Raw genomic sequence first — 121896 nt, 5'->3', positions numbered from 1 at the left:
ATATCATAGTAATGGTTTAAATGTTTCTAAACAAACAAATAAACAAAAATTTTATATGTCCTGTACCCTGAGCTGAAGCTACAGAAATAAGTAAGATGGCCCCTGCTTCCAAGGAAGGTCAGTTTACAGAGGATGCCACATCAATGACAATGATAATCCTAATTAATAATCTAATACTTTCTATATGCTGAGAACTACACTAAGCACTTTACTTTTAATGCTTACTGCAAGTTTATAAGGTGGACGCTGTACTTAGTCCCATAATTATTCTTATAGGGAATCACGGAGTCTTCAGAGAGAAGTGTTGGAGCAGGGGTTTGAACTCACATCTCACTTGAGCCCTCTGTGACCTGGCTCATTGTCGCCAGCCTCCTAGTTATCTTTAACTGTGTCGCTGGAGGTCTTTACTTAGAACCATCTCCTGGGCAAATCCATCTCTGAAAAGCCTCTTTATACATGATTACTTGGACTGGGAAAAAGGTCATTCCACAGAGCATCTGTGATTAAATTCTCAGCCTTTAAGAGGTTGCTACAGCCAACATGGCTATCAGAACAGTAGGCATTGGAAGGAAGAATATGGAAGTAAACCAGAAGGCATTACCTGAGATCCTTTTTTTTTTTAATTTTTAAAAAATTTTTATTTATTTTTATTTCATTTATTTATTATTTATAATTTATTTATTATTATTACCTGGGATCCTAATAGAATGTCCCACCTGCCCCTGTTTCAAGCCCGACGCATCTAAAACCACACTTATTCTCTCCTCCCACAAACCATTCCTCAGCTTTCCTGTTTTGTCAGTGGTCTCATCACTGTCCTAATTTCCCAGTCATCCTCCACTCGTTTCTCCTTAAATTATCTATTTCTGTTGGTTCCCCAATCTGGTTTTTGTTTTTTATTTTTAAGTAAGCTCCATGCCCAGTGTGGAGCCCAAAGTGAGGCTTGAACTCAGACCCTGAGATTAAGACCTGAGCTGAGATCAAGAATAGTCAGTTAGACTACACCAACCACCCAGGTGCTGCTGCCCACCTCCCCCCCCACACCTGGTCTTAAAGGGTTTCCATTTCTATGGCCATCCTGATGGTTTGGGGCTCTCATTGTCTTTCACCTGGACCACGCTGATAGTTGACCACGGACTGCCCAGTTTTCAGATACTACCCACTCTCTACCCAGACTATTCTTCCTGAAATGAAAATATAGCATATGACTCGTCTGCTCAGAAACCTTTAATGACTCCCTAATAACTCCAGGATCAAGTCCAAATCCTGGGTTTTTAATCCACTTGTTCTAAAACCCGTATCATTATCTTACAAGAACCACCCACCCCTTGACCAAATAGGCCCTTTAAATTCATACCCTGAGCTTTTATTCATAATCACACTCCTAACCTTTCCCTCCTTCTCTAACCTTGTATTCTCTAATTTTTATTATGAAGCTGTGGGTGAAGTTGAGTAAGTCTGTTCACCCTGACCCCAAGAAGCTCGCAGTGTCTGGGGAAAACAGACAAGCACATCAACAATGACACTATGTAAGGGTAGGAGGGATCGAGGGCTAAGTGAGACACAAGAAGAAGAACTCAGGTTTGCCTGGAGAAGCAGAGAAGGCTTCACAGGGGAGGCGATGCTTTGGTTGATTCTTGGAGGAGTAAACATTTATTAGGGAAGGACTGAGGGGAAGGCTTCTCGGCAGAGGGAGCAGTATTTGTCTTTACCAGTCATATGGCTGTTGATCACATATCTTCTCCTAGCATCTCTTACAGTTTGTCTTGTGTTTCTAGCAGCTTTTCATTTACTGTATCTTATCTTCTTCTAATTGGCTTCTGGACGCCTTTAGGATAGGGGCCACATCCTCTATTTCCCCTCTATAAAATGTGGGTTGCAATGCCTACTTGACAGAATTAATGTGAGTTTGTTAGCAGAAATTCATGTGAAGTACATGGTAGGCACTCCGTGTTTTTGTTTTTGTTTTCCTGTAATGAATAAAGTGTCTAACTCAGTTCCTGGCCTACACTGATGTACCTAGCATTTAATGAATGAATGATCCTACCCTGGTTCAAAATCATGTTCACCTCTGAACTCTGTGCTCTGGGAGGCCTCACTGGATGGGAAAGGATCCAGATCTTTCAGCAATGTTACAGCAGGGCAAGGATACTAGCCTGTGAGAGCTAACCAAACAGATGAGGGCTGTTCAATCTGACGAGGAGGCAGATATTTAGATTCAACTCAAGTTCATGGACTGGTTATTCACATTTTGCATAATTCTCACAATGTTCCATTACCATGTCTACTTTGCAAATAAGAAGACATATTTAGAGACATTAAATACCTTGCCAAAGGCCACACAGTTAGATGGTGGGATCCACTGGATTCCAAGTTCAATGAATGCTCTTTTTACTTCAATGTAAAACTTTGATGATTTAGAAAAACAAAGACTTTGGATAAGTTAAATACAGACTTCTTTGCTAAATTGTCGAAATACTCAAACCACATGTAATTTCTAGAGCTAGAGAGAGGTTGTTTTAAGGCAAATAAAAAAAGGAAGGGTAGCCTTATGTTGGGGGTAGGGTGGGAATAAACACAAGAAATGTATAATTATGATAAACAGCACAGACTGAAAAAGAAAAGAAGTTAAAAAAGAATTAATAAGATCATAGGTAAAAGGTCCCTGGCAAGTCATGAAAACACTAGATCTCCTCTTTTTCTCCTTCTTGAGCTGTGAGACTATCCCCAGCCTGAGTCTGGGATTTTTCCAAAGGCAACCTGGGGCTTTTTGAGGTCTGGGTCCCTACCATTTTGGGCAGGCCAGCTATGCCCTCTTTATAACCTATCTCTGGCAAAGCTGTTGAAGGAAGTATCCCAGGCTCTAATATAACATTGATTGTAGCAAATATTTCTTTTTTCCTCCCTAAAATTTTGGCCTGAGAGCCTAGAATTTAATATTAAACAAACAGAGTAAATTTAGGGAGATAGCAATTACATCCTTATACATCACAATAAAATACAGTTGACCCTTGAACAGCATGGGTTTGAAGTACACTGGTCCACTTATACGTGGATTTTGTTTGATAAATACAGTAGAGCACTGTAAATGTATTTTCTCTTCCTTGTGATTTTCTTAGTAACATTTTCTGTTCCCTAGCTTACTTTGTCATAAGAATACTATATATATATATAATATATATATATATTATATATATATATATAAAACATATGAAATGTCTTTTGTTAAATACCTAATCGACTGTTTGTGTCATTGGTAAGTCTTCTGGTCAACAGTGGGTTGTTAGCAGTTAGGTTTTGGGGAAGTCAAAAGTTATACACAAATGTACTGTGTTTATCAGGAAAAAACTCACATATAAGTGGATCTGCACAGTTTAAAACTGTGTTGTTCGGGGGATCCCTGGTGCCTCAGTGTTTTAGCACCTGCCTTTGGCCCAGGGCGTGATCCTGGGGTCCTGGGATCGGGTCCTGCGTCGGGCTCCCTGCATAGAGCCTGCTTCTCCCTCTGCCTGAATCTCTGCCTCTCTCTCCCTCTCTCTGTGTCTCTCATGAATAAATAAATAAAATCTTAAAAAAAAAAAAAAACTGTGTTGTTCAAGGGTTAACTACCCTTTAGGAAGGACTGAATAACTGTCTCAGATTGAGGAGACTAAGGAGAGATGACAAGTGAATGTAATGTGAAATCCTGGATTGGATTTTGTACAAGAAAAAGGACATTAGGGGAACAGTAGGCAATATTTGAAGGAGGTCCGTAAATCACTTAACAGTATTATACCAATGTTAATATCCTGGTTTCAACGATTAACCTATGGTAAGATGTTAATATTAGGGGAAGCTGGGCTAAAGTCATGTGGAAGTCCATGTACTAGTTTTGCAAGTATAATTGGTTTCAAAATTAAAAAAAAATGAACCAGTGGAAAAAAAAGAAAAAAAGAAAAAAAAAAAAAGGAAAAAAAAGGAAAAAAAAAGAAAAAAAAAGCAAAATTAAAAAAATGTATTAATGGATTATAGACTTAATGTAAAAATTTAAAACCATAAAACTTCTAGAAAAAAAACCACAAGAGAACATCTTTGTGACCTCGGGTTAGGCAAAATTTCTTAAATAGGACACCAAAACCATGATTCATAAAGTTAAAACTTGATAAATTGTACATCTTCATGATTAAGAACTTCTGCTCCTTGAAGGACACTGTTAAATGATGAGAAGACAAGAAGAAATGTAAATCGCAAATCTGATAAGGGATTTGAATTCAGAATATACAAAAAACTTTCAAAATGCAATATTAAGTAAGGCAACTCGATTTTTAAAACTGGGCAAATGACTTGCACAGACATGTTCGTTATCTTGATTGTGGACCTATTGGGATTAGTTACGGAGGCCAGCCTCAGGATCTTCATCTGCAAAAAGGAAGTATAATAATATTCGCCAAGGAAGATATATGGATGACAAATATGCACGTGAAGATATTCAATATCATTAGTCATTATGAAAATGCAAATTAAGGGCAGCCTGGTGGCTCAGTGGTTTGGCGTGGCCTTCCGCCCAGGGCGTGATCCTGTAGACCCGGGATGAGTCCTACCTTCGGCTCCCGGCATGGAGCCTGCTTCTCCCTCTGCCTGTGTCTCTGCCTCTCTCTCTCTGTGTCTTTCATGAATGAATAAATAAATACAATCTTAAAGAGAAAATGAAATGTGTCTCCACACAAAGATATGGCATAAATGTTCCTAGCAGCTTTATTTGCAACAGCCAAAGATTGGAAACAACCAAACGTCCATCCATCAACAGGTGAATCATACTATTCAGCAAAAAAAAAAAAAACAAACAAAAAAATTCCAGAATAAACTACTGAGACATGACACAACATGGACGAATCTCAAGATAGTTATGCTGACAAATAAGAGGAGCCAGACACTCCTCCCCCACAAGAGCATATATTCTGTGATTTCGTTTATGTAAAATTTTGGAAAATGCAAGCTAAACTAGTGACAGAAAGCAGATTAGTTGTTTCCTGGGGATGAGACGATGAGAGGGAGAGATTTCAAAAACAGCAGGAAGACACTTCTGGAGGTAATGATATGTGCACTATTTCGACTGCGGCGTTTTCGCGGGTGTATACCTAACTCACCAAACTGTACACCTTAAATATGCGGGGCTTATTGCATGTCAATTATATCCCAATAACGTTTAGTCAAATGGATTTAGATACCAAGCACAAATTGCCAATTAAATCCCGAGAACGCCAACAGATTGAGGATTCACCCAAAGGGCTGAGGCCCTGCATCTGGAACCTGAAGATGAGGAAAGGTTGAGTGGAATCACCAACCATCAGTAACATGTTGGGAACACCTTCTTCTGCCATCTGCCCATTCCGTGCCCTAACTAGCTAGCTGGGTTCTGGAGGGAGCCAGGAGAGCCTACGTGGGATGGCTGGGACTCTGGGAGTTGCTTTTTGGCTGCCTTTGGGAAGAGCTGAGCTGAGGCTTGGGGTGTTCTCGTAATTCGGGAAGAGGAGGTCAAAGAGTAGCAATGAAGGACGCAGGAGATGAGTCGGGGGATTCATGTCATCCAGGGGGTGGATGGGAGCCTAGAGACCACACGGTTCAAGATTCTTGTTTATTGGGATCCCTGGGTGGCGCAGTGGTTTGGCGCCTGCCTTTGGCCCAGGGTGCGATCCTGGAGACCCGGGATCGAATCCCACGTCAGGCTCCCGGTGCATGGAGCCTGCTTCTCCCTCTGCCTGTGTCTCTGCCTCTCTCTCTCTCTCTCTCTCTGTGACTATCATAAATAAATAAAAATTAAAAAAAATTAAAAAAAAGATTCTTGTTTATTTTATTTATTTATTTTTAAACGTTTTATTTGTTTATTTATTCATGAGAGACACAGGGAGAGAGAGAGAGAGGCAGAGAGGGAGGAGCAGGCTCCATGCAGGGAGCCCGACGTGGGACTCGATCCCGGGACCCGGGGTCACGCCCTGGGCTGAAGGCGGCGCTAAGCCGCTGAGCCCCCAGGGCTGCCCTCAAGATTCTGGTTGAGGGGTCGAGCTCAGGCGCACGGAAGTGAGGCCCTAATGCGGCTTCCGCAGTTTCCCGCGTGCGTTCAGTCCCCGCGCTTGTTTGCACGACGCTGAGGGGCTGCCGTCGGGGCCCAGGGCGTGCAGGCGGCCGCGGGCGAGCAGGGGCAGACCGCGCCGCCGAGGCGGCCTCCAAACAACGAAGGGCGGTGAGAAAGTAAGAGAAGTGCGGAGGGGGAGACCGCGGGACGAGAGGCTGCGGGGGCGAGGCCCTCCCTAGGGGCCCCGGGGTCGCGGCCAGGGCGTCGGCGCCGCGCGGCGTCCTTGGCCCCGTCCCCCGGGCCGTCGTCCCCGCCTCGGCACGGGGCGTGTGCAGCGCGGGCAGCACGTGCTCCGCGGGGCCCGGGCGGCGGCCGGCCTCGGGGTCCTCGCGGGCGGGGCAGGCCGCCCGGCGCTGCTGGGCCGTCGGGGCGCTCCCCGGGGCTGCCCTCCGGCGCCGCGCGGCAGCCGCCCCGTGACCGCCCAGCGCGCCGTCCGCGCCGCCACGTCGCCGCCTCCCAGCCTCCGAACCCGGCCTCGCCGGCCCCTGCCCCGCGCTGGCGCCCGGCTCCGCGGGCCGCGCCCGACCCCGCCCGCGGCCTCCGATTGGCTGCTGCGGGTGCCGGTCGCGCTGCGCCGCTGCGGATTGGCCGGCCCGGGGGGGCGGGCCTCGGGGAGCGTAGGAAGGGCGGGGACCCGGATGTGTGTGGTGGCGGCGGCCGAGCAGCTAGTGCGCGGCGCTCAGAGGCCTATGGATGAGGAGGACGCGGCGGCCCCGGTAGGCGGGGATCGGGGGCGGGGTCCCGGAGGCCTCGGGTGTCCCCGGAGCCGGAGGCGGGGGCGCCGGGGGGTCCGGGGCGGGGCCTGCGCCGCGGTCTCGGGGCTTCCCGCCTCAGGACCCTCGCCGGCCGGGCGCCGGGCCCGGGACGCCGCGCGGACGCCCTGACGAGCCGGACGCCGGCCCCGGGTCTCGGTGTCCCCGGGGCCTGAGGCGGGAGGCGGGGCGCGGGGCGGCTCCGGGCGGCCGGACGCGGGTGTGGGGCGCCGCTGGCGGCCCCCGGAGCCCACCCCTCCGGGCCGCGTGGTGGCGGCGGCGGCCGCGGGGCGGCTGACGGGCGCTGTGGGGCGCGGCCCCGGCTGCCCGGGGCTTGGGCGACAGGAAGAGGACCGCCCGTTTTCCTCACTTTTGGCTTCCGGGAAAAATTCATTCATTCATTCATTCATTCACTCACTCGTTCGTTCCTCCCGTTTTCCTCACTTTCGGCTTCCAGGAAAAATTCATTCATTCATTCATTCATTCACTCACTCACTCACTCACTCGTTTGTTCCTCCCGTTTTCCTCACTTTCGGCTTCCAGGAAAAATTCATTCATTCATTCATTGACTCACTCATTCGTTCGTATCTCCCGTTTTCCTCACTTTCGGCTTCCAGGAAAAATTCATTCATTCATTCATTCATTCACTCACTCACTCACTCACTCACTCGTTTGTTCCTCCCGTTTTCCTCACTTTCGGCTTCCAGGAAAAATTCATTCATTCATTCATTGACTCACTCATTCGTTCGTATCTCCCGTTTTCCTCACTTTCGGCTTCCAGGAAAAATTCATTCATTCATTCATTCATTCACTCACTCACTCACTCACTCGTTTGTTCCTCCCGTTTTCCTCACTTTCGGCTTCCAGGAAAAATTCATTCATTCATTCATTGACTCACTCATTCGTTCGTACCTCCCGTTTTCCTCACTTTCGGCTTCCAGGAAAATTTCATTCATTCATTCACTCACTCTCTCATTGACTCATTCATTCGTACCTCCCGTTTTTGCTCACTTTTGGCTTCCAGGAAAAAAAAAAAAAAATCATTCATTCAGGGATCCCTGGGTGGCGCAGCGGTTTGGCGCCTGCCTTTGGCCCAGGGCGCAATCCTGGAGACCCGGGATCGAATCCCACGTCGGGCTCCCGGTGCATGGAGCCTGCTTCTCCCTCTGCCTGTGTCTCTGCCTCTCTCTCTCTCTCTCTGTGTGTGACTATCATAAATAAATAAAAATTAAAAAAAATCATTTATTCATTCATTCATAAAATCCATCCATCCATCCATCCATGCATCCATCAGCTTCACAGGTGGCTTCAACTCCCCCGGTCCTCTTCCACCGCCCTCCTCTCCGCCTTCACTGCTTCCATCCCCGTGGATGCCGTGGCTTCATGGAGCTGCTGCAGCAACCGCCTGCCGAATTGGTTGCCCCTTGGGGTCTTGCTTCTCTTATGATCAGTTCGGAGCCAGCCACCTGAATGACCTGAACAACCCGATGAACCTTGAAATTCTTTTATTTATTTTTATTTATTTTTATTTTTTATTTTTTGAACCTTGAAATCCTATCATTTCCTTGCTTAAAGCCCTCCGGAGGTTGCCCAGCCCACTTGGGATAAGATCCAGATTCCTTAGCGTGGCCCATGGGGCCTCCTAGAGCCTCCTGCTGGCCCCTGCCTTCTTCCCGTCCTCTTCTTGGATATTCCCTACGGACTAGCCACCTTGGCCTGTCTGTTCCTCTGCCATGCCTGCCCCCTTCTGCCCCAGGACTCAACTGCCGGCCGTCCCCTCTGTCTGAAATACTGTTTCTTGGGCCTCTTCTCATCTCAACTCAGATGTCAGCTTAGAGAGGTTTCCTCTGTCCACTGTATCCAAAGTCGTTTTTAGAGTTTGACTCATTATTCTGTGTGACACCACGCGGCTGTGTCCTCCAGTGTCTGGTGCTGTTGGGTCCACGTCTTACCTGTCGTGTCTCCCTGACCAGACTGGAAGTGCTGAGCACGGGTTCCACTCATCTTTTTTTTTTTTTTTAAAGATTTTATTTATTTATTCATGAGAGACACAGAGAGAGAGGCAGAGACACAGGCAGAGGGAGAAGCAGGCTCCATGCAGGGAGCCTGATGTGGGACTCGATCCCGGGTCTCCAGGATCAGGCCCAGGGCCGAAGGCGGCGCTAAACTACTGGGCCACCCGGGCTGCCTGGATTCCACCCATCTTGTTCACAGCCATACCCCTTGCACCAGGAACAGAGCACGTAGTAGGAGCTCAGTAAACGTTTGCTGAGTGGAAGAATGAGGATGGGGATCATGGGCTGGCTTCGCATCCGTCCAGTGCCCTCTCCACATTCTGGGTCAAACAGGCTGAGGTGCTTTGCTCGGGGCCCCACTTCCTTCTCAGTCCCCTTCTTTCCGTGACAGGTTTGTTCTCATGAACAAGATGGATGACCTCAACCTGCACTACCGGTTTCTGAACTGGCGCCGGAGGATCCGGGAGATTCGAGAGGTCCGAGCTTTCCGATACCAGGAGAGGTTCAAGCACATTCTTGTAGATGGAGACACTTTGAGGTGAGTTTAGGGGAGTGCTTCCACATTTTCCTTGCTTTGCCAGATCTTATTATTTTGAGGTTTTATTTATTTATTCACGAGAGACACAGAGAGAGGCAGAGACACAGGAGGGACAAGCAGGCTCCATGCAGGGAGCCTGACGTGGGACTCAGGTCCCGGGACCCCAGGATCACGCCCTGGGCCGAAGGCAGATGCTAAACCGCTGAGCCACCGGGGATCCCCATTTTTGCCAGGTCTTAGAGATGAAAAGGGCTTTTTCTGAAGCAGAAGACTGCACTGTACCGGGAGGGCCTTTGACCCTGGAGGCCTTTCTGAGTGGAGCAGTGTGTGCGGCTACACCCCATGCCCCCTTCTGCCTGTTTCTCTGGGTCACTGTGTTCTGGTCTGTGTTGCAAGCACTCACGTCAGAGGTAGGAAGCCGCTGGCGTCTCGAGTTGCCCAAGTGCCTTGTGGGGAAGAGAGGACTCCAGGGGCGTGTGGGGTGTCTGTGTCTCCTCAGCCTGCGTGTCGGGTTGGGTCCAATGGAGAGTGGCCGTGGATTCAGAGGCAGTGGATTTCCTGTTTTGGGAAGGATGGTTCTGTAGTACATCCTGCCCACCACTCTCCAGCCCTGTGCTGTGTGTGTGTGTGTGTGTGTGTGTGTGTTTTCCCTTTTTTTTTTTTTTTTTTAAGATTTTATTTATTTATTCATGAGAGACACAGAGAGAGAGAGAGGCAGAGACACAGGCAGAGGGAGAAGCAGGCTCCATGCAGGGAGCCCGATGTGGGACTTGATCCTGGGTCTCCAGGATCACACCCTGGGCCTAAGGCAGCACTAAACTGCTGAGCCACCCGGGGATCTCCTGTTTTCTCTTTGTTTTCTGACTTGACCCCTTTCCTGACTCCTCCTGAGCCTGCTTCTCTCTCAAAGTTGTCCCTGAACCGGGGAAGAAGTAGTGCTTTTTAGCCCGGAGACAAGAAAGCTGAGGCGTGGGGACCAAATAACCATCTTCCAGTCTATGAAGGGCTTTGGTACAGAGGATAAAGACTCGCGGCTCTTCAGCTCCACTGAGGCCAGAGCCAGAGGGAAAGGGCCGAAGCTGCAGCATGAGGGATTGAGGTTAGACAGGGTTGTGAGACCCCCTATTAGGCAACTAAGCGAGGCTCTGCTTAGTTCTCTTCCCCCTGGAAATGAAGGAGCTGGGCTTGTGTTGGTCTGGTGTGGGTTGGACCCTGGCTGGAGGCAGCAGGAGGGGTAGGTGACCTCAAGTATCTTGTTCTGGTGTCTGTGCAGATGTCCTGAAGTGTGACCTGATGGATTCTCCTCTGTGTTGGCCCTTGTGGGGTTGGGAGGGTGGGGATCTGAGGCCATCCCCCCAACTCCTGGGCTAGGCTGCTAATGGAACTCCGCCCTCATTCCTCCATCAGTTACCATGGAAACTCCGGGGAAGTTGGCTGCTACGTGGCTTCTCGACCTCTGACCAAGGACAGCAATTATTTTGAGGTGATCAAGGCAGTGGGTGGGCAGAGCAGGGGGTGAGCATGTTAAGCTCCAGGGAGCTCTTTTATTAGATTCTTGATCTGATCCTTTTAATTTTCCCTCTGGGCTGTCTTTTTAGCTGAGAAAAGGGCAGAGGATAGCAAGGCGTCTCAGATGAGAGATAGGTGCCCTAGTCCTGTCACCCTGGTCCTTCTGCTCTCCTGCCCCTCAGCTAGGTAGTAGCTTTGACCCGTATCTCAGGCTCTGACCCATGTCCTTTCCCACCTGCTAACCCAAGCCCAGCCTCTGCTCCATGTCCTATCTTTTCCCATGATTTGGAAATGATTTTCTGAGTAATCATGATAAAGTAGGGCCCTAGTCTTCCCAGTTCAGAGTGCCCTGTCTTTTCTCCAATCCGCATGTCTTTCGTCTCTTTGAGCCTCTTTGAGTCTTTGATGTCTGCTCCCCTTCCCCAGCACCCCCAGCAATTCATTGCATTTCTGGTACCTGCTAACTGTGCCCTGCTCTCCTTCCTCCAGGTGTCGATTGTGGACAGCGGGGTCCGGGGCACCATTGCTGTGGGGCTGGTCCCTCAGTACTACAGCCTGGATCACCAGCCTGGCTGGTTGCCTGACTCTGTAGCCTACCATGCTGATGATGGCAAGTGAGTTGCCTCTTGTGGAACCTGACCCCTTTCCTATGGATTCGGGAACTTTAGATACCAAGGACTGCCCTGGATTGCTTCTGCCATTCCGTCACCTATCTTGGCATGTTTTCGTGGACTTTTCTGATCAGGATGGGAAGGTGGCCTAATAGCTAGACTTGGAGGTTCTTGGACTTAGAGGGGCGGGTGGAGCTCATGTGTGGACACAAGTAGATGCCATCGCAGAGTGACTGGGAGCAGCAAGGTAGGCCCCAGGGGTTTGTGCCGTGGAGAAGTTGGGAGGCCAGGCTTAGGTCCTGTGTCTGTGCTGCTCTGTCCACAGGCTGTACAACGGCCGAGCCAAAGGCCGCCAGTTTGGGTCAAAGTGCAACTCTGGGGACCGGATTGGTTGTGGCATTGAGCCTGTGTCCTTTGATGTGCAGACTGCTCAGATCTTCTTCACCAAAAATGGGAAGCGGGTGAGTGGGAAATTCTGGGTGGGATTTGAGGGGCTTGAAGCCATCCGAAGAATTGTGGGTATGCAAATGATCTACTGGTTGGGGCTTGCCCAGGGACCCCGAGGCTGAATTCCCATCTCCTTCAGGCCATCTTGAGCTTCTCCTGAAGTCTGCATTTGGAGAAGACACCGCCCCTGCCCAGGGATGCTGGGACATTAGCCTAGAGGATAGATGCAGAGGGGTAGGTTTGTGCAGTGGAGGGTGAGCAGAGATTGTTGGGGAAAGGATCAGGTGATTTAGGGGAAGGTTTTGAGCAGAAAGAGAGGGAGAAGTTACAGCCTGGATGCATAAGCTAGAGGTCCTCTTTGGAGCTTTGACTGGAAGATGTGAGGATATGCCCCTCTGTGTGTTCTTTTGTTTCACTTGTTCTTTCCTTCCTGCTTCAGAGAGAGGCTAGTAGTGATGAAGAGATGGGTAAGAGCAAGTAGGAGAGAGAGAGAGCCCCCTAGCTCTTTACTTCTCCTACCCAGCTCCCTCTCCCACCCTGGGAGGATCGCTGTCCCAGGCCTTGGCCACGAGGTTGTCCCTCCATAGGATCCATGCCTCCTCACTAACCTGCTCCAGAACACACTCACATGTACCGAAACTATTTGGCAGTAAGTCAAGAGACTTGCATTTGCCATCTAGCTCTGTGGATACCTTGCTTGGCCAGGAGTCCTTAGCAACTTTTCCAACTTTTCTGTACTTTTGTTTTTCTGTCTGTCTTATTTGTTGCATCATCTCGAAAGTACCCTGGAGAGAATCAGGTGAGCTATGGAAAAGGGAGCCTGGCGGCAGCTCTCTCTTTCCCTTCCTCCCTCCACTCCAGGTGGGCTCCACCATCATGCCCATGTCCCCAGATGGACTGTTCCCAGCAGTGGGCATGCACTCTCTGGGTGAGGAGGTGCGGCTGCACCTCAATGCTGAGCTGGGCCGCGAGGATGACAGCGTCATGATGGTGGACAGTTACGAGGACGAGTGGGGCCGGCTGCATGATGTCAGAGTCTGCGGAACTGTAAGTGAGAAGCATGGGATGCGGTGGTCATTGCCAGGGAGGGCTGGGCCGCACCCCCCGGGCCATATACGCGTGTCTGAATTGCTTAGAATGGGGAGCAAGGTGGTGTTTCTTGCAGGGTCTTGGGAAATGGGTATCAGGGGCCTTGACATGATTCTTAGAATCCAGATCTGTGTTCTCCTTAGTGCTGGTTGTCTCCTTCCCTTCCCTGTCCCTGAGAGCTCAGGTGAGTTGCTTTGCTCTCAGAACAGCAGTAAGTTCTCTTTTGCCTTCTTTGCTTCCTTCTGCATCGGGTACCCTCTGCTGCCCTCTGCACACGTGCCTTTGGAGCTGTCCATTCACTGTGCTGTGGGGCATGTGTGGTCACAAGTCCTACTCCTACCCCAAACCCACTGTGTTTCTGTTCCAGCCACCAAGTGAGATCCGTTTGGAGTCAGTGTAAATGTCAGTGTCTTCTGTCTATCCCTACATTTTAATAGACGAGAATAAAGGCAGAGGAAGATTCCATGAGAATCCTTGACTCTCCAAAGCTTGCTTTTTTATACATCTTCCCATCCTACCTGCTTTGGTCTCTCCCTGGATTTGAAACTTTCTTGGGGGAGCAAATGGACCTCGGGAGAGGGAAATTCTTCACATCTACCCTCTATGCCTTGTCCTGGGTTGGGTGTGAGTGGATGCTGAGTCAGGGTGCTGGCCCTGACCTCTGGTGGGCTGCTCGGACCTCCCACTTGGAATTGTCCCTGTGCTGCCCTCCTGCTCCGGCTCAACCTTTTTCTCCACCCTCTGGCCTTCTCACCCCAACCCAGGCTGTTTTCAACTCAGTCTTTGATAGCAAAACAGAAACAGTGGGGGGTGGGAGTAGATTATGAGCCAGGCTCCCCCCATTCTGGAGTTTGAGGTGAGTCAGACTTAGGGAAGATGGACCATGTGCCCTCCTGCTGCTTCTGACACTCTGCACCCCCTCTGGCACTGGAGTCTGAGGACGGGATGGCTGTAAGCCGGGGGCTTCATATGCCCACTCCCTGACCCTCATCTCTCTCCTTTCTTTTCCCCCTTCTACCATCATTTGACAACATCTACAGAGTTGAATTTGGGACTGAGCCAGGGCAGGTGTTCCAGCTCTCATCCCTGACCTCTCCTCAAGAGTGTTTTCCTGGCATCCTTTCCCTGCCTGGACCTGTCCCCACTCTGCCCCCAGCTCCTCCCAGGCAATCTTTTCTAATTGATGTAGGATCCTGTAGACGTTTAAAAATAGCTTTCCTTCCTCTCTGCCCTCCCCCAATGCCCTTAGGTCACACATTGGATAATTTTTTTCTTTCTTAGACGTAAGCTGTGACGTTTGGCTCTTCTCTCAGACCCTCACCCCAGCTTGGGACAGGTGGCAGGGTGGGCACACTGTTCCCTGAGCGCCTGGTCCTCTGGGGAAGAGACTGGGCGTGAGCCTCTTGAGGCTTGTATGCCTGTTGTCTCCTCTTGCCAACTACCCCATCTTCCAAATGAGAGTGACTTACCCAGTTTCCTCCATCCCCACTTGTCTCTTGCCCTGCGCCCTCTTGTCGCTTCTGACCATCCACTGTGTTTCTGATCCAGCCACCAGAGTTGTGTTTCCTGGAGGAGCCTGGGAGAGGTCATTTGGGCCATGCGTGTGCCTCCCATTTCTAAAGATGTCTAGCTCAGCTGTTTCTTCTCTTTGCTCTTCCTGTTTTCCTGTCCGCTCTGTGGGGAGCCTTTCCCTGGGGCCTCAGACCTCTGTTGTTGGTTGGAGCCTGTTTCTACCGTCTTGGGTGACGTTTCCAGTAGAATGTCCTTTAGAACATTAATGGTTTGGGAGAAACTCTGATGCCATCTAGTCCAGGGCTTCCCAGCATGGAGCTGGAGACCGTTACTTGACGTGCAAGATGTTTAGCATCCCTGGCGCCCAGACCCAGGATGACTTAGAGCAACCTCTCATAGTCATTGTGACAGCCCTTTTGTTCCCAGATCTCTTCTGGTGCAGCCGATGAAAAAACAGCCCCAAACAGAAGTGAAAAGACTTGTTCAAACGTCAAACAGTGAATTAGCAGCAAAACCAAGCCTGGATATTCATTCTTTGATCCTTTGCCCTTGCCCTGTCCACTCACTACCAGATACGTGCTGTGTCCTTCTCCCCAGCCCCCCTTCTGTAGCCTGTCATCTCTCCTCCTGGCCCTTCTTATAAGATGGATCTGGAGTTCCCAGGATTAAGTTCCTACTTTCCCTGTGAGTCTCCTGACCGGTTCCCTTAGCCACAGCCCTTCTAGGTGAGTTTATTGGGCTGCCATGGGACCCTTTGCCTCCTGGGCCTCTCTCTCAGTTTGGAATCTCAGTTATCTCTTCTCCCTTCCTTTCTCACTGGTTCTTCCCACAAAGAGCAAGTTCCTGACCCCCGTTTTTTTGGTTCTGACATTAAATTATGAACAATTTCTTATGTACCGAAAAGTTGAAGAAATGATACAGTGAGCATCCATCATCTACCCACTACCTAGCTTCAATTGTTGTTTTTATACAGACAGACCTGGCTCTTCTTGAATGGAAGTCTTGCCCCTATGTCCTATGGCCTCAGTTTCCCCTCCTAGAGTCCCCCCACCTTTGCAGAGCTATGAGGGTGTTGAAGAATTGCTGCTGTGTTTGCTTAGGGATGGGGGTGTTGCTCCTCACCTCATCCCTGCCCCCAGGCCTTGCAAAGTGAGGTCATGTGTGGAGGGTGGGGGGCAGGAGGTAAAGCTGGGGGATTAGGCTCATTCTGTCTTTGTTTCATGCACATAGCTCCTCTGACAACTCCTTAGTGACGGGGCAACAGCTTTGGTACACAAAGAGGGGTGATTGAGGCCCCACCCTCCAGGGGTCCTCCCGGATCCAAGCCAGGAGGAGACCGTGTTGGGGCCTGAGCTGGCTGGTGGGGAGCACGTTCTGGGTTCCTGCTTCAGCTGCTTCTAGGCCTCAGGGCACTGAGCCTTGCTCCTGTCAAGAGGGATTAGGGTCTTTGCTGGCAAGAGGAGGAGGGCGGGTACCAGCGGGAGAGAGGAGGCTGGGGTGGTGCTGTTGGTACCAGGTGGGGGTTGGAGTGCAGGAGGCTCTTTGCACTTGCCTCTGCAGCCTCAGCTCTGTGCCCTCCAGTCCACCTGTCTGGCCTCCCAAGGCTTTGTGGGTGTGGGGAGGGAGGCGCAGGAGTCAGGGGGGCTTGAGAGCCCCAAGGAAAGGGCGCCCCTCCCCCCACCAAACATGTAGGGGACCCATCCGCTGGGCATTGTTGGCTGGGCATTGTTTGCAGAGAAGCACTAAGAGGGGACTGCTGCTTGGAGGGGATAGAGTAATCTGGGGCGTGCTCCTCTCCTAGGGGGAAAGGTGACAGTTCTGGGAGCCTCAGAAGCCATTGTAGTTGGAGGTAAGGGCTGAGATGGAGGGCTGTTTCCTTCTGCAATTGGCACGTCTGGTCTTTTGTAGCTTTGGGGTGACTGTTAAGCATTTAAGCATTGGCGAGCTGGTGTGTTCCGGTCTAGACCCCACTTCCTGATTAGGGAAAGGCAGCCGTGTAATGACCCCCGGCACTTGCCGCACTTCATTTAGTCTGTTTGGAAATGCGGGTGGTAGTAACCCTCTTTTACTGGTGAAGAAACTGAGGCCTAAAGCAGCCAGTCACTTCCTCAAAGGGGCTCGTAAGTCACAGGAGTTACTGTGTGATTGTCTTTCCAACTGAGGCTTCTGAGGCGCAGATTGAGGGACCAGCGTGGAGATTGCGGCGGCCCCGATCGGGCTGATCGGGGCTGACCTCCGTCCACTCTCGGTTGCCAACAGCCCTGTCTGAGGAGGGAGGAGTGAACTGGAGCCAGGCTGTCGGGGAGCCCACAGTGCCCACCTGCCCCCGGAAGTGCTGAGAAAGCTCTGGATGACTCCTCTGAGGACTCGGGGGACATCACTGGGCAGGAGGGGAGAGCAGCTGAGGGAGGAGCAGAATTCCGGCAGCTTCTGCCCTGAGGGGTGGGTGTCCCTCTCGTGTGGAGGGCAGCATTTGCAGGGACCTGGCCTCCCAGCTGGCAGCTGTCTGTCCATCTGTCCATCCATCTGCCTGTCTGAGCACTGTGCCGGCTGGGGAGTGGGTTTCAGAGTCGCACCGTCGTCTGCTTCATCCTCCTGACCTTTTAGCTGGAGGAAGCGTCCCCACCCTGTCCACAGACAAGACTGCAGCAGCGGCCCTCCTCAGGGCTGAGGCCGAGGGGATGGTTGGGCGGGTTTTTCCCAAGGATCAGGAGCTGGAGCGGCTGGCTCTTGGCTCTGGGAGTGGAGAACACTGTGTTTCCTACACTGAGGCCAGTTGGATGGAGTGGGTCAAGGGCAGCTGTGGGGTCCCCCACCCAGTTCTGCAATGCTGGCCGGAGAGGGTGGGCTGGGGGCTGCTCTTGCTGGGTGGAGTGTAAGCCAGTGAATGTGCACCAGGCGCCACCCCTCCCGCTTGTGGGGAGACTCAGAGGAGGAACCCAGGCTGAGCTGAGAACACAGGGGGCCGTGAGGGGAATTCCAGCCACACGGGCCTTCATGAGCACCCTGAAAGTCAGAAGATGGCCTGCCAGGGACCCCGTTCTGCAGAAAGAAAGCAGTGTGAGCCAATGGAGGACACCTGGGCTGGGGCGTAAACATGCAAGGGCCAGCATAACCCGAAACACAGAGGGTCATGGCTGGAGGAAATTGAAAAAGAGCCTGAGTGTGGATGTAGGAGGTTGCCCACGCAGCTCTGGCTTTTCCCCTGGTTGTCGTCCGCCTCCCCCCCCCCCCCCCCCCCGCCCCGCCCCGCCCCATTCCCACCTCCAGGTCTCTTTTGGAGAGGAGGGGAGGATGGACCTGGGGTGGTGGTGCTCTGGGGAGCCAAGGCTGAGCACGGACCCAGTCCTTCTGGTTCCTCTCTGAAGAAAGTGGTGAGGATGGAGGCCCTGCGTCTGCCGGAGACACACACAGGCTTCCACGCTGGTGCAGGCAAACGTAATTCCTTTCCTGTTCAGGCAGGAGTTCTTTGGTGGTGAGAGGCCAGGGTCCAGAGGCTTGCCAGGGATAAGTGGAGGAGGTCCCCAGGCAGTGTTTTCTTCTGGGCTGGAGGGGCTGGAGGAGCTGGAGGGTAGAGTAAAGTCTTGAGGGGCAGTTTGGCTAATTAAAAAGGGATTAAGGACTCCCAGGTGATGCTAGGGTGGGGCAAGAGGGGATGGGGTTGAGTCAGAACCCCACCGTTACCATGACAACTGATAAATAAATCCTCCCAGCCCAGCTTGGGGGTTGCCGCCCCATCATGCCCAGGCAGGACCATTGTGGAACCAAAGAGCCCCAAGAGTCCATCAGTCGCCTCCCCTCTGCCCCCGCCCCCCCACCCCTGTGGTATGAGAGAGCTGTGGGGGGCTGTGAACAGGAAGGCTTGCCTTCGTGTCTTGTCCCGCTGCCGTCCGTTAGGTAAAGGAGTAGAGCCATTAGGTAAAGGAGTAGAGCCGGTGGTTCTGGGTTCCCCGGCTCCCCTTGGCAGCCCCCCGGCCCAGCTCTGTCCAAAGCCAAGTAGAACAGCCCTGAGGCATTCTGGTAGTCCCATCCAGGCACGTTGGTTTCTGAGCTCTCCTCTGCTCCTCAGACATCTGGAGCTGCCACCTACCCTCTGTGCCCTCCTTGTCCCCATTAGGCCCCTCCAGGGGTCCTCTCTGCACCCAGGGCCCCCGGGGAGGCCTTGTCCAGCAGGTGCTCAGGGAGGGGGTGCCGGAGCCTAGAGGCCCCCAGCATGGCCACTGGTGCCTGGCCGCCTGGTTGCTGCGCTGCTGCCCACTTCTCTCCCGAGGCAAGGAGAGCGTCTTCGGCTCAGGTGGCAGGTGGCTGTGGGGCCCGGCCCTCCCGCCCCTGCTGCCACCTTTGCTACCCACACTGCGCCCCGTTCTCCCATGCCTGCCTAGGACATTGGGGCCCACGATGCACCTCTAGGATCCTTTCCCTTTTGGCGAGAGGTTTTGTTGGACCCAGGAAGCTGCTCTTGAGTGCCTTGGGACCAGGTTTCTGGGGCAGGTGTCATTCTGCCCTTGGCTCTCCCCCCGCAGCTGCTGGAGTACTTAGGCAAAGGCAAGAGCATCGTCGACGTGGGGCTGGCCCAGGCGCGGCACCCACTGAGCACCCGTAGCCACTACTTTGAGGTGGAGATCGTGGACCCTGGAGAGAAGTGCTACATCGCATTGGGGCTGGCCCGGAAGGTGGGCACTTGTAGAGCTGCTCTGCTCCGGGGCTGGCGGGATGGGGTCCCGAAGCTCTTGGGAAAGTTGGGGGGAGGTGGGCAGGCTGTGGAGGGAGGGTCTTAACCTGGGACAGAGCCCCCTCCCCCCATGACCTAGGACCCAATGGAAGGTCGGCCTGAAGGTGGGATGGGGTGGCCTGCAGCCCTGGCTGGGAAAGCCAAGTGCCCTCGTCCCCCTCCCTGCTTCCCTGGCTTCTCTAGTGCCCGAGAGGCGTGGGAGGCCACAGGGTTGTGAGCAGCCATCTGTCTGAAAAGATTGAAGGTTCACACGCCCTCTGTCCTGTCCTCTTTCCGCACATGGTACCTACCGTAGGTTTTCTTTTTCCTTCTTGGTGCAGGACTATCCCAAGAACAGACACCCTGGCTGGAGCAGAGGCTCTGTGGCTTATCATGCAGGTGAGTGGGGGCTGCCCTAGAGCTGCGGGGTATGTGGAGGCATAGAGACACGCCTGTTCCTGACACCCCCCCAACCCCCCGCGGATGGTCTCCCCTCCAGCCTCTGGCAGGGGAGACTTTCCCCGGCTGCTGTCTCCTCTCCCTTTCCCAGGCTGGTAGTGCTTTCTCCTGATTTTCCTCGTAGCCTGAAAAGCCAGGGGAGCCGAACAGGGGCGGGGGATCTGGGCCCAAACTGGACATTCCAGGCCTCTGAGTTGGCTCCCTCTGCGCCTTCTTGTAGATCCTGCCTTTTTTTTTTTTTTTTGGATCAGCTTGATTTCCTTTAGGGCTCTCTTTAGAAAGCAGTTGCCCTGAGCTCCTGGTGCCACCCCGTCCCTTCCTCAGCCCTCTCCCTCTCCCTCCAGCTCCCTGAGGGAGTCTGTCCCTCAGCCCCTTGAACAGAGTGTCTCTTTTTTAAATCTGGGGCCTCTTCCTATTTCTGTCTCCATTTTTGTTTCACCTTGACACACCCCCACCCCCGGGGGTGGGGCAGAGAGGGAGGCAGGCCAGCATTCTGCTTGAAGCAGGGACCTCTCTGTGTGCAGGGGCAGAGCATCAGCCCCTCCTTTGGGTGCAAGTCTCCTCTTCTCCCCTCCCTTCAACAGATGATGGGAAGATCTTCCATGGCAGTGGCGTGGGGGACCCCTTCGGGCCACGCTGTTACAAAGGGGACATCATGGGTTGTGGCATCATGTTCCCCCGGGACTACATTCTGGACAGTGAGGGTGAGTGGGTTGAGGGTGGCCGGCCAGGCGTGTCGGGCCGACGGTGGGGGCAGCACCACAGGGGCTCACGTTTTCCCGGCCTCCTAGGTGACAGTGATGACAGCTGTGACACAGTGATCCTATCCCCCACTGCCCGTGCCGTCCGGAACGTCCGCAATGTCATGTACCTGCACCAGGAGGGAGAAGAGGAAGAGGAGGAAGAGGAAGAGGAAGAAGATGGGGAAGAGATTGAGCAAGAGCATGAGGGCAAGAAGGTGGTGGTGAGTGGGGCGGGTGTGGGATGGGGGTTGGACTAGGGTTCCTGGGTCTGGGGGGCCTGCCCCTTGGGGGATAGGACGGGAGCCAGAGCGCGCCGATGAGGGGAGCCCTGGCAGGGGCTGCTGCTCTGAGGAGCTACGTGCCCCTGGGCCGCCGTGGGACCTGGTTTCCAGACGCCCCCTAGTGGCCACTTCCCGCTGAGGCTCCCCTCGGAGGGCCTGGGAGGGGGGGGTGCCCTGGGGTCCCGCCTGTGTGTCTGTGGCATCAGCAGAGGGGGCCAGAGCCAGCCTGCTCCACTCCTCGCCCTGCCTCCACCCCCAGGTTTTCTTCACTCGGAACGGCAAGATCATCGGGAAGAAGGATGCTGTTGTACCTTCTGGGGGCTTCTTCCCCACCATCGGGATGCTGAGCTGTGGGGAGAAAGTCAAAGTGGATCTCCATCCCCTAAGTGGCTAGGGGCTTCTCCCCTAGACCTGCCCTGCCTCCTTTCCCTCACCCTTTGCAGAACCAGGTGCCCAGTTCCTGCCTCCCCCCGGGTTTGCTTACCCAGCAGGCCCCAGGGAGTGCGTAGCCCCTCTGCCTCTCTCGGACAGGTCCCCGCCACGCCCCTCTGTGCCCACGTTCCTGACCTGTGCCATCCTGACCATCAGTCAGTCTTGGGCCTAAGTCCCTGGTTGGAAAGGAACAGGTCCAAAGGATGGTGTTGCTATACTGGTGGGTCCCCCTTGCTTTGGCTGGTGGACTCCCGCACCCGCTTTTCCCCACGGGCCGTGCAAGTGGAGAGGAGTGGGCCCCGTCTCAGCTGCTATTTGGGCATGAGGCTTTGCAGAGGGTGGAGTAGAGACTGCCCACTCCCCTATTTATCACAGTATTTCTCTTTGCATCTTCTCTTTTTTGTTCCTTGTCCTCATCGTGTGGACCAGTTGCTGCTGTCGTCCCCCCTGGCTGGGCTAGGGGGGCTCTCTCGGGCCTTCCCTCTCTTTCCACTGACTGCTGTCCCAGGAATGCTCCTCCGGGGTCTCCGCTCCTTCCCCTGACAGCCCGCTTGCTCCCTCGCCGCCTGCTCAGGTGCCGTAGAGTCCCACAGAGAATCTGGGTCTCCGGCTCCCCGCAGCCATACACACCTAGGTGGGTGTCCGTGGTGTGTTTAACGGAGTGAGAGGGGCTGCTTGGTGAGGGGGCTGGGCCTTGGCTCCCGTTCCCTCCTGGCCAGCCTTGGGCTACCCATGGCGCCCCATCTCTGGTTCCCTGGGCTGTAGGCAGAGTCCAGAGCAGTCTCTCCTGCCGTGGTGAGGCCGAGCCCCCAGAGCCGTGGTCGTGAGCCCAGAGGGCAGTGTGGCCCCTCGCCCCCGTTCCCCACCCCACCCAGGCCCCAGCTTGCTGCCTGTGCCAGTTGCCTGTTTTGCCTCAGTGTTTGACTCTAGCACTTACATGTGTCCTCCCCAGCCAAGCCCTCCTGTCTCCTGCCGCCTGACCCCGACCCCCTTCCCATACAGTGACTTCTCCTGGGAGGAAAAGGGGGCGGGAGCTGTTAGCCTTGGTTTGCACAGAGTGGGTGGGCCTTGGGGAAAGGGGGTGAGCTGCTGTGTGGCTGGGGTCCCCCCTTCGGCCCTCCGCTACGATGTATGAAATGTATGTACAGCCCAGAGATGTTTATACAGCCAATAAAGACGGAGTTTCTGTATTTATCAGTACAGTCTGGACAGGGGCGTCCTTTCCAGTCTATAGGGCAGGGGCAGGGCTAGAGGTGGGCGCAGCTGAGGCAGCTTGCTCGCCGGAGACCTGGACCAGTGTGAGGCCAAGGACGGGGATCGTGTGTGTTCTGTGGACCTGGCTGTGGCCTGGGATGCCCCAGGAGACGTGAGGCTTTGACCTTCCCATGAGCAAGGCTTGACTCCGACTCCGAGGTAATGTTCTAGAAATTCTTTATTAGACAAAAATAGACTCTTTTTTTTTTTTCTCCCCTATTCATGTGATCCCACTCTGATCCCTCTGCTCGGAGGGGAGGCAGAGGAGGGAGTGCCTTGCTCCCCGCCCGCCTCCCCGGCCTGCCAGGCTGGGACCTGCAGCTGGGTGGAGCTGGCAAGCCCTGTCTCCCCTCCAGGCCTGACGTTCTGCACGCGGGGCTGTCCAGATCCCCCCGGGGTCCAACTGCCGATGCCGCCTCACCCTTCACACGCCCGTCTCTGCCATCTGCGCACATGCGGGGTCCTCTCACAGGCCCATCCACTTGGCTTAGCAGGCTGGGGGCAGGGAGGAGAGCAGTGTCCCGGGCTCCCCGCTCCCGACGGAGGGGGCTGGCTCCTGGGGCTCCTGGGCCCGGGGAAGTGAGGACTGTGGGGTGCTGAGAGGTGCGCGGTGTTGGCGTGGGCTCCGAGCTTGTGGCCTCTGCCTTCACTTTCTCTGGCCCAGTAGGACTTTGGTGATAAAGGTGACAATGGCGCCCGCGGGCTGGTCTGGGTCAAGCTCTGCGAACAGGTGACACACGTTCTCCCATGGGCTTCCCGGCTTCTTGGCCACGAAACCAAAGATCCTAGGGGTGCAGAGGCAGAGTGGGGACGGGGCTCAACATCCCTTCCACAAGACACTGCTGAGCCACGGCTGGAGAGGGAGGCAGCGCCTGGGTCCCGTGGGGGGCAGGGGCTCGTGGGAGGCTCACTTGGAGGTGGTCCCGTCGGGGTTGGTCCATCTGCGGGAAGAGAAGGACGGTGAAGCCATGCACCCAGGGTGTGTGTCGCGGAGGAGGTCTGGGGGGGGGGCTGCCTGGCGGGAGCGTGGGCCGTGGGAGCCGGGACGCTCACCTCCGGTCCTGAGGATCGGTGCTGGAGAAGGTGATACTGTTCACCGGGTAATGGCGGCGAAAGAAGAGCCTGCGAAAAAAAAAAAAAAAAAAAAAAAAAAAAAAAAAAAAAAAAAAAAAAAAAAAAAAAAAAAAAAAAAAAAAAAAAAAGAAGAGCCTGCGAGGAGGATGGGGGGTCACAGCCAGAAGCGGGGGCCCCTGGGCTCCCTGGGCTTGGTGCACATACTCACTTCCTTTGGTTGTCTGTCAGCGTGATGCCCTGGGCCGAGACCTTGAAGTGGACGACGGCTGGGGTCGGCCGGGGGCTGCAGCTCAGAGCTGCCGAGCTGGCCCGGGCCACCGCCTGCGGGCCCGTCAGGGACTCGGTCTCCACCGAGGTCAGGTAGAGCACGCTGCAGGCTAGGGGCAGGAGAGGCCTCGTCCCTACCCTCCCCTCCCCTCCGCGCACCTGCTGATTGGCAGACGCTACGGTTTCCCCGGATCCACGGTGGAAGCTGCCGGAAGGAGCCCCGGGAGCCTGCGTTCTAGCAGGTGCCCATGATGCTGAGGTCCCAGATGGACGATCCCCCCGGTCAGAGACCCGCCCCCCCCCACGTCAGGGCCTCTCTGCGCCACCCCCCCTGTGCCCGGGGGCTCCTACCGGCGCCCTGACGGAGGAGGTCTGCCGCCGTGCTCATGTTGGCGGGCGCCGGGGCCTCTGGGGTCTCCTCCAGAGGATCTGAGGGAAGGGAGGGCCAAGGGCGGAGCTGAGCGGGGAGTCACCTTCCCTGGGAGCTGAAGACTCTGTTGCCCCAAGGGGGCACAGCCTTGGGCTCAGCGGGTGACGGGGAGCGGGCGGACGGACAACAGGACACCGACAGGACACCCACCTTTGCTGGGGATGCGCAGGCAGCAGGGCAGGGACAGCGGGGAGATGGAGTGCTGGGACACCAGGGCGGACAGGCTGCCTGCGGGAGGAGGGAGGCAGGTCCTGAGGCGCCCCCAGCTTTCCCGCCGGCCCCCCTGGACCAACCTCTGACCTTGGTACCCCCTGCTCACCAAAGTAGGGCTCGCTGGGACAGCCCTTGATCTTCACCCCTTTGGGCCCAGTCTCAATGAGGAAATGGCGCACCAGCTGCTCCAGGGGGTCCCCTGTGGGGAGGGGACAGGAAGGCTCGGTCACACCCTAGGGCCCAGCTTCTGCCCCTGCTGGGCACCTCCTGCCTCCCCCGTAGCAGGTGGCACAGCCCAGCCTGCCCTGTCCTGCCTTGGCAGCCTGTCCCCTCCACTCCTCTCCCCTTTCCCTCTGGTCTGGGCACGCGTACCTCTCCAGGGCTGGGCGCTGGGTGGAGCTGTGGCTACCTTGAGGGCCAGCCCATAGGCTCCTTGGAACGAGTGACTGTCCCTGATCAGGAAGGCGCCAGGGTCCTTGTCCTTCAGCAGGGCAATGGCTGGGAGGAGGCGGGAGCAGTGTCAGTGGCTGCCTGAGCCCCGGGTTGCCCCTCTGCCTCCGCCGCCCCAGCACTGTCGGGTCTAAACCTCCTTGGGCCCAAAGCCCAGAACCACCTGCTAGTGAGACTCAGCCCAGGGAAAGGGCGCCAACTGGAAGGACGGGTCCTGGAGCCAAGGCCAAGCCTGGAGGGGGATGGGAGCGGCACGCTGGCCTCTCACCTTGGTCACGGGACAGGTGTGGTTTGTACCAGAACTTGGACGTATCCTGGACGAACTTGACGTTGCTCTGGCTCTCTTGCGCAGGGGGCTCTAGGACGGGAGGGACTGGGCTCGCCGGTGCTTCCTAGCGCCCACGTCGTGTCCCTCTCCCTGGGAGGTGGACAGGGTTCTCCCAAGGGGGCCCCGCCCTCCTCAAGGCCTTTATACCTGGGGGCTGGGGGACTTGGTCCGGGAGCAGAGGTGCAAAGGTGACATGGTGACTGGTGCCCCTGGCTGGTGGGGAGGCCTGCTCGGGGCCCCAGGGCCCTGGCTGTTGCCCAGGTCCCAGCAAGTGGCGTTTCTCGGGCAGTGGCGGCTGCGAGGGGCCGCTGATGTCATAGGAAGCGGCCACGGGGAAGGCAGGCGTGGGGGAGCTCTGCGGCGGCTCCGGGCTGGCCACGAGCCAGGGCATCTGGGTAGGCACGGGGGTGAGGGGGGACCCGTCCGGACTATCCGGCGGGTCTCGGAGGCCCTGCCAGGGGGCATGGCGGAGGCCAGGCAGCGTGGTGGGCACGGGGCCCCGGGGGCTGGCGCTGTCCGAGCGGCTCCCTGGGCTCCTCTCCTGAGGCCAGTCGTGGGGTGAGCCGGGCGGGGAGGCGGCGGGGAAGGGGCTCGGGGCCGGGAGCTCAAGCCCGCTCCTCGCTGGCGCCTCGGGAGCCTTTTCTTCGGCGCCTCCCTGGGGAACGGACGGCAAGGGCTCGCCGGGACTTGGCCTCTGGGTGGGCACCAAGGTGGGGGACGTGGTGTCCTGCCGTCGGGTGCTGCAGTTTGGGAGGGCGGGTGGGCGGGCGGTTAGGGCGCGGAGCCCCGGCGGGAGCCGCTCCCCCCACCCCGCCCCCCGGGCTGCTTGGGCGCCCCCACCCCGGCCCCTCCGCGTACCCGTCCTTGCCCTGGACCGGGCTGCTGGTGTGCAAGGGCGTGGAGGGCCCCGAGAGCTCGGAGGGCGCGCTGCGTGGAGCATCACGGGGGGAGCGAGGCAGGGTGCTGTGCCCGCTGGGGCCCTCCCTCCAGGACGCCGGCTCGGGTGACTCTGGGGAAGGCGACAGGAGGGGCCATGAGCCTGCGGCCCCCGCTGCCCAGCTTGGCCCTGTCTCCCTCTGTGCCGCCCCCCCCATCTCCCTTCCCTGGGCGCTCGTCCTCACCTGCGGATGCCAGGGGTCCTGCTGGGGCCAGGTGCCCAGGCATCGGGTACCTGTCCCCTCCCTCCTCCGCGGGGATCTCGTAGCTCAGCTTCCTGGGTGGTGGGTAGGGCGGGCTGCCCGGGGAGACGGAGCCGGCCCGGGGGGAGTGGGCACCGGAGCTGGGGTACCCCCTGCCCTCACCCGGGGAGCCACAGCTCTGAGGCACCCTGCCGTACGCCGGGCAGTAACTGGGGAGCGCTCCTCCGTAGCCGTAGGTCACCAGGGCCGGGTACCCCGGATGCCCATACCTGCCGTCGGGGCACAGGGCGCAGGAGCAGCCCTCGTGCCCGTCCTCGCTGGCCTTGGGCGGCTTCAGGCAGCCGTAGTCGGGCATGGGGGCGTGGTGATGGCCGCAGGCAGGCACCAGCAGGGGCAGCGGGTGCCCGGGGCGCAGCGGGTGCAGCAGAGGCTTGCCCGCCTCGCCCGCCCACCCCTCCCCGGCCTCCCGCTCCAGCCGCAGCCCGTACAGGGCCGCAGTGGGCAGCGCCAGCTTCTCCTCGCACGCGGGGCACGAGCACAGGGCGGGCAGCCCCGGGTCCTCCAGGATCACCAGCTCCCGGTAGCCCGGGGCCCGGTAGCCGAAGTCCGCGCTGGCGGCTTTCCCCAGCTCCGGGCCGTAGGGGTAGGGCCCCTCGGACAGCGAGCGGCAGAGGCGCCTCTTTTCCACCGCGGCCTCGGCGTAGCCCTGGGGGTGCCCCTCGTAGCCCCCGTAGGCCAGCCGCCGCCGGTCCAGCGTTCCCTCCGGCCGGTAGTAGCCCCCGTTGGGGACCCCGCAGGGCTCCCGGTAGCCCTGGCGGCAGGAGCAGTGGCGGCTGAGGCCGGGCCTGCGGCCCGAGTACACTCCGAGCGGCGGGCCCGCGGCCGCGGGGGGCTGCTCCTCGTCGTCCAGGATGGCCGTCTCCCGCCCGGCGCCCCGGCCCGGCCCGGCCACCCCGCAGCCCCCCAGGAGGCGGTCCAGCTCCTGGCGCTCGGCGGCCGTCGGGGGAGGCCGGCCAGGGGACTCGGCGGCCGGCTCGGCGGTCAGCGTGGACGAGTGGCCGGAGTCGCTGCTGACGGAGAGCATGGGGGGCGGAGGTGGCTCCGGGGAGGGTGCCGGCGGGGTCTGGCGGGGGGCCCGCTGCACCTGGGCGTAGGGACTGCCATCCAGAGGTCCCCGGGTGTGGGTGGGGGAGCCTGGCGGGAGAGGACCAGGGAGGGAGTGAATGTCGGGGCCTGCCGGAGGCTCCAGCTCAGGGGCGTCTGCGGCGGGGAGGGAGGGAGTGGGCGGCCGGGCCGGCCCCGCACCGTCCACGCTGTCCTCGTGGTGCTGATTGAAGTGCTCGTAGGAGTCCCAGCGCACGGCGGGCTCTGCGGTGTTGTAGTCAACGGAGACCGAAGGGTCATTCCGTGGGGTGCTGCCTGCGGAAGGGCCACCCAGGTGTTGAGGGCCGGGGTGTCACCTGCAGCCCCGACCTGCAGCCCCGACTTGTAGGCCCGACCGGGGCTGGCTCTCACCTTTGACCTTTTCAGGGCTGGAGGAGAAGACGAACTCCACGGAGGCTTGGAATGGGAACCTCTCATCTGGGAGGGGAGGCGGGGGACACGGTGAGGAGCCAGGTCCCCTGGCCGCCCCCTCCCCGGGCTCCAGCCCCACACCTGTCTCCCACTCACCAGCCCAGGCCTCGTCCAGCTGGTCCTTGGGGAAAGTGAGCCGTGGTCCGTGGATGGTGCACGTGTGGAACTGGACTCGAAACACAAGGGTCCGGTCTGTCCCCCGGCCACCCTTGTGATAGCAGGTCACCTGGATGAGGGAAGGGAGACCGGGGGTCAGGCCTTCCTGTCCGCTGGCGTCCCCTCTGTGCTTCCGTCCTGGGGACTGTCAGGCTGCGGCTCTGCCCTGCCTCAGCTCAAGGCGATGCCCTCGCTGGGGACGGGCTCTCCGCCGGCCAGTGGGCCTCTGGATGACTCACGGGAGACCGTGCAGCTGGCGCGTTCGCCCCCCCATGCACCCCCTCCCCAGGATGGCCCCCTCACCATGACATCGCCCTTGAGGAGGAGGGCCGGCTCCAGGCTGATGCAGAGCTGCTGCGGCCCGGGGCCGGCGATGTGACTGAGGAGGAGAGGGACGGGACAGAGGCTGAATGGGAGGCAGTGGGGCTGGGGTGGCGGCGGGGGTGTGGGGCGTCAGGAGGGAGCCGCGAGCCTGGGGTCTGAGCCCCAGTGAGACGCCTCCAGCTTGCTCAGCATCAGCCTCTCCCTCCTGGTGCACCAGGTGCAGTGGCCGGAGCTGGAGGCGGGGGCGCCTGGGGAGGCTGGAAGGGCAGGAAGGCCGGGAGCAGAGCACTCACTAGATTCCCGAGGTGTAGACCAGCTGCATGGACTGGTAGATCTTGAGGAAGGGCTGGAAGCCTGGAGGGGCAGGCGGGAGAGGGCGCGGAGGGGCGCTCAGCGGAGGGGCTGGAGGACAGGCCTCCCCGCGGGGCGCCTCGGGGCACACTCACCGGTGCCGGGCTCAAAGGCTGGCAGCACGGGCACGAGCACGTAGTGCAGGAAGAGGGGGCTGCTGTTCATTCTGATGGAGCCGGACAGCAGGCCGCTGAAGTAGCTGATGTACCTGCGGGGGTCGGGGGCAGGAGGGGGGGACGTAAGCCTCGCCCCTGGAGGTCCCTCTGTTTCATCTCTACTAAGCACACCCCTGCCCAGCCTTGGAAGGCCGGCCCTTCTCAGCACGCCCCTCCCGTCTCCCGGCTCACTGGAAAGTTCTTCCTCACATCTAACCTCAACCCTCTGCCGTCTCAAAGGTCTGTAGTTGCTGGCTCCCCCGCCTAGCCTGCTCTTCCCCCCAGCCCTCTGCTTCCCATGACGAGGTGGGCTCCGACTGTCCTGCAAGTCTGTCTTTCCCACAAGCTCCGTGAGAGCAGGGACCGTGTTGGGCCTGAGTTCTCAGCGCAGGCCCTGTGTCCCGCGGGTGTGCTGCTCCTACGAGCGACCCTCGGCCTCGGGGCCCGCGCTGCTCCGGTGGCCCAGCCCCACCCCGGCTGCTCACCGGCGCTGGGAGGGCTGCAGCTCCGCGGCCACCTTGTCCTCGCAGAACTTCCTCATGGTAAGCGTGGCCAGCGCCTGGTCTGCCCTGGGGACCGCAGGGCCAAGTGTGGGGGATTAGGGGCTGGTATCTGTCCAGGCCTCCCAACCCCAAGCCCCAGGGGAGGGAGGAGATGTGTGATCCCCTAACTCTAGAGGAAGCCCCGGGGTGGAGGTGGAAAGAACTAGAAGCCCCACATACAGTCACTTGACTACTCGCTGGACCTCAGGCAAGTGTTCCCTGAGTTTTTAGTTTCCTCCTCTGTAAAACGGGGGTGATGAGACCATGTTATGGGTTGAACTGTGTCTCCCCAAAAGATATGTACCTCAGAACGTGACCTTATTTGGAAATAGGGTCGTTGCAGATGGAATTAATTAAGATGTTATACTGGAGTAGGGATGAGCCCTTAATCCACTATGATGGGTGCCCTTAGAAGAAGAGAAGAGACAGACAGACACAGACACACACACAGGAAGAAAGCCACGTGATGACCGCGGCGGAGGCTGGAGGGACGCAGCGGCAAGCCGAGGAGCGCCAAGCACTGCTGGTCACCACCAGAAGCTAGACAGGGGCAAGGAAGGGTCCTGCTCGGGGTCTCAGCGGGAGCGCGGCCCTGCCGGCCTCTCGGTTTTAGACTCCTAGTCTCCAGGGAGACAACTAGTTCCTGTTGTCTTAAGCCACTGAGTCAGTCTGTGACATTTTGTTACAGCAGCTCTGGGAACCTGATACAAATCCTCTGCTGGGAACTGTGGTGAGATACAAGTGAAAAAAGGAGGTGGAAAGGCCAAGTTTATAGGAAACGGCTCTCCAAACACAAAGGGGGGCTTCAAGGGGGATGGGCCCATCACCGGCAGCTGGAGACAGGGTCACTGGGGAAGGGGCCGGTCAGGGGCCAGGGAGCCTCACCCTGCAGAGATCTTGCTGTAGTGCATGTAGGCGGAGACGATGACGCCGAGCTTGCCCTTGCTCCCCTGAGGACAGGGGGAGAGAGAGAGAGAGGGGAATGGAGGGCCAGCCGGCGCCCCAGGCTCAGGGCACCCCAGCCCCGTGAACCCGAGGTCCCAGCCCACCTTGCAGTACAGTACGACCACGTGCTGTGGGTCAGCACTGAGCCACGTCTCCATGGCTTTGCAGATGGAACACAGCTTGTCCAGGGGGGGCGCGTGCAGCTCGGGCCAGCCGAAGTCCTGGACCTGGGCGGGTGTGGGGGTACAACTGAGGGTGGGGGCCGCGACCGGAGAGAGACGGGTGGGGCTGGAAGAGGGAGCGGGTGTAGGGTCAGTCGGGGCCAGGGTCAAGGGGCTCTTGGTCCTCCAGGAGAGCCTCACACTTGCTCGCTGGCACATGGGTTGGTACCTGCTGCGCCATGCTTTGGAGTGTCTCGGGGAGCAAGTCATCCGGGAAAGTGCGTAAGAACGAGGTGGATGCCAATCGCTACTATTAATGAGGCTGCAGGGGCTTGGGGGGGGCAGTTTGGGGGGGATTGGGGGGGGCTCAGCTTAATGGCTTTAATCCCCTCCTACCTTGGGGTTTAGGCGGGTCAGGTCGTGTCTTTTCTCTGAAAGGTTGAAGAGCTGCAAGCGAAGGGGGGCTTTGACGGAAGTGACCTCCAGGAGCGAGGCGCCCCTGCTGTGGCCCTAAGCAAAGTCTTCCTCCCAACCCTAGGGGGTCGCAGGCTCGGTGTGGCCCGGACGGCCCGGGGGGGCGGGGCGTTTCCCGCAGGCCCCGCCCCGCGAGCGCGACGTCAGCGGGAGGCTCCGCCCCCGGGGCCTCCCGGGCCGCTCATTGGCTGGCTGCGGGAGGCCCCGCCCCTCACCAGGTACTTGTCGCGGTGCTTGGACTGCAGCACGTGAGCCAGCTCGCGCAGGTGGCCCCGGTGTCGCTGCTCGTCGGGCCGCGCGGGGAAGGCGGCGGCCAGGATCCGCTCCGTCACGTAGGTGAGGTCCAGGTCCCAGCGGCGCTCCATGAGCGGGTCCAGGCTGAAGCTCCTGCGGGGCGAAGCCAGCGTCGGGCACGCGCCGGGGCTCCGGGGGCCGGCGGGGGCGCAGCGCGAGGCCTCGGGGTCCCCAGGGCAGGTGGGGGCTCCCCCCCGCGGCGTCCTCGCTTACCTGGGCAGGGTGCTGCGCTGCTTTGAGTGGTTCAGAGACTTGGTGGATCCCTGGTGGGGGAGAGGACACGGCGCACGGGTTGGGCCGCGCTCCAGGCGCCCCCCAGAGCGCCGGGGGGTCCCCGGGGGGCCGCGCTCCCAGGCGCACCTGCTCCCGCCCCCGCCGGCATCACTCACCAGGTGCTCTATGCGCCTCACGGGGGCGGTGTTTCTCCGCTGGAGGAGGGGCGGGAGGAGGGCGGGGTCAGGGCGGGGCGGGGCCCAGGGGGACCCCGGACGGTGCGGAGGGCGCCCCGGCTGGCTGTCGGGGGCTGTCGGGCCGAGGGCACGGAGTCCTGCCCCCAGCCGGCCCACGGGCAAGAAGCGCGGAAGGGCTCAGTTCCTCCCTGTCCCTCGGGACGAGCGACACCCACAGCAGTCCACCCAGGTACCCAGGGGCGCCTCCTGGGGGCCCTCGGGGTGGCCGCCAGACCTTGGGGCACCTCAGCCAGGTTCCTTACACCCCCCCCCCTCCGCACACTCACCAGCTCGGCGGGAGGCAAGGCCTGACAGGACGAAGTCACCTGGAAGGACACCGAGGGGGGACTGCGCTGGTGCAGGAGGCTCTCCTGCGCCTGAGGATGGGGCTGCCCCCCGGCTTCAGCAAGGTGGAGGGGCTCTCAGCAGCTGGCCACACACTCCAGCCGAGGTGCCTCTATTTAAGGGAGCCTCCCCTCTGGCCTCGCGGTCCCCCACCCCTGGGCCCCCCACTTGTTGCTCTTGGCTCCCAGCCCCCTGCCCACACAGACCCCCATTCATCCAGCTGCGGGGCCGGAGTTATATATAGAGCCATGTAGGCAGGCCATGGCTAGGGACGACACTGGCCTCTTTCACCGGGAGACCCCGCCCCTGGGCACACAGCCCCCCCAGGCCAACTCCAAGCCCCGGGACCCCCCGCACTGCAGGAGGAGGACCGGGGAACCTCCTGACATGGGGCTGTCTCGGGTCCCCAGTGGACAGTGCTGCTATCTTGTGCCATCTGCCCTGCCTTGTCCAGGGCCCAGGACCAGACCCACCCAGGCATCCTGAGGACCCTTCCCCAGAGGGAAGGCACAGCCCATCCGGCTGCCCAGTCTTTGAAATCCTGCTCCCCCACCCACCCACCCCACCCTTCCTCCTCCTCATTCTCCTCCTCTTCCCCACCCCCATCCTCTCGCCAGCTGCAGCCTGGGCACAGCACCAAGACAAACGCTGTCTCCTGTCCACCGGCCTGGGCCAGCCCTCCAGGGGGTGGAGTAGGGTGGTTCTTAAAGGGCCCAGTACAGCACCCTCTCCCACCCCAGCAGGGGTCCCCTAATGATGAGGGGTGGAAGGTTGATGCCAGTGTGGCTGGAGGAGCCTATGTCAGAGCAAGGGACTCTAGTCCCCCTCCCCCAATCAAGCACCCACCTTTGCTTCACATTTTCTATGTGTTGCCACCTTGCAAACTAGAGAGGGGTGGTGGGGAGAAGAGAGAGGTTAGCAAGGGCCTGTTGGGGCAGTGGGGGGGGGGGCGGCCCTCCCCACCCCTTACCCCCCCAGGTCCTGGGACCAGATCTTGGGACTTCCGAGACTGTGCTGAGATGGAGCAGGGGGCGGGGGCACAGGGGCAGTTCAGGGGAAGCATATGGCAGTGGGGTAGTACTGCCCAGGCTGGGCTAACGTGCTAGGCTGGGTGGGGGCGAGGGAAGGAGGTCCCCATCACAGGTCAGAGTGGGGAAGCAGCCGAGAGTAAGAGAGGTCTCCTGGTTGCGGGGTGGGGGTGTCTCATGGGGAGCGAGGCCTGTGCGGAGGGGAGGCAGCTGCCTCTTGGTTCCCATGTTGCCCAGTCCAGGGGCAGCACGCACGTTACGGCCGCTGTTCTGTGAGTGCGCCCGCTGGAGTTGTGCCCCCAGTGGTGCTGGGTGGAGGCTCTGAGTCATGGGACAGGGCACCTCACCTCTGCATGAGACTCCAGTCCCATCGACGGTCACCTTACACACCGCGCAGACCGGTGGTTTCTTGCGGAACACCTTCTCCCGGAAGCTATGTGGTTCGGCTTTCCGAGGCTAGGGGTGGAGGGACACGCGGGCGCAGTGTCAGGGCTCGGCGCCGTCTCTGGGTCTGGGCTGGGTCTCGGTGCCGCTCTGCGTTCCTCCCCGTCCGTCCTGATCAAGCCCCCAAACTCCTAAGAGGCCCTCGGCCACACCTGCTTCTGAGCCACTGCGGGGCCTGTCCTTGAGGGTGTGTGGAATCTGCCCCCTTGCATCACCCCAGCTGGCTCACCTCCTCTCTGAGGAATCACTCGGGCCCCTCGGAGGGCCCTGGTGCGTGAACCCGGGTGGTCACTGCCTCCCCGAGCGCTGGAGCTTCCCTCCTGGGTGAGGGGTGCTCTCTGCCCAGGGCTCCCCATTTCTCCTCCCATATGCCCTCCCCAGATGAAGGTCCCTGTGGAGAGTGAGCAGGAGGGGGATCCAGACACGGATGTGGGATGTCAGCCGCCCAACACCCAGACTGACCCGGCAGGAGCGGCCTCAGCCAGTTCTGCTGCCCTGGCTCCCGCTGTCCCCACGCTCAGACAGCTGACATGCCCTCCTCCCCCTCTGTCAGAACAACATGTTTACTCATTGTGCATTGAGGCGGCAGGCCGGCAGGCCGCAATTGTGTAAGGAGGGGGCGGTGATGCTGGAGGGACAGGCAGACAGGAGCCGGCCGGGAGACATTAGCTTTCTTGCGACTTCTGGATGTAGGGAGCTCCCTGTCATTTGGGGATTCCAGCATGGGATGGGGGCAGGGGTGGACGAGATGCCCTATCGGCCCCTCCCTACCCGGGGTGCAGTGAGGTGGGGAGGCCCCATTAGGGCCCTCAGTCCCTTCCTCCCGCTGTGGGTCCCCTTCACTCCTCCGTCCGGGGACCCATGCCTCCTCTCCCTTCTACCCATTTTTCTGCACTGAATGGTTTCTTTCTTGTCCATCCTGATCAAGCCCCCAAACTCCTAAGAGGCATTTGGCCACTCCCTGGGGAGTTCAAGTTCCGTCCCCCCCCTGCACCCCTGCCCCAGCCCCCCGCCGCAGTAATATTGTCTCATGTTGCCTCGAGCTGCTTCTTTTGGGGGGCGAGGCTGAGAAAATGTGGGGAGATGGAGTGATAGGCCTCCTGGCCCGCCATCCTGGGGCCCCGGGAAGCACTTCTGCTCTCTTGGCTGTCCTGAAGCAGCTGAATTAACCACCACCTGAACTCTCCGGACCAGCCTTGCTGGACCTGTCAGGAGAGTGGGGTGCATCTTGGCATTAACAGCATGCACGGATGATGTCAAGGGCAGGCAAAGCCCCAGAATCTAAAGCACGTTCCAGACCTGGCCGCCGCGCCCCCTCCCTTTGCCACTTCCACCCCATTTCCCCCAAACTTCTTAGGTTCAGGGAAGGGGCTTGATATCCTGCTCTGGGGCTCCAGGATAGTGCCTGGAGAGGTCCCACAGTGAAGTATACCCAGTGCAGCTCTAGGGGGCGGGGATCCCCAGGCCGGCCTGAATTCGGGCCGGGAGGTCGGCGGAGCCGGGGTGGACGCGGGGTGGAGCGGGGTGGACGCGGGGTCTGCTCTGATCCAGACTGTGCTGCTCGCGCACAGCCCCGCCGCTCCAGAGGCAGAGCCCCAGAGCGGCAGAGCCGGGAGGGCGCGGGCAGGGTCTGGCCCAGTCCTGGTCCCGTCCCGCTGCCCACACCTCCTCCCCGCCAGCGGGCACTCCTACCCTGCTGCTGGCCCGGCTGCTGTCCCTCCTCCCCAGGGCTCTGAGCAGCCTCTCCACGGGGCCGCTGGACTTCATGGTGTCCGGCGGGCTGGGGCGCCGACCGCGGGCCCGAACAATGCTGGGGCCCGGCCCGGGGCTTCCTGGAAGCGGCCTGGCGGAGGCAGCTGCTTCCCCTGGGTGGAGGGCAGGCTGTCTGGCTGGTGTGAGGAGAAGCCCGGCCCTGGAAGTGGAGGGGAGTGCAGGCGGGAAAGGGGCAGGTCGCTGCTCCAGGAAGTGGGGGGGGGAGGATGTGGGGGAGGCCAGGAGATCAGATTCCCAGGATCTACCCTGCTGGGAGTGTCTGTCCTGGATCTTTGGCCCCCGGTCCCCTTGCTCTGGAGCTGCTCCTTGCAGGGATCCACCCTGTCCAGGGATCTACAAGGATCCTGAGATCCAGCCCCCACCTTCCGTGGGGCGCGTGGGGGCAGGGTGAGGATTCAGGTCTCAGGGCAGGGCTCAAGGGCCAGTGGGGAACGCTGTGTCCCCGTCAGGCCAGCCTCCCAGCCTGGACTGTCGGGCTCTCAGGGGACCTCTGGTGGGGAGGAAGGGGGAGCTGGGAACACTGCCCCAGCCAGCCCAGCATCGGGAGTCCTCCTGAGGGGCAGCTTCCTGCCTCAGTTCCCCTGGTTGGGAAGTAGGCCTCCTCCCCCTCCCCCTCCCCCACTGGAAGGCCTAATTCGCCCCAAGATGAGCCTTCAGCTCCAGACCAAGGCCTTCTCCTGAGAGCACCCTGCTGCTCTGTTCCTGACAGTCCCCATGTCCTCCCCACACCCTGCCCCGCGCCCCCATTCCTTGGCCTCTTCCGGCCAGACCTCCCGGCCCCTCAGCCCCTCTTCCCAGGCTGCTGTGTCAGCCCCCCACCCAGGCCCTAGGGCTGGGCCCTGCCCCCTCCCCCCCGCCCCAGCCTGAGTACTACCTTCATGGCCCTCCTAGCTCTGCTCTCCTTGCTCAGCAGCTGTCCCAGGCCTAAGGACTGGACAGGAGGCCCCCTCCCAACACATGCTCCAACCCCCTCCGTGGGCCTCCTGCCTCCCTCCTGGGAACAGGGCCAACTTCCTGTCCCGGGAGTCAGGGAAGGAGGTGGATTGGGGCCTTGGAAGTGGGTGTGTGTGGGGGGAGTGATCTGCCAAAAATATATGGGGTTAAGGGCCACGGGGTCCTCAGGCCTAAGCCTTGGCCGGCAGCCCTTAGGCTGGCTGGAGCTGTCACTTGGAAGAATGTGCCAATGTGCCTCCCTCATTTGCATGGAATTTACTGAATGTACCAGAGCTCGGGCTTCTCCCACCAGGTCCTTAGGCTTCTCCTGCCTTCGTGCCCGAGGGCTGGTTTAATCCTGCCTCCTCTGGGACGAGCCCCCTTCAGAGTCCACTCAGGACACTATTTAGGGCCTGCCTGGCAGGGGTCTGGGCTGAGGCTTCGCCTTTGAAGCTCTAATTCCCCTTCCAGGTCAGGAAGTCTGTCCCCAGAGTACCTTGGCCCGGAGGTAGCTCTGTGGCCAGGCTTGGGTCCCTAGCGTGTAACTGGAGAGGGGCACTGGCTGTGCAAACCCACTCCCATCCCACCAACCCCGGCTGGGCCCCGGGACATTCCAGGGCCCCGGCCAGTGTGGGCAACTGGGCCCGGCCTGGTCTGGGTCACAGTGGAGCTGCAGGGAGGAGGAGCACTGTGGTGGTGGCTAGGTTGGGGGGGCCCCTGATTAGGAACCCCCTTCTCCCTACACCTGCCGCCCCCAGAGGGCCTGAGAAGTCCCCTCACCTGGTGGTTCCCTCTGGGGGGCTCCCTAACCCCTGGATCGGTGGCGGGGAAGCGGCTTGGGTCCCTCCCCACTGGCGGGGCGATGGGGATGGGAGAGCCAGGGTGGAGGGGGAGGGCGCTCAGGGCAGAGACCCCTGGGACCCTCACCCTCCTGCTGCCTGGAACATTCCGGAGCCGGCCAGTCTCTCCCCGGCCCGGCCCCCCTCTCACTCCCAAGCCTCGGGTTTGTTTGGAGAAACCCCTCCACCCACACTCCCCCTTCCTGGAAATAGCTGTGGTTGGAGGAGAGGCCGCGAGCCCGCCGCGGAGGAGGGGTGAGGCCCGGGGAGGGAGAGGGCGGGGAGGCGGCTGCGGCGCGCGGGGGCCCGGGTGGGCCGCGGGGCCGGGACGCGGGACGGGGGGACGGAGGACGCGGGGGCAGGGGGACGGGGAACGGGGGGGGCAGGGGGACGGGGGACGGGGGGCAGGGGGACGGGGGACCGCCGTGTGAGCGCGGGCCGCGCCCCGCCCCCTGCTCCCCTTCCCGGCTGCCCGCGGCCCTCGGTCCCCGTCCCCATCCCCGTCCTCATCCCCGTCCCCATCCCCGTCCCCATGTCCCCATCCCCGGCCCATGGCCCCCCGTCCCCATCCCCGTCCCCGTCCCCATCCCCGTCCCCATCCCCCCGTCCCCGCCTCCCGAGGGCCCCGGCCCCGCCCGGCCTCCGTGACGCCCGGGCCGCCGCCCTCCCGCCCGCGCGGCGCGGCCACTCACCTGCGGGGGGCGCCCGGGGGGGCGGGGGCGCGCCGGGGGGGCGGGGCAGCAGCAGGGGGAGCCCCCGGGCCAGCCCATCCCGCCCGGCCCGCGCCCCGCCGACGCCGCGCTCGCCCGCTCCCGCCCGGCCCGCGCCCCGCGCCGCCCTCGCGCCGCCCTCCCCTCCCTCCGTCGGGCTCCAATCCCCACGTTCCCCCGCTCCCCGCCCCTCCCCCCGCCCGCTCCCTCCCGGCTCCCCGCCTTCTCCCGGGGCTCGGGCCGCGGAGGGACGCGGGGACGGGAAGGCCGCCCGGCGGAGCGCGGGACACGGCGGCCGAGCCCGGAAGGCCGCGCACACGGTTCCGAGGGCCCCGGGTCCCCGCGCCCCAGGCAGACGAGGACGCCCCGGGCCGCCCCGGGGCCCAGGCCGCGACCCCGGGACCCCTGGGACCCCCGGCGGCCCAGCAGCCCTCGGCGCTTGGAGGGGGCGCCGGAGCCGGGGCTGGTGCTGGGGCTGGTGCTGGGGCTGGAGCTGGAGCTGGAGCAGGGGCTGGAGCAGGGGCTGGAGCTGGGGCTGCTGGAGCTGGAGCTAAATCTGGAGCTGGAGCTGGGGCTGGAGCAGGGGCTGGAGCTGGAGCCGGGGCTGGAGTTGGAGCTGCTGGAGCTGGAGCCTGCGCTTGGAGCTGGAGCTAAATCTGGAGCTGGAGCTGCAGCTGGAGCTGGCGTTTGGAGCTGGAGCTGGGACTGGAGCTGGAGCTGGAGCCAGGGCTGGAGCTGGAGCCGGGGCTGGAGTTGGAGCTGCTAGAGCCGGAGCCTCCCCTTGGAGCTGGAGCTGGAGCTGGGGCTGGAGCTGGAGCTGGAGCTGGAGCTGGAGCCGGGGCTGGGGCTGGAGCTGGAGCCGGGGCTGGAGCTGGAGCTGCTGGAGCTGGAGCTGCTGGAGCTGGAGCTGGAGCTAAATCTGGAGCTGGAGCTGGGGCTGGAGTTGGAGCTGCTGGAGCCAGAGCCTGCGCTTGGAGCTGGAGCTAAATCTGGAGCTGGAGCTGCAGCTGGAGCTGGCGCTTGGAGCTGGAGCTGGGGCTGGGGCTGGAGCCGGTGCTTGGAGCTGGAGCTAAACCTGGAGCTGGAGCCAGAGCCAGAGCTAGAGCTGGAGCTGGAGCAGCTGGAGGTGGAGCCAGAGCTGGAGCCAGAGCTGGAGCCAGAGCTGGCGCTGGACCTCCCTCCCTCCCTCCCTCCTGAGCACAGAGAAAGCTGTCCTCAGGGCTTAGGGACGGCTCGTGGCATGCGTCCCCTCGGCACTGACACCCGTTCCTGTGCAGTGTGGGGACCCGGTGCCAGGGAGCATCCCATGGGCCCTCGCGTGATTTGGGTCTCCCTGGAGGGAAAGCTGGAAGGAAGGGACGGAGGTCTTTCTAGAAACTCTGCATCTTCTCCCATTCTCAGATTCCACATGGGTCTCTAGTGTTGAGCACGTCCCGACCCTGCCCCCTCCCCCTCCCCACTGGATCTCCCATGCTGGAAACTGGCGAGTGGGGGGTGTGGGTTCTGAGAAGCCGGTGCCCAGGGCTCAATGTCCAGGGCCTGCCAAGGCAGCCAGTGCCACCAGCTCCAAGGCCATCGTCCCTCCCTCAGCTCTCAACTGGGTCGCCTCTGTGCTCCCCTGGCCTTTGGCAAAGGTTCTGATTCCAACCTGGTTCTGATTCCAGTCTGGCGGCTGGGGAGAGAGAGACATGGTGACAGTGTGGGTCCCTCAGAGACTGGCATTTGGAACTGGGGGGGGGGGTTGTGGGTTGGACTGGGGAGCCTAGATCTTATTGCTCTTGGCTGGGTTGGTGTCCAGTAGGTCTAGAGGGCCTGGGTCTCGGGGTCAGAGCAGGGTCCGAGCTGTGGGAACCACTGGAGGGAGGGCCTGGAGGGAGGGCGAGGGCTGGGGCGGGGGTGGGGGAGGACACAGGTGGGGAGGCACTGGGAGGAGGGGACAGGTAGGAGTTTGGGGAAGCCCCAAGGAAGGCGACGGGGATCAGAGGCTAGTGGCCAGGGGGCAGGGCTGAGGGTCATTCTGGGTATTTGGGGGAAGATTTGATTATGTAATCCAGATACATAGGATGTGAAAATTTGCTTGTTTCTTTGGAGTCTATAGTTCTTTTGTTTTTGAATTAAGAAAAAAAATTTTTCTTCTTAAGTAGACTCCAGGCCCAATGTGGAGTCCAGTTCGGGGCCTGGACTCAACACCTCTGAGATCGAGTCGGACGCTTCACCGACTGAGCCAGCCCGGCGCCCCTTTATAGCTAGCTCTTCTAGAACCTCGTCCTTCCCAGATGTCATTAAGGTCTTTGACGAGGAGCCCGGGAGGCCTGCCGAAGGGGGTAGGTCAGTTCTAAGCTTTCTTTCTTTCTTTTTTTAAAATAAGGTTGTTATTTATTTGAGCAGTCGCTACACCCAGCGTGGGTCTTGAACTCACGACCCTTAGATCAAGCGTTCCAGGCTCTCCTGAGCCGGGCGGCGCCCCAGGTCTTCATCCTTAAGGGGAGCAGGGCTCGAGCCTCCCACTCAGGCCGGCGGTGTTGCCCCTCAGGGGGACTCGTGAGGTTCCCCGGAACCGGGGGCTCCCCAGATGGTGGCCGGACTTCAGCTCAGACTGAGGGCCGGGCCGGGCCGGGGCGGAGGGCAGCTGTGAGGAAGGTGAGGGTGAAGGCGCCGTGTCAAGCGGCGGGGCGGTGCGGGTGCGCCTCCCCCCGGCCTGCGGTCACCCCACGCCGCGCGAGTGCTCGGGCCGGGCTGGCGCTGCGGGGAGCACCGGGTGGGGCTCGGGTGCTGGGGGTCGCCTCCTCGGGCTCCTGCTGGGTGAGGGGTCGAGGCAGATGGGGGCAGCCGTGGAGCTCGCCCCCTCCTGGGGCCCGGATGCTGGGAGCCGCCCCCCCCCCCCCCCCGGGCCTCCCCGGCCCCCCGGGTCCAGGCCTGCGGGGCCCAGGCACCCCGGAAGCGAGCCTCCCGGCGCTGCTCGGGCGCCCCGATCCCAGGCTCCTGCTGCAGCACGGCTGGGGGGCGTCCCGCGAGGCCGGTCGCCACGGCACCTGCGCTCCACCGGGCCTGCCCGTGCCCGCCCCCCCGCCCCGCCGCCGCAGCTGGCCCGCCTCAGCCACTGGGCGCAGCCATGGGTCCGATCGAAGGCCTGTGTGGGGCCTTGGCGGCTGGGCTCCCAGGTGTCTGCACGGCCCCATCTTCCTCCCAGTCCTGGGCGCAGGTTCCTGGGCTCCCTGCCCCCCCCAGGTTCCTTCGGGGCGGCCGCCTTCCTGCCCCTGGGAAGATCCCGCCTGAGCTCCGGCAGGAGGGGAAGGGGGCGCCCGGCTGGCCCAGGTCGCGGGGTCCCGTCGGCTCTGTGCTGGGTGCGGAGCCTGCTTGAGGTTCTCCCCTCCCCCCTTTCTCTCAAAAAACCACAACAGGTCAACTTCCTGTTGGCAGTAATTAACCTCAGATTAAAAAAATAACGAAGGGGAAAGGGCCTCGGCGCCAACCGGCCCGAGGAGCCCCGCAGGCCACAGGTCGCGGCCCGGCCTCCCGGCCTCCCGGCCACAAAGCAGGAAGCGGACTCCGGGAAGGTCACGGTAAAAGTTGGCACCGGGCGAAAACGCTGGCGGGAGCGGATGCAAATTCGCCTTCTCAGAGCCCCAAACACGGGCCCCCCCGGAACCCACCCCTGCACCTGCAGACCTGAATGCCGAGGGGCTACGGAGCGAGCGGGAGCCACGGAAAGGCACAGGTATATGGTCAAAAGAATTTCAGCATTAAGGTGAACTTTAAAGATCAGATTTATTTGGAGAAAACAAAAAACCCCACAACCCAAAGGATGGGATTTTACATCTCAAGACATCTCCCAGGTATTAAGTCTACAGATTACAAATCATTTTCATAGAAGATATTTTGTACAAATTTTACACGTATTAGGGAGCGGGACAGGGCCCCTGCTTCTGTGGCAACAGGGGGACAGGTGGGGAGTGGGAAAAAAAAGTTTTTTTTGGATACAACCATTTGGAAATAGACCTGAAGAGGGCAAAACCTACCTTTTCAATGGTTCAAAAAACCAAAAAAAAAACCCCCAACCAAACCCTTTCAGCCTTGGGTATCTCTCTCAAAGCCACTTCCTGGCTACCGGCCAGTCGAGCCAATTATTTAAAGTCCCTCCACTTGGTAAGTCTTTTCTGTCCACGGGGTGAAGGATTCCTTAGCTCTGCTGCAGACTCCCACCCCGCTCGCCGCAGGGCCGGGCAGGGGCCGAGCAGGACCGATGGCAGGGGCCTTGCCAACAAGAGGCGGGGGAGGGGGGGAGGGGGTCGCCCCTCAGGACGCCGGCTCCTGGGCGGACAGTACAAAGGTGCACATAAAAGCAGGCAAGTGAAGCTACTGTGTTGCAGCAGAAACCAGGCCCTGGTTAGGTTCTCCCCATTATCATTTGTTCTCTCAAGGGAAGCTTAAAACACCCCTCCAAACCCCCACAGCCGCCCCAACCGCACACTGGTGTGGGACTTGAGTGGAGAGAAGCCTTGTCAGAGCAGAACCAAGAAGCCCCATCGAGGTGGCGGGAACGGCTCACAATCTGCCCTCCCTCCCACCTAGCTCTGAGGTGTGAGAGGAGGGAAGGCGCGCGAGACGCCAAGGAGCCCTGACCTGCTGGAGAGGAGTGAGACTCCGCGCTCGCCTCTGCTCCTGGGGGCACAGAGAACGCCTGGATTGGGGGATTTCAACAGAAGCTGCTTCTGGGGGGTGACGGCAAAGAGCACGAGGATCGGAAGCCCGGGACGAGAGTCTACGTTTTTTAAAGCTTCAAGATTCCAACAGAATGCGGGTACGTGTGAACTTTCAGGAGGACAGTGTCTGAGACGGCAAAACCGGGATGTACAGGAGACTTGGGGACTCCCAGACCCCGAAGCGCTCCCTGCCCCAGGGGTCACTGGAGGTCACGGCATTCCCCCCATCACTGGTGCAAGATACTTCTCACTTCCCCAGCGCCTCTTTTTAAACCACGATTTCCCGCTCATTTTGGTCACCAAGCAGCCCTGTTCTTCAGCGGCCTACAGACTCTCAACCACCCCCGGGGGTAAAAGTGAAGAAATTCCCCCAGTAACTCAGAGTTAAATCAGGGGGGCAGGCAGCCTCCTGAGACTACAACCACTTCAGAGACTAAACCTACCTTTCCAAGGATGGAAATGTATTCAGGGGATGCCTGAGAATTCCCGCACGCCGCACTAGGAGAGTGAGAATCAGTGAGAATCAGTGAGAATCGGGAGGCAGCCCCTCCCTCTTCCTGAAGCCTGCCCTGCTGCCCACATTCCAGACTCGGCACCACCGCCGCTGCCGCTGCCGTTTTGCTAAATGGAGGCCCCCAGGCCCTAATCACACAGCAACTGCATGTGTCGGAAAAATGCACAACTTTTCTGTTAAAAGCTGTACGTCTCTCTCACTCTGGCTACATTGGCGATTCTCCAGTTAGTTCAATACTTTAAAGGCTGCAGCAGCATGCAAAAGAATTTCATTTCACTGTTTTTTGTTTTTTGTTTTTTTAAAAAAAAAAGTTAAGAAAGGTCTCCAGGAGATGGTGAGTTTTATTGTCTTGTCTGGATAGAGGTTTGATTTGCTCTCGAATGTTCCAGGGTGGAGAGACTAGGAGAAAGCACAGGATGCAGAGGTCTATTCGGTGTAATCTTCTCCCTCGTTCTCATCTTCACCATCAATGGAGAGAGCAGCATACTTGCTTGCAGAACTGAACTTCTGGAAGGGACAAGAGTGAGAAAATCTCTAAGGCCTTGAACTCTCACATCCCAAACCAAGAAACAGGATACTGCTACTTGGGCAAAAAGGAGGGGCCAGCCCAGGCCACACCCGCTGGCTTTCTTAGCATTTCCCCTGGGAGAGCAGGTCAGAAGCCCACAGGCCCTTACACCATCTTTCACCCCAGAGAGGGGAGGGGAGGGGAGCACTAGGCTGTGTGTGCTCTCCCAACAAGCAGCAGTACCTGACTTCCCACCACTCTGCTTGTAGCCCCAAACGTAAAGGGGCTCAAGGGCAAAAAACGAGCAAGCACCCCACACTTACGGAAGCTGGATTTTCTTCAGGTTTCTTTGGCTCAGGTGCAGATCGGGAGTCTTGATCCTTTTTGCCGTCTTTCCTGCAGAGGTGTGAGTGTAAAACCACATCTTTAGGAGGGGACTGTCCCAACACCCACGAGCCACTGGGAGGGCACTGCGCAGGTACCTCCAGGCAGCAGTCCTTGCTATCTGTGTGGACTTGTGTTTCTAGATTCTTAGGAGGACGCGTTATAACTGTCTGGTTGACCTTCCTTTGTTTACAGTAGGAGACCTGGCAGTGCTCGGAGGACCAAGGGCGGCTTAACCACAAGACACGTATGCAGCACCAGGTGAGAGTGTGAGTGAGGAGAGAACATGCGTACCTGTCTGGCTCCTTCCAGTGGTCTTTGTTCCCTCCGTCTCCTGGACCACGGCTGGAGTTCCCACTGTGGCCTTTTGGGACACTCACCCCATCTACTTTGTTTTCATCTGCTTGAGTGGAGATGCCAAGAACAAATGAAAAGCAGGTAAAAGAACCAGTCTCCTTCCTAGTTTCCCTTGAGCTGCAGAAAAGCGTGCCCCTGTGCATCGAGGGAAACTCAGCCTCACCCCAACCCAGACTTCCCTCCCAAGCCCTTCTTCCCACGTTCCCCTCACCCCAAGTTAAGACCCACTAAAAAGTTCCACGGTAGGGTGATGGATCATGAAGAGCAAACTGGAAATGAAGGACTGTGACGCTCAGTAGTGACCTTGGCCTTACAGATGGTGACATTCTAATCTGGACTGAGCATGTGAATTTCCTTCCGATTCTTTTTTTTCCCTACCAAAGAAATGTTCTACCAGGAAAGGGCAGGGCTGTGCTTTCTCCAAAGAGACCACTCCTGCCCTCTACTGGCAAAAAAAGGGTAGGTAACTTAAGAACCTTGAGCACAAAACAGGTGCAGGAGGACACGGGTTGTTTCTGGAGTCCTCTACAGGCTTTTCACTGAGGACTCCGGCTACTACGTGAAACACGGACTTCCTGTTGGTCTTACCTCTCCTTGCTGGTCCTTCCTCCGGGGGCTGAGCCGGGACTGCTTTCCCTCCACCACTAGAAGAAAAGCACATAATTACATTCACTAGTCTTCGGGAAGGAACAGATGAACTTCCAATCGTTCACCAAACAGTCAACTTTACAGAGAACCAAAAATATATACTTAACGTTGTAGGACACTGAAATATAGGAAAGACAACAATGAAAGCGACTACTTGATCACTCACTAAGTAGAAGTACCCTGTCCTTCAGAATCATCCTGATCTTGCAGGGGGAGTAGGACTCTCTATTTTACAAATGAGAATCCTAAGACCTAAGGAAGTAATCTGACCCCTAAAAGCCATGCCGCCGGAGGTGGCGGTGGCAGGTCTTGAATACCAATCTGCAGATTTTGAGTAGCCAAAGTGATGCCAACCAGTTATCAAAACTCTAGAGAATTGAACAATGGCTTAAATGAGCCCGCGGCAGCACAGCAGCACGCGCTGAATGGGAGCTGAGAGCCAAGAAAGCAGAACTTAAAAGACACTACGTAAGACCAACAGTCAGGGCACTTTCCAGCATGACATCACAAGGTTTGAGATTCTACAGCTAAGCAACGCTTGCACGCTGACTCACCTCGTGGGGGACTGTTGCTCTGTGTCCGAGCTCTGAGATCGGGCAGGAGGGTTAGAACTTCGCTTCACCCAAGCATTCTCCTTTGGTGGAGGGGCTGGCATTACCTTCAGAGGCTGTTCAGATTTGGGTGGCTTAGAAGTCGGAGAGTGACAGTCTTCCTCCTTATTCGGTGTTTCATTTTCTAGAGACTTCTCACTCTCTCTCCTTCGTGCATCTGTGAAATCAGAGTGGGAAGGTTACCTTATCAGGAAAAGCAACGATTTATTAGGATCTCAACAGAGTGGAAAATGGTCCCCACCCAAATTGACCTCTTTTCATTATTCTTAAAGACCTGGATATGGCTCCCAATAGATGAAATTATCCCTAAATCAGTGGTTATTAATTATCACTTTGAGGAAATGTTTTAATGATTCAAGAAAAATAGGAAAAATAATGGCTCTCCAAGAAAAGCCACCTGACTGTTCCTAGAAATGAGTACTCTTTATTTTAGGATTATAGCCTTGCTACGTTTTCAGTGTTAAAATGTCTACACCAGGGATCCCTGGGTGGCACAGCGGTTTAGCTCCTGCCTTTGGTCCAGGGCGTGATCCTGGAGACCCGGGATTGAATCCCACGTCGGGCTCCCGGTGCATGGAGCCTGCTTCTCCCTCTGCCTATGTCTCTGCCTCTCTCTCTCTATCTCTCTCTCTCTCTGTGTGTGACTATCATAAATAAATAAAAATTAAAAAAAAAAAATGTCTACACCAGAGAATATGTATATGTGTGTGAAGAGGACCTCTGATAAATCTCAAACCCCAGGATCCACTGAGTTAACTCCAAGTTGGAGGCTCAACACACACACACACACACACACACACACACACACACACACACACACACAATATGATATATAGGAAAAACAGGCCATCTTTTTTTTTTTTTAAAGGGCAGTAAATGTCTTCTCAAAACTAGAAGTTTTGGGATGCCTGGGTGGCTCAGTGGTTGAGCGTTTGCCTCTGGCTCAGGGTGTGATCCTGGAGTCCCGGGATCGAGTCCCACATCGGGATCCCTGCATGGAGCCTGCTTCTCCCTCTGCCTGTCTCTGCCTTTGTCTCATGAATAAATAAAATCTTAAAAAAGCAAAAAAACAAAACAAAACCAGAAAACCAACTAAATGTTTATTTTGTCAGATTCTTTCTACGTTTTAAGTGCAGCCTCCTCAGGAGGTATCAATCCAACCATCACACTTCCACCTAGTCACAAACAGACATTACCTTCCTGTTACTAAAAGGGTAGCTACTCCAGTATGAATAATTTCCAGAAAACTTCTACAACACTTGGATGAACTTCCAAATCATCTCAGTCTGGAGCCACGCTTTGAAATGCTCAAGTACAAATCAACTTAGAGGTGGGAGGAAGAAACTTAAAAAACAAAACACTGGTTCGCAATAAGGGAAGAGAGATGTTATGATTTAATAGTTCAGTTTCCAAAACACTAAAGATGTTTGTGACCAATCGATAAATTCAAGGAAGGAAGGAAGGAAAGAAAGATCAAGAGTAGAAGATCATCGCTCCAGACATTGCTCTGGTCGTACAGGACATCCAAAAAGGCTGGCAAGAGAGCTGTAGGACTGTGACTGCTCTAAATAAAGGAAAATTCTGGAATGTCAAAACAAAAAGAAGGGACAAATCTAACAGTCAAGTATACTCTTTAGTAGAAGATCATTAAACAGGTCGCCCAAGTCTCTTCTGATGCCATTTTCTTAGATTTTTCAGACTAGATGTAATATTCTGCTCAACCTATGCTAACCGAAATAAAGCCCCCATGACTGAGTTTAATACCCCACAGTGACTGCATAATTTGGTTATGGCTCATTTATGGAAAGAGGCAATAACACGTGATACCCACCCTGGTCTGACTTACTTCTGCCAGTTGTGGCCGAGGTCCCAGTCTGTGATGACTCACTTCCTGTCCTGGACCGTTCCCGTTCCTGAGTCTCTTCACTTCGCCAGCTTGGGTGTCTGTACAAAGAGATTAAAAAAAAGAAAACAACTTATGTCCAGCTCACTGAAGGCCACTTTGGACCCATGCTGACCCCTCAAGAACCATCACTTCATACTCATCAGGCTTGCTGTATTTGTGGGTGGGTGTGCACATCTTGTTTCTCTCAAACCATTTGAAAGCTACAAAGATAAATACACTTTGGCTCTAAACACTTGAAGCTTCAACTAGAATGAAGAATATTCTCCTACCTAACCTACAGCCCTCCCTTACTGGTAACACAACTCTAAAAGCCATTTAAAACTAGGCCATTTTACAGGTTTCTACCCCATTAGATCCAATGCCACTTTTTAATAACAAACACTTCACTACCGACTCCTTTACCATCCTGAAATATCCTTAAATAATATACCTGACATAACACACGAGTAAAAATAAATGTAAAATAATTTATATATAGTTTATGTTTTATAGAAGTAAAAACATTTTCTCTTTATTCCAGCAACTCGAATAGAGGCACTTCCACTCATCTCATAATGGTGGCTTTACCCCATATACTAAAGCAAGATTTGGTCAATTTTTTAATGGGTCAGATAAATTTTATTTACAAAATATGGAACAGCACTGGGGCACCTGGGTGGCTCAGTTGGTTAAATGTCTGTCTTCGGCTCAGGTCGTGATCCCAGGGTCCTGGGATGGAGCCCCGCATCGGGCTCCCCGCTCAGCAGTCCGCTTCTCTCTGTGCTCTTTCTCAAATAAATGGATTTGGGGCGGGGGGAGGAATAGGCCGTAATTTGCCTACTCCTCTATTAATCGATCATCAATTTATAGTTGTCAGAAGTTAAGCCCAGTTAAGCCCCTTTAAAAGCCACGAGGGCCGGCAGGCAACTAACTCTTCATAGGGTTCAACTGTCCCATATACTGCAGCGCACCTACTGGCCCCAGCCTGTGTACACTAGATGCTATTAAGTGACAACTAATAACGCCTGCATGAATTTCCCAGATGTGCCCTGGGATGTGTACCACACCCGTCCTTCAGGAAGCAATTCGTTCCCAGATCAGAGATCCGTAACTGAAGAGAGCCTCACCTCTCTCGAGGCCGTCGCTCTAGTTTTGGCTCATCCAGCTGGCGCTGCAGCTTCTCCTGCTCCTTCTGCAGCCGCTCTTCTACTTCTCGCTCTCTAGCAGCTGTGTCAACAGGCTTTGCCCCTCCAAAGATAGAGGCCGCTCGACTGGACTGGGAGGTGCTAGCGGAGGAATCATCTTCCTTAGGAGTACTCCGAGGCTTTAGATTCAGTTTGGGTCTTTGGGGGGGACCTAAGTTAAATAAAACTCTAAGTAACAGTTTTTCAAAATCCTCAGAAGCTGATGGCCAAAAGTCAGATGCCCAGACACAGCTCTTAGAAAATGCCACATGGGGGGACATGTGGTTGAGCATCTATCTTTGGCACAGGTTGTGATCCCATGGTCCTGGGGTCAAGTCCTACATCAGGATGCCCGCGAGGAGTCTGCTTCTCTCTACCTATGTCTCTCCCCCTCTCCCTGTGTCTCTCACGAATAAGCAAGTAAATAAAAATCTTAAAAGAAAAGAAAATGCCACACGGGAGAGTAGCAGCCTAGCCAATCCAGTAGAGAAGGGAGAGCATTAGAAAATAAATGGGTGGTTTAAACAACCAAGGACAATCAATCTTCCCACTACGCCACCCATGAGGCTGTGCTACACACTGAGGACTTACATGGTGAGTCATCACAGCTACTATTACTAGGAAGAAATGGTCAACTATGATAAACTACTGGATGCAAGTATCTTGGTAAAAAACGTGGTCTGGAAGATGAACTACTTCAGGAGGCTGAGAAGAGCTTGTGACAATACAACGGGAAAGACTCTACTTCCTATACTCTTGGCTCTGTGTGGAATCTAAATCTCATAATGATTCATGGAGCAAAGCATACAGTACCAAATGGCTAAATATAAACTCTAAAGGAATTTGATTTCTCCTTGGATCCAAACTGTCAGAATATTTTAAGACAAACCTTAGTGTTTCAAGGGAATTGTATTTCTCAAAATTAGTGTTTATCCTAAATAATTTCAAACATACAAAAGATAAAGCTTACGTATACCAACCACTGGCTTAAGTAATAAAACACTCGAAAAGTCCACTGAAGGCTCCTGATTATCTTTCCCCTGATGACACACCTAGCTGTGTTCTTATAACCTCTATGCTCAAATTTGGGGCTTATCATTCCCATGCAAACTTTTACTAAAGGACATACGAATGTATCTGCAAAGAGGGGATGGTTTACCAAAATTTAAGTTTTCTATAAGGGTTTTTTTGTTTTTTTAAATAAAAAGATTTATTCATTCATGAAAGAGAGAGAGAGAGAGATATGCAGAGACACAGGCAGAGAGAAAAGCAGGCTCCATGGAGGGAATCTGATGTGCGACTCAATCCTGGGACCAGGATCACACCCTGGGCTGAAGGCAGATGCCCAGTGATTGAGTGCCTTTGGCTCAGGGCATGACCCCAGCGTCTGGGATTGAGTCCCATATTGAGCTCCCTGTGAGGATCCTGCTTCTCTCTCTGCCCGTGTCTCTGCCTCTCTCATGAATAAATAAATAAAATCTTAAAAAAAAAAAAAAAAAAAAAGGCTGGCAATTTATATAAACTTCTGAGATACTTAAAAAAAAAAAACAAAAACCATTTTATTTTTTAAGTAATCTCTATATCCAACAAGGAGCTCAAACCCAAGACCCTGAGATCAAGAGGTGCACGCTCCACCAACTGAGCCAGCCAGGAACTTATGCCAGATCCAGTTTTATTATGTGTAACTTTGCGAAGGGCCCATTAGCCCTTTTAAAGGGTAAAACTGGGGATCAGAAAGAGTAACTATTTAAGCCATACACCTAACACCTGGAGGTCCAAAGGATGAAATCTGCTATTATCAAAAGAACTCTACATTCCTCCCACTATAGTAACATTCTTTTCTTTCTCCTCTAATAATTTCCATTTTTTTTTTTTTTTACCTACTCAATGAGCTCCTATATTTCAGATACTGTGCTAAGGCCAGGAATATGACAGTTGGGTAGTTTTTAGTTTCTGCTGAAAGGAGCCCAATTTAGTGGCAGGATCAGAATAAAAAAAAGAATACAGTATGCTAAGCTCTACAAAACAGATTTAACCACAAAGAAGTTCTTAGACTGTGACTGTGTCTGGGGAAGCCTGTGAAGGTTTCAAAGTGGTAACTCCTGAAAGTCTAGAAAACTGAGCAAGCACCTAATGCCAGACAGCACTAAAGAGATAAACTGTAGGTAGAATAGTGAGGACTCACATATGTCAGGGGTCAGACAAAAGGCTGTCTTTGGGCAGCCTGGGTGGCTCAGCGGTTTAGCGCCACCTTCAGCCCAGGGTGTGACCCTGGAGACCTGGGATCGAGTCCTGCGTCAGGCTCCCCACAGAGAGCCTGTTTCTCCCTCTGCCTGTGTCTCTGCCTCTCTCTTTCTCTGTATCTCTCCTGAATAAATAAAATCTTAAACAAAACAAAACAAAACCCCAAAAGGCTACCTTTCAGGCCACGGAGAGACTAGGAACAGAATAATCTAATTAGCCATTGTTCCAAAAAGTTTGGGCCACTGTGAAGATGGAAGGAGGAAGGGAAATTTGTCAGTAATGTGGATATAGCAATGAAGAATAAACAATGGCAGTGACTCTGGAAATAAGGGCAGATCTTAAGAGGGAACCCGGGGCAAGATCACTGGAAAAAAAAAAGATGAGGGATGCAGTTACCAAGGGAGGCAAGAATGGTTTGAGAGAGGAAAAGGTCGTAAGTCCAGGAGACTCGAAGCCCACACCCAGGCCTCCACTTTTCTCTCTAGTAAATTGGAAATGAGAATCTTATCTATACCAGATAGAATTCTTAAGACTGTATAATACCTGTGAGAACACTCAGCTCACTTGTGGTGCAGAGTAAATGCTCAGCGTTAGTATTTCTAAGTTGCACACATTGAAATAGAGGAAGTAGTTAACAGCAATGCTTTTAAGAATGAACTGAAAGTTTTGTTTGGAAAACAAACAAACAAAAAAAAAGGCACTTGGCACACAGTCAGCACTAACATGGGGGGATGTTAAAAGGCCAGGCAAGCTGTCTAAAAATAATTGAAGAGAAAAACTCTGGGCCAGACATCTTACTTTTTTGATGACATTAATGAAGTCAGAACATGAATCTTGGCCATTTACCGATACTTTTTGAGAGATCATTTTAGGGGCCTGACATCTCACCATTAGTTAATGAGTATCAATTACTTGTGGTGCCAAAGCACTGAAATCATCATTGCTTGGTTTTTAACTCTGCTGTGCCTAGGAGACTGTGGCAAATGTTTTCCTTTGGCCCATTTGTATATTCAATAAATTTTAAGTGAAAAATCTCTAAGCTAAAGCAACTTAGAAAAACCAGACTTGGGCAGCCCCGATGGCTCAGTGGTTTGGCGCCACCTTCAGCCCAGGGTATGATCCTAGAGACCCTGGATCGAGTCCCGCATTGGGCTCCCTGCGTGGAGCCTGCTTCTCCCTCTGCCTGTGTCTCTGCCTCTCCCTCTCTGTGTCTGCCATGAATAAGTAAATAAAATCTTAAAACAAAACAAAACAAAAGACTTTGCTCTATTTCCTCAGTGCTCCTCCTGCTTTACTCTGTGCCACACCTTTTACAACGTGTAAATTCATCCTGTTTCAAAACCCACTTAAGGGGGCGCTGGGTGGCTCAACAGGTTACATGTCTGCCTTTGGCTTGGGTCGTGATCTCAGGGTCCTGGGATTGAGCCCCATATCGGGCTCCTCGCTCGGTGGAGAGCCTGCTTCTCCCTCTCCCTCTGCCTGTGCTCTGTCAAATGAATAAAATCTTCAAAAACACCCCCCTCCTCCCAAAAACTCCACTTAAGGGGTTTGAGACATAACCGGTAATTTTCCAATCAGCTTCTTCAGTGGTCTGCTCTGTTAGTAAGCAAAAGAAAATGATTACCTCTATCATCACGCCTATAGTCATCCCGAGAGTAATCATCTCTGGAGCTCCAGGACCGATCGTCTCGCCTGTCGTATCTGTCTTCATAGCGGTCCCCGCCTCCTCTGTAGTCGTCATCCCTTCGGTACCCACTACCAAATGCTCTTCTGCCACTGCCTATCCTGGAATCGTAGCCTGTAAATATATCCCCAATTATGATCATCACACCAGAGGAAGAAAGGCAAGAAAGCAATTTCACGTAGTTGTGCTTTGTAATGACCTCTGTCATAGTCTCGGCTGCCTCGGTCATCATAGCGATCCCGGCCTCCATATCTGTCCATATCTCGGCGTGGACCATCACGATACCCATCCCGATATCCATCACGGTATCGGTCTGAATCGTAACGGTCTCGATACTCTAGAGAGAAAACAGACAAGGTAATGTCATTCCTTTTCCCTTGACACCATTAACAGAAAGAAGCATGATAGCCCATGAAGTCAATTTGCTTTCGTGACTTGACAGTCACTGCTATGTTGTTTTTATAAAAAAATAAACCCCTTTAAATTCAAAGTGCGAAAATGTGCACTGAATTGTTTTCTTGGTATTTGATTTAAAAAATTTTCTCCGATGGTTCAATAAACACTGCTAAGCTAATAATTTAAGAGTTAAAGAAAAAAATCTCTAAGTATCTCATAATGAATTTTGAGCATTAAAGACTGAAATACACTAGAAAAAAATATAATTGGAATCTCTATTTTTTATTCATTCTAAAGAACTAATCAAAGGCCACTTAACAAAGTTTAGCATTGGAAAACACACAAACCCAAATCAGAGACAAACAAAATGAGAAAAATATGTATGACATAGGACAGTGGATTAATTGGCTATTACTTAAAGAACAGAAACTAATTTTATTTATTTATTCACGAGAGACAGAGAGAGAGAGAGAGAGAGAGAGAGGGAGGGAGGGGGGAGGGACACAGGCAGAGGGAGAAGCAGGCTCCATGCAGGAAGCCCGACGTGGGACTCGATCCTGGGTCTCCAGGATCACACCCTGGGCTGAAGGTGGCACTAAACCGCCGAGGTACCTGGGCTGCCCCAGAAACTAAAATTAACAGGACATCTCCCACCACCAAAATGGCAAAGATTTTAAAATAAAAAATACTTTCAGTGTTGGTAAAATTTAGGGGAATAAGTCAATTCCTTTGCTGGTGCGGAGTCTAAAACAGCACAACCACTCTGAAAGTTGCTTCACAACTATACACTAAGAGCTTTAAAATCATGTGTACCCTGTGGGCCAACAATTCAATTTCTAGGAATTTATCCTGAGAAAATAACTGGACATATTAAAAAGACATGTACAAGGAGGCTCACTGCAATGTTGTTTATTTTATATGTTTTTAAAGATTTTATTTATTTGAGAGAGAGAGGGAGGAGAGAGAAAGAGAGAGAGAGCACAAGTGGCAGGGAGAGGGAGGAGCAGAGAGCAGGACAAGGCACTCAACCCCAAGATCCTGAGATCATGACCTGAACCAAAGGCAAGATGCTTAACTGACTGAGCCACCCAGGTGCCCCTACAATGCTGTTTTTAAAATTCAGGCTATTGAGTTCACAAGCTATGGGTTAAATAAATCAGTGGCATCTATACAAAGCAACTGTTAAAAATGGAATGAAAAATTATTTACTGTATATGTGTTCACAACACTTGAGAATTGTATTTTACACACATATACAAATATCAGGATCACAGGTGCCAAAATGCCAGAAATTAGTATAAAAGAATGTTGTAGAGCTCAGGGGCAAACTACATGGTGTAAGGCATTTATAAAAGGAGGCAGGGGCTACTTAGCTTTGGCTAGCCTGCCAGATGTTCCAATTTTCTGGAAAAGCTGGGAATCCCCATTTTTATATGAAAAACCTCAATTTTAATACAAAAACAAACTTAACATTTTTGCACTTAATTTATGCATGCAGATCAATCAACGAGTTTATTTTTAAGACAATGTTTGAATTTTTGAAACATCAGTTTGTCTACATTCCCTGCTAGTTTAAATTTGTAAGTTAAAGGATATGCTAATGTTGGTAAACCATTATACACAGAAGAGAATCTAAAACAGAATTCATGAAAAAAAAAATCAACCTTGTGTTTATTTTGGAATATATATCTGATCTCTAGAGAGGCAAATGAACTCTATGTATACTTAATTTTGCTTAATTAAAATGATAATAATCTTGCCCTCACTAAAACAGTTGGCCAGGAAACATACAAGTGTTTGCCGAGATTTTACAATAGCATTTAGTACAACTACCCACCCCCTGCCGCCATGTCTCTTATGGGCCCAATGCATGAACAGGAGTCTGTAACGTCTTGGAAGGGCTGACTTCTGGGCCATCAACTAGTCTCACAAACTTGAGAACTTTGGGTAATTACAGCACCTTCCCTTTCTTATTATTCACCCCGCTTGCTCTAAGTTCAAGGTCATAAGTGAAAAAGTAGTCATGTCCCTTGATTCAAAACAAGACCCTTGGTTAGACTGCTCTTTCTTTTAAGAGCCATTTCTTCCCATTAACAACCTCTTGCATAAATGTTAAAGTAAAATACCCCAGGGAGTTCTTCCCAAAGCTTTGCCTGGTCACAAAGTCTTGATCAAAGTCAGATATAAACTTGATTCTTTCTTCCTTCCCAGACATCTTATTAGGCTAGGGAGGACTCTATATTCAAAAATGCGAATTCTCTCCCTTATTGCTTCCTCAATTTTATTTGGTACAGAACTCACAAGATGTCTCACCGAATTAAAATGCTTATGAACTGAGATTGTCCTACTTCTTTTTACTTATCTCAAACAGGAAAATACAGAAGCAATTACACCAGACTTCTGTAACTGTACTTAGGTTTAGGAGATGTCAATAATTTTTTTTTTTAAAGATTTTATTTATTTATTCATGAGAGACCCAGAGAGAGAGAGAGAGAGAGAGAGAGAGAAGCAGAGAGAGACACAGACAGAGGGAGAAGCAGGCTCCATGCAGGGAGCCTGACGCGGGACTTGATCCTGGGTCTCCAGGATCACACTCTGGGCTGCAGGTGGTACTAAACCACTGCGCCACCAGGGCTGCCCAGAGATGCCAATAATTTGCCGTGTTTACTTCAGTTTTTTTAGTAGGATTACAAACATAGCTAAAGGGCTCCCTTCTACTCTCACTCACAGTCATGAAGGTTACCATGCATACATTTTTGGGACTTATGTATTAACACTGTATGACAGTTTTTTCAAATTTTTACACAATTTTCTCTTACCCTCTCAGTTAGATTTTGAATTTTATCTGGATCATTATCTGTATGTTACATTATATGGACAAACCACTATCTCATCGTTTCTTCACTGAAGTAGAGTTCCTTCTTCATGTATTTCAATAAAGTTGCCTGGTTTTCCCCATAAAAGTTTTGGTTATCTTCTGTTGTACTTCAGCAGTATATGTTGATTCACAGCAGAAAGTTGTTGATTCACTCCAACTCTTACCCCATAACATTCTCTATTTCCCTTTTCTTTTCTCTAAATTAGTTATTTGAGCACGGTTTTTTCTCCTTAGTATAAAGAACGTCCAATGAGGATAGAATTTTTGTCTGTTTTGTTCACCACTATATCCTGAGCTTAGAACACTATCTAGCACATGGTAGACCCTTATTTTTGAAGAGAATGAATTTAGTTATTTTAAAAGATACCTTAAAAAATTCCATTTTTGACTGTTGGTCATGCAACTAACTTTTGTATGTTTTTAACCCAGCAATCTTGCTGACCTTTCGTTAGTGCCTTACTTTACAAGATTTTTTTTTTTTTAAAGTTTTTATTTATTCATGAGACACACATAGAGAGAGAGAAAGAGAGAGCGAGGCAGACATAGGCAGAGGGAGAAGCAGGCCCCATGCAGGGAGCCTGATGCGGGACTCCATCCTGGGAAGCAGGATCACGCTCTGAGCCAAAGGCAGACGGCTGTTGGGTTTCTTTGTAAACAATTGTTCTTACGTTATTTTAGTATTATTTTGGGTAGGGTACAAAGGGAGAGAATCTTAAGCAGACTCCATGTCCAGCCCAGGGACCCACACAAGGCTCGATCTCATGACCCTGAGATCATGACCTGAGCTGAAATCAGGAGTTGGACACTTAACTGACTGAGCCACCCAGGCGCCCCCTAAACAACTGTTTCTCCAAAGAGAAAAATCTCCCATCTATTGCCTAGTAAGTTTTTTTTTTTTAATTTAAATTTATCAAATTCTTCTTCTGTATCTATCAATTCTTTTGGATATTCTAAAATTTTTCTGTGTCTACTGCTCCCTCCCTTTCCGCTAATGTGATCACTTACATTCATACACTTGTCCTATTACAAAACAGTCCCCAGAACACAGAAGAAACCCACTTGATAAAAATAAACTTACTGTCTCCAAAGCTATCATCACCTCTCCTAGGTGGGTAGTCATCGAAGCTGTCTGTGGCAGGACGCGCCCTCCAGTCTGTATCTGTTTTGTCAGAATCCCGATTTCTATCTCGGCCAAAGGAACGATCATCCCTGTCTGTAGATATATAAATTTAAAAAACACAAGTTAGCACACAAAATCTTCTGCCCGGTATTTCTCATATGTTCAGACCCCTCCTCCAATACACTGGATTTCCTCCTCATGTTTCAGCACCACCATGAAGCTGCCCCAAGTCCGGTAAGTGCATCTTCAACTGAACCGAGTAATTCATTTCCTCACATGGTCTAATGCTTATTGGTCTCTTTTTGTGTACAGGCTAGGAGCCCCTGAAGTATAAACGAATCAGCCCCTCTGGTGCTCCTAGGTACACCTAATCTATTACATATTAAATGTTCTACTAGATCAATCAGTTTCTCCAACTCAATCAATACTAGTGTTTTGCTGTGGGAAGCGGTCTGTCCTACGCACATCCTATGATCAACCCCTGTATTTTTGCCCAGTAGGGGTCAGCAGTACTCCTCAGTTCTGAAAACCCAAACTGTCTCCACACATCGACAAATGTCCACTGTGGGGCAAAATCATCTTAGTTGAGAACTAGTGTTCCAGTTTCAAGCAGGCCTATGCTCTCCACTTCTATTAAAAACTTCTGAGAAGAGGTACTTCTGCTTTGTCATCCTAGGACCAAAACAAAACAAAGATTTCTATCAGCTTTCTTACCTTTATCCTGTGCTTGATCAGCAACGTCCACTCGAATTCTCCTGTTACCTAGAGACTGAGAGCATAGGACCACATTAACCAACCTTTTGCCCCATTATGCACAAATCCCATGAGTGACCTTGAACGTCTGGGCATAGCAGAAGCACTGGGGGAAGGAAGATAAAGGAAAAACACTGTAATCTAGCCAACACTCCAATTTGTTGGCTAAAGAATCCTTTATAAAGACTTGAAAACTGAAATAACCCCTTAGAATTAACAAATTTAAGTTGGGCTTATATCAACGTCACAACAACCATCTTACTATTTTTATAAAGTTGTATTCCACAATATTAGCCTTTTAACTATCAAAGGCAATTTATCAAGTGTGGCAACTAGCTAAAATAAAAGGCATATTTGGGTTCAGAGCAATTATTCACTCAGACATTTGCAGAGTCCCTACTATGCACCAGCAAAAGCGCAGTAAGTATGATATGTATTATCTCCAGTTCTTTCACTCAGTATTACCTTTGGATTAATCAGTTCCTCCAGGACACCCTCTGACTTCCCTTTCCCACATCATTACTTATACACTTTGAACCCAATTAATTCTACTGCTGATTTTTCCTCATTTCACAGTAGAATCTACAGTTGAAGAAGGATAACAGTGAATTTTAGTTGAAAACACCTAGGATTATATTAAATATCACCATGATGAAATCTCTAGAAACAAAGGAACTCCTAAGTCTGGACCATGACAGCATTTTACATAATAATAATACAGCAAATTTCAAACAATAAAACCATACGGTATTCTTTCCCTTATCTAGACTGAGAAGTTAAAAATTAGTCATGTTAATAAAACCTAAAAATGATCTGAGAAGAAAAACTTTGGAGCATCTTTAAGCTTTTCATATATTTAATTTTGACATTTCCTTCAGATTACCATGGTTGTACTTAATTATGAGACAGGAGGAGTATTTTAAGAGGTATTGATTTAAATTGTGTCAAATGAAGAGAGAAAAAGGGTGTCCTTTTCCTTCCCAGATATAATTAGTTTGTTTTTTAGTCACTAGAAGTTTAAAAAAAAAAAAATGCAGGTCCTATACTAGAAATTTCTATTACTAATAGGTAACTAACTAAATGCTTCAATATCCTGCTTGGGCTATCTTAAGGATCACTGCATGACACAAATCACTCAAACTGTCATTAGAGTTAGATTTAATCCTCATAGCCCCAAATGTATTAACAGCTCAATCTCCTTTTCCTACTAAATCTCTAGTGTGTCTGGACAGAAAAACATCTCTGGGCAATGTTAAAAAGCAGAAGCACTAAATGTTTACTGTCATTTTCCTGAGAGATTCCCTATTACAAATGACATCCCAATGAGAAACGTTTCCAAACTCTCTTAAAATTATCAAAAACACCATTAACTTCCTTAAAAACCATATAATGCCTTTAACACTAAAATGATTAACACAACTTTTCTATTTCCTTTGATCTGGTAAGATTATTTTGAAAGAGCAAAGCCCTAAGAGCGGAGACAAAGCTGCGAATGAATGAATGAATGAACGAGAGCTTTTATTAAAGACTTGGTGTGGTGGGTTTCTTCCATTATTTTCCACCTAAGTTACCTCCCTGAGTTACTGGAGCCTGTTGAACTTGCCTGAGGAAAATGAGACTTGCTAGATGTTGAATATTAACTGTTACACCGTGCTTTTTTGGGTAGATATTATGAAATACTTTGAAATAGCTAGTGACCCAACCAAAAACATATTGATAAACATAAGATTGGTTAGCTCCCACCCCTCAAACTCCCCACCTTATTTTCTTTCTTTTACCTCTTCGTTGAGGCTCAGGGCACTGAGCAAAGAATCCAGGTCCTCAAACTCAGCGTAACCAAAACCTTTCAACCTCTCTGGATTGCTGGGTTCACGTGGTAAACGCACTGCACTGATCTGAAGGAGTAAAGAAACATTCCCAATTAAGTGTTCTTGTCCATCTGTCTTTTTCCCCCCTAACCAGTGCATATGCAGTGAATTTCTCTAAAGAACACACAAGAGGGATCCCTAGGTGCCGCAGCGGTTTGGCACCTGCCTTTGGCCTAGGGCGCGATCCTGGAGACCCAGAATCGAATCCCACATCCGGTTCCTGGTGCATGGAGCCAGCTTCTCCCTCTGCCTGTGTCTCTGCCTCTCTCTCTCTGTGACTATCATAAATTAAAAAAAAAAAAAAAAAAAAAAGGAACACACAAGAACTGGGGTGCCTGGGTGGCTCAGAGTAAGTGTCTGACTCTTATTCTCTGCTCAGGTCTTGATCTCAGGGTCTTGAGTTCAAGCCCCACAGTGGGCTCCATGCTGGGTCTGGAGCCTATTTAAAATAACAACAAAAAACTCAAACCACAAGAACCTGATTGTCTCCAGAAGAGAAAGCAGTGCAAAGAGATAGAAGAAAGACTTCACTCTATGCCATTAAACCTTCCCGATCTGATTATGAATTTAACCCTTAAAAATATCCCCCAAAATAAAAAAAAAACCCAAACATGAGTTCAGGGTAGTCTCTGAGTCCCTGACTTTTGCCTCATTTTACAAGTCTAGTTTTTAGATATTTTTCAATAAAGAGCAACTGCCCATTCCACAGTTTATCTCTTTACGCTTATATTGTACTTGGTTTTAATATGTATATTTCTATCTCAGAAATTTGACTCCATTTTTGCCATAGTTTTCTAAATAGTGTATTTTTTTGGAGACCTTACCTGAGAAATGTTAGTCAATTCATATATTAACCAATTTTTTACTGAATCAAACACTGTATTGTAAAATCCCCACAAACCCTACCTCCTGTTAATTCTAAGATAGCAAACTATTGCATTTTTACTCTTAAAGTACAGGAAAAATTTATACTAACCTGATTTTGAGGTTACCTTGTGTTTTCTAATTGTAGGTTTGCAGGATTCCCTCTTTTCAATTTTCATAAAACTTTCCGTGGCACTAATTTGTATTTGTTATTTACAACAAGGTACATACTACTCTTCATTTCCAAATATTTTAAACTATTTTTGGCCAGCTTTTTGAGGGCTTCCACATGTTTTCTTACCCATTTACTTCATTTCTTTGGTATTTTGCATGTATTCAAATTATATTCTTCTACATCACTGATTTGATAATTTATTCTGACTCCCAACATACAGATTTTGTTATAGCCTCTTTAAATTCTAGTTTAAGAAAAAAAAATCTAATTTAACGCAACTCTTGAAGATAGCAGGAAAAGGAACAAAATATAAAAGGTAGAAGTAGCTCCAAAAGGAACAAAATATAAAAGGTAGAAGTAGCTCCAAATACAGTTCTAGAGCATTAACAGTGAAAAGCTCTGAATAGGCCAGAGGTTACTTAACACTCTATAGAAGAGGCCAAGAAAGTGAAATAAAAAACAGGTCAGCCTTCTAATTGTACTACCTATTTGTACAGAGAGGAAGATTTATAGGTGGCAGTCAAAAATATAATCACACTGTGGGGGTGCCTGGCTGGCTCAGTCAGTAGAGCATGAGACTTTATTTTTTAAGATTTTCCTTATTTTAGGGGATCCCTGGGTGGCTCAGCAGTTGAGCACCTGCCTTCAGCCGAGGGTGTGACCCGGGGTCCCGGAATTGAGTTCCATGTAGGGCTCCCTGCACGGAGCTTGCTTTTCTGCCTCTCTCTGGGTCTCTCATGAATAAATAAATAATATCTTAAAAAAAAAAAGATTTTACTTATTTTAGAAAGAGAGAGAATGAACACATGAGCCAGGGCAGAGGGGAGAGAATTCTCAAGCAGACTTCCCGCTGAGTGTGGAGCCTGAGGCAGGGCTCAATCCTACGACCCAGCTGAAACCAAGTTGGATGCTCAACCAACTGAACCAACCTAGGCCCCTGAGCATGCGAATCTTGATCTCAGGGCTGGGAGTTCAAGCCCCACATTTGGTGCAGAGATTACTTAAAAATAAAATCTTAAATCATACCAGAAAATCCAGCCATAAAAGCTAGTAGCCCATGCAGAGAACAGGATCTCAGAAGGGAGTCAATAAACAAAGTAAAAGTGGAGGAGAGAGTAGATCTTTAGAGGAAATGCACTTTTTAAAAGAAAAAGTAAAGTCTATCCCCAGCACGGGGCTTGAACTCACCACCCTGAGATCAAGAGTCACATGCTCTACAGACCGAGCCAGCTAGGCGCTCCAAGGAAATGTATTTTTTAATGCGTTGCCATTGGCAAAGACCCTGGAGAAAAACTCGAGAACTGGAAATTGTGACTCATTCTGATTTTTGAAATCCTAAATATCTTTTTTTTTTTTTTTTTTTAAGATTTATTTATTTACTCATAAGATACACGCACAGAGAGAGGCAGAGAGAGAAGCAGGCTCCATGCAGGGAGCCTGATGTGAGACTCAACTCCAGGACTCCGGGATCACACCCTGAGATAAAGGCAGACGCTCAACCAACTAAGCCACTCAGGCGCCCCACCTTTCTTTCTTTTTTTAAAAAGATTTTCTTTTTTTAAGTAATCTCTATAACCAATGCAGGGCTTGAACTTACAATCTTGAGATCAAGAGTCATATGGTCTACTGACTGAGCCAGCCAGGGGTCCTAAGTATTTTTATTTTTATTTTTATTTTATTTTATTTTTTAAAGATTTTATTTTATTTATTTATGATAGTCACAGAGAGAGAGAGAGAGAGGCAGAGACACAGGCAGAGGGAGAAGCAGGCTCCATGCACCGGGAGCCTGACGTGGGATTCGATCCCGCGTCTCCAGGATCGCGCCCTGGGCCAAAGGCAGGCGCCAAACCGCTGCGCCACCCAGGGATCCCCCTAAGTATTTTTAAATCAAAGTCTGAAAAAAAGAGCTTCTCCTAAGCACTTGTATATTCACTTTTCAATCATTCTGAAATCTTCTAGATCAGCATTCCAAACATCCTCCCTTAAGCTTTTTAAGCATGCCTATAAACACTGTGAATTGCACTATATGTGGCATCAAGCTCACAGAAACTTATTTTTTTTTAAAGATTTTATTTCTTTATCTGACATGGAAAAAGAGAACATGTGAGCTCATGTGCACAAAAGCAAGGGGAACGACAGGCAGAGGGAGGAGAAGCAGGCTCCCCACTGAGCAAGGAGCCCAACATGGAGCTCAATCCAGGACCCTGGGATCACGACCTGAGCCGAAGAAAGATGCATAACTGACTGAGCCACCCAGGCGCCAAGAACCTTTAATAATTTTAGCACATTCTTGCTAATGTAAATTATGTATCTTCTCAGTTAAAGGTATTCATATATAAAACTAAGAAGTAATTTTGATATAAGCCTGAGTGTCATTAACAGAATGACTGAGTTCAGAGAAACTTTGAATCTTACAACATAACTGGTCTATTTTTTTAAAGTAATCTGTATACCCAATGTGGGGCTCAGATTCATGACCTGAGATCAAGAGTAGGCTCCACTGACTGAGCCAGCCAGGTGCTCCTGGGTATATCACTTTGAAGATTCTTAATGAGAAGAGGTGTAGGTTTTTGAGAGATTTTTCTCTGCATCACTAAGGCTCAAGACTATCTGACTGGTGTGGGATGAGAACATTCTCAGAGTGCCTAAACACCACTTCATCAATTATATACCCATTTCTTCCAAGTCTAGAGACAGCCTCAGAACCTTTCCCAGCTTAGAAATTCAGACTGTCACTACCAATATGCTAGTCTCCATATGCAGTTACTTCCTTAAACCTTTACACTTACATTTAATCCTCTAAAGAATTCCTTAATGGAATCTTCTGTGACATCATAGGGCAGGTTCCCTAGAAAAGCAGTATAGGGTGGCGATTTTGGAAGACGGCTCCGGTCGATATTGGGTTCCCGAGCAGCCCGTGGAGCAGTGGGCAGGATGGAACGGTCAATTGGAGGTGCCCTATACACGTCATCGTCATTACTGTGCCAAGTGGTTGAAACTAGGATAGAAAAGTAAACAGAAGAAATTAGAGAAAATTTCCCTTACTGCTGTTGTAGGATGAGGACCCATGGTAAATGCCAAGGATTAAATAAGCTACATAGAGAAAGTGCTTCTGAAATGTCAGAACCAGGTTAACAATGCAACCAGTATTCACTATCTCTTGGTTTCTAAGTATTTTGAGGCCTTTGAAGGCCTAGGCTTTTGTTGACAATATTATTGTAACTCTTTTTCCTTATGCAGCAAAGAAAAAGAAACAACTATGGAATGTTACTGTGAGCCAGGTATTATATATTCATTATATCCCATCTTATCTTTTTAATAATCCTGTGAGGTTGTTTCATTTCTACAGAAAAGGAAACTCAGATGTCAGGGAGATTCAATAACTTGATCAAGTTTACAAAGATGGCAGAGCAGGAGATGATAATCCTAGTACAGGCAGAACTCAAACCCGGGTCCCTCTCAGTCCAGATGTATTTAAACACTGCTGACAACTCTCATATTCCTAACTTTTTGGGTGGACAAAGTGTTTTCTTTGTGGTTTATCCTCCTCTTAAAAATGAAACAAAACACAACTCAATTCCATCCCGTTCCTCAGATCATTTTGTTTACCCCTGACTTCATAAAAATAGCTCCCAGAAGAAATTATTTCTTGGTTCTGAAATATAAACAGCTTGCAGATTACATTGTGATATCAGGACGTCATAGAATTTTAGTAGTCTAGTCTTCAACTTTGCAAATAAAATAATACTACCCTGAGAAAAATCTGTTCAGCCCCTAGTCATAAACTCTTAAAAGCCTAAACCTTAAATTCTATACATAAAACTTATGGTTCTACAAAATGAGTAGGTTCTTTTCAGAATACAAGTGTGAACTATTACTATGGAATGGGTTTGGCCTTGAAAAGAATGAAAACTCCAAGCACTGTGGGAAATAAAAAAAAAAAATTACCATCTCCTTCCAGGTCGTCTGTTTCATCAGCCCAGCTGACTGGTTTGGGGACATAGGTGCTTCCTCCCCCAGTCCCTCCATCCTCAGCCAGAAAGTCTGTTAGGGAGATAGTTTTCCCCTTCTTATTCTTCTTTTTTGCTGTTTTAAAAAAGCAAAAAGAAAGATCGTTTATCATTTCCTTGGGTATTTAAAGAGTGGTATAGTGCACTACTGTTAAAGCAACATGAAGAGCCACCAAAAGACAAGACGGCATACTATACAGATATAAATGAGGACAAAGCACGATACACTGGCATATGGCAAGAAAACTCAGTGAAAACTGCCAAAATGAATTTGCTTATGTATGAAGGGTCTAGAAAGTTTCAGCATTAAGACAGGTGGGATCAACCTTTTATTTCTACTATATTCACTCACATATCATTGGAAAATTTTAATTTAGTAACTACTTGTGTTTATGACAGGCGACTAGGGATCCCTGGATGGCTCAGCGGTTCAGCGTCTGCCTTCGGCCCAGGGCATGATCCCCGAGTTCTGGGATCGAGTCCCACATCGGGCTCCCTGCATGGAGCCTGCTTCTCCCTCTGCCTGTGTCTCTGCCTCTCTCTCTCTCTCATGAATAAATAAAATCTTAAAAAAAAAAGACAAAAAAAAAAAAAAAATAAAAAGACAGGTAACTACATTCACTGCTCCTGATATACAAAGAACTAAAACAAAGCTCCTACCCCTAAGAACATACTCATTTTGGCATTTATATGGATTGTTTGATACTTGTAAAATGACCACATGAGGTAGGAATCATTACTATCAATTTACAAAAAAGAAAACTAACCCTCAGAGAGGTTAAATGACTATCCTACAGATACAGAGATATTAGATAGCAGAGCTAGAATTAAACCCAGGGTTTTGGATACCAAATCTAGACCTCTTCCCACAGGAGCCTCAGCCTCTAAGAGCTTCCTATTAGTTCTATGGAAGGAGGGGCAGGGGTTACCATAACCATGGTAAAGTGTATTACTCACTGTCATTTGAAAGTGTTCACAATGTAAGACTCTACAGAGCTGGACTTCTCTGCCTGCTGGGAAAAAAAAATTCCTCACCTACCCTAACACTACACAGATGAGACAGGGTACTAAGGGGAAAGCATAAGTAACCCCTAAGAACTAACACATTCAAATGTTTTCTGTGGTTATGAAATCTTTACAATTTCCAAGTGGCTCTTTTTAGTGGACTGATCTCAGGACTGATTGATCTCTTTAACTATCTCTCAGGACTTTTTCTGAGATGGCACCAGTCAGCAGCTACTGCAGAAGAGCCAAAAGGACTGAAATCCTAAAATTGGCTCCTGAAAGCAGCCCCTACATGATAAGAAAAAAGCAAGCAGCTTTGTTCTAACAAAGACCAGTTTTGTGGCTTTTATAATCATGAGTTCCTCCTCCATGTTCCAATTCTCATCTCATTTTCAATCCAAGAAGACTAAGAATTTGTAACATGATGCAACCATTTGTTTAACCAAAGGATGCTCTCTCATCTGGCACCTTTCTTTTAAAAAATCCAACTTTCAGGGAGCTCCTGGGTGGCTCAGTTGGTTAAGTGGCTGACTCTTGGTTTCTGCTCAGGTCGTGATCTCAAGGTGTGATCTCAAGGTGGTGGGATAGAGCCTGAGGCTTGGGTCTTTGTGTTCTGCAGTCAGCAAGGATTCTTTCCCTCTGTCCCCACCTCAACAAACAAACAAACAAACAAACAAACAAACCCACCCAACTTTCAGGAAATAAATGTGACCTGCTTGCTATGAATGTTATGAACAGACTTCTGGACATACTAAGAACCTGAGGCATTATGGTCTCAATGTGCCAACCAGATGAACTCGGCTGCAATAATACTGAGGGAAAATAGTGTTGGATGTAGTTTCCATGATTCTTCCAAGTGACTTAATACCAATCCTGCTTTAAAAGCATCATTTCTGGGCAGCCTGGGTGGCTCAGCGGTTTAGCGCCACCTTCAGCCCAGGGTGTGATCCTGGAGACCCGGGATCGGATCCAGTCCCTGCATGGAGCCTGCTTCTCCCTCTGCCTGTGTCTCTGCCTCTCTCTCTCTGGGTCTCTCTCATGAATAAATAAAATCTTTAAAAAAAAATTAAAAAAATAAAAGCATCATTTCTGATTAACCAAATTATATTTTGGATCTATTCTATGCTATGAAAGAAAGCAGTTATCCAGAGTTTGGGTCCTGTAGCCATGAATTTTGCACACCTGGTTTATATGCAAAGGCCTGGGAAAAATTTATTAAGCAAATGTGAACAAGATATAAAGCCTGCCTCTGAAGTAGAATGTTCACATTGTACAGGCTTATTTTCATCCTTTCCACATCCTCTAATTCAAAAAGTGTTGGGGACTAATATGATCCTAGAAAGCCTTACTCTCTTGGGCTTAACCTAGTACCATCAGCTAATACCCAATTATTGATCTGCCTGGTCACTGGGGAAATAAATATAAAACTGGTGGTCAGTCCATGAGGTCAAGTTCAACATAAAAACAATAATAATTTATTAAAGCACCCCTGTCCCCCTTGTTCTATATACATATCTAATATCAAAACAGCAGAATCTAGAATTAACCTGTCTTTGGTCTGACTTTGGCTTCTACCAACTTTCTAGATCAGGGTTTCTCAACTTTTATCTCTTGATTTTTTTTAACCCCCTCTCCCCAACTCTTGACCAACAAATCCCCCTTTCCTTTTATGTTATTGAGAATTTCAAAATAATAAACACCGTAACTTAAAAAAAAAAATTAGAGCACTGTTTGGTTCAGAGTATCTTTTTAAACCATACATCTCCCTCTTCTGATTCTGTTGCTGTCCCCTCCAAAAACTTCTGGCTGAGAAATCACTGGATGATGGGCAGTCTTCATTTAAAGACAAGATAAAATTCTTTCACAGGATCTGTAACTTATGTTCATTTAAATCTAGCAGCAGCACTGACTTAGTACAAATATAAACAGATTTAAAGGAACTAACCAGCCCTTAGAAAGTAAAATCAGTAAACTAAAGTGGGTGCTAGTGTTTTTTTCCATTCTATTTCACTCCAATAACTGAGAAACGATGATGTTATCTAAATCCTCCATGCCCTTAGCTCCTCCAATATCTATCTAGGCCCATTACATGCTTAGGATTTCAAGTCTTCTCTGGATAATCACTTGCCATGTGATCAAACTGGTCCAACTCTTAATTTCTTTAAATCTGATGTGAACTGGTGAAAAAGTTAAACCAACTACCTCATGTAAGAAACAGTAAGTGTCTCAATTATTTAAGGCCAGACCCACACAGACTAAGGGAAAACACACACACCTTAGAAATTTTACTAAATCCTGTCTGCTGACTTAATCATGACTGCAATTTACTGAACAAGTACCAGGTACTTCTGAAGCTCTTTATATACTTGTACAGGTTAAATAAAAGACCTTAAAAGATAGCATTAAAAACCTTTCAGTCTAGCAGACAAAACGTCTGAGTCCTTAATAAACAGGGTTTCCTACAACAGATATAAAAATAAATACAGGGCACCTCGGGTGGCTCAGAGGTTTAGCGCCGTCTTCAGCCCAGGGCCTGATCCTGGAGACCTGGGATGGAGCCCGCTTCTCCCTGCCTGTGACTCTGCCTCTCTCTATGAATAAATAAATAATATCTTAAAACAAAACAACTAACCAGCTTAACTCTTATTTAGAATTTCTCAACTTCTGCACCACTGGGTAATTCTAGGCTGGGTAATTCTTTGTTGTGGGGGGCTGTCCAGTGCATTGTAGGATGTTTAACAGCATCTCCAGCCTCTGCTCATCAGAGGCTAGTATCAAAAACCCCACCCTGCTGTCACAACCAAAAATGCCTTCAGACACTGTAAATGACTCCTCGACGGGTGAGACAAAATTGTCTCCTGGTTGAGAAACACTGGTTTAAGTGGTGGCTTCACATCAATAAATAAAGGACAAACAAAAGGAGATGCTAGCCCTGTATAAAACACACTACTAGAAGTGACTGCAATACTGAGTCTTCAGGATTATCAGGCTGCTGTATGTAAAATATAGGATTCCTTTAGTTTTCTCAGAATGTTTTCCTTTTACCACTGCATTGTATTAGCAACAAAGGCAGCAAATGTCAGATACTGAAGTGACAAAGTCTATTGACTGGCTGCTAGATCTTAATTTCAAAAGGACATCTTAAAGCACTATAAGCAATAAAGCTTATTTGTTGTACAACGCAGCTGTACTTCTCCATCTTTAGCTATTATTTCTTATTTAGGAAGAATTCACAAAGTCCGAACATTCATGTGAGGCTCTGTCAAAACTTACATTCCTTAATTTTAGATCTTGTCAGACTAAATCCCACTTATTTTATAGGGTTATCAATTCTTCTGAATGTTAGTATCTACAGGCTAAGAAGTCAGAAAATGTCATAAAAATGACTTGTCTTGTATGGACAAGATTACAGCAGCGTTATTCATAATAGGAAAAAAACGGGAAACAACTCAAATTCCCATCAAACAATGAATGAATAAGTTAAATGTAAATATTCATACAACAGATTTTACAATAAAAAAGAATGAGTACCCATACATCCCACAATGTTATAAACCCTGAAAATATGCTAAATGAAAAAAGCTAGTAACAAAAGTCTCCACGTTGTATGATTTCATTTTTATGTTTAGAATAGATAAATACAAAAAAAAAAAAAAAGAATAGGTAAATACAAATAAACAGATTGGGGGCTGGTGGTGGAAGAAATGACTTCTAATACGGCAAGGCATTTCTTTCTGGAAAGTGAATCTTGCCAAATCTTGCAGAATTAAAAACGAATAATGATCAACAAATGTTCCCTTAAAGAAACAATACCGTATAAATGCAAATCAGTCCACCTATACTAGAGTGCCTAGAACTAAATTAATTATGCTGCTGTTTAAAGCCAAGCCATGAGGTTTCATACAATGTAATATCATAATGTCCACAGGCCTCACCTTACTGCACTACAGTTGAGCACAGTAGAGAATAAAAACCAAGTAAGAGTAAGCTGCACCACCTTGACCTCACCAATTCAGTTACATGACTCAACTTCTTCATACTGACAGTGGGAGGAAAATGCCATACTGCCTTCCCCTTACCTTTCCACACTCAATATGGTTGTTGATGTAAAAACACAAATTGACTTTGGTGTGTGCACTTAAGTATACACACATATAATTAATTAGAAATATGCACTTAATTTTTAAAAAACAATACTCCGAGGTTAATTCTTTCCCCCATCTTCATAAAAAGTGAATACATTCTAAGATGCTATGAGACTAGTATGAACAAAGTGGTAGGATATACTGTCAAGCCATACACATATGGTATGTAAATTTGAACTTAAAAAGCTGTTTAAAAAAGATATATATATATTTTAAAGACTTTATTTTTATTTTAGAGAGTGTGTGCACGAGTCAGTGAGTAGGGAGGGGAGTGGAGAGGGAGAGGATCTCAAGCTGACTCAGTGCTCTCATGACCCTGAGATCAAGACCTGAGCAGAAATCAAGAGTCAGATGCTTTAACCAAGCCACCCAGGCACCCCTAAAAGTATACATATATATATTAAGAACTACATAGAAACACTATGTTTTACTTTGACACTCCTTGTATCTGCATTTAAATTTTCATACAGTTTAGTTTTGGCTTTCTGAATCTGGGTATCCTACTCCCAGAATAACATATGGTAGAGAATGGAATTAAAAAATAGTAATATAGGTAGCCCTTGCTTTTTTTTTTTTAAGTATTTATTTATTCATGAGACACAGAGAGAGACAGAGAGAGAGAGGCACAGAGACACAGGCAGAGAGAGAAGCAGGCTCCATGCAGGGAAGGGAACCCGATGCGGGACGGATCCCCAGCCCTTGCTTTTCAAAAGGCTGCATTATGCCATTTTGCTTTTATGAAAGACTTACATCATTACCTGTTTTCCCTAACTGAAAGAAACCTAGAGAGAATCTTTGCTCTTACCAAAACAAAAAACAGCATCAGGTGTTTGTTTTGCTATTAAGCCATAATGCAGGCAGCACACACTTTCAACAGTGTGCCACGTTCAAGCTCATTCCCCCAGAATTATACTCAACATCAAACTACCAAAACTTTGAACTGTCTGTGAACATCTGTGCTTTATCTTGTTAGCAAGATACACCCCAAGGTACCAGGAATGCTCCAAAAAATTTCCCTAAAAACTAATGGTCATCGCTTCTTTGCTTTATGCCATTCCAGTTTACAAAATGCTCTACCCCTGGAGAGCAGGGGAAACCTGTATGTGAACAGCATATAATGAAACTATGTTACTCTTTAAGGAAAAGCACTGTATGTAAACAACTATTCTATCCCTGTGAAAATAATTAAACAAGATGACATTTTCAAGTGCTATACAAGTGAAAGGCCTTCTGTCTTCTGTGCATACAACCACTATTTCCAATTTGAAAGCATTTGTCTCAAGTAAGGAGAGCAGTTCAATAGTCCGTTTTGGGACACTTTTGGTTCTTGAAAATCGAAGGGTCAACTGGATACTGGTATTGCTGCAAAGAATTTTTTGGTCTCATTTACAAGGGGCCTGTGAAGTTCTATCATATCAAGGGTATTTTCACTGAGAAATATAAGATATATTTTCAACAAGACATTGAGCATCATCAAGAAGTATATTGAAAATACACCAAGAATTTTAGTCTCATTAACATGGCTGTATCTGGTAATATTGGCCGCTCAACAAAACCAATGAGACTGGAAAGGATGCAAAGTGGGAAAAGTCTGATAAATACCAAATTCCCCAAGGGCAGACTGTCAGATGTAACCTCGTACTCAAGATACTGTTTCTTACACATACTACAAAGCTAAGAAGATTTATGGAACCCAAGTAAAGAGATGAGGGGCTCAAAAAGGGGGTAAACGTGGAAGAACAGAAGTGGACACCAAGCAAATCCCTTTAGTCTAGATTTCGCTCAGTTCTGTAAAATGCAGGGCACAGACTGCCAACGTGTCTTCCACCCCTAAAAAAGCCACGTTTTAGTGAAAAACGAATTATGGGCTTTTCACTAAATTATGGCACCAAGCCGTCAAGATGGCAAATCCAGGCCAAATAAGTACTCTAATTCAGATAAAGTTTTTGGGTAGATCCCCAAAATACGATCACATGGAAGCCAACTTTGTAATTTCCAAGTTGATAATGGAGGACAGTCAGGAGTCTCCAAGATTTTGACCTTGCTCTGCTACCTGCAGCCATGTGACCTTGAACAATTTAATCTTTCTCTGCTGGAGATACCACCATCTGCCCACGTTATCTAACAGAGGATCAAATGAGAACATACATACACAAGAGTGCCTGGTCAACTGTCAGGTGCTACACAAATGAAAAGTATTATAATATTCAAGCGCACCTCAATTCCCTCAACATTTTCCAAAAACATACCTAATTCTTAGTGTCCTAGGTTGACAAAGAAAATCAATTAAAAAAAATTATTTATTCATGAGAGAGAGAGAGAAAGGGGCAGAGACACACGCAGAGGGAGGAGCAGGCTCCATGCAGGGACCCCGATGTGGGACTCGATCCAGCAACCCGGGGTCACGCCCTGGGGCCAAAGGTGACGCTCAACCACTGAGCCACCCGGGGAATCCCCAGAAAATCCATTTCTAATGAGAAATGAGTATCTTAGGGATAGCAAGCAATGTTTTGCAGAACCCATGATCATGCCAGAGAAATAAATTATCATCCCCCAAACTAAAGCGAATGCTGAAAATATCCCAAAACCCATCGCCAAGTCCTTGAGAAATGCAGACTTGCAGGACACTGACTGATACTCCCTACTCCAAAGTCCTCTAAAATAAACAAACAAAAAAACAAAACAAAAAAACCCCAACTGTATCCACTAATATTTTAAAAGCACTCCCCAGTAGTTAAAAAAAAAAAAAAGAAAAAAGAAAAAAGAAAGAAAAGAGAAAGAAAAGCTGACTTCTACTATCGGACCTATCAAAATATACCAAAAATGGAAGCTGTCAAGGGATCTGATCTTGTTCACCCCCCCTCCTTTTTGTGTGTGTGTGTGTGTGGTCCCTCCCCGGCACCTAGAACATGCCTGGCTTGCTTTCTGATCAGTAAAGGCGTACTGATTAAGGAGGAGGGAAAAAGAAAAAGAAAAAGAAAAAAAAAAAAAGGCCTCCAGACCATCTGGGTCTCCATCCTCGCTCGCGCTGCTCCGACACGTGGGCGCACCGCACCGGGCTCCCCACCCCCACCCCCGCGACGTCCACCCTCGGGGAGCAGCGGGCAGCGGGCCGCACCGGGCGACAGGAGCGCAGCGAGCGCAAGGGCAGGCGGGAGGCAGAGCAAGGCCCGCGCCCCCGCCGCGCCCCCGGCCCCGCCGCGCCCCCGCCGCGCCCCAGGCCCGCGCCCCTCGCCCGGCCTACCGCGCACGCGCGCCGCGCCCTCCCCGCCGCGTTCTAACCGCCCCCCCGCCCCCACCCCACCCCCACCCCGCCCGCCGCGGCCTCGCGCCTCGCACACGTCGCCCGCCGTGCGCCCGCCCGCGCGCCAACCGCCCACGAGGAGGCCCCCGCCTCCCGCAGAGCCTCCTCCCCGCGCCCCGTCGCTCGGGCCCAAGCCGGAGGCCGGCGTTCCTCCCCGCTCCAACCTCGCGCTGACGGGGTGAAAAGGGTGTGAGGGGGAGGGGAAGGACGCCGTCCCCTCCCCCCCGACATCCCGAGGCGATAACCTCACGTGGCCGAGCCGCCAGCCCGCCGCAGCCCCGCAGTCCGAAGGAGAGCGCTGCCGCCCGTCCCCCGATTCCGGGGAGCCCGCGGATCAGGCTCGGAGGGCGGCGAACGAGCCTGGTCCTCGGCCGCGCTCGGCCGCTCACTCACCTGAGGCCGCCATGTTGGGAGAGGGAGAGAGAACGCAAAGGACCCGGATGAGGCGATCACGTGATTATAGCGGGAGCGTCGGGCTAGGAGAGGCGAAGCTGGGAGGGGGAGGGGGCGGGGCGGCGCCGCTCTGGGTTCGTAAAGCAGCGCGAGGAGGCGGCGCGGCGTCCGACGGGAAGGCCTGCGCGACATGTGGCCAAAGGGGTGGGGCCTGGGCTGTCGCGAAGTCCCTCTCGCTTTACGCAGGGCTCCGCGCGGGCGAGGGGGCGGGTCCCAGGCCCGGCGGACTTCCGGGCGGTGGGTAAGCGGAAGGGGCGGGGCCAGGCGGGCGGGACCTGGACGGCCCGGGCCGCGGGATGCTGCGCTGCGATTGGCTTTGGAGGGAAAGGGAAGATGCTGAGTTTCTTTACTTTTGGTGTTTCCACGTGTGGAGACGGATGTGGCTAAGTTACTGAACGTTTTTTTTTTTTTTTTTTTTTTTTTTGATTGCTTTTTGTCGAAGCGAAACAAACCCGGTGTCTTGCGTAAGGATGGAGGGAAAAAAAAAAAAAAAGAAGGAATAAGGAGCAAATACCGAGCAAGTTGATTGCCATGGGCTTTGACCTACGTAGCCCTTCATTTTTTGAGCTGCGTTCATCCACATGCAGGCCCTTAGGATTTCACAGCCCAGTGGCATCCTTGCCTCCTCCAGCTAACGCTGCGTTTTATTCTAGGTTATCGTGTCCCGTATTAGGATGTCATTCCAGGGAAGCGTTCGTGGAGCACCTGCCACGTGTCAGGCACGATTCTTGGCATTTCTCGATTCGACGGAAAACACAACTGCGAAGGGCGTTCTAGTCCAAGTGAAGGAAGGACAGACGGGAAGCTGTGAATGAATGTTGAGGAAGGATGAACACTTTGCAGGTGATTTCAAGGTGCTTGGATTCACAGATGATTGGGTGCGACTTTAGATGGCCCGGCTAGGGAAGGCCTCTGGGGAGGTGACGTTTAAACAGATCCCGGTAGGGATCCCTGCGTGGCGCAGCGGTTTAGCACCTGCCTTCGGCCCAGGGTGTGACCCTGGAGACCCGGCATCGAGTCCCACGTTGGGCTCCCTGCATGGAGCCTGCTTCTCCTTCTGCCTGTGTCTCTGCCTCTCTCTCTCTCTGTCGCTCATGAATAGATCAATAAAATCTTAAAAAAAGAAAAAATAAAGAGATCCGGGTTACAGATCGCCAGTGGCCTCCTGCACATCCCTAGGAAGAGCTTTAGAAGAAGGCAGAGGATGCAGGCAGGTCATACGCTCCAGGGTAGGAGCTTCCTGGACCAGTCGAGGCATTTAAGGCCTGGTAGCTGGGGGATGCTGAGGGAAGGGGAAGAGTGATGCAAGGCCCAGTGAGAGGCAGTGGGGAGTTGGGTCACGTGAGGCTTTGTAAACCAGGTTTCGGAGTTGGGATTTTATTCCTTTTTTTTTTTTTTTTTAAGACTTTATTTATTTATTCATCAGAGAGAGAGAGAGGCAGAGACACAGGCAGAGGGAGAAGCAGGCTCCATGCAGGGAGCTCGATGTGGGACTCGAACTCGGGACCTTGGGATCACACCCTGAACCAAAGGCAGATGCTCAACCACTGAGCCACCTAGGGGGTCCCTGGATTTTATTCCAAGGGGGGTGGGAAAGCATGGAAGGATTTCATGCAATTTTATGCAGTAAAGTTACACGATTTAATGTCATGACTTGAAATAAAATTTTGAAAAGGATGACTTAGTATCTTGATGTGGAAGGTGGTTACATCGGTGTATACGTAAAAATTCACAATTAACTATAGAATTATACTTTATGATTTCTGGCCAATATATTAATGTTATACATGAAGACATGTTTTGACCTAAACCTTTGTTTTATTATAGTTTTTTTTTTTTTTTTTAGATTTTATTTATTTATTCATGAGAGACACAGAGAGAGAGACAGAGGGACAAGCAGGCTCCATGCAGGGAGCCTGACGCGGGACTCCATCCCGGGACTCTAGGACCACGCCCCAAGCCAAAGGTGGCACCAAATCGCTGAGCCACCCGGGCTGCCCTGTTTTATTATAGTTTTTAAAAAGTATTTTATTTATTGATTCATGGGAGACACAGAGAGAGAGAGAGGGGCAGAGACACAGGCAGAGGGAGAAGCAGGCTCCATGCAGGGAGCCCGACGCGGAACTCGATTCCGGGACCCAGGGATCACACCCTGAGCTGAAGGCAGATGCTCAACCGCTGAGCCACCCAGGGATCCCTGCTTTTTATTATGATTTTAAACTAAAATGTTTTTGAGAGTCCCTAAAATTATGGTGGAGCTCAGCTACTGCACCTTCTATACCCGGATAAGTTGACCTGGCTCCTGTAGTCCTGGTGAGAGAAGATGGTGGCTTAGGTGTGAGTGTAGGGATGGAAGGAGACAGATGCAGATATATTTTGGAATTAGACTTGCTGCTTGATTAGATGAGAGGGGAACAGGAGAGGGAGCTATCAAAGAAGACTCCGTGTTTTTGGCATTAACACCTGGATGATCCCATTTACTTACATGGCAAAGCCTGGGGTGAGGCAGGTTCAGAGAAGTGTATAGGCTCTTTTTTGGTCATATTAGGTTAGTCCAGTACTTGTCATATTTCGATGAATTTACTTATCATCTGGGAATTTGTTAAAAGTTAGATTCCAATCTAATAGGACTAGGGAAAGGCTTACTCTGTATTTCTTCCGGTTTGGATCATTAAAAGGCAATGTTACTTGAAAATTAAGAAAAAAAGCATTGGCCTTTGGGGACAGTAGATTTTAGAAAGTTCACAGAAAAGCTAGATGAGGCAGGGTCATGTGGGTTAGGGAGAGACTTATAGTGACCAAGCACCTAATACATCCCAGGAGTTATATCAAACACTTAACAAACTAGCTTATTGCATTCTCACAATGGCCCTCTAAGGTAAATAATCCTATTTTTAGATAATGACTCCGAAGCTCAGAAACAATAAGTAACCTAACCCAAGTGCACATGGCCAGCAAGTGGCAGAGCTATCAGGTCCATGTTATTTCCAGTTTCCCAAAGACATCTTAAAAATAAGTAAAACTGTTAAAATCACAAAATAAGTCCATGGTAACCACTTTGTGTCATTTGTTCTGAAGAAATCCAGAAGGAATAAACTGTGTTAATTACCCATTGTCATGTAATGAACTACTCTAAAACTTACTGGCATAAAATAGTAAACATTTCTTATCTCAGTTTTTGTGGGTCAGAAAGTGGTTATCAAAAATCACTTCCCAGCAGTGGGGTTGGGGGAAGGGAGGTGGAGATGGCCCCTGGGTGGCTCAGTAAAGTGTCTGCCTTCTGCTCAGGTGATGGTTCGCAGGGTCCTGGGATGGAGCCCCACCTCGGGCTCTGTGCTCAGTAGGGGTGCTGCTTCTCCCTCTCCCCTCCCTCACTTGTGCTGTCTCTCACTATCTCTCTTACTCTCAAATACATAAAATCTTAAAAACAAGAATACTTAAAAAAAAATCATTTGCCAAGTCTTGACATTTGCAGTGTCTCATTTTGATAATTTCTTTTCCGTGCTCCTATTATTTCCCCTGTCATTTTTCACCCTGTCCATTATACTAGTTCCTAACCTATAGTTTTCCTGCCTATAGACTTCCCCTGCCTCAATCCATGTTATACGTAACCCCCAGAGTTATTATCCTAAAGCATAGGTCAGAACACATTTCCCCACCCATTACCTTCTATGACTATGTGGTCTAGGCAGACATGGAAGGTTGTGTTTACTCCAGCCACAAATGACCGGTTCGCACTTATTCCCTACTATCCTTTCTTGTTTCTGTAATGTTCCAGCCATGGATACTTTGTGCTTTCCTAATGTTGAGTCTTTTTTTTTTTTCTCTCTCTCTCTCTCTCTTTGCTCTTCTCTCTCTGGAATACTTTTTCCTCTTTCACTACCGAATGGGTCAGCAAAGAATCTATCTTTCTGAGGTTCTTCTAATGTTGTTACCATTTTCTAGGAAGCTTTTTCCGAGCTTCTTTCTCTGAACCCCACCAGGACTGTGCCTTCACCTTCCTTTTGACACTTGTTACCTTCATCCTTAAACTACCTTCCTTCCTGGCCTATCAGCTCTTTCAGGGCGACATCCATGTTGATTATCTTTGTGCTCTTTGTGCATCAGCATGTGGAACACTGTTGGTGCTCAATATGTATTTTCTGGTGCTGAAGTCAGATTTTCAAGGAATTTATATTCACTGAGGTGGTTTTCAGGAAGTTATCATGATGCATATTGACTCATATGCCTGGATTCATTTATTATTCTTGAACTAGAAAACACAGCCCTTAAAAGCAGTGGCTTCTTTCACAGGAATAAAGCAAAAAAGATTACTTCCTTTAGACTAGTCAGAAGTAGAAAGATGTTTGGAAACTAAATTAAGCAAACAGGGGGCACCTGGATGGCTCAGTCAGCTAAACATCTGCCTTCAGCTCAGGTCATGATCCCAAGATCAAGCCCCATTTCGGACTCCCTGATCACAGGAGAGTCTGCTTGTCCCTCTCCCTCTCCCCTTCTCATGCTCTCTCTCTCAAATAAATAAATCTAAAAACAAAACAAACAAACAAAAAAAACAAAGCAAACAAGTGAATGCATGTAAATTTATATTTGTTTTCCGGACTCTGAATTTACTAAGCTAATTGGGTTAATTTAGTATTTGAGGTTCACATAAGAATTTAATTGAAATTGTCCAAATTTTCTTTTGAAAACTCCCGTTTTCCTAATATATATAAATAATTATGTCTGGAAGCTTGACATTTTTGTCTTTTTTTTTTTTTTTTTTAAGATCTTATTTATGTATTCCTGAGAGATACAGAGAGAGAGAAGCAGAGACACAGGCAGAGGGAGAAGCAGGCTCCATGCAGGGAGCCCAATGTGGGATTCGATCCTGGGACTCCAGGATCACACCCTGAGCTGAAGGCAGGCGCTAAACTGCTGAGCCACCCAGGGATCCCCGTCATTTGTCTTTTTCAAAAAGATCTACTTATTCATTTTGGAGGGGGAGGGGGAGACGGGGAGAGGGGGAGAGAGGATCTCAAGCAGACTCCCTGCTGAGCACAGAGCCTGATCAGAACTCTGAGATCATGACCTGAGCTGAAATCAAGAGTTGGATGCTTAACTGACTGAGCCCCTCAGGTGCCCCTGGAAGCTTTACATTAAAAAAAATCTCAAGTACACTAATTAACAAATTTTAGCTAAAGCATTCTCTTTGTTTTTTCTGAGCCTTGGTAGCCTAATCTGTAAAATGAGGGTATTAAACTAGATGATTAAAAAAACCTTTTTTTTTGGTCATTTTGTGAATCTGTGATGCTAATTGTGGATATTATGGTCTTCCTTCTGGTAAAGCTGGCAAAGACAATTCTTAGATAACCAGGACTAAGTTAATCCATTAATAATGGAATATAGTTCATTTAAGCTTGGGTAGCTGAAATAATCAAATTATCATTGCTGCTTTATGTCCTAACAATCCAAAATATATCAGTGCTTTAAAGATATGTATTTCTCTGAAATATAAGTCTTTTTATCACTGAGTTTTGACTGTAAGGTTAATTTTAAATATATATCAAGATTATATAGGGGTTCTGTTTCTGTTTTGGTAAATAGGTTCCTAGAGGATTAACTCTCTCAAAGGTAAAAATTAACTGGAAAAAAAAATAAAGCCCCACAGCTATCTGAAAGCTGTGGAACAAAGACAAGCAGATTTTGGGTGGGAGCTGAAACTTGGAAAAAGGTACCAACGTGGGGTGTTACAGCAGGTGTGGTTCAGGATGGCTCAAGCTTCGCTAGAAAATCTGCTGCATTTCTGCTGTTAAGAAGGCATTGCCCAGGACAGTCTCTGCTCCCACAAAGTAAGAGGGAATCCTGTAAGGAAGAGAGAGTTCTGATGTTGATTCTGCCCCAGTATCTGGCTGGTCCTTGAGTCCTAAAGCAGGGTGTAAACAGTTCAGCTGAGAAAAGAAAGGGGGAGAGAAAGAGAGAGAATGAATTGAAAGTAAGATCTGAGCTGCTTGTCTGTTTCAAGTGAGAGAGAGTTTGCAGTTTGGATCTAACCAATTTCATTGCTTGCTAAAATAAAAACATGATCACCTTTGGAGGATACATTAGTTTCTTGTTCCTACTGTAAGAAATTACCACAAACTGACTGGCCTAAAACAACACATTTATTCTCTTATGGCTCTGGGTCAGAAGTCTGAAATGAACTACGCTAGGCTGAAATCAAAATGTTGGCAGGATTGCATTCCTTCTGCAAGCTCTCCAGGAGAATTTGTTTCCTTGCTTTTTTCCAGCTTCCCTTTAGTGCCTTGACTCAACTCATGGTCCCCTTCTTCCATTTTCAAGGCCAGAAACACCAGGTTGAATCCTTGTATTGATCACTCTCATCTGACTTCCCTTCTGCCACTTTCACCTTTAAGAAAAGTAATCTCTATACTCGTGGGGCTCAAACTCACGACCCCAAGATCAAGAGTCATGTCTTACCCTCTGAACCAGTTAGGCAGTCCCCACCCTCTTTCGCTTTTAAGGACCCCTGTGATACGTTGGGCCCACTTGGGTAATCCAGTATTATTTTAAGATCAGCCAGTTAGCAACCTTAATTCTATCTTCAGCCTTAATTCTCCTTTGCCATGTGACATAACACTTTCACAGGTTCCAGGGATTCAGACATCTTTAGGGGCCATTATTCTGCCTACAACAGAGGGGTATAACAGAATCTGGAGTCTCCATAACATAACATTTACAATGTACGGGATACAATCACAGTCATTCAACACATTAAGAACGTGGAAAATGTGACCCATTCCCAAGGGATAAGGCAGTCAACAGGGGCCAACCCTAAGATGACTCAGATGTTGAAATGATCAGGGGAGGACTTTAATGCAGCTGGTATGACTGTGCTCATTGAGATAAAATAAGATATACTTGTAATGAATGAAAAGTTAGGAAACCTAAGCAGAGAAATATAAAAACCAAATGGAAATGTTAGGATTGAAAAATACAGTATCTGAAATAAATTTCATGAGATGAGATTAACAGCAAAAGAGGGATAAGAGCTCTATACTTGGAGATAGATCAATAGAAATGACCAAATCTGAAAAAGAGAGGGAAAAAAGATGGAGGAAAAAAATGAACTGAGCCTCAGGGACCTGTGGACAATATGAAAAGATGTAACATGTTATTGAAGTCTCAGCAGGAGAGGCGAGAGAGAGGGAGGTGAAGAATATTTCAAGAAATTTCCCACATTTGTTTAAGATTCAAGAAGTTCAGCAAACCCTGAGCAGCATAAGTACAAAGAAAACTGCATTGGCTTATGATGGTCGACATGATGAAAGCCACCGATAACGAGAAAATCTTGGAAGCATTTAGAATAAAGTCCCCCACCACATAGAGGGGAACAATTTGAATGGCCATGGGCGTATCAGAAATGATAGAGGCCAGAAGACAAAGAAGATTTTTTTAAAATGACAGATGATGAAAATGGGTCACTCTGGAATTCTATACCTCAGAACCAAGTGCTGACACATGCCACCCGGACTTGCGGCCCGGACTCTTAGTGTCCGCTCAACCGTGGGCCCGGCACCTGCTAGCTCTTCCAGGTTTTAAAAGATCAACCAGAAGGGAGCAGTTTTTTTGTGAAAGTTCCAACATGTGAAAGTGGACTTAATTGGAACAATTAAAACCAAGTGTAGCTTAAATAAAACACATCTGGGGGCCGATTGAGCCCCGGGCCACAAGTTGCAACTCGTGCTCCGTGTTCTCTTCCTAGTGACTCATCAATTCCCAAAGCTGCTGTTGTCACTCCTGTTCAGATGGGGCAAAGGCCATATCTTTTTTTTTTTTTTAAAGATTTATTTATTTATTCATGATAGACATAGGGAGAGAGAGAGAGGCAGAGGGAGAAGCAGGCTCCACGCCGGGAGCCCAACGCTGGACCCGATCCCGGGACCCCAGGCCAAAGGCAGGCGCCAAACTGCTGAGCCACCCAGGGATCCCCAAGACCATATCTTTGAATCCCAGCTCTCCATGAGCTCAAAAGATGCCCCCGACTCTGGGTTTCTCACCTCCGCCTACGTTCTGGAGGGCAGCTCTTGTGTGTTCTTTGAGTGGTGCATCTGTCCTCTCTGGCCCCCTACGGCTAGCACCCTATAGATGCAGCCTGGTCAGAGGCCTAGTGGAGGGGCACCTGGGTAGCTCAGTTGGGTGAGTGTCTGCCTCTGGCTCAAGGTTCTGGGATCGAGCCCTGCATTGGGGCTCCCCGCTCAGCAGGAAGTCTGCTTCTCTCTCCCTCTGCTCCTCCCCCTACTTGTGTGCTCTCCCTCCCTCTCTCTGTCAGGTAAATAAATAAGGTCTTGGGGGGAAAAAGGCCTGAAGGTTCTTTCTTGTGGTGGTCACCCCATCTCCTTTTCCTGATAGGTTTCATGTTCAACCCAGTCATTTCCTTATTATTTCTGATCTAGTGATTTACTTTCCCATCTGTGTGGCCTTGTATCATGCTCCTCGTACCTGTCACTTCTCCAGTAAACGTTTTTTCTCTGTATTTTGTTTTCCTTTTTTTACTCATTGGAGATTTGGATTCTGCTCTCCTCTGCTCTGTGTCTTCTAGATATGTTCTGGATTTTTTTTTTTTATTTTTATTTTTTTTACGTTCTGGATTTTTTTTTTTTTTAAAGAGTTTTTTTTTTTTTTAATTTATTTATTTATGATAGTCTCACAGAGAGAGAGAGAGGCAGAGACACAGGCAGAGGGAGAAGCAGGCTCCATGCACCGGGAGCCCGACGTGGGATTCGATCCCGGGTCTCCAGGATCGCGCCCTGGGCCAAAGGCAGGTGCCAAACCGCTGCGCCACCCAGGGATTCCTGTACGTTCTGGATTTTTGATGGCGTCTTAGACATCTTTATTTCTTTATTTGTAATTTTAAAAAAGATTTTATTTATTCATTTGAGACACAGAGTCAGAGATAGAGAAAGAGAGTGCAAGCATGTGCCGGGGTGAGAGGCAGAGGCAGAGGGAGAAGCAGATTCCCCACCGAGCAGGGAGCCCAGTGCAGGACTTGATCCGGGGACTCCGGGATCACGGCCTGAGCTTAGGGCAGATGCTTGACTGACTGAGCCACCCAGGTGCCCCCCAACCCAAATATTCATGGAGGATTCATACTGCGTGCTTTGTTTTGGGCAATGAGGATACAATGGTGAACCTAAAAAAAAATCTGTGCCCTCATGGAGCTTACATCCTATCAGTAATGGACAGACAATAAATAAATATGTATTGGCTCGGATAGTGATAAGTACCATCGAGAAAAATAAAGCAAAAGAGCTAGGAGGGCCGTGGTGGGGAAGGGCGCTATTTTGTGTTTGGTAGTCATGGGGATTTGTGTAGAGATGAAGGAAATGAGGAATTGAGATGACAGGTGTCAGGGAGGAGGGCTGCAAAGCCGAAGGCCCTAGGTGTGCCTGGTGTGTTTGGGGTCCAGTAAGGAGACCACTGTGACTGGAACGGGGTGGGCACGGGAGAGGGTGGTAGGGGTTGTTGCCCAACTATCCCGTCCTTCCCTTCCTATCCATCCTCACTGCCCGTGCTCTCGTTATGACTCTCTTTTCCACTCTGGACTGTCTCCACTTCATCTCCACTCAGTCTCCCCAGTCCACCCAGCACATGGTGCCTGGAACAATCTTCCTAAAACCGAGCTCTGTGATGGTTAACTTTATTGTGTCTCCTTGACTAGGCTCCGAAATGCCCAGAGAGCTGGTAAAAGATTATTTCTGGGTGCTTCTGTGAGGTATCTCTGGAAGAGATTAGCACTTGGATTGGCTGAGTGAATAGATCCCCTTCACTGATGCTGGTGGGCATCATTCAATCCACTGAGGGCCTGGATAGAGCAAAAAATGCAGCTGGAAGGACAAATTTGCTTTCTGTGCTGGTGCTAAGTCATCCATCTACTCCTGAACCCGGACAGCTGTGCTTCTAGTTCTCAGCCTTTGGATTTGACTGGATTATACCACCAACTTCCCTGGTTCCCTGGTTTACACATGGCAAATCATGGGACTTCTCAGTGTCTGTAATCATGTGAGCCAATTCCTAAATAAATCTCTTCTCTCTCTCTCTCCCTTTCCTCCTTCCCCTCTCCATTTGGCTCTGTTTTCTCTGGAGAAATTTAATACGTGTCATATCTCTTTCCATGGCACTAGTCTCTAGCTTTGAAAGCACTTAGTAAACTGTGTTCTTCTTGCTTCTCTAACCTTACCCGTCACTCCCTACTTCTGCCTCGCCCTGAGATTTCCCAGTGTTACTCACTGTTCTCCTCACCTAGAATAGCCTGTACCTTCTCAGTCTTGACAGATCATTTGCAGGAGAAGCCTACCTACTCCAATCAGCATCCCAAGGCATCATCTTAGCCTGGTCTCCTATTTAATTGTGTATTTGATTTATTTCATCCTCCTAATTGAACTCCAGGAGGTATTTTTATACATGTTTGTGTTTCTTCTCTTCCAAGGCCATGTACTTTGTAATCTTTTTGATGAGAATTTATGCTTCAAGGGTATAGGTGGTCTCCCCACTTCCTCTATCCAACCTACACTATGAAAGTTGCTATAGTTCCCACTTCCTGGGATGGTGATTGTTAGTCAAAGGAGAGACTGGTGAGGACTTTGACTGAAAATTTCCCATGCAGTGTTTCAAGCCTGAATCCTCTGGAGCCAGGCAGGAGGGCAGTCTGGGGTTTTTTGCTAGGACAGCTTTGTTTGACAGTAGCAGGTTCAAGTTCTTGTCCTTTCCTTCTCACTTACCAGATCAAACTTTTAAATTTTTTTTAAAAAGATTTATTTATTTATTTGAGAGGACAGAGAGAGAGAGCATGCATGGGGAGGAAGAGGCAGGAGAGAGTGTCTTTAAAAGCAGATTCCACGCTGAGCACAGAGTCTGACGTGGGGCTCGATCTCAAGACCCCGAGATCACAGCCTGAACTGAAACCAAGAGTCAGATGCTTCACCGACTGAGCCACCCAGACGTCCCTAGGTCAAGCTTTTTATTTTTTATTTTTATTTTTTTTTAAGATTTTTTATTTATAAAAAAAAGATTATTTATTTATTCATGAGACACAGAGAGAGAGAGGGAGAGTCAGAGACCTACGCAGAAGGAGAAGCAGAAGCAGGCTCCACGCAGGAAGCCTGATGTGGGACTCGATCCCGGGACTCCAGGATCATGCCCCAAGCTGAAGGCAGGCGCTAAACTGCTGGGCCACCCAGGCATCCCAAGGTCAAGCTTTTTAATGCTTAAGAAACAATTAAAGGCCAGATCCCTGCTCCTCAGAGTTTACTTATTTGTGGTTAATTGTGGGCTCTTGGTAGGTGCTGGTAAATAATTCATCTGATTAATGTTTTTCTTGTAAGTCTGTGCATAAATGAGAAATGAATCGTGAAGTACTCTCTAATAGACAATCAAAGGTAATGGTAAGGGGCGCCTGGGTAGCTCAGTTGGTTAAGCATCTGACTCTTGATTTCGACTCAGGTCATGATCTCAGGCTGGTGAGATAGAGCACCACATCCAGCTTCGCTCCGGGCATGGAGCCTGCTTAAGATTCTCTCTTCTTCTCCCCCTGCCCCTCTCCCACTCTTAAAAAAAAAAAAAAAAAAAAAAAAAAAGTAAAGATAAATGTGATTGGGGAAGGAGCTGGGGATGAACCCATCACAGAGCCTGGCCAAGTTATATACTCTTTCCACCTTGACCTTGCCTTGCCTGGTTTGGTCTCCTCCCTCTTCTCTTCTGCAAATCCTGCCCATCCCTTGAGGACCAGCTGAGACCACTCCTCTTCTGGGAAGCCTCCCTGGATTACTCCAGACTCCAATAACTTTTTTCAAATACCAGAATTAATCTTTGATGTAGAGTGTAGAACTTAATGATGTACTGGAACTCTTTGCTTCTGTGTTGTGTGATTTCCAGACTAAATTCTAAGTCCTTAGGGGTGCCTGCGGGGCTCAGTTGGTTAAGGGTCTACCTTCAGCTCAGGTCATGATCCCAGGGTCCTGGGATCAAACTTCGAATCGAACCCCGCATCGGGTTCCCTGCTCAGGAGAGAATCTGCTTGTCCCTCTCCCTCTCCCTCTGCCCTTCCCCTCTCCCCCTGCTTGTGTGCTCTTTCTCTCAAATCAATTAATCAATCAATCTTTAAATTCTAAGTCCGGGGGATCCCTGGGTGGCTCAGCGGTTTGGCGCCTGCCTTTGGCCTAGGGCATGATCGTGGAGACCCGGGATCGAGTCCCACGTCGGGCTCCTGGCATGGAGCCTGCTTCCTCCTCTGCCTGTGTCTCTGCCTCTCTCTCTCTCTCTGTGTCCCTCATGAATAAATAAATAAAATCTTAAAAAAAAATTCTAAGTCCTTTGACTAATGAAAAACAATAAAGCAGCTGATATTTATTAAGCATTATTATGAGCTTTATATTGTGATAATCCATATATATATTTTATCTAATTTCATCCCCTCAGCAACCCTACAGTTATTATTGCCATTTTGTAGATGAGGAAACTGTTATAATTTTCAAAAAAGTAAAATAATAACTATTTTTTTAAAGATTTCATTCATTTATTCATAGAGACACACAGAGAGAGAGAGGCAGAGACACAGGCAGAGGGAGAAGCAGGCTCCATGCAGTGAGCCCGATGTGGGACTCGATCCCAGGTCTCCAGGATCACACCCCGGGCTGCAGGCGGCACTAAACCGCTGCGCCACCGCCACCGGGGCTGCCCAATAATAACTTTCATACAAATGTAAAGTAAGCACCCACTGAAGATTTTATTTAACTCCTTCATTAAAGGGGAAACCTACAATTTGTTACAACCGATTGCAAGGAGAATCTGAAGAGTAAACCTTCATAGGCAAGTTAGGAATGCCAAAATAATTTTGCTTATAGGTACAAAACTGGTAAATATCCTATAGGTACTAAAATGTAATATTTGGAGTCATCTTTTCTACTGGACAGAAGCCGTTTTTATCTCACTGGACAAAGTTCATTTGCATTCTATGTACAGAAATCATTTGTGTTACTATCGGTTTTTCCAACTTGCAGAGCTATAAATTCACCTAGTCAGAAGCGATCAAAGGTTATGCTGAACACAGATTATCTTCTTGGTATATCTGAAAATAAAATGTTGAAGGTCTATGAAAAATCTTGAAAAGAAACTTTTTTAAAATTTAAAAAAAGGGACGCCAGGGTGGCTCAGTGGTTGAGCGTCTGTCTTTGGCTTAAGTCATGATCCCAGGGTCCTGGGATTGAGTCCTGCCTCATATCCCGGCTTACATATCGGGCTTCCTGCATGGAGCCTGCTTCTCCCTCTGCCTGTGTTTCTGCCTCTCTCTCTCTTTCTGTGTCTCATGAATAAATAAATAAAATCTTAAAAGATCTTTAAAAGAATTAAATTAAAAAAAGATTATTTATTTGAGAGAGAGAGGGTGGCGGTGGGGGTGGTAGGAGCAGAGAGAGAGGGACAAGCAGACTCTCTGCTGAGCCTGGAGCCCGACTTGAGGCTTGATCCCACAACCCTGAGATCATCACCTGAGCCAAAATCGAGAGTCCGATGTTTAACCAACTGAGCCACCCAGGAGCCCCTAAAATAAACTATTTTTATAAACCTAAAAATAAAGGCACAGACCCCCATGGAAGCAAACAACGCTGAAGGCTTCCTAGACAAAGCCTAGCATTCCACTGAAAGGCCCTCAGTAAACTTTTGCTCATTTCAAAGACTTTCATGGCTTTTTCTGCATAGCCCAGGTGTTAGAGTTCTTTTATGCCTCAGCATCTGACACAGCATCTAGTGCGTATCAGGTGTTCAGTAAGTGCAGGCTGGTAACTGATGAGGATTATTGGCTGATGGAGTGTAAAGCTTGTGGCGGATTGGAAAGCATGACCGAAGCATGTGAGCTAATAAATGGGTATTGTTTTAAGCTTCTAAGTCTTGGGATGTTTTTTTAATGCAGCAATGGCTAAACTGGCACAGTGCTGTGTAGTCCTAGAGTGTCACCAGGGGCAGGGACAAGGGTTTCTTCTTTGGGGAATATGGATTGCTCACCATGGTTGAACTTCCTAGCTCAGCTGTGCAGTCACTCAGCTGGTCGGGACCCCTGTGCTGCTCCTGGGAGGAAGTGTCACTACCTGGATATATGGTTTAGCCCCACTTCTAAGTGCCCACGTAGCCCCTTTGATAGGCTCATTACCTGCACTGGGCTGACGCTTGAAGAGTCAACCCTCTTCAAAGAAGAGAGGCAGCAGGGTGCCTGGGTGGCTCAGGCTGTTAAGTATCTGCCTTTGGCTCAGGTCATGATCTCAGGGTCCTGAGATCTAACCCTGCATAAGGCTCCCTGCTCTCCTTCAGAGCCTGCTTCTCCTCCTCCGTCTCCATCTCTTCCCCCACTGTGATCTCTTTCTTGTTCACTGTATCTCAAATAAATAAATAAAAGTCTTTAAAAAAGAAAAAAAGAGAGGCAGCAAACAAGCAACACTCTTCTAGGAACTTAACATTTAAACAAGGATAGATATGTATAAATTAAAGTACAGAGTTCCCCATCATCAATATCCACCCCTCCTTTCCTCGAATCTATATGACACTTTTTCTTCCCAAACATTTTTTTTTTTTTTAAGATTTTATTTACTTATTCATGAGAGACACAGGCAGAGGGAGAAACAGGCTCCATGCATGGAGGATCATGCCCTGAGCCAAAGGCAGACGCTCAACTGCTGAGCCACCCAGGCATCTCCCAAACATCTTTCTACTTAGCTTGTTTCAGTCCCCACTTAGCCCAGTGAATAAGAAGGCCAGGTGAGGAAATCAAGAGATTTGCCCAGCGCCACACAGCAGGTTAATTGGGGGACAAATCAAAAAAAAAAATTGGGGGACAAATCCAGGCCTCCTGCTATGGTGCCCAGTGGCCCAGTGCTGGGTACTTTCCTGAGCAACTCTCATGTGCAGTCCTCTCTTGCTGAGGGTCCTCAATCTAAGATGCACACTCAGGACATATATAAGAACACAGATGATGCCTGGCTAGCAGGGTGGTGTCAGGGAAAAGCTCTGGCGTCAGTTCTGTTAGCTCCATCAGCTGTGTGACCTCAGGCAGTCACAAAACCTCTCTGAGTCTCAGTTTCCTGATTTGTAAAATGGGGTTAAAATTATATCTACCTATACATAAAAAACTATAATGTTTGCATCTCGGGTGAGGCATCTGGGATAGGAGGAAAGACTTAATTTTTCATCGTATATCTTTTGTACTATTCAACTTTGTAATTGTGAGGATTGACTGGGCTAAGAGATGCTCAGATCTGTGATGAAACATTATTTCTGGGTGTATTTGTGAGAGTGTCTTCGGAAGAGATTAGCATTTGATTCAGTATACTGAATAAGGAAGAGTGAGCTCCCCCAGGGCAGGTGGGCTTCATCCAATCTCTTGAGGGGCTGAGTAGAACAAAAAAATGGAGGAAGGGTAAATCTGCTCTGTTTGAACTGAGACATCCATCTTATTCTGCACTTGGACATTGGGGCTCCTGATTCTTGGGATTTCAGGTTCAGACAAGGATTTACAACATTGGGCACCAAATCCCAGGCTTTCGGACTTGGACTGAATCACACCACCAGCTTTCCTGGCTCTCCAGCTTGCAGACGGCAGATTGTGGGACTTCTTGATCACCATAACTGTAGGAGCCAAGTCCCATTATAGATTTTTTTTTTATGTATGTCTCTATATATCCTACTGAATCTGTTTCTCCAGAGAACTCTGACTGATAAGGTAATTGTAGAACAAACATTATCAATTCAAAGATAATACAAATTAACCAGCAAATAAGTTATTAGTTCATAATAATTCTAATTAGCCAATGAATAAATATCATATTAAAAAAATTAGGTGTCAAAAAAAAAATTAGATCTCTCCAGTGGTATACCTAGAGCCTTTGACAGTCTAAATGACAAAATTACAAATAATCATTATTTTCTTCATTCACTTTTCAGCTTAGAACAATTAACAATTTAAACATACTGGGACGCCTGGCTGACTCAGCGGTTCAGTGCCTGCCTTTGGCCCAGGGCGTGGTCCTGGAGTCCCGGGATCGAGTCCCACATCGGGCTCCCTGCATGGAGCCTGCTTCTCCCTCTGCCTGTGTCTCTGCTTTTCTCTCTCTCTGTATCTCTCAGGAATAAATAAATAAAACCTTTTAAAAAAAAAAGAATTTTGTCATTGGCCTTGTTTAGAATTGCCCACATATAAAGATAATAAAAAGTTAGGCTTTCAGCCAGTTTACTTGTTTTTAAGTTCCCTACAGGTGATGTACCCTCTTGTTGCCTGTCCTAGGGTGTACTGGTCCCATAGCTCTGCCTTCCTTACGAGGTCCTTGTTAAAGAGCACTTGGGATGATTTTTCAGGGATCTCAAGTTCAAAAGCTGTCAGGGTTCAGAGAGGAGCTATGCAAAGCGGTGTGTAAGTCCCAAGTGCACGTCCTGCCTAGAGGGGTTCACGGCAGCTTTCTGACAGCCTGTGCCACAACTAATAAACAATCAAACTTCGGTCAGGGCTGACTTCAAAGCTCTTTCCACTATGCCATTGGCCTCACCCTGAGCCAGTTTCCTCTCCGATAACAAAGGGCTGCTAACACTTACCTATCTTGGGAAGCCCGGGGAAAATTTATTCCAAATTCAAAGCTCGGAACCTGGCACACAGTGAGCACTCAAAGAGTCGTAGCTCCATATAAAATGAGTGATAAGAGGCAGCCCGTGTGGCTCAGCAGTTTAGTGCCGCCTTCAGCTCTGGGCCAGATCCTGGAGTCCTGGGATCGAGTCCCACATCAGGCTCCCTACATGGAGCCTGCTTCTCCCTCTGCCTGTGTCTCTGCTTCTCTCTCTCTCTCTTTCTCTCTGTCTCTGTGTTGGTGTCTCTCATGAATAAATAAATAAAAATCAAAAAAATAAAATGAGTGATAAGCTGCAAAGCATTATGCAAATAGGAATTATTACAAAGGACGTAGACAGCAGGGTGAAAATACTACCTTACTTTTAGGCAAATTCATAGATGGGTACCGCTTTATGTCTAGGTAAGAAGAGAGCGAGGAGCGTGGGAGCCCTGGGGGAGGGGAGAGCTAGGGTGGGTGGGTTTAGGTGAGAAATGAGTCGGGGACCCCTGTGCCTGTAGGAGGGGAGAAGGGGATGGACCGTAGTGATAGCTATGTGGCTCTGCTTGAAGGAAGGAGGTGTGGGGCAGCTCCATCTATGGGGTCCTTAAAATTTAACAGGGTAAGCGTGCCACCGGAGGGAACACTTACAATGCAAAATTACTTTAAAAATAGCCAGACGGGGTAGGGGACATCTGGGTGGCTCGGTTGATTGAGTGTCTGACTTTGGCTCAGGTGGTGATCTCAGGGTCCTGGGATCAAGCTCCACGTTGGGCTCCCTGCTCAGTGGGGAGTCTGCTTTTCCTTCTCCCTCTCCCTCTGCCCCTCCCTCTGCTCATCCTCTTTCTCTGTCAAATAAATAAAATCTTAAAAAAAATTAGCCAGAGGAATGTTTGTTGCAGTTCAGTTAATGGTAGCAGAGAACTTTTTTTTTTTTTTTTTTAATTTATTTATGATACAGAGAGAGAGAGAGGGGCAGAGACATAGGCAGAGGGAGAAGCAGGCTCCATGCACCGGGAGCCCGACGTGGGATTCGATCCTTGGTCTCCAGGATCGCGCCCTGGGCCAAAGGCAGGCGCTAAACCGCTGCGCCACCCAGGGATCCCTAGCAGAGAACTTTTAAAAGGCAACGTAAGGGGCAGCCCCGCTGGCTCAGCAGTTTAGCACCTGCCTTCAGCCCAGGGCATGATCCTGGAGACCCGGGATCAAGTCCTGTGTCGGGCTCCCTGCATGGAGCCTGCTTCTCCCTCTGTCTGTGTCTCTGCCTCTCTCTCTGTCTCTCATGAATAAATAAATAAATCTTAAAAAAAAAAAAAAGCAACGTAAGTGTCTAAGCCTAGAAGTGGCTGGTTAAATAAATCACAGTATATGCATTCCCTGCGAGAAAACTATTCAATCCTGAAAACTAATTTTGTTAGAATCTCTGTACATAACTATTGATTGACAAGTACAGAATGCCCATTTTATATATACTATGTGTAAAGAGGAAGTAAAACAGCAGGTGCAATGCAATCTCACTGTTGTGAAATGAAAGCAAATGCCGGTTAAAAGATCCCGAAGGATACACATCAAGGTATTAACAATGGTTTATCTCTAGGTGGTATGTGGGAGATTTTAGAATTTTATTTCTGCTCATCTGTGTTTTCTGATTTTCCACAGTGAATATGTTCTGCTTTTGTAATGAGGGAAAACTACATTTATTTTTAAAGCGTGATGACAATTAGATGGACAGAGATCAAAGACTGTTAATAGGGGAAAAAAAAAAGATTGTGTTAATAGGCCTCAGCTAATCTGGAAAAACATTTGGGAGGAGGCCCCAGACTTTCCACACAAGGTGAAGGAGGAGGGTGAAAAGGGCTTGCGGGGGGAGGGCAGCGGGGGCAGGGCAGGAACCCTGGGGTAGCTTGGGCACAGGGAGATGGCAGGGGTCGGGCCTCATGCCTGGCACTCAGCCTGCTGGGCCCTTGACCGCTTGCCACCGGACCCGCACGTCCAGATGTCCTTCCAGAATAAGCTGCAAGCACGGACGACGCTGTGGATGGGACGCTGCGCAGTGACGACACCTGCCTGCCCTCCGAAGGGCCAGGATTCCAGGAGATTGCCGATGTGGGTGGAGAAGCCGACCGGTCGCAGTTTTGGCCAAACGGTGGTGCTAGAAGACAGGAGATCGGAGCCCGGCCCGGCAGTCCCATCGACTGCACCTGGCGGGCCACCAGGGGGCAGAGGAAGGCTGAGAGGAGCTTCTGCAGGGCCGCCGGGAGCCACCAGGCCTCAACGCCCTTAGCCGCCGTTCAATAAAGTGGATCATTATAACAACGAAGTGCCAGGAGCGAAACAAGTGTGGGTCTTGGAACGAGAGGCCCCAAGGGGCAGCTCAAGGCACCTCTCCAAGCTCCTCGGTCAGCCCTCCCCGCTTCCACTGGACACCTTGCTCTGAGCCTCACCCTCCCACCATGCTTTTACCATCCCTCCCAGGGTCCTCCCTTCCTCCCCCATATTCACTGGGCACTTCCTGGGTACCAGAGCATTTAGCCAGAGCCTGGGAAGGCCAGGGAAAGATTCCTGAGGATGAAGAGGCAGGGAGCTGGATGAGGGACGACGTGCGTGCGTGGAGTGGAGAGACTGGCAAAGACGGGGCTGGAGGGAGGCAGGGGGCTGACCATGTAGTGTGGACATTTGCGAGAACACTGAAAGATCCTAAGTAGGTGAGGGACATGCTGAAATTTATTTTTTTTTAAAGATTTATTTACTCATGAGAGACCCACGAGAGAGGCAGAGACACAGGCAGAGGGAGAAGCAGGCTCCCTGCAGTGAGCTCTATGCAGGACTCAATCCCAGGACCCCGGGATCATGACCTGAGCCGCCCAGGTGCCCTGAGATGGATTTTTAAAGAAGACCTCACTGGATGGTGTAGGGAGACAGGCTGAGGTGGCCAAGAGAAGACCTTCTGCTGGGGAGGTGTTAACAGTACAGAGGCGTGAGGCTGCATCCTGCACATGGTGTGCGGGTGTGGGGAAGGGGGTAGGTTTGGCTATATTTTGGAAGTAGACTTCGTAATTCATTAGGTGCAGGAGGGGTGGGGTGAGAGAGTACGAGGGGTCAACTATGATTCTCTGGTTTCTGGCATGAACAAGTGGATGGATGGTGTGTCATTTGCTAGGATGAGCAATAATTGAGTTGGTGTGTGTGGTGGGGGGGGTTAAGATCAATAATCCCAGTTTTTCCGTTTTGAACAGATTAAATCTGAGAAGCCTAAGAGACATCCAAAAGCAGGCATCCAGTAGAAAGTTCCAGAGACTGTGTAGGAGCTCAGAAGAAAGACCTGGGCCGGGCATCTGAGTTTGGAAGCCTTTGCCGTATGTAAGGTGCTATGGAAGCCACAGCGGAGGGTGAGATTACTCAAGTGAATAGTACTAGTAGTGGGGATGAGGGTCCAGGGTCCAGCCCCGAGGAGCGGTCACATTTCTAGCCCAGATGAAGGAGGGTGGGCTGGGGACAGCCACTGAGAAGCTACCGCTGGAGGAAAAGCTGAAGGTGGGCAGGGGGCTCGGGGAAGGGGAGCGCTTCAAACAGGAGCCAGCGTTCTGGGGCTGAAAGCTCAGCAGTCAGGGGCATAGAGGATGTCAAGTGTCCAGTGATTTTAGCAAGCGGGGTCTCCGGGAAGCTTGGCTAGTGCCCAGGAGGAGAGCCTATGGGGAGGAACAGAGAGCCCGGGGGAGCTGCTAGGGAAGGTGGGCCAGGGCCTGTTGGACGGTGGGCAACACCGGAACATGCTGGATGCTAATGGGAAGGATCTAGCGGAGCAGGAGAGAGAGCTGGTGTAGCAGAGCCAAGGTCCACTGGGGTGCGTGGGAGGCGATGGGGTCCAGACCTCTGCTCCTGCCTGCTTCCCTCTGCCCACGGTCAGGGCCGCCCTCGCCTTAGCCGAGGCTCACTTGTCTGACCCTCCAGAACCAGGATCACTGCTTCTGGGACCTTCCTGGGGTCCTACAGGACAACTTGGTCGTCCCCCAGGGCACAGCAGGCTTATGGCTGGGTTACAGCTTTTCTCGTGTATGCTTGAGGACGGGGAGTCCCACGGCGTCTGCGCAGCAGCACTGCGTCTGACACGCGGAGCAGGGCCCCGTAAGTAATGCTGGTGGGCGGCTGGGTGGATGACTGGGTGGGGTCAGCTCCCGGGCATCCTGGTGGTGGGGCGAGGGGCTGGGGTGCCGCCGGCCTCCTGAGACAACTGGCTCTTTCAGCCACTATTTTCCGATCTCCCCCCCCCCCCCGCCCCCATAGGAGTGAAGCCCTGACAGTTCCCAGACCCTCTGCATTATCACCCAAGGAATCCAGCTTCCAGGACCAGCCCGGGGTAGGAGAAACAGAAATGGAGACAGAGCCCAGCTCCCATCAGCCCACGGATACACATCAAGCCGGGAGGTCAGAGGTGACGGGACGGGTGGGGGTGGGGGCGGGGAGGCACCTGGATTCCTCTCTCCCAGCTCCCAGGAGCCTCAGGTATTTTTTAATTAAGCCGAGGAGAAGCAACAGGGACCCTCTGGAATGTAAACATCAGATAAGCCCAGGCCCCCCTCCTCTCCAGGGAGCTTCCATTTTGTGTCTTCCAGGGTGAACACCACATTCTTTGCCGGACCTGGTTCCCGCCCCTCTGGTTCCTGCGGGTCCCCTCTCCCGAGGGGGGGGAAGGAGTCTGCCTCTCAAGTTCTTTCCATGTCCCCTCCCAGCCTTTGTCTCGGTCTTTGGGCCTTTTTGTCACCCCAGGGGCTTCGTAGTCTCAGGCGGGGCCTGTGCTTGGGAACCTGGAGGGAGACCTCAGATTTTAATCAGTATGTGGGTATCTCTTTGGGTTCGTGCTGTGGGATTTTGACCTCTGCCGTGGGCCTCTGTACCCTGTGTCTTCGGGATGGTACAGCGCTCCCCAGCACTGGGCCAATCCAATGCGAACAGCTAATGCCATCCAACACGTGGCGCTGGGCACCCCAAGTACTGAAAGAATAGTCCGGGCAGGGTGGCGCTAATCAGAGGTGCCCAGAGGAGGGGGCATCGGCAGCCAGCGGGTGCCGCGGTTACAGAGAAGGCCTCAGGGAGCAGGCGGGGTTCGCCTACTTGAGGGAAGCGTGGGAAATGGGGGACAGAGAGGTGTGGGCAGGAGGCAGCGTGGGAACCATTGCTTGGGATCAGCTCAGGTGAAGCAGAGGGTTTAGAGAAGGGGGAGATGGGAGAGTTAAAGGCTGAGACAATTATGGGGGTGGTGGGAGAGATGGAATGCAGGGCTAAGGAGGCTGGATTTTATACCCTCAACAGTGGGAAGACCTTCAAGGTGTATACCATTGGGGGAGGGATTAGAGATGGGGGACAGATGCCCATTTAAAGGTAATTTGGGGGATCCCTGGGGGGCTCAGCGGTTTGGCGCCTGCCTTTGGCCCAGGGCGCGATTCTGGAGACCCTGGATCGAATCCCACATTGGGCTCCCGGTGCATGGAGCCTGCTTCTCCCTCTACCTGTGTGTCTGCCTCTCTCTCTCTCTCTCTCTGTGACTATCATAAATGAATAAGAAATTAAAAAATAAAAAAAGGTAATTCGGGCAGCAGGGCGAGGGTCCCATGCTCTCTTACCACCCCACACCTCCCCCTCGGCTGGTACCCTTGTCTCAGCCAGCCCAGCAGTCCCTGGAGTGAAGATCTGGAATCCGAGTGACTCTCAGACCCTGCGTCCACATTGCCTAGGGGTTCTGTCCACAGTAAAGCTTGGACCTCAAAGCCTTTCTGCCTTTCAGGTAGCGTAGGACGGGATGAACTGTTCCGGGCCGGAGTGCCTGGCATCCTTCAGGGAAGGGTCCAGTTGATTGTGGGCACCTGGCTCTCACCTTGGCCGGGAGATGGTTTGGAACAAGCTCACTGGGTCCCTGGGGACACGCTGGAGGTTCAGTCACCTACAGAGGCGCCCCAAAGTGTCCCCACTTCTCCTTGCGATCCACAGACACAAGCTTCACTGACCCCCACTTTTCCTCCCTTCTCCTCCCTCAGGGGTCAGGTCTTGGGAAGAGTCCACTGGAAGGCAGAGCCACGCTGAGTCCTGGGGTCTGGGAGAATGTCTCAGGGACAGCGGATGGAGGCGGTGACCTCTCCAGGGTTGTTCTTCTGTGGGCACTGGCTGGGCGCGTTGGCTTCCGTCTCTGGGAATCTGGGCCTGTGCCATCTGGAGCTGCTCCTACACGAAGGGATTCATCTTTCTCTTTGCCCCAAGGCGGGCCACTTGCCTTTCTTCATGTCCTGGTTCTCCCCACTTACCCATTTCTTCTTCAGGGCAGGGGCTGGAAAGGTGGGGGACACGCGGCTCAGCTCTGAGCTTGGTGCAGGTGGTGCTCTCTGCAGGCCCTTCTGTCTTGGGGCCGGGGTGTCATTTGGCCCCTGGGACTCTGGGACCACAGATGCCTCCATCTCTCTCTCTCTCTCTCTCTCTCTCTCTCTCTCTCTCTAACTAGCAGGCTTCTAAATATCAAGGAAGAGGGGGTATTTTCATAGTATTAAATCGATGTCCCCACCTCCGTGGTCCCCACGTCCTCTCCAAAAATGGCCCCTGCTTTACTTCTGGAAGGGGATTTCTCTATGGGTCAAGGCAGGTGACTCTCTAAGCCCTGGCTCCCATCACCACTCTCTGCCCCCATCCTCTGCCCACCCACATTCCACTCATCCTTTGCTATCAGCAAGATGCACGGCCTCCAGGAAGCACCCGCCCTTTCCCTGGCCTCTCCTCCTCCTCTGTAATCCTTGGTGCACCTCTCCTCTCCGATGACAAAACAGGGCAGACTCTGGGGGAACCTTGGTACCCCTGTGGCTTCCTGTGGCTGGGTTAGTCTGGTTTGCCTCGGCCACACGTCATAGTCCTCAAGGGCAGCACCTGCATCTCCTCCTTGGTGGGGTGGGGGTGAGGTGGGAGAGAGGCTGATGGGAGGGGTTGGAGGGAGGAAAGAGGAATGGTGTGGTGTGTGTGCATGAGAGAGAGAGAGAGAGAGAGAGAGAGGGAGAACAGGGGTAGAAACGCCCAGCTGCAGAGGTTGTGAGGACAGGGCCTGTCCCCTAGACTCCTGCCAGCCCCTCAAGGCTAAGCCCCCACTGATTATATATCTGCTCTCTGGTGTATAATTTGCATTTGGTGTATTATGTGCATAGATGACGATATGCTCCCCTCCCTTAATGTGCAAGGTGTATCACATCTCAGGGCCCCGGAAGATGTTCTCTTAGTCTAGGGTCCTGGGCCCCCAGGCCTGCTTGAGGACTGGGACCTGAGCTCCTGCCCCACGGTCTCTAAACCTGCCGCAAGCAGGAACCAGATGGACCCGTTTGGTAAGCTGGGGAAGGCTCTGCAAACGCGTGGGGCCTCTCTTGGGGCTCAGCCCCCAGGATCACAGCCCCTCTGGGTGGCGTGGCCTGCTGCTCTGACTGCCCGGCCCCGCGCATCCCCAGACCCCCTGTCTGGGGCAGGGGTGAGGCTGGGAGCCCCCGGACTGCAGGGAGCACCTGAGCAAGTCCCTCGGGGGAGCAGAAACCCACCTCGCGCGGCTGCCCTGACGTTGGTCCCGCGGTGCCCCCAGGGGTCGCGAAGATGGGTCCACTTTCCCTTCTAAATGACAATCCTGCAGATATTTTGACATCACGGAAAGTGGAAGGGAACTCCGTGGAGATGGAAGGCTAAATGGGGAGGGAAACAGGCCCAGGGAGGGTAGCATCCTGTGAAAGCTGCCGGTAAGTCGGGGAGCCCATCTGCCGTTGCCTAGGACAAGTTTCTCCCCTCCCCACCTCCCTTTCCTCCAGGTCAGACTCTCCTCTCCTCTCCCCTGACATCGAGTGTAATCTGCTAGGTCCACTCTTGCTTTGCCACCTGTGTGTGCCCCTTCTGTCCCTCCCCGAGTTCGTCCCGTAGAGCACACGTCGTGTTGCCCAGAGGGGCCTAGCATGGCATTGGGGGGGGGGGTGTCAGGAAATACCATGCAAGGGGCCCGACGTGGGCTCCAAGAGAGAGAGAGGCAGAGACACAGGCAGAGGGAGAAGCAGGCCCCATGCAGGGAGCCCGATGTGGGACTCGATCCTGGGACCCCAGGATCATGCCCTGGGCTGAAGGCAGGTGCCAAACCGCTGAGCCACCCAGGGATCCCCAAGGCCCTAAGCATTCCTGAATGACAGCAAGATTTATAGTTTTAGCACTTTCCCATGACAGCCCTTTCAGTGACTGAGGGAGACTGTGTGATTTCTGTGCCCAGAAGAACTGGTGGCAGGTACCTGGCCAGAGCGTCAGGCTCATTCCACAGGCTTGCTTATTTGTCCCAGGGCCTTCGTGGCAGGTAGGATTTTCCCTTGGCTAGAATGACTTAGAAAGGCCCTTGGGGTTTCTTAAAGCTGTGGGCTTGGCGGAGGGGACCGCCTTGGAGCCAGGACCTTCAGCCGTCCTCCCGCTGTGCTCTGTTTCTTGGTACAGGGAAGCTCCAGAGGGAGGAGGATGGGTGTGGACAGCTCCAACTGTCCCTCTACTTGCCAGTTCCTCCTTCCCTTGGGTGTTCTGCCCCCAGAGCCCTACCCTGGTAGCTTTTTTGTTCCTCTATTTGTTGATTCATTCAAAAGCTAATGAGACTGGGCACCTGGGTGGCTCAGCAGTTGGGCATCTGCCTTGGGCCCAGGGTGTGACCCCTCGGGATCCCAGGATCCAGTCCCCACATCGGGCTCCCCACAGGGAGCCTGCTTCTCCCTCTGCCTTTGTGCCTCTCTCTGTGTATCTCATGAATAAATAAATAAAATCTTAAAGGAAAAAAACAACAACAAAAGCTATTGAGAGCTGATTGCTGAATTCAGAAATTTTGCTTGCCAGAATTAAACCCCTTAGTAGCTTGAAATCGACCACTGTGGGAGTATTTACACTAGAGAAATTGGAAAATGCTATAGGTCAGGGCTACTTTTTTTTTTTTTTTTGGCCTCCCTGCCCGCCACCCCGTACGCCCCTTGCCATATTGGTGACTTGACCTATGATAGAGTTGTGCTAAATCCCAGGAGTGTAACAGTGAACAAAGCGGCCTAGTCTTGGCCACGTGGAGCTTACAGTCTGGGATGGCTCTGTGCTATGTGGCAACGGGGTAGCTGTTAGCCACTAGTCTCTACTGGGTCTGTTTAAATTAATTGAAATTGAGTATGATACAAACATCATTTCCTCAGTCACATTGACCATATTTGAAGTGCTCAGTAGCCACAAGTACTTGGCAGCTACCGTATTGGACAACATAGATATTTCCACTACTACAGAAAGTTCTATCCGGTGGTGCCTAGAGGCAGAAGAAGAGGAACAGGTAAGGCCGAAGGGTCATATACCCAGCCCCAGACTAGACCTTCAAAATGACGGAAACAAGTGGCCTGGGGAAGGGATGGGGGGGTGGGGGGGTTGTCTCAGAAGTTTCAGGAAATAGTACAGCAGTTTTCACCCTCCCCTTACCACGTGGTATGCACTTTGATCTAGTTTATTCTACTTTATTCTATTCATCTTATTGCAAATACTCCGGTTAATCAACTCTCCTACTCAGGACCCTGCAATTTGAAAAACACTGCTTTGACGTCAGCGGGGGTGGGGCAGGGTGCTGGGGGCAGAGCCGAGCACAGCGATGCAGATGCAGCGAGGAGGGCGTCCCAGAAGAGACTGCAGGGCTGGTGGGACAGTATGAGTCTGGCAACGGGACGAAGTTGGGGTGGGGGCCAGTGGCCACAAGGGGCTAGAATTCACTCCTCAAACCTGGGCTGCTTCAGAGCTTCTGCCTTCCTGCCCCCTTTTGGCCTCCGCTCTCCAGCCTTTTCATCTGGCCTTGAGTGTAAATCATTAGCTCTAGCAGCGGACACTAAGCAGTACTCAAACCCAGGCCTGTGTGGGAAGGGCCTGGGGGCAGCGCCACCGTGTAAATGAATGGCTTCAGGTCTCTCAATGGGGTGAGCAATGGAGAAAGGTCAGCCAATTTGGCAGGGGCCTGCTCTACTCTCCTGCCAGGGTGGGCGGGGGCAGGGTGGGGGGGCTCGGGGGGTGCAGTGGAGAGAACTCGGTGGGCTTTGTAATGTAATGTAATTGTAATGCCTTCAAATCCCCAGTTTGCCCTAAAACCCTCTTGCTGTAGCGCCAGCCTCTTCATCGTGTTCTGATCAGGGCCTTCAGTAGAGACAGACTCCCAAGACCCAAGGATCCCTGAAATTCTCATTCCTCGAGCTGCTCCTAAGTAGGGGACTGCTTCCTCAGTTCACCCGTAGGCAGGTGAGCTGAGACCAGTGGCAGAGCTCCTCCTTACACAGTGCTCAGGACTCCTGTACTCAGGTTGGGAGAAGAGTCACCGCGATGAAATCTTGTGGAAGGGGGAGTTCTGTGCAGCTCTAGCGGGCAGAACTGGTCTAGAAGGTTAGGAGGCAGTTTCCACCCAAGCAGAAGGAGTGATAATGTTCTAATAACTACAGTGCTCAAGGGGGCTGTGCTGTTTTAAGATCTCCATGCAGAAAAAGTCGGGAAGGCCAGAAAGAGGATTTCTAGGTCTAGAGGCCAAGTTTGAACCGCTGAGTCATTTATTCAACACGTATTTATTGACCACCTGTTATATGCACTGTGCTGGGAGCTGGGGTTACCACTGAAGATGAGCTAGAAATGCTTAACCTCCTGGAGCTGCCCTGGGTGGTGGGTGGGAGGGATGGGAAGACAAGCACAGGGTGACCTGGAAGGCTCCTATAATGTGAGGATTGTAGAATGTATGGAACTGTATGGAACCTCACGACTCACCTCCACCTGCATTATTCTGGGCGATCCTCACAACCACCCTTCAGACGCTTAGGCCAGGCCAGGCCAGGCCAGTGTCTCTTATCTTATAAGTGTGGGTTCAAGAAAAGAATGTTTTGGGGTGCCTGGTGAGGTCAGTCGGTAGAGTATACGACTCTGGATCTCAGGGTGGTGAGTTCAAGTCCCACATTGGGTGCAGAGCTCAAAGAAGAAGGAGAAGAAAGAGAAGAAGAAGGAGGAGGAGAAGGAAGGAGGAGGAGGAGGAGAAAGAGGAGGAGGAGAAGGGGAAGAAAGGAAGAAAAAGAAAGAAAGAAAGAAGAAAGAAAGAAAGAAAGAAAGAAGAAAGAAAGAAAGAGAAAGAAAGAAAGAAAAAGAAAGTTTTTTTTAATAGATTTTTTTTATTCATGAGAGACACAGGGAGAGGCAGAGACACAGGCAGAGGGAGAAGCAGGCTCCGTGCAGGGAGCCCGACGTGGGACTCGATCCCAGGACCCCAGGTCATGCCCTGAGCCCAAGGCAGCCTCTTAAGCACTGAGCCACCAGGTGCCCCGGAACATCTTTATTTCACTGATGAAAAACTGAGGCCCAGAGAGAGGCTGACGCACGGTCACAGAGGTGTGACAGGGCTGGGAATGGATTCCGATTTCAGGTCTTGCCAGCTTTTCTCACCCTGGTGGGTGACCCAGACCAGTGGAGGCCAGAACATCTCTCTTCTTAGCTCCCTTCACCAAAGAGAGCTGAGGCTTTCCAGAGGCCTGGGCGGGGCGGGGGGACTGTGCGGGCGTCTGCAAAGCGCCCTCCTCATTCCTGGCGACTGACTGCCGGGCCTGGAAGTGGCAGCCTTCCGGGGAGGGCAGGGGCAGGGGCAGGGGCAGGGGCGCCGGGGGCAAGAGGACGCCTGAATTCCGGTGCTCGGGCCCTCAGCATAACATCAAGCTTCAGGAAACACGTCCCTGGGCCGACGGGTCGGAAACGTTGCACAGGTTGAGTCGTTCAGTCCCCTCCGGAGCCCCAGAAGCAGGCGCTATTTCCGCCCGTCCTGGGACAAGGGCAACTGAGCCCCGACGGTCGGCCAGGTAGTGAGCAGCTCACCGGATGGCAGCCCTGGCCTCCTGGGCGCTCTGGCCGCGGCCTCCCCGGGCCTGGGTGCCCGACCTTGGGGTGCCCCCCTGGGTGCCCCCCCAGCCTCCCGGCCTCTGCCCGACCCTGGGGTGCCCGACCTCGAGGTGCTCCCCGCAGCCTCGCCACCTCCACCTGACTTCGGGGTGCTCCCCCAGCCTCCCGCCCTCTGCCGGACCTTGGGGTGCTCCCCGCAGCCTCCCCGCCTCCGCCCGACCCCCGGATGCCGGGGGGCTCCTGGCTCCCCAGCCGCGGCGCCTGGGGCAGGGCTGCCATGCCTCCGCCCTGCTTCCCCAGCACCCTGGCCTCTAGCAGGAGGGGCTCCTGGCTTCCAGTTCCTCCTGAGACTCCGGGGGAAACAGCGTGAACCCCGGGGCACCTGCAAGCCCCCCCCCCCCCCCCACCGCCAGGCTCCTGAGACAAGGGGCAGCTCTTTCCTATCCTACCACTCAATGGCAAAAGTCTCGGGTGTTGGGTGTGTGCGCAGGTATAGGATAAGGATTGAGTATTACATTTTTTTTTCTCTTGGAGAAAATAAATGCACAACTTTTTACATACCCATTTTTTAAAAATTAAGCTTTTTATTTTAAGATAATTGTAGACTCACATGCAGTCGTAAGAAAGAATACAGAGAGATCCCACGTACCCTTTACCCAGTTTCCCCCATTTGTATCATCTTGCACAACTGTGGTGTGATAGGACAGGGAAGATGGTGACATTGATAAGAGTAAAGATGCAAAACGTTTCCATCACCACAGGATCCCTGGTGCTTTCCTTGTATGGCCACACTCACTCCCCTATGGCCCCATCTCCTCCTTAACCCTTGGGCAATCACTAAGCTGTTGTCCATTTCTAGAATTTTGTCATTTCAAGAATGTTATGTAAATGAAATCATACAGTACGTAATCTTTTGGGATTGGCTTTTCTCAGTGTAATTCCCTGGAGATTCATCCAGGCTGTTGCCTGTATCAAAAAATTCATTCCTTTTTCATTGTCGAATAGTACTCTACTGCGCAAATGTGTCCCAGTCCAACCATTCATTCTCCTATTGAAGGACATCTGGATTCTTTCTAGTTTTTAGCTCTTACAAATAAAGTTGTAGGGTGCCTGGGTGGCCCAGCTGGTTGACTCTTAGTTTCAGCTCGTGATCTCAGGGTCCTGGGACCCAGCCCGGTGGGCTCTGTGCTCAGCACAGACTGTGCTTGAGACTTTCTCTCCCTCTACCCTGCACATTCTCTCTCTCTCCAAGAAAGAAAGAAAGAAAGAAAAATAAATAAATAAATAAATAAATAAATAAATAAATAAATAAATAAAGTTGCTTTTCCTATACAGGGTATTGTGTGAGCATAAGTTTTTATTTCCCTAGGATAAATGCCCAGGAGTGCAATTGCTGGGTTATATGTTTAGATTTTTTTTAAGATTTTATTTATTTATTCATGAGAGACACAGAGAGAGAGAGGCAGAGACACAGACAGAGGAGCAGACTCCATGCACTGGGAGCCCGACACAGGACTCGATCCCAGGACTCCAGGATCATGCCCTGGGCTGAAGGCAGGCGCCAAACCGCTGAGCCACCCAGGGATTCCCTATGTTTAGATTTTTAAGGAAGAGCTAAACTGTTTTCAGAGTGGCTGTGCCATTTCGCATTCCCATCAGCGATGTAGGAGTGATCCAATTTTTCCACATCTGCTCCAGCAGTTGGTGTTGTCTGATGTTTATTTTAGTTATTTTAATAGTTGTGTAGTGACACCTCATTGTGATTTTTTAAAGAGATTTTATTTATTTATTTGTGCATGAGACACACTGAAAGACAGAGACACAGGCAGAGAAGCAGGCTCCCCGCAGGCAGCGCAATGCAGCACTCAATCCCGGGACCCCAGGATCAAGACCTGAGCCAAAGGCAGCCGCTCAGCCACGGAGCCACCCAGGCATCCCCTTCTCGCTGTGATTTTGATTTGCATTTCCCTCCATCTGGTGATGTTGAACATCTTTGCAGGAGCTTATCTGCAGCCTGTGTACCTTCTTCAAGGAAATGTCGTTTCATATCTGTTGCCCATTTTCTAACTGGCTTGTTTGTGTTGTACCATGAAGTTTGAGAATTCGTTTTTTTTTTTTTTTAATTAAAGATTTTATTTATCCATTTAGAGAGGGAGAGAGAGAGAGAGAGCATGCTCGAGTGTGTGAGAGGGAGAGAGAGAGTCCCAAATGGACTCAGTGCTGAATGGGGAGCTGTCTGCAGGCTGACCCCATGACCCCGGGATCATGACCCCAGTTGAGATCAAGAGTCAGAAGCTCAACCAACTGAGCCACCCAGGTACCCCTGAGAATTCTTTATATATTCTAGATACTAATCGTTGTAGGATATACGGTATTCAAATATTTTCTCCTAGTCTGTTGCTTGTCTTCATCGTCGGAGCAGCTTCTTTCACAGAACAAACATTTTTAATCTTGGAGAAGTCCAATTTACCAGTTTTTATGGAGACGCTGTTGATGTCAAGTCTAAAAGCTCCACCTAGCCCTAGATCTGAGATTTCTGTGTTTTTTTTTTTCAGTTTTTTTCTTAAATGTTTTTTACTTAAAGTTTTATAATTTTATGTTTTACATTTAAGTTTGTGATCAATACTGAGTTAATTTTTATTAAGACGTGAGAATTAGGTCAAGATTGTTTTTGTTTTTCGTCTATGGATGTCCAGTTGCTCTGACACCACTTATTGAAAAGGCTGTTTTCTCCACTGAATTGCTTTATGCCTTTGTCAAAAATCAGTTTGACATATTTGTATGCATGTATTTCTGAGTTCTCCATGGTGTTTCATTGGTCTGTGTGTCTACCCCTCTACCAATACCATACACTCTGGATTACTATAGTTATATATTAAGTCTTCAAATATTATAGACTGATTTTTCCCCCTTTATTATAATTTTTTTTAGCTATTCTAGTTCTTTAGTAGATTTTAGGATAACTAAAGAAGGAAGAAGCAGGCTCCCTGCGGGGAGCCCGATGCAGAACTCGATCCCAGGACCCCAGGATCAAGCCCTGAGCTGAAGGCAGATGCTCCACCACTGAGCCACCCAGGCGTCCCTAAAGTGAGTTTCTTTTAGGCAGCATATAGTTTTTTTTTTTTCAATTTTTATTTATTTATGATAGTCACACAGAGAGAGAGAGAGGCAGAGACACAGGCAGAGGGAGAAGCAGGCTCCATGCACCGGGAGCCCGACGTGGGATTCGATCCTGGGTCTCCAGGATCGTGCCCTGGGCCAAAGGCAGGCGCCAAACCGCTGCGCCACCCAGGGATCCCGGCAGCATATAGTTTTTAAATCCACTCTGCCCCTTTTGGTCTTTTAATTGGTTTGTTTATACCACTCAATGTGATTATTGATATATTAGGACTGAAGTCTATCATTTTATTTTTTTTCTCGATTTGCTTTTCATTTCTTTTCCTTGCCTTCCTAATTGGTTGCTTAAACTTTTTTAGAACTCCATTTTGATTAGTTAGTCGTTTTTTTTTTTTGTTTTGTTTTTTTTAAGGTTTACTTATTTATTTTAGAGAGAATGAGCAAGCACGGGGAGGGAGAAAGAATCTGAAGCAGACTCTGTGCTGAGTGTGGAGCCCAGTGCAGAGCTCTGTCTCACGACCCTGAGATCATGATCTGAGCCAAAATTGAGAGTCAGATGCTTAACCAATGGAGCCACCCAGGCACCCTAGTTAGTAGTGTTTTTGACTGTATCTCTTTGTATAGATTTGGAAATGGTTGACATTTTTTTTTTTCTGGTCATCACATTTATTTATTTAGTAAGCTCTGAGGCCCTGAGATCAAGAGTTGCATGCTCTACCAACTGAGCCAGCCAGGCACTTCACTAGTAGTCACATTTGTAATAAAATAACGAGATGACTATAATAGACCGACCATTTAATTTAACACTAGAACCCTATGATCAGGTAATTATTGCCAAAGATTCCTGTGGGTCAGGCCATTCTGATTATTGCTCCGACCCTGTTGCCTTTTTTTTTTTTTTTTTTTTTCCTGTTGCCTTTTAAGGCAACCATACTCTCTTTGCTTCTGGTGGTCAGCTGTTGCCACCTGGCCTCTGTCATGCTGGGATCCCATCACTCTAGCAAACCCGGAAGCCCATTTCCATAGCGGCTCTTCCCTCTTCCTCCCCAAGCACACAGAGAAAAATTAGCACAGCACTTTTTAAGAATGCTGTGCTTCCCCTAATGGTGTATTTCCCAATGCCTCAGTGAGAGAATATTTTCTAGCCCCTCTTGGGAGAATTATTTAGGGGTGAGTGAGTAGATTGTACACGATAAACCCATTCCAACATTCCTTTCTTGGTAAATCTTTAGATTCCTTCCTCTGAATTATGCAATAGAGTTTCTTGTATCTCAGTTTCACTTATTGTATGCTACCTCTGAGACCAGATTTTAGCTAATCAACTAAGGAAAGAGATAAAATCATTCCTGGCTGTTGGAGCAGGCACACTGAGTTTGGATTCTCTGAATCCATACAAATAAACCCATATAAATAAATTCAGCCCAATCTAAAACTGTGTCTTCCTTTCTGGTTCAGCACCCTTAGAATCCAACTCCATACAAATTCCCCAAGTTTGTATCTATATAAACTGGGAAAAGTTTTGCAAATCTTTTGCTTGTGAGTCTTCTCTGGGGTCAGACTTTGTATTCATTCCCCCTAGGTGTTTTTTTTTTTTTTTTTTTTTTTTGTGTGTGTGTGTGTGTGTGTGTTTTAAAGATTTTATTTATTCATTCATGAGAGACACAGAGAGAGGCAGAGACACAGGCAGAGGGAGAAGCAGGCTCCCTGCGAGGAGCCCGATGTGGATCCCAGGACCTGGGATCACGCCCTGAGCCTAAGGCAGATGCTCAACCACTGAGCCACCCAGGCGCCCCCATTCCCCCTAGTTTTGTGTCTGAGTCATTTATTACATGTTAACTATCTCAGGCGAAGCCCTTACAGAGTCTCTGAGCAAGATAGAACCAGCCTCATGAGACCAAGACGGAAGGGCTGTCTCTGGCAGTCAGGAAGATTTAGCATGGTCTGGGCATTCAGCACCCTCAAAGATATCCCAGACCTCCTTTTCCCATTTTTAGGATTCCTCCAATGCCTTGGCTTTCATATAAGACCTGGTTGTGATTTCAACTTATGCTGCGGTGTCAGGCTTCAGCTACATCAGTCCTGTGGCTACAGCCCTGTGACTACAGAGAGATTCATCTAGGAAGTCTTAGAAGCAGCCTGGTACTTTTGAGTCAAGCATCTAAAACTTGGAGCTTCCAATTTCCTTTCTCTAAGCTCACCAGGGTAGCCAAAGCAGCCAGATCCCTCCAGAGAGCCCTAGATTTCCTTTTTCCCACTGTAATGGTCTATTAGCTGTGTAGTTTGCACAAGACTTACCTTCCAAAGGCTAGTCATTCCAGGTTGCCCCAAGTGGTAAATTAAGTTACAGTTTTGCCATTACATGTGGTTACTGAGACCTCACTGCCTTGAAACCCAGTCGAGTACAGATACTATGGAAAATAGTATGGAGGAGCCTCAAAAAATTAAGAATAAAACTACCACAGGATCCAGCAATTCTGCTTTTGGGAATATAGCCAAAGGAAACGAAAACACTAACTTGAAAATATATCTGCACCCCCACGTTCATAGCAGCATTCTTCACAGTAGCCAAGACATGGAAATAACCTGCGTCTATCAGCAGATGAATGCTTAAGGAAGCTGTGGTGTGCGTATGCAACGGAATATAATTCAGCCATAAAAATCGAGGAAATCCTATCATTTGCGACAGCGTGGATGGAGCTTAAAGGTATTATGCTAATTGAAATAAGTTGGAGAAAGACAAGTACTGAATAATGTCATTTATAAACCAAAAACCATAAGCCAAACTCATAGAAAAAGATATCAGACTTGTGGTTGAAGTCAGAGGAAGAAAGAGTTGAAGATAAGCAGCTGGCTTTGCAGTTTGCAGGTATCCCATAAGCCAAGGGATGCAGGTGGCCTCTTGAAGCTGGGAAAAAAAAAAAAATCAATTCCCCCTAGAGCTTCTGGAAGGCACACAGCCCTGCTGACACCTTGATTTTAGGACTTCTGACCTCCCAAACCATAAGATGACAAATGTATATTGTTTTAAGCCACTAGATTTATGATTATTTGTTATAGCAAAAATAGGAAACTAATACACCTTCTAACTCCTGATTCTCTAGATCTTGCTCTATTTTTTCCCACGATACTTACCTAATATACAATATAATTTACTTATTACGTTTAGCATTTGCCATCTGTCTCTGTCGGCTAAAATGTAAGCTCTGCAAGAACAAGGATTATTTGTCTGTTTTTCACCACTGTATCCTCAGCAACTAGAACAGTTTTTGGCACATACTAGGGGCTCAGTAAATATTTATTGACTGACTGACTGAATGGGTCAGAAAGATGGACACAAAATCTTCTGTGGAAAGCTGTAGGTTCTTGTACCATTATAAAGATTAGCAAAGAAAACTTTTTTTGGTGTTTGTATTAGTCATATATAATTCAAAAGGTACAAAGGTTGCACAATGGAAAATAAATTTCCCTCCCACCTTTGTTTCTTCCCACCCTAATTTCTGTTCTCATAGTCTATCATTAATTTAGATTTCTTGTATATTCTCCCAGAGAGAGCTTTGCATATACAGGCTACATACAAATGAATATACACATATTTATCTATCTATCATCTATCTATCTATCTATCTATCTATCTATCTATCTATCTATCTATTTATCATCTAATCTTTCGTTGTTTTTGTCTTTTAAAAACCCCGCAAATGTCAGTATATGATGCATGTAGTTCTGCACCTTCCAGCAGCATTTATTAATTTAGTATCTGGGCTGGATTGCACCTAGACAGGGGATTGGATGAGGTGAAGCACATGACTCCACATTATAACCTTGGAATGCTAATTTTCCCCTTTGGCACTCAAGGGACAAAATGGCCTGCCCTTCATGAAGTCGGTCATCTTCCCAAGTGGAGGCTGAGGAGGTTTGCCCCAGAAGCCTTGAGCTTTCCCAAGAGTGTGCAATTTAAAACAGGCACGTTTGTGACTTGCATCAGGGGGGAAGGCCATGGTCATGACCCTAGGTACAGCTGGGATCTGAGTCTCACCTTTGCCTGCCTATTGGAGTCACCAAAGTCAAATTTTAACACTTCCCAGGGGGCCCCGGGTCCTCACCCCAGAATAACTGAATCAGAATCTTTGCCGATGGGACCTGGGCCTCCCTATTGTTGGTAAAATGCCTCTGGTGTTTGGAATTGGAGCCTGGGCTGAGAACCCCTGAGGTTAAGTTATAATCCACAGAAGAGAGAGCTGGGACTGAGAATCTGGAGGTGTGGTTTTCTACTCTGAGCTTCTAGCACTGTGGCCTCAGACAAGTCACATGATCTCTGGGAACCTCGGCACCTACTTCTCTGCGTCAGAGCCAGTAATACCCCGTGCCCTGCATAGCTCGCAGGATTGTAATGGGGATCAAGTGCATTAGCGCCCTGGGAACTGTGAGACATTGTCTGATGGGAGGGATAGTCATATCAGGTGCGTCGTCTTGGGTTACCCTGGTCAGCTGGACTCCGCCACGGACGCTGCTCCTGCTCTGCCAGGGGCTTTCTGCTTCAGCCTCAGGCAGGTCTGCATCCCCAGCGGTTGCTCGCAGTCCCACATCTGGCTGCCTGGCCATCAGTCTCTCCATCTCGGGGGGGCCTTAGGAAGCTGGATTCCTTCTGAGCAAATTACAGTGAGGGCCAGGCAGGGCCACGCAGGCCTTCGCAGAGGTGGGGTGGGGCCTGGTGGGCTCTGGGGCTTCTGTGTGCTCAGGAGAGAGCACAGTCAGCTTTACACCTACCGATTCGGAACAATGGGGGGAACAGGCAAGAAAACCACTTCCGATTGCTTTCCTAAAACAGATCTCAGAAAGTGAGACTCAACCACCTGGCCTCCAAGCTTTGTCTCCTGTAGACTCCTACAGAGACTGGGGAGGAGGGCGTGCAAGAAGTAGGGGTTGAACGAGCCGTGGGACGGGTGACTGCTGCGAGGGACTCCGGGAAGGCAGGCTTCAGAAGGCTGGGAGCCCCTCACAGGGGCGCCTTGCTTTCAGCTAGATGGTTTCCTCTGGGTAGGAGCACCCAGGAGTCCAGAGACAGCGTGGTCCCTGCTCGCAGAAGCTCCAGGTAGCTTCTTGGGTAACTGGCTCAGGAAGGGGCCCTGGCTCTGTTCCCTTCGCAGCTGCCAGGCCCTGCAGTGTGAAGGACTCCCACCCTGTCCTTCCGGGGCTTCCCCACCCCACCCCTCGGGGGGCCTGTCTGGGCACAGTCTCCTGGGCTCCTACAGACAAAGCACCTCGGGTAGTGCTGTCTTCGGCTTTTCTCCACCAAGATCCCATAGTTTTAGAGACTGAAGTTTTGTTATCCTAGGATCTTCACGTATCATCTCTCCACTCTTCTGACTTCTCCCCACTATGGCCTTCCTCGTGGGCTCCTCCAGACCCAGGACACTTACCACCTGCTAGCACACTGTGTTGTGTTCGTTTATCTGTCCCCTGTCATCAGAATACAAGCTCTGTGAAGATAGTGATTTTGTGTTTTCTGTTCATTGATGTATCTCCAGGGCCTGGAAGAGTGGCTGGTACATAGTAGGTATTCGGTTAAGTTTTTGCTGAAGGATGGATAAAAATGCACACACTTTTTTTTCCTTAGATTTTTAAAAAAGATTTTTTAAAATTAAACAACAACAGATTTTATTTACACATGCAGCACATGTAACCACAGGAGAACTGAGTGGTGAGCAACTCAGAAGGAGAATTGGGATGCCTAGGCTAACTTCACAAAGGGCAATACATTTTATTTATTTTATATATTTTTAAAATACAATACATTTTAAATCAGTGACAAGACAAGGGAAAGGGGGTTTGGGTTTATCTTCCCTCCAATCTCCTTCAGAATGTAAGTTCCTTGAGAGCAGGGATTTTTGTCTGTTTTGTGCAGTTCTGCTCCCCCACCCTCACAACACTGCCTGATTTGTGGTAAGAGCTCAGAAAATGTTTTTGAAGTGAATCTGTTTCCCTATTTCATAGGCAAGGAAACTGAAACTCGGGGTAATTTGCCCAAGGTGGTCCTAACTATTAGGAGAACCAAATGAGATGAAGCTGTCAGCATCCATCTTGTGTTGGTTTTCAGTAAAACTCACCATCTGTAATTGCTGTGTTCTCATGCAACTTCTTAAAACTGGGAAATCTCCCATAAAAATGCACTAAAATGAGTTTTACCTTATATTTAAAAAGATTTTTATTTATTTATTTGAGAGAGAGAGAGAGTGCACAAGCTTCTGGGATCATGACCTGAACCAAAAGCAGATGTGTAACCAACTGAGCCACCCAGGCACCCCTTGATTTTATGTTTTTTTATTTTTATTTTTATTTATTTATGATAGTCCCACAGAGAGAGTGAGAGAGGGGCAGAGACACAGGCAGAGGGAGAAGCAGGCTCCATGCACCGGGAGCCCGACGTGGGATTCGATCCCGGGACTCCAGGATCGCACCCTGGGCCAAAGGCAGGCGCTAAACCGCTGCGCCACCCAGGGACCCCTGATTTTATGTTTTAAAGTAATTTCTACACTCTACGCGGTGCTTGAACTCACAACCCCGAGATCAGGAGTTGCATGCTCCACCAACCGAGTCAGCCGGGAGCCCCCAAAATGCTGTGAGCTCGATGAGGTAGGGGCAATACCCACTTTGTCTACCATGTATATACTCAGCATCCTAGCACAGGGCCTGGTGTAAAGTAAGTACTTCCTAAATATTTGTTTAAAAAAAATGAAACGTGTCCGTGTATGTCCAATTTAGGAAATTATTTTACAGTGGTTACCTCTGGAGTGGATGGGAAATATTTAATTTTATTTCCTTCTTTCTTTTTGGATTTTGTGCCTGTTACTTTTATCTCTCTCTCTCCTTTTTAAAAAGATTTTATTTACTTGCTCATGAGAGACACAGAAAGAGAGAGAGGCAGACACACAGGTAGAGGGAGAAGCAGGCTCCATGCGGGGAGCCCGATGTGGGACTCGACCCCAGGACCCTGGGATCACGACCTGAGCCGAAGGCAGACACTCAATCACTGAGCCACCCAGGTGCCCCCTTTTATCCCTTTTTTAATTTGAAAAGACGGATTCTCATCAACCATTCCCTCTTCTTTCTGAGCTGAGTTCTCAGAAGAGAACACAGACCTTTCCTCGGGCCACCCCACCCCTCCATATGAAACCCCTGGGGTCAGCAGTGATTTCTTCCGGATCAGAGGAAGGACTACTGGGGTCAGGACACCTGCACACGGTATGAAAACAGCCAAGGAAGACACGAAGTGACCTCTGAACCTTTTATTGGCCTCCTGCTCCTCAAAGGGTACCCTGTTTTGCTGCCTCAACGCCTCAGAATTTTGGTGTCGTTGGTCTCAGACACCACCTTGCCGTCCACGATCTTGCGGGTGGTGGTCTTCTGGATGGTATGCAAGGAGTTGCTGCTGTCCAGGGCGTCAGTAAGACTGTAACAGAAGCCCAAGCCCCGGTTATAAACAGCTCTGCAGAGTAGCAGGGAGTCAAGGAAAGGGTTGAAAAAGCCCTCCCGATCCCGGCCTTTATCTCCGTATTCTTTTGACTACTTCCTCCATAAAAGGGAAACCCAAGGCCAAACTCCATGTGTGCTCTAAGTATGGCCGGGGCAAGGCTTACTCTCTTCCCTTCTCTAGGGTTGGGGGGGCCTCTGCAACCGTTACTCCCTTGGAGATGCAGGAGCCCTCGCAGAGCTCCACCCCGGTGCTCAGAGGACCCCAGTGAACGGGCACGTGGTGGGGCTTACCAAAGGGGCTCTGGGGAGAAGCATCTCCCCGCCCCGGCTGGTGAGGGTGGGACGAGAGGCCCATTTACCTGAAGTCCTCCCCGTCTTCCAACAGGCGACGGTAGGTAGCAATCTCAGCCTCCAGCTTGACCTTGACGTTCAGCAGGGCCTCGTACTCCTGGGCCTGGCGCTGCCCCTCTGCCCGGGTCTGGGACAGCTCTGACTCCAGGTGCAGCAGGACCCCGTTGAGCTGCTCCATCTGCATCGCGTAGCGGGTCTCGACCTCCCTCAGGCTGTTCTCCAAGCTGGCCTTCTGTGGGGGCACAGGGAGGAGGATCGGGTGAGCCTCGCCATGGAGCGGAAGGATAGTCTCAGCAAGTTTTAGCAGAGCGGTCCGAGTCCCATGACGGCTCATCCCATCTCTTGGAAACTTGAGAACTTAGGGCGTGCCAGGTACTAGGGCCGTGGGTGGGAGCAGTGAGAAATGCAGAGAACCACTCTTTCTGAGCATAAGATTTATGAAGGAAGGGGTGGATTGGGCCGAGACGGGATTGGGTTTGGGCCGACAGAGGGCAGGGCCAGGGGGAGTTGGAGCTGGTGAAGTGAGGCTTACCAGGTTTCTCATGGAGTCCAGGTTGATCTCCAAGGACTGGGCGGTACGTCTCAGCTCCGTGAGGGTCATCTCAGCTTCTCCGATCTCAGCGGTCTGTGTGGTGACCACTGTGGTGCTCTCCTCGATCTGCAGGGTGGGTATAGTCCTCAGGTCCCCCCTCCTTCGCCTCCCTCCCACAGCCTCAGGCCTCTGTGTCTAGCCGGGCACCCAGCCCTTCCCCTCGTGCACCTGCTGAGACCAGTACTTGTCCAGCTCCTCCCGGTTCTTCTGAGCCAGCTCGTCATACTGGGCCCGGATATCTGCCATGATCTTGCTGAGGTCCTGAGATTTGGGGGCGTCCAACTCCACCGTCAACCCAGAGTTGGCGATTTGGTTTTGTAGACCCTTTACTTCCTAAAGGAGAGAGGATCAGAGTGAGGAGAGACTCGGGGTCAGAGCTCCGACAAGGCTCCTCTCCTGCAACTGTCCCTCGTGGGAGACCTGTGGGATCAGCTGGAGAAAGCAGCAGAGAAGATTCTTGGTTTTATACTCTGGGCGATGCCAATCCTGGGTTTTCTACTGCCGATGAATAAAATGCCACCCACTCTGCCCAAATCTATCACCTACAGGTGGTTTCTCTCCCTCACTTCACTCTGTCCCTCCATCTATCCTCCTTCCACAACCTCCTCCTTGTACATTCTTCCAGGAAGCCCTCTCAGCGCCACCTGCCCTCACTCCTCCAGCAGCCCTCACACGTGGTGCTGGCTGCTTCTATCTTTTGTCCTCTCCTCGCTCTCTCACCCATGTCCCCTTGACCCCATCACACTGCAATTCAGGTGACCGAGTATGGCAATGATCTGATTAAGGAGAGCCCGGGCTGGTAGTTCTAAACTTCTCTGCCAGCTACTTACAGGCAGGCGGCCTGTGCCATCTAGTGCCCTCCACCCCCGACTTGTTTGGCTTCCTCCTTCCCGGCCTGGCCAGGGGCCCCTGCTTGCCTCCTCGTGGTTCTTCTTCATGAAGAGCAGCTCCTCCTTGAGAGCCTCGATCTCTGTCTCTAGCTGCAGCCGAGTGACATTGGTGTCATCAATGACCTTGCGGAGCCCATGGATGTCGCTCTCCACGGACTGGCGCATGGCCAGCTCCGTCTCATACCTGGGGGCAGGGGGAGGGGAGGCGATCAGAGGGCCTCATTCTGACCCAGGACCTTCTCACTAGGCCATCTGAGAGCGCCCCTGGCCCCCGCAAACCAGCCGCCGGAGTCTGGATCAGGTGGTAATCCTCTGGGCAGCCTTCTCGGTTCTTGGGGGACAATGTTCGTAGACTGGGTTATATCCGTGAATAAATACATGGAGCCTAGCTCCTACCCACCCCGCTCTGACCAGAGCCAAAGATCCCGCTGTGAGCCCCCGCCTGAGTGGCCCAGCCGGCACCAGACGGTTCTTGGGGCCACCCCGGCCTCCCCAGCAGCCCCAGGCTTACTTGACGCGGAAGTCGTCAGCAGCGAGCCGGGCGTTGTCAATCTGCAGAACGATGCGGGCATTGTCCACGGCACTTGCAAAGATCTGGGGGATTGGGGAGAGGTGGCTCCGTGAAGGGGAAGTCAGTGATGGGGGCCGAGCCTGGCAGTGTTGTGTCTGAGTGGAAACTTCTCGATCCCAGGCATAGTCAGAGGTTCTCCTTGTGCACCCACCCCCTTCCACCTGTGCCCCCTCACACTGTCGCTCCTTTCCTGGGGCCCCAAATTCCAGAGTTCCCACCGGTCTCCCACCCCCCCTTCTCCGAGGCCCGCCTGCCCTGAAGTCAGTCAGTCCTCTCCTCGGCCCTCTCCTGGTATTTTTTTCCTAGTGCACCTGTTCACCTCCCCCCTGCTCGCCCCCATTGGCCCCTCCCACAGGTAGGCCTCCTGTTTACTCTTAGATGACTCAGCCTTAGCCACATCCGCTTAACCCTCCAATTGTCCTCTTTCAGGCAGAAGTCAGGTGTCCAGGTCCTCTTTCTGGGGCCTTATCTCCCGTCCCTCCCTCCGTGCCGCGGACTTCCTCTGCAAGACTCTCGCCCCTCCCCTTCTCCCCTTCGCCTGGGAAAGGGCCCTGCCATGCCCAGTCACCGCACTTGGAGTCCCTGTAACCGGCGTGCGTGTGCGGGGGAAGTCCAGGGCATGCACCCCCTCCTTGTGGAAGAGGGGCGGGGTGGAGATAGAAAGCAGGAAGGAGTCGGACACCCCACCCCATTAAAATTCCAATCCCTGGGGGAGGAGGAAGAAGCCGCCCACGTAACAGGGTATGCCAAGGCTCTGGGTTGGGGTGGCCCCCTTACCTGAGCCCTCAGGTCCTCGATGGTCTTGAAGTAATGCCCCCAGTCTCTGACCTGGGGGCCCTTCTTCTCCAGGTGTTCCCGGATTTTCATCTCCAGTCTCTGATTATCAGCCTCCAGGCTCCTCACCTTCTCCAGGTAGGAGGCCAGGCGGTCATTCAGGTCCTGCATGGTCTCCTTCTCGCCCTGGATGCCCCCTATGCCCGCCAGACCCCCGGCCATCCCCGCGGCCAAGCCCCCGGACCCCCAGCCGCCCCGGAAGCTGGTGGAGCGGGATACGGAGATCCGGGAGCCCGAGCCCCCTGCGCCTGCATAGACGCTGGCCGCACTGCTGCTGATGGGCCGGACCCGGTGGCTGGGCGCCTGCACGGAGCCCAGGGACCGGTAGTTGGAGGAGAAGGTGGAGCGGGCGGTGAAGCTCATGCTGCTCGGAGGGAGGGCCGGAGGGCGACTCGGGAGGCCAGGGCTCAGGCTCGGGCCAGGGACGGTGCAGCGTCCGCCACCGAAGTTATATCCTGGCAGGAGTGGGTGGGGACCGGCCCGGCAGGCCCCGCCCCCCCCCCCCCCCCCCAGGCTGGGCTGCAGGTGCACCGCGGGGGTATCGCGTCCGGGCCGCGCCTCCCCGGCCTCCCTCCCCCAGCACCCAACACCCTGGCACCCCGCACCCTGCAGCCAAGGCCGCCCTCCACCCCCCGCAGAGGCGGTGAGCAACCTGGACGGACCAGGGCAGCAGGTGGAGCCGGCCCTCCACGCGGAGTTTGGGGCAGGAAATAACGTCCTTAGATCCTCCTCCCCAGGGTACGGGAGGTCCCGGCACATTGGAATTTGGGGGTTTGGGGAGATGATAAGTGAGTGACGTCAGGTGCGAATCTCTGAACCATCCTCAGCCTGCAGCCCAAGTTCCCACCTGTGGAGAGCATCTGGGGGGGTCCTGGAGCCCCAGGAGTCGTGGGGAAGGAAAGTTTGGGGCTGGAAAGGAAGAGAAGCTCAACCCTGAGTCTCCCATCTGCCAGTCTACACCACGACCCCCGCCACACTCGGTTCTCAAACATACCCCCTTGCACCTGTTCATTAGCACGCACGCACCCACGCCCCATCGTAGCCATGTGTATTGTCAAACACCCACTCGGGGTCAGGTCACCCACCAAGTACGAACAGGTCGGTTCTCGGAATCCCCTCCCTCTTGGTCCCCTCCCCTCCCCTCCCCTTCCTTCCCCTCCCTTCCCCTCCCTTTCCAAGGAAGCCTGCCGTCAGCGGGACACTTGGTAATTTAAACGCCCGAACACTCTTCATTTCTAAACACGTGTGTGTCAGCCTTACCCACACCCTGGGGTCAACAAACACTTCCTGAGTGCTTTACAGTCCAACAAGTATTTATTGGGCACCTACTGTGTGTCAGACCCTCCTAGAGTTGCTGCTGGGAAAATAGCCCCAATAACAGAGGCTGAAATCCATCAAGGGATCGCAGGGGGTCCCACACGGTGTAGGGTCAGCCCTTGTGGCCAGCCCCCTCCCCATCCTTACTAGGATTTTTCTGCAGGTGTCCCCCCCCCCTCCTGCCTCTCCTCCCTGGACCTCAAGCCTGTCCCCCAGGACCTAGGTAGGTAAAAAGGATGGGAGCAAAGAAGTTCCCACTGCTCCGTCTGGGGCCAGTGGCCATCCCCAGCCGAGTGAACCTGGGGAATCCTGAGGTACAGGGCCTTCTGGTCTGTCACCGCGAGCAGCCCGTTTGTCCAGCAGGGCCTGACCTGGTCCACTCGGCTCTGCTCTTTGCTCTGGAGTGGACCTATTGATTCTTATCGAGCTGCCAGCTGAACTGAAGAGATTGGGGGCAGCCGTGAGGGCAGGCCTGGGGGAGGAAGGGATAGAGCCGGGCCAGGGGACCGGCCGGGGAGGCACAGCTCAGATGTGGGGCTTGGCCCTGGTTCTCCCGGGCCTGCCCTTTGGCTGAGGAAAGCCCTGCAATGTGGGAGCCGGCCAGGGGCGCACCAGGGCCTGCGAAGGCTAAGAGGCAAATGGGTGCAAAGTAGCAGGCAAATAGGCGCCCGCTCGCTTTGCATGGCAGGCTTCTGGGGCATGAGAGGTGCCAGCCCTTCAAGGGTTCCTCCTGCCTTCACCTTCGCCTTCCCCCGCTGGGTTCCAGAACCGTCGTGTTGTGCAGACTTGTACGGTACCTTACACAGATTAAACGTGTGGTGTGTTGCCTTGGCTGTTTTTGCTAAGCTTCGGGTCAGCCAACTTGGACTCTAGGCCGGCTGTGTGACCTTGGGGAAGTCACCTCACTCTAAACTTCGGTTTCCTCACTCGTACAGGGAGAATAATAAAGCCCATCCACCCAGTCTATCTCCTTGAGTGCCGGTGGGTGTGAGTGTTATCACTCCTCCATGAGACGAATAAATACCAGTTACTTACTGCAGAGTAGTAAGTCCTCCACACGTCCAGGAGGGCCGAGGTGGGGCGACGATTTAATTGTAAAGTGGTTCAATGATAAGAGGTCTAAGTCACTTAAGACCCTTGGGGGACTTTAAATTCCACCAGGGATCAGGCCCAGATCCCAGGATTCTTAACCAAACTCCTGCCCAGATACTTCTTTGATCCCTACCCCATCCCAACTGCTCAGGACCTTTTGGGGCCGGAGGGGGAGAGCAGCCAGCTGGGTCTTATCTCCCATAGCTGATGTCTATGGCCACATTCCTGACCTGTTGCAGCATCGGGCAAATACCAGCCTCGGGCTTCTAGCACCGGCTGGCCTGCCCTTTCCTGCCCCTTCCAGACTGCCGGGTGATTCAGAGCCCTTTCACTCCGAGGGGGGTGAGGGGGGTGGGGGGGAGTTTCGGCTGCAGATTCCCAGCGCTGGGGCCGCGGAGTGGAGTCCAGCGGTGGCCGGGAGGGAAGGGGAACAGGCGTCCAAGCGGGAGGGCCCTGGGAGCCTGGGCAGGAGGTGGCCTGCTGAGACAAAGTCTGGAGTACAGAGGCCGCCTCTAAGGGGGGATTGCATTCTGGCGTCGTTCCGCTGAGGGGGAGCGGGAACCTGAGAGGCAAGTTTATCTCCTGAGTAAGCTCCGAGATGACCCTGATAAGGGGTCAGCCCTTTCCTCCCCCTTCCCACATTCTCCATCCGAGGGGGAGGGGGAGGGCCGGGGCTAACAGCCGGGCCAGCTAGCCGGTGGGTTTAGGGGTGGGGATTAGGGATGGGGAGGGTCTGGGCCCTGGCAGCCCTCCAGGGTTTGCTTCATCATTTAGGCTGGAAATGACCTACTGGGCCCTGAGGAGGGAGGTGTCTAGAATAGCAGCTGAGGTGTGAGGGCGGGGGTCTGTGGCCCAAACAAGGAGGGCAAAATATCCTTCCATCCTCCGGAAGGACTGGGGAGGACTTCAGAAGGGACTTCCCCCAGGCGTGAGTGAGTGTTGGAGGAAGGGAGAGGAACCTCCCCGCGGTGGGGAGGTTGGAGGCGGTGAGGTGGGTGCAGGGAGCGGGTCCTGGGAGGCTCCCCTCAGCTCCCCTCGCTGCTGCCACCGAGAGAGCCCAGAGCTGCAGAGGAACCAAGGGAGGACGAGGAGCACGGGGCAGAGGGGGACTCCCTGAGGCCCAGCCCTGCATCTGCCATGTAGGGGGAATCTCTGTCAACGATTTTGATTTAAACAATTAAGGAAATAGGGGGTGCTGGGAGAGGCCGGGGCGCCAGCAAGTGCAGGCTGTGGAGGCAGGTGGGGTGGTGGGGCCTGCAGCTGGGGTGGGCGTAGGACTGAATCTGAATCTCTCAAGACTTTGAGACTCTTCTGGAGACATCCCTGGCCCGTTTGGAGGCCGTGGTGCTGCTGTCCAGTGTGGAGTCAGGGAGGGTTTCTGAGGGTTTGGGCCAGACCCTTTTCCCCGGGGCTGGGAGGGTCAAAGAATGCTCTAGCACTTGTGTATCATTGCTTTGGTTGGGTTAGTCCCCATGGAAAAAGAAGGAAAGATCAGCACTGACCACCACGTGGCCGCCCAGAAATCTCCAGTGCTGAGGCTCAGAGAAGGTTCCAGTCTGGCCATCCTACAAGACCCCCCGAGCTCCCTGGGCCCTCCTGCAGCCTTTTCTGGCAACGTCCACTCTCATCCACCAGGGATGCCCTCTCTTACTCTTATGACCTCTTCCCCTTTGTCCCTGGCGCTGCTGGTCTCTCCTCAGGACAACCCCGATACCCCGATGCCATCCTCCACCCTGTTACCTTTTTCCAATTGACTGAAAAGTAAGTGGGGCAAGGGGACGAGCATGGCCCTTGGTGTCGAAAGACCTGGGTTGAAGGTCCCACTGCTGGCTGAGTGATCTTGGGTGAATGCACTTGTCTTGGTGTCCTTGGTAGAATAAAAATAATAGTTGTATCTACTCCAAGAGCTTTCACGCGGACCCAATGGGACAATCTTCCTGGACAAACTTTGACAACTGAGAAGCTGGTCAATTCCTCTCTTGTCTGGTTGCCTATTTACTCCCCCCCCGCCCCCCAATTTTGCCCTCACTGCCCTCTAGTCTTCTGCTCCCTGCTCACCACTCTTTCCTTTCAACCTGGGCACAGGGTAGGGGCAGCTCTGAGTCTACAGAAAAGGAGATAGCACGGAGAAGCAGGGTGGCTGAGGACCTGTCTCAGAATCATCCTGTCAGTGGTCATATCTCCATTAGTCTGTCTCTCATTGGCTTTGGACTTGGTGGATCTACTGGTGGTGTCTGGGGGGAACTCTCCTGTGAGCAGCTAGAAACACAAGGCTACAGCTTGGGAGGGGCATGGGGCAGGGGATTCGACTGGCACAGCTAAGGCTAGCCCTTAGGGCCTTTGCACAAACTGGGGGAAAAAGTCACCATTGTCCTTGTTTCCTTGGCCTGTGCACTGACCAATCTGCACAGTCAGATGTGGTGGCCGTGTCTGGGGCCCCCCACCTAGAGGCTTTGGGGAAAACCCTGGCATGGATGAGAAGACCTATGGAGAAGGATCGTGGGCAAGAAGTGGGCAGAGACCTAAGGCAAGAAGAGGAGGAAGAGACAGAGGGAAAAGAGAGAGAAAGGGGAAGAGGCCCCGATTCTTGCCAGTTCCCAGGAAGGGACCACGAGAGAGAGGCCACGAGAACCAAGGAGAAGGGGTTTCTAGGAGGCGTCACGGAGGCCGAGGGCAGGAAGAGCACCGCCGGAAGGTGACAAGGTGACGGGGATTGGGAGCAGGCGGTGAAGGACGGGGGAGCGAGTGGTTAGTGGAGAAGTAGAGGCAGAGTGTAGACTTTCAGGGAAGGAAAGGAGAAAATGGGGTGATCAGCTGTTGTAGAAGCAACGTAGCTGGAAGGCTTCCTCGGGATGGTCAGCCGAGCCAGGCTGGTCAATGATTGCACAAGCGGTAACAATAAAATGTGGTTGGTGCGATGCCAGGGCGATTCCGGGGAACAATGGAAGCATCCAGCACAACGGCTAACCCTGCCTGAGAGCCCGCAGGAAGTGACATTCAAGGTGAAAGGTGATAGTACGAGTAGGTGGCATTGCTGGGACTTGGTGTGTGTCGCTTCTACACGCTCTTGACTCTCCATCAGTGGAAGAGGGGACAGGACGGAGGAGGCTACGCCCCAGGGCCCCAGGCGGTGCTACGAGGCCTCCCACCCGGCGGGAAGGTCCCCGCGGAGGTTACCCAGCGCAGCCTGGTGGTGACACCAAGTACCCAAGAAACGGTCTCTACCGTGGGAGACCTGTCACTGGGAGATGCGAGGGACGTAGGGGTGGCAACCCAGGGCCTAGGCTTAGGGGCAGGGGGCTGCAGGGCCGAGGGGGGAAGCAGAGGCCCCCGGGAGAGCTCCGGGGAGGGCCCAGGGAGCTGACAAGGAGGATGACAGCCGCTGTATGGAAACAAGGGAGCGCGAGGTGTGGCTCCTCAGAGAGGGGGTGTCAGAGTTTGGGTCCGAGCGGGTGGCAGCCACGGGTGGCCGAGGCTGCTGAAAATCACGGAGCTCAGGACCTCAAGGAAAACAGGTGGGAAGAGGGCTTGGATTTTGGAATCAGCGAGACCGGAGATGTCTCCTTGAGCAGCCTC

At 51.3% G+C, this 121896-nt stretch overlaps 4 protein-coding genes and 3 long non-coding RNA genes across 15 annotated transcripts; 3 read left to right on the top strand and 4 right to left on the bottom strand.

Moving 5' to 3' along the window:
• The first annotated feature begins 6691 nt into the window (after positions 1 to 6691).
• SPRYD3 (SPRY domain containing 3) lies at positions 6692 to 22408 on the top strand. Its single transcript, XM_038577753.1, has 11 exons — positions 6692 to 6828; positions 9271 to 9417; positions 10825 to 10900; positions 11416 to 11540; positions 11863 to 11998; positions 12846 to 13031; positions 19109 to 19258; positions 19638 to 19695; positions 20340 to 20459; positions 20547 to 20719; positions 21039 to 22408. The coding sequence occupies exons 1-11, from the start codon at positions 6806 to 6808 to the stop codon at positions 21171 to 21173; spliced, it is 1329 nt and encodes a 442-aa protein (XP_038433681.1). The 5' UTR covers positions 6692 to 6805; the 3' UTR covers positions 21174 to 22408.
• Positions 16617 to 18278, bottom strand: LOC111092793. Of its 2 annotated transcripts, none has more exons than XR_005380175.1 (2): positions 17850 to 18278; positions 16617 to 17321 (listed from the first exon to the last, which is right to left on the bottom strand). It is a non-coding gene; the product is annotated as an uncharacterized LOC111092793 (long non-coding RNA). The 2 variants fall into 2 exon arrangements; XR_005380174.1 differs by having other exon boundaries at positions 17886 to 18277.
• Positions 22409 to 22625: 217 nt separating the features above from the next.
• On the bottom strand, positions 22626 to 37339 carry TNS2 (tensin 2). 3 transcript variants are annotated; one of them, XM_038577745.1, is made up of 29 exons: positions 36257 to 37339; positions 33513 to 33621; positions 32984 to 33021; positions 32080 to 32118; positions 31733 to 31771; positions 31557 to 31606; positions 31265 to 31436; positions 30972 to 31022; positions 30519 to 30641; positions 30355 to 30419; positions 29413 to 29496; positions 28868 to 28980; positions 28715 to 28775; positions 28401 to 28476; positions 28038 to 28167; positions 27882 to 27947; positions 27672 to 27785; positions 26349 to 27560; positions 26086 to 26236; positions 25375 to 25967; positions 25168 to 25257; positions 24822 to 24947; positions 24556 to 24648; positions 24387 to 24464; positions 24158 to 24235; positions 23748 to 23916; positions 23519 to 23587; positions 23377 to 23406; positions 22626 to 23250 (listed from the first exon to the last, which is right to left on the bottom strand). In XM_038577745.1, exons 1-29 carry the CDS (start codon positions 36584 to 36586, stop codon positions 23112 to 23114), a joined length of 4488 nt encoding a protein of 1495 aa, XP_038433673.1. In that variant the 5' UTR covers positions 36587 to 37339; the 3' UTR covers positions 22626 to 23111. The 3 variants fall into 3 exon arrangements, with proteins under 3 accessions (XP_038433673.1, XP_038433674.1, XP_038433675.1); XM_038577746.1 differs by lacking the exon at positions 36257 to 37339 and adding an exon at positions 35302 to 36173; XM_038577747.1 differs by lacking the exons at positions 30519 to 30641; positions 30972 to 31022; positions 31265 to 31436; ... (4 more) ...; positions 33513 to 33621; positions 36257 to 37339 and adding an exon at positions 29774 to 29876 and having other exon boundaries at positions 30355 to 30376.
• LOC102156972 lies at positions 31253 to 45953 on the top strand. Of its 2 annotated transcripts, none has more exons than XR_005380177.1 (3): positions 31253 to 31385; positions 40009 to 40188; positions 44169 to 45953. It is a non-coding gene; the product is annotated as an uncharacterized LOC102156972 (long non-coding RNA). The 2 variants fall into 2 exon arrangements; XR_005380176.1 differs by having other exon boundaries at positions 40009 to 40192.
• On the bottom strand, positions 41614 to 73648 carry EIF4B (eukaryotic translation initiation factor 4B). Of its 4 annotated transcripts, none has more exons than XM_038577748.1 (15): positions 73498 to 73648; positions 64589 to 64726; positions 63430 to 63638; positions 59512 to 59628; positions 57695 to 57749; positions 56939 to 57073; positions 52786 to 52923; positions 52527 to 52700; positions 48602 to 48830; positions 47421 to 47533; positions 45533 to 45746; positions 44919 to 44974; positions 44268 to 44376; positions 43913 to 43985; positions 41614 to 43588 (listed from the first exon to the last, which is right to left on the bottom strand). In XM_038577748.1, exons 1-15 carry the CDS (start codon positions 73508 to 73510, stop codon positions 43508 to 43510), a joined length of 1854 nt encoding a protein of 617 aa, XP_038433676.1. In that variant the 5' UTR covers positions 73511 to 73648; the 3' UTR covers positions 41614 to 43507. The 4 variants fall into 4 exon arrangements, with proteins under 4 accessions (XP_038433676.1, XP_038433677.1, XP_038433679.1 ...); XM_038577749.1 differs by having other exon boundaries at positions 44268 to 44373; XM_038577751.1 differs by having other exon boundaries at positions 47436 to 47533.
• Positions 73649 to 73804: 156 nt separating this feature from the next.
• On the top strand, positions 73805 to 89691 carry LOC102156665. 2 transcript variants are annotated; one of them, XR_005380172.1, is made up of 4 exons: positions 73805 to 73944; positions 74211 to 74400; positions 89077 to 89207; positions 89521 to 89691. It is a non-coding gene; the product is annotated as an uncharacterized LOC102156665 (long non-coding RNA). The 2 variants fall into 2 exon arrangements; XR_005380173.1 differs by having other exon boundaries at positions 89077 to 89299.
• A 22780-nt stretch (positions 89692 to 112471) lies between these two features.
• Positions 112472 to 116357, bottom strand: KRT18 (keratin 18). The gene is given in 7 exon segments (NM_001346040.1): positions 112472 to 112650; positions 113033 to 113256; positions 113557 to 113682; positions 113785 to 113949; positions 114534 to 114690; positions 115018 to 115100; positions 115855 to 116357. Coding segments are annotated over 7 exon segments (1296 nt in total). The 5' UTR covers positions 116275 to 116357; the 3' UTR covers positions 112472 to 112529.
• Between the last annotated feature and the right edge of the window lie 5539 nt (positions 116358 to 121896).

This window comes from Canis lupus, chromosome 27, assembly GCF_011100685.1.
Source record: "Canis lupus familiaris isolate Mischka breed German Shepherd chromosome 27, alternate assembly UU_Cfam_GSD_1.0, whole genome shotgun sequence".
Classification (NCBI taxonomy): Eukaryota; Metazoa; Chordata; class Mammalia; order Carnivora; family Canidae; genus Canis; species Canis lupus.
Note: the sequence above shows the minus strand (reverse complement) of the source record. Positions and strands in the feature narration are given on the sequence as shown.

What these genes read in the sequence shown, in the direction of transcription:
- TNS2 (XM_038577745.1), bottom strand. Translation starts at nt 36,586, where the DNA reads ATGCAAATGAGGGAGGCACATTGGCACATTCTTCCAAGTGACAGCTCC. An exon ending in TACAGCAAGATCTCTGCAGG is followed by an intron (nt 29,497 to 30,354) that starts GTGAGGCTCCCT and finishes TGCGGTCCCCAG; the next exon opens with GGCAGACCAGGCGCTGGCCA. An exon ending in CCGGTCCAGGGCAAGGACGG is followed by an intron (nt 25,968 to 26,085) that starts GTACGCGGAGGG and finishes CCCAAACTGCAG; the next exon opens with CACCCGACGGCAGGACACCA.
- SPRYD3 (XM_038577753.1), top strand. Translation starts at nt 6,806, where the DNA reads ATGAGGAGGACGCGGCGGCCCCG. An exon ending in CTCTGTGGCTTATCATGCAG is followed by an intron (nt 19,696 to 20,339) that starts GTGAGTGGGGGC and finishes TCCCTTCAACAG; the next exon opens with ATGATGGGAAGATCTTCCAT. An exon ending in ATGAGGGCAAGAAGGTGGTG is followed by an intron (nt 20,720 to 21,038) that starts GTGAGTGGGGCG and finishes CTCCACCCCCAG; the next exon opens with GTTTTCTTCACTCGGAACGG.
- EIF4B (XM_038577748.1), bottom strand. An exon ending in AGACGACCTGGAAGGAGATG is followed by an intron (nt 63,639 to 64,588) that starts GTAATTTTTTTT and finishes TTTCTATCCTAG; the next exon opens with TTTCAACCACTTGGCACAGT. An exon ending in CTATAGGCGTGATGATAGAG is followed by an intron (nt 48,831 to 52,526) that starts GTAATCATTTTC and finishes TATTTAACTTAG; the next exon opens with GTCCCCCCCAAAGACCCAAA.